Source organism: Phyllobates terribilis, unplaced genomic scaffold, assembly GCF_046119375.1.
Source record: "Phyllobates terribilis strain yellow unplaced genomic scaffold, ASM4611937v1 Scaffold_234__1_contigs__length_3078370, whole genome shotgun sequence".
NCBI lineage: Eukaryota > Metazoa > Chordata > Amphibia > Anura > Dendrobatidae > Phyllobates > Phyllobates terribilis.
The window spans coordinates 813,570-957,748 of NW_027362994.1; positions in this window are offsets into that span (position 1 = coordinate 813,570).

The window sequence follows — 144,179 nt, forward strand, 5'->3', positions numbered from 1 at the left end:
CCGCAGTGAGTCCAACGGCTGCCAAAATTTAGAAAAAACCCAATTAACAATTTAAAGACACATGGAGCTGGGCTACAGTAATGAGTACGACATGTTCCCATTAAAAAAGAGTTGGTCTCCCATACTATTTGCCTATGCAGTGAATGCAACGGCTGCCAAAAATTACGAGGCACTCCAATGACCTTGCAAGAGATGTAGAGGTTGGAGGGCCTCCTGATAACAATTTTCCCATTATTAGGAAGTGGGTCTCCCATACTGTTTGCCTCCACTGCCCCTTGCAAGAGACGTAGATATGGTGATATGGTAGATATGGTAGTGATATGGAGGAGGATGTGAAGGATGAGGAGAAGGTGGAGGACAAGAACAAATAGACAAAATCAGGAAGCTTATACCCATGTCTGGGTGTGAAGACAGAGGTGCATGGGAATACAGTTAGACCTCCCAAAAATAAGACACTGTATTTGAGTTTATGTTACGCTGCTATCATTCAGTGGTAGAGAGAAAGAAATTAGAATCAGACTTAGAATTGCCACTATTATGTAACTAAGTAATATATGGTATATCCACATTTATCATTATTGCAATCTTCTAGTCGGATTATATAGGGGCCATCGTTAACATATAGCAAAAAGAAGGAGTGCAAAGCACAAACAACGATAATAGCCCAATTGTTAGAAAAATACAAAAATACTTTATTGAATATTAAACATCAGAGAATCTGGGGAGACGATAAATACACATAAATCCACATATAGTTGCATAGATCAATACACAATTGCATAAAAGCATTAAAATCAAGCACTACATCACACGAAGTGTGGCTATTACATGGAAGGTGTCCGTTATTTAAAGTAAATTGAAATGGACAAAATGCTGCGCTATATGAATCAAATATACATACGAACATTTATGTTCAGTCAGGAAGAGCAGCATCATCACCATGAACCGATGGTCACATTCCCTATCACCACAATATATAGATGGATACAAGTCAAAAAAGTTTTTTTTACCTCTGTAGGGGGAAAAGAGCACACTCCATGTGTGTATCCCCAACGCGCGTTTCGGCGCTATGTGCCTTTCTCAAGGGGACTGCTCAAGTATCACAGATGGTCATTTAAATAGTGTCTTGCGTAAACACCGCGAGACGCTGGGGGTGGATGATACTAATCATGTGACTTGTCACCATGTGAACCACAACGCTACCCAGAGATGCCTCGCAACGGACCAGAAGTGACGCAGAGAGCATCGCCGTTACCCAGACACCGGACTCCGACGGCATCGCGGCTGATAGCCCATGGATGCCGAAGGGAAAACAGCGTGTGGGGACGACGATGCCCCTGCGTGCATGGTCCAGGTATACATAACACATATGTATGCAACGTCACCCATTTGAACAGAGGCGGGACCACCCCCATGCAGACTAGGACTAAACTACGACAAGGGAAACATAACATTAACGCACACACTGCATATAATTGCCAAAAATCAATACACTTATAATGGAGAACACATAGATGATGAAGAACAAAAAAATGCATCTTTAACCCCTTTAAAGCCCATGACGTACTAATACGCGTCTGTGCCCTGGGATTTAAGAGCCTGACCCATATTAGTACGTCATAGCGATAGCGCGCGCACAGAGGTTGTGCGGGCGTGATCGCCGCCGGGTGTCAGCTGATTGTCACAGCTGACACCCGGTACTATGTGCAGGGAGCGGTCCCGCACCGCCCCCAGCACATTAACCCCTGCAATGCTGCGATCGAAGTCGATCACAGCATTGCGGAGGCAAGGGGAGGTGATCGGTATACTCACCTCCTCTTCCGGCCTCCAGCGCTGTCTGCCGCGGCTTCCCGGGTGTTGGCATGACGACCCGATGTCGTCATGACAACATCCGGGTCACCAGACAGCAGGAAGATTGTTTGGACATGCGCAGTGCATCATCAAACTATCTTCTCCCTGTCCAGCGCTGACTGCCTGCACGGCACAGGGATGGTGCTCCATCCCTATGCTGTGCAGGCGATCAGAAAAAAAAAAGTGAAAGTCCCACAGTGGGACAAAGTAAAAAAGTGTAAAAACTCCCAGAAAGTGAAAAAAAAAGAAAAAAATAATAATCCACTAAAAATAAAAATATAATGTACCCATCAATAAATATTATTATGAAAAAAAACAAAAAAAAAACAATAAAAGTACACATATTTGGTATCGCCGCGTCTGTAACGACCAGGCCTATAAAACTGTTCCACTAGTTAACCCCTTCAGTGAACACGGTAAAAAAATAAAAATAAAAAACAAAGCAAAAAACAATGCTTTATCATCATACCGCCAAACAAAAAATGGAATAACACGCGATCAAAAAGACGAATATAAATAAAAATGGTACCGCTAAAAACGTCATCTTGTCCCGCAAAAAACAAGCCGCCATACAGCTCCATCATCCGAAAATTCAAAAAGCTACAGCTCTCAGAATAAAGCGATGCAAAAAAATAATTTTTTCTATAAAATAGCTTTTATTGTGTAAAAACGCCAAAACATAAAAAACAATATAAATGTGGTACCGCTGTAAACCTACTGACCCGAAGAATAAAGCTACCTTATCAATTTTACCACACCCGGAGCAGAATAAAAAAAAACAAAAAAAACAAATCCTGAATTGTTGGTTTTTGTTCATTCTGCCTCCCAAAAGCTGGAATAGAAAGCGATCAAAAAATGTCACATGCCTGAAAATGGCACCAATAACAACGTCAACTCATCCCGCAAAAAACAAGCCGTCACATGACTCTGTCGGCCAAAATATGGCGATGCAAAAACTAGATTTTACAAAATATGTGTTTTTTAGTGTGTGACAGCTGTCAATCATAAAAACCCGATATGATTCTGGTATTGCTGTAATCGCACCGACCCGAAGAATAAAGTAATCTCATCACTTATACCGCACGAGGAACGGCGTAAAAAATAAACGCTAGGGCTGGGGATGTTTTTTTTTTTTTCAAAAGTAAAAAAAAAAAAAAAAAAAAAAAAAAAAAAAGAAGATGACGATATGGCGACTAGTGTTGAACGCAAGTGCTCGCTACTTGAGTTTGCATCGGTTGCTCGGGTATGCACTGAGTATTGCGGGTGCTCGAGTCTCCGTCCAATATGCTTCACGGCCAAAAAAACCTCGCGGGGATGGCCTGCCATGCACGAGCGATCCCCGCATGGTTTTTTGGGGTGTCTAATAACCGTGAAACATGCGGGCGGGGACTCGAGCATTTCACTTGAGCACCCGTGATACATGGTGCATACCTGAGTACCCGATGCAAACTCAAGTAGCGAGCACTTGCGCTCAAGAGTAATGACAACTTATTCAATATGATGACCTAATGTTATCAAATTCTGTGTCGTACCTCTGGGTTCCAAATGTTCACTATACCCCTTAATAAAATCCTTGAGGGGTATAGTTTCCAAAATGGCGTCACTTGTGGGGGAGCTTCACAGTTTAGGCACATCAGGGGCTCTCCAAACGCGACATGGTGTCCGCTAACAAATTGAATGGAAAATCAGCTCAAATTGTTAGCGGACACCATGTTGCGTTTGGAGAGCCCGTGTGCCTAAACATTGGAGCTCCCCCACAAGTGACTCCATTTTGGAAACTAGACCACCCAAGGCACCTATCTAGATGCATAGTGAGCACTTGGAACCCCCAGGTGCTTCACAAATTGATTCGTAAAAATTAGAAAGTGGAGAAAAAAAAAACTTTTTCATTTTTACGAATCAATTTGTGAAGCACCTAGGGGTTCCAAGTGCTCACTATGCATCTAGATAGGTGCCTTGGGGGGTCTAGTTTCCAAAATGGGGTCACTTGTGGGGGGTTTCCACTGTTTAGGCACATCAGGGGCTCTCCAAACGCAACATGGCATCCGCTAATTATTCAAGCAAATTTTACAATCAAAAAGTTAAATGGCGCTCCTTCACTTCCGAGCCCTGCCGTGCGCCCAAACAGTGGTTTTTCCCCACATATGGGGTATCTGCGTGCCCAGAGGAAATTGCACAACAAATTTTGGGGTCCTTTTTTTCCTGTTACCCCTGCGAAAATAAAAAAAATTGGGTCTAAAGTAACATTTTTGCGAAAAAAGTTAAATGTTCATTTTTTTTTTCCACATTCCAAAAATTCATGTGAAGCACCTGAAGGGTTAATAAAGTTCTTGAATGTGGTTTTGAGCACCTTGAGGGGTGCAGTTTTTAGAATGGTGTCACTTTTGGGTATTTTCTGTCATAAAGACCTCTCAAAGTGACTTCAAATATGATGTGGTCCCTAAAAAAATGGTTTTGTAAATTTTGTTGGAAAAATGAGAAATTGCTGGTCAACTTTTAACCCTTATAGCTCCCTAACAAAAAAAAATTTTGGTTCCAAAATTGTGCTGATGTATAGCAGACATGTGGGAAATGTTATTCATTAACTCTTTTGTGTGACATATCTCTCTGATTTAAGGGCATAAAAATTCAAATTTTGAAAATTGCTAAATTTTCAAAATTTGCCAAATTTCCGTTTTTTTCACAAATAAATGCAAGTGATATCGAAGAAATTTTAACACAATCATGAAGCACAATATGTCACGAAAAAACAATCTCAGAATCAGGGGGGTCCGTGGAAGCGTTCCAGAGTAATTACTTCATAAAGTGACAGTGGTCAGAATTGTAAAAATTGACCGGGTCATTAACGTGCAAACCACCCGCGGGGCTTAAGGGGTTAAGTGAAAGAAGAATACAACTTCCCTTTGCCTGTGGGAGAGGTTGGGGTTCTTCTGGCTCAAAAAATAGATTCTCTTTAAAAAACTGTCCGTCCTGCAAGAATGGAGACAGCGGATATAATACAGGACAGGAAAGGTGACTGGTATGATGGAAGGCTCACAGGGGGAAAGTTATAAAGCTGGGGTACATGGGGTAGCGCACCATGCAGCAGATTGAACTATCCTTTTAAAGGCAAAGATACAGCCTATTTCCAAGATCCTACCGCAATATGTAGTAGATCTAATAATAGTAATATTCGAAAATACCTCCAATTAGAAAACAGTATAGTTCTTCTGATTCACTATGTCACTTACCCTATGTGCAGGGCATTGTAGTAGCTTAGGTATCTATGGTCACGACCACTCATAGCGACAGTTGTTAGTGGTCGTAATCATGGATACCTAAACTACTACAATGCAGTGCACATGGGGTAAGCGACATAGCTAATCAGAAGAACAATACTACAATTTTAATTGGAGGTATTTGCTAATATTATTATTACACCTACTACATAGTGGGATAGGATCTTGGAGATGGGAATACCCCTTTTTTTAGGATACAGTTGATGCTTTACAGTCTTCCTAGGTGTATACTTACTAGTTTATCAATGGTGGGAAAATAAGTTACCAATCTGTGCAACACAAAAAAAGAAAAAAAAAAAGCATTGAATCGGTGATTTGCATTTGTATAATAATGTGATAGCAGAGAGGTGCGGGCACCTGTAGCAGGCGGAGAAGCTTTCCACCGCCCCGTGCAGAGGGTTTCCCTCCAGCCACAGCTCTCTCAGCTCCAGGTTGTGGATCAGATCCAGCTCTTCAACTCTGCAAAGCTAAAAAAGAACATGTTCCCGTGACCAGCTACCACCAGAAAACACAGAGATTTGTTTGTTTCTCGCCTTCTTCCAAGAGCCACAAACCATTTTATTGTTCCGTCTATATGGCCTGGGTTTTTTTTCCCCAGGATGAGTATGGGCTTTCTATTCCTCCATTTTTGGGACTTGTAACTTTTTCTGTTGCGGGGGCTGGGTGAGGGTCTTTTTGTATTTTTATTCATACCATTTTGATCGATTGTTTTTTATTCCATTTTTGAGAAGTGCAGCGATCGAAAAATCAATTATTTTGATTTTAATTTTTTTAAACTGTTTACAATTTGGGTTCTTTATATTTTCATAGGATGGAGTTTTACGGATTCGATTTACCAATTTTTCTTTTTTTTTTTTTTGAATTTCATTATTTTTTAATTGGGAAAAGCGAGACAAATGAAAATTATGGGTTTTAGTTTATTTATTCATTTTTAAATACATTTTTACTTATTTTTGCCCTGGACTCTGCGACTGTTTGATCGCTTGTACTATACTGGGAACACAGATGTACAGAGATGGCAGGACGGGGGTCTTCAGGAGGCCACTGACTGCCACTATTACCCACCGGTACCCCACGATCGATGGCATATACGGGGTAATCGGAAAAGACGTCACGACGGCAGCAGACCCGATCCCTGCGCAAGGAGGCGACGTACCTCGTTATAGGAGAGGTTCAGACTCTGCAGGTGCCGGGTCAGGTAGAAGAGATGAGCAAAACCAGTCAGCTTGGAGAGACGACGACAACTCAGGTCCAAAGACTGAAGCTACAAAAATATATATAGAGAATTTCACAAACACCCTATGGACAGGGGGGCGCTGGTTCTTACCCCATGTATCATTAGCCCAAGAGTGACAAAAAAGATTGTGGGGGTCCCAGCGGGGTCCCCAAGGATCTCTAGTGGCATAGCCTAGTGTGGATCTGCTCAGATCACAGATGGGGCTGTAATTAATAGTATTTATTATTACCTGGGGGCAACACTCCGAGATCATCTGCAGGACGACCTCTGCGGCTGCAGCGTGGGTCAGCGAAAGCACAATGTTGTCAGAAAGCAAATCTAAGGAAAGCAAATAACATTAGTGAGGAAGGGGCACGGCGCAGGCAGAGGAGAGAAGGCGAAGGGGCGCGGCCGGAGGAGAGGAGGCGACGGGGCGCCGGCAGAGGAGAGGAGGCGACGGGGCGCGGGCAGAAGAGAGGAGGCGACGGGGCGCAGGCAGAGGAGAGAAGGCGACGGGGCGCGGCCGGAGGAGAGAAGGCGACGGGGCGCGGCCGGAGGAGAGAAGGCGACGGGGCGCCGGCCGAGGAGAGAAGGCGACGGGGCGCCGGCCGAGGAAAGAAGGCGACGGGGCCGTGAGCAAAAATCAAAGCATACCCACACATAACCGCTATACAGTACCTACAACACACACCATATAGTGCCCACACATAACCGCTATACAGTACCTACAACACACACCATATAGTGCCCACACATAACCGCTATACAGTACCTACAACACACACCATATAGTGCCCACACATAACCGCTATACAGTACCTACAACACACACCATATAGTGCCCACATAACCGCTATACAGTACCTACAGCACACACCATATAGTGCCCACACATAACCGCTATACAGTACCTACAGCACACACCATATAGTGCCCGCGCATAACCACTATACAGTACCTACAGCACACACCATATAGTGCCCGCACATAACCGCTATACAGCACCTACAGCACACACCATATAGTGCCCGCGCATAACCGCTATACAGCACACGCCATATCGTGCCCGCGCATAACCGCTATACAGCACACGCCATATCGTGCCCACGCATAACCGCTATACAGCACACGCCATATCATGCCCACGCATTACCGCTATACAGCACCTACAGCACACGCCATATAGTACCCACGCATTACCGCTATACAGCAAACGCCATATAGTGCCCACGCATAACCGCTATACAGCACCTACAACACACGCCATATAGTGCCCACACATAACCACTATACAGCACCTACAACACACGCCATATAGTGCCCACGCATAACCGCTATACAGCACACGCCATATAGTGCCCACGCATAACCGCTATACAGCACCTACAGCACACGCCATATAGTGCCCACGCATAACCGCTATACAGCACACACCATATAGTGCCCACGCATAACCGCTATACAGCACCTACAGCACACACCATATAGTGCCCAGGCATTACCGCTATACAGTACCTACAGCACACACCATATAGTGCCCACGCATAACCGCTATACAGCACACACCCTATAGTGCCCACACATAACCGCTATACAGCACACACCATATAGTGCCCACGCATAACCGCTATACAGCACCTATAGCACACACCATATAGTGCCCACGCATAACCGCTATACAGCACCTAGAGCACACACCATATAGTGCCCACGCATAACCGCTATACAGCACCTACAGCACACACCATATAGTGCCCACGCATAACCGCTATACAGCACCTACAGCACACACCATATAGTGCCCACGCATAACCGCTATACAGCACACATCATATAGTGCCCACGCATAACCGCTATACAGCACACACCATATAGTGCCCACGCATAACCGCTATACAGCACACACCATATAGTGCCCACGCATAACCACTATACAGCACACACCATATAGTGCCCACGCATAACCGCTATACAGCACACACCATATAGTGCCCACGCATAACCGCTATACAGCACACACCATATAGTGCCCACGCATAACCGCTATACAGCACACACCATATAGTGCCCACACATAACCGCTATACAGCACACACCATATAGTGCCCACGCATAACCGCTATATAGCACACACCATATCGTGCCCACGCATAACCGCTATACAGCACCTACAGCACACACCATATTGTGCCCACGCATAACCGCTATACAGCACACACCATATCGTGCCCACGCATAACCGCTATACAGCACACACCATATAGTGCCCACGCATAACCGCTATACAGCACACACCATATAGTGCCCACACATTACCGCTATACAGTGCCTACAACACACACCATATAGTGCCCACACATTACCGCTATACAGTGCCTACAGCACACACCATATAGCGCCCACGCATAACCGCTATACAGCACACGCCATATAGTGCCCACACATAACGGCTATACAGCACCTACAGCACACACCATATAGTGCCCACGCATAACCGCTATACAGCACCTACAACACACACCATATAGTGCCCACGCATAACCGCTATACAGCACACACCATATAGTGCCCACGCATAACCGCTATACAGCACACACCATATAGTGCTCACACATAACCGCTATACAGCACCTACAGCACACACCATATAGTGCTCACACATAACCGCTATACAGCACACATCATATAGTGCCCACACATTACCGCTATACAGTACCTACAACACACATCATATAGTGCCCACACATTACCGCTATACAGCACCTACAACACACACCATATAGTGCCCACGCATAACTGCTATACAGCACACACCATATAGTGCCCACGCATAACCGCTATACAGCACCTACAGCACACACCATATAGTGCTCACACATAACCGCTATACAACACCTACAGCACACACCATATAGTGCTCACACATAACCGCTATACAGCACCTACAGCACACATCATATAGTGCCCTCACATTACCGCTATACAGTACCTACAACACACATCATATAGCGCCCACACATTACCGCTATACAGCACCTACAACATGCATCATATAGCGCCCACACATTACCGCTATACAGCACCTACAACACACATCATATAGCGCCCACACATTACCTCTATACAGTACCTACAACACACATCATATAGCGCCCACACATTACCGCTATACAGCACCTACAACATGCATCATATAGCGCCCACACATTACCGCTATACAGCACCTACAACACACATCATATAGCGCCCACACAAGTTCTCAGTGTGGATTGTCACTGCTAATTTCATTTAATGGTTTGCAAAGAGTGAAATCTGTGGCCAAATCTGCAGTTAAGTTTTGCACAGATTTTGGTGCAGATTTTCTGTCCCATTTACAGAGGCTTTATGACAGTTATTGCTTCTGTTATAAACTGTGGACACAGCTCAGGTGTGAACAGAGGGCAATGTGATGAGAGCTGCTGGGCGGTGATGTCATTCCTGTCCTGCAGCCAGATATTATCCGCCTCTGATTGGTAGAATTAGAAGCCCCCCTCATTCCTTTCCTCTGCTGAATGCGGCCCTTGTCCCCCTCATTACCGCGCTCGTCCCCCCTCATTACCGTGCTCGTCGCCTCGGCCCGTCCCGCTCCTTCGCTTATTGTGCTGATGACTCCCGCGCTCTGGATTTCTGCCAGCACTAATGTTGTATCTCCTCCATCCCCCTCATCGGCAGGTGGAAGACCCCAGCCAGCCCAACGACGAGGGTCTCACAGCCCCCCACACCGCCGTGTGCGCCGGCCACACCGAGATCGTCCAGTTCCTCGTACAGTTCGGAGTGAAGGTAAACGCAGCAGACAGCGCCGGCTGCTGCCCCGAATATCGGCTCGCATTAAAGGGGTCGACAGAACCCCCCATCCCTTGTTAGAGGCCTGAGAGCACTTATTAAGCACTACCCCGCCCCCCCGGCCAGCACGTGACTCAGCCCCCGGCCAGATTACATCAATGGGAGAAAAAGAAAAAAAATTCTTGGCCCAAGAAATAGAAAAGTTGAGCCCCCGAGGGTCTGGGTGATTTAGGACAGACGGTCTAGTTTTTCAGGGGGTTTTCTGTGGCGGTTTCTGTCGTTTTCTCCGCTTGGTGTCGCTGTCAGAACCCCGCTGCACTGCGCCGTCTCCTGCAACAACGTCCAGGTGTGTAAGTTCCTGGTGGAGTCCGGAGCCGTCGTGTGCGCCATGACCTACAGCGACCGCCAGAGGGCGGCAGACAAGTGCGAGGAGATGGAGGAGGCTACAGCCAGTGCTCCCAGCTCCTGTACGGTAAGTACAGACAATCCACCTGGCCACCTACAAGACATCGTTCACACTTACCTGGCATTTTTTACATTTTCTTAAATGCATATATTTTGATTTTATTAAAAATGGGATTTATTAAAATTTTTGCGTCTGATATCTGCAGAATGAGTTAACTGAGAATTCATCAGTGAGCTTGCAGCTTTTTTTTTTAAGCTGTCATTTTACTGAGCCTACATGAAAGCTGAGCAGAACTTTGTGTCAGTGAGAGGAGCTCACTGACAGGTCCTCAGTTGACTCATTCCACAGTCACTTAAAAGGCCTGTAAAAGCCAAACTGTGAAAAAATTTGAATGGAACCAAATTGCAAAAAATATTTGGCTCAAAAATAAATGCATTTAAATACAAAAGAAAGTCCCCAAAGGTGACCATAACATTTAAAGGGGAAATGCCCGCTCCAACCAGATCCCTATGGTTAGAGATTTCCTGGACACAGCCCTGCTCAGAGTGGAAAAACATGGCTGCTCTGGTACAGAAACAGCGCCACATCTGCTCACAGGCGGTATTGCAGGACCCTGAGCTGTAATACCAAATACAACCCATGGGTCAGGGTGGCGCTGTTTTCCGTAACAATTATTTAAATGTTTTTATTCCCTGATGAAGTAAATGGTGAAGAATAAAAACGCAAGGTATATAAGAAAGCGCCTCAGTTTATTCCGGCGGGCGGGATGCTGAAGCTTCGATCCCCATGGTGCGAGCCTCCATGTGAGGCCGGTGTGGGGACTCGCCTCCTCTCCTGCCTGGAGGGCGCACATTAGCGGCCGCTGTAGGCGGATTAGGATGAACGGCTGGAATGTGCCGGATTATAGGGCCCCGGCTCTCACCGCTCCGGGCTGAGACAATAATCGTCTGCGCGCTGATTCCATCACTCAGAGGCGAACGCCCAGTAACCCTGTACGGCCGGGTCTGCCAGTCACTATAGCGGCAGGATGGGCCCTGAACACTGTCAGGAGTCAGTCATAGCAGGGGTCCTCCAAGTCACAGCTGCTACCTACAGGGCACCAGGTCCAAGGCCAGAGTCCGGTAACTGACCTCCTCCCAGCGAGTGAGGCGGCACCCAGCGGAGGCCATACAGGAACAGAAGGGAGGCCATTGTAGAGCAAGTGCCCGGAAATGTGGCACCCAGAGAAGTCACCGCATACAAGCGCCCAGAGCTGAGCCCTCATCTAAGCCCAAAACAGGTTTAAGACGAGGAGGGGTTAATGCAGGAGAAAAACAGCGCAAATAATGATGGCAATACCGCCACTCATACCAGTATCATAGCAGTTATATTCTTATACAGGGGCAGTATCATAGCAGTTATATTCTTATACAGGGGCAGTATTATAGCAGTTATATTCTTATACAGGGGCAGTATCATAGCAGTTATATTCTTATACAGGGGCAGTATATAGCAGTTATATTCTTATACAGGGGCAGTATTATAGCAGTTATATTCTTATACAGGGGCAGTATTATAGCAGTTATATTCTTATACAGGGGCAGTATTATAGCAGTTATATTCTTATACAGGGGCAGTATTATAGCAGTTATATTCTTATACAGGGGCAGTATTATAGCAGTTATATTCTTATACAGGGGCAGTATTATAGCAGTTATATTCTTATACAGGGGCAGTATATAGCAGTTATATTCTTATACAGGGGCAATATCATAGCAGTTATATTCTTATACAGGGGCAGTATCATAGCAGTTATATTCTTATACAGGGGCAGTATCATAGCAGTTATATTCTTATACAGGGGCAGTATCATAGCAGTTATATTCTTATACAGGGGCAGTATCATAGCAGTTATATTCTTATACAGGGGCAGTATCATAGCAGTTATATTCTTATACAGGGGCAGTATCATAGCAGTTATATTCTTATACAGGGGCAGTATCATAGCAGTTATATTCTTATACAGGGGCAGTATTACAGCAGTTATATTCTTATACAGGGGCAGTATCATAGCAGTTATATTCTTATACAGGGGCAGTATCATAGCAGTTATATTCTTATACAGGGGCAGTATCATAGCAGTTATATTCTTATACAGGGGCAGTATTATAGTAGTTATATTCTTATACAGGGGCAGTATCATAGCAGTTATATTCTTATACAGGGGCAGTATCATAGCAGTTATATTCTTATACATAGGAGCAGTATCATAGTAGTTATATTCTTGTACATAGGAGCAGTATTATAGTAGTTATATTCTTGTACATAGGAGCCGTATTATAGTAGTTATATTCTTGTACATAGGAGCAGTATTATAGTAGTTATATTCTTGTACATAGGAGCCGTATTATAGTAGTTGTATTCTTGTGCATAGGGGCAGTATTATAGTAGTTATACTCTTGTACATAGGAGCCGTATTATAGTAGTTATATTCTTGTACATAAGACCCGTATTATAGTAGTTATATTCTTGTACATAGGAGCAGTATTATAGTAGTTATATTCTTGTACATAGGAGCTGTATTATAGTATTTGTATTCTTGTACATAGGGGGCAGTATTATAGTAGTTATATTCTTGTACATAGGAGCTGTATTATAGTATTTGTATTCTTGTACATAGGGGGCAGTATTATAGTAGTTATATTCTTGTACATAGGAGCAGTATTATAGTAGTTGTATTCTTGTACATAGGGGGCAGTATTATAGTAGTTATATTCTTGTACATAGGAGCTGTATTATAGTATTTGTATTCTTGTACATAGGGGGCAGTATTATAGTAGTTATATTCTTGTACATAGGAGCTGTATTATAGTATTTGTATTCTTGTACATAGGGGGCAGTATTATAGTAGTTATATTCTTGTACATAGGAGCCGTATTATAGTAGTTGTATTCTTGTGCATAGGGGCAGTATTATAGTAGTTATACTCTTGTACATAGGAGCCGTATTATAGTAGTTATATTCTTGTACATAAGAGCCGTATTATAGTAGTTATATTCTTGTACATAGGAGCAGTATTATAGTAGTTATATTCTTGTACATAGGAGCTGTATTATAGTATTTGTATTCTTGTACATAGGGGGCAGTATTATAGTAGTTATATTCTTGTACATAGGAGCTGTATTATAGTATTTGTATTCTTGTGCATAGGGGCAGTATTATAGTAGTTATACTCTTGTACATAGGAGCCGTATTATAGTAGTTATATTCTTGTACATAGGAGCCGTATTATAGTAGTTGTATTCTTGTACATAGGGGGCCGTATTATAGTAGTTATATTCTTGTACATAGGAGCCGTATTATAGTAGTTGTATTCTTGTACATAGCGGCAGTATTATAGTAGTTGTCTTCTTTTACATATGAATTTTCGTGTGTTGGGCAAATTGTATGAAATTCTGATAAACCCTTTTAATGTGGCAGTAGAAGATGTATTTTGTGCACCATGTATGTGGTTGTATATATTTCCTGAGGTTGGTTGGGAAGGTTTAGTCCATCCCAGAGACAGAAGGAATTAATGTGGGAATATTCGGATGTGATAATAGTTTGTAGCTTTTTGTTTTTTTGCCGAGATCCAATTAAAGTTGTATTTACACTGAAAGATAATCGCTCCTCTGCTCGTTTTCTGGATTTAGGCCATAATAAAGAGCAAATTAGTCAGAAATGGTTTTAACAATTTTTTTTTTTATTATTCAAAATCTGTATTTTACATTTTGTGATCTCTAAATTCTTTATCAATGTGAAACATTTTGTACATTTTTTTTTATATAGAGTCGAGCTAACTAGCTAATACACAAAATTCCTTTTTATTCCCTTTTTTATTTTGGAGAGGACACAAAAAATTGGAGGCAATAACTCTAGTTCTATTTTCTGCAGGTTGACTTTTACGCTGACTTTGTCCTTCTCATAGATCAAGAGAGCCAGGTCTGGCATAGACAAAGGGTCGCTTTTTAAGGGGCTAGAAATTAAATAGGCCTGAAATGGGCCAGAAGTGACCAGAAGGTACAAAGAACTATTTACTACTTGTACTTAGATTCTCTTTCTCACTCTCCCTTACACTTTCAACATGCTTACATATGCTTTTACTGTTTTTGCCCCCCTAATCCTCACTCTCCTTCGCTATCCCCTCACCCCAGCACCCTCTAACCAAATCATCATCTCTCCTTCCCTCCTTCCTCCCCACCTAACCTCATCCGCAGACCTGCTCCTCAACCTCAGATCAATCCTCCCAAAACATAAAACAAGCCGGACACTCTCTTTCTCCCACCTGCTCTCCCTCTCTCTGCTTCTCCTCACTGCTGGCGACATATCTCCCAATTCTGGACCCCCACAGCTTGCACCCTCCACCAACTCCCCCACCTGTCACACCAAACCAACTGCAAACTACCGCAACCCCTCCTATGCAAAACCGGTCCCCCTGACGCCCACCCCGCTGCTCCCTCTCTCTGGAGCACTGTGGAATGCACGCTCTGTCTGCAACAAGCTCCATTTTGTCCACGACCTCTTTACCTCTCGTCATCTCTCCTTCCTGGCCATCACAGAGACATGGCTAACACCCTCTGACACTGCCTCCCCTGCTGCGCTGTGTTACGGTGGCCTCCACTTCACCCACATTCCTCGCCCTGGAAACAGACATGGTGAAGGAGTGGGTCTTCTCCTCTCTAACAATTGCACCTTTAGCCCTACTCCTCCTCTTCCCTCCCTTATTCTCCCTTCTTTTGAAGTCCACTCTGTCCGCATTTACTCTCCCTCCAACCTCCAAGTGGCTGTCATATACCGACCCCCGGGCCCGATCACTGCCTTTATCGACCAATTCTCCACCTGGCTTCTTTACTTTCTCTCTGATGACATTCCCACAATCATCATGGGCGATTTCAACATCCCCACTGACACTCGCCAGTCAGCAGCATCAAAACTCTTGTCGTCGCTTACTTCATCCTTTGGACTTACTCAGTGGTCCTCCTCAGCCACCCACACAGACGGACACACACTAGACCTCATCTTCACCCGACTCTGCTCCCTATCTAACCTCAAAACCTCCCCCTACCCCTATCTGACCACGATCTACTCGCCTTCTGATCCCTGTCCTCCTCACCTGTCACCCATGTCCGGCAGCTAGCACACGCCCGCAGAAACCTTGCACATCTAGACACTCACACACTCTCTGACTCTGTTCTACCACTGACATCCATATCCTCACTCCATGACACAGACAGCGCCACTGCTTTCTACAATGCCACTCTCGCATCAACTATTGACTCGGTCGCCCCTCTTATGCATGGCAGAGCGCGACGAGCCAACAGGCAACCCTGGCACAACAACCTCACTAAACAGCTTCGACAAGCGTCCAGGGTTGCGGAGCGGCGTTGGAAGAAAACACATACTCAAGAAGACTTCACTGCATTCAAACAAGCAACGCTCGCATTCAACTCAGCACTCACCTCTGCTAAACAGGCCTACTTCACAACCCTCATATCCTCCCTATCCTACAACCCCAAACAGCTATTCAACACTTTTAACTCTCTCCTCCACCCTTCACTGCCCCCTCCGACCTCCCTCATCTCCGCCGAGGAGTTTGCCACACACTTCAAAAACAAGATTGACCAAACACGACAAGTCTTCACTGTCCGACCACCACAACCCCTTTGTTTTCCACACCATTTCCCTAACTCCATAACCTCCCTTCCCAACATCACGGAAAGAGACCTTACTCATCTCCTCTCCAAATCACACCTCACCACATGTGCACTCGACCACATCCCATCCCACCTCCTCCCCAATCTCACCCCCACACTCGTCTCATCCCTAACCAATCTCTTCAACCTATCACTATCCTCTGGTACTTTCCCTGCTGCCTTCAAACATGCCACAATCACGCCCATCCTCAAAAAGCCATCCCTCAACCCATCCGCCCTGTCCAGCAATCGCCCCATATCGCTGCTCCCATTTGCCTCCAAACTCCTTGAGCAACACGTTCACGCCAAACTTTCCTCCCACTTTTCATCTAACTCTCTCTTCGACAACCGACAATCCGGCTTCCGCCCCCACCATTCCACCGAAACTGCCCTTACCAAAATTACTAATGACCTGCTCACAGCCAAAGCTAACAGACAATTCTCTGTACTCCTTCTTCTTGACCTGTCCTCTGCTTTCGATACACCACTGCCTCCTACTACAGATCCTCTCTTCCTTTGGCGTCAAAGACCTTGCCCTATCCTGGATCTCCTCATACCTTTCTAACCGCACATTTAGCGTCTCCCACTCCCACGCTACCTCCTCACCCTGCCCCCTCTCTGTTGGAGTCCCTCAAGGCTCTGTCCTAGGACTCCCTACTCTTCTCAATCTATACCCTTGGCCTGGGACAGCTGATAAAATCCTATGGCTTCCAGTACCATCTGTACGCTGACGACACCCAGATCTACCTCTCTGGCCCAGACGTCACCTCTCTGCTGTCCAGAATCCCAGCATGTCCATCAGCCATATCCTCCTTCTTCTCCTCCCGCTACCTCAAGCTCAATGTGGACAAAACTGAACTCATTATCTTTCCACCACCTTGCATATCCTTCCCACCTGATCATTCTATCACAATAAATGACATCACTCTTTCCGCTGTACCGACATTCTGCTGCCTCGGAGTAACCCTTGACTCCGCCCTGTCCTTCAAACCCCACATCCAAGCTCTCGCCACCACTTGTCGCCTCCAGCTCAAAAATATTTCCAGAATCCGTCCTTTCCTCAACCCTAACTCTACTAAACTGCTTGTGCACGCCCTCATCATCTCCCGCCTCGACTATTGCAACATCCTCCTCTGTGGCCTCCCTGCTAACACTCTCGCACTCCTCCAGTCTATCCTCAACTCTGCTGCACGACTTGTTCATCTCTCGCCTCGCTACTCCTCTGCTAAGCCCCTTTGCAAATTGCTTCACTGGCTCCCATTCCCCCAGCATATCCAGTTCAAACTACTAACACTGACCTACAAAGCCATCCATAACCTCTCTCCTCCGTATATCTCTGAACTAATCTCCTGATATATTCCCTCACGTAACCTCCAGTCCTCCCAAGACCTCCTTCTCTCCTCCACACTTATCCGTTCCTCACGCAATCACCTCCAAGATTCCTCCCGAATATCCCCCATCCTCTGGAATTCTGTGCCTCAACACGTCCGATTATCCTCCACATCCGGATCCTTCAGACGGAACCTGAAAACCCATCTCTTCAAGAAAGCTTACAGCCTGCAATGACCCCGCTGCCTCCTCAACAACACCGGAGCTACTGCAACCCCCAACCTATTGTCTCCTCCCCACTCCTGTAGAATGTAAGCCCGCAAGGGCAGGGTCCTCCTCCCTCTCTACCAGTCTATCATTGTTAGTTTGTTTACTGTAAGTGATATTTTTACTTGGTATGTAACCCCTTATGTACAGCGCCATGGAATCAACGGCGCTATATAAATAAATAATAATAATAGCTGGGAGTTTGCTACAGTTGTATCTGTTCTAAACCATCAGACTGAACCTCTTCCTTCTGTATTGATATATTGTACCAGGATAAGATCTGTAAGAATGTACCAGTGTGAAAAGTATTTGGTCAGAACGAGTCTTCATTCACTGCCGGAAAGCAGAGATCTAGAAATGTGAAGCATTTGAAACATAGTGTTAGAAAGTTCAGAAAATTCCATTTTGCAATGATTAAAGTTCCGTTGTGAATTTTAGCGTGACTGGACCGTTCTTGCGGAAATGTTTCCTGCCTCCTTCACTTAGATTCAGATCATACAGATAGTCAGACACCGCATTATCTCTGATACTATGGCCGATACAGCGCACATATAGATTATACAATAGAGTCCAAAAGTTTTGCTTTTTTTTTTTTTAAAATGTGATGACTTCTTTTCTGGTTGTTGTGATGCCATTTCCCTGGTGAGGAACTGAAAGTGCATGAAGTTGTCATCATACAAGACCTTAATTGTAACCAAAATGCTTTTGAATATAGGAATGGTCTTTTAATTAAAGAAAACTGACGGCCAAAAGTTTTGCATCTACTATTTATTGATCACAACATAGAGAGTAATTCATTCTTTACAATGCCATAACTTAGTATTTTGTAACATAACCTCTTGCTTTAGTTCCTGCCGCACCGCATTGAAGCCACTCGGGTATTCAAGACATCTTGAGGGATCTTGCTTCGTTCCATTTGCTGACGCCGGCCCTGATTCAATCCCATTTGTGTCAAATTCTGTGCATGTTATCAGGCCAAAATCACCAGGGTATGTGAACTTTTGATCAGGGTCATTTGGATGTTTTTGGTTGCCATTAAGATTTAAAAAGAGAAAACACAGTAGTTTGACAATAAATGGCTTCACCCAACCAATAACCATGAGTGGAGAAAAAGTTTTTTTGTTCTCATTCATATTCTCTGAAACAAGACCAAGAAAGGAAAAATTCTGCCGGGGTATGTAAACTTTTGAGCACAACTGTATCCTTGTTCATGGTAGCATTCATATTTCCATCAATTCTATGCCAATGGCCGATGCAGAAAAGCAGCCCAAAACCATGAGATTGCCACCACCATGTTTCACTGTAGGCGTTTGGTACCTTACATCATTACGTTTTCCAATTCTGCAGTATATACAGTGCTGCCATCACTACCAAACAGATTGAACTTGGATTCATCCGACCCCAACACCTTAGACCAATCTGTCTCTTTCCGTTGGCTGTGTTCTTTGGCAAACACAAGTCGGACCTTCCGGTTCTTTGCAGAGATGAAAGGCTTCTTGACTGGAACTCGTGCATTCAGCCCTACTGCTTAGTCGTCGCGACTCACTTTGACCCCATATTCTTTGTTCATTTTGTGGACATCAGATACTGACTTTTTCTTTATAATGTGATCAACTCTGGAGGAAGTTCTCCTTGGTCGTCCACTTCTAGGTTTGCCGGCTGTTCCAGAACCTTCTTTTTCTTTCTTTAATATATCTGACACTTGACTCTGAGAACAGGTGAATTCCATAGCTGCCTCTTTATGGCTTTTCCCTGACTTCACTCCCAGAATAATAAGCTTCCTGACATCTGGTGATAAATTTGGCTTTGTCTCTGCCATGTTTTTAACCTAAAAACGCAAAAAAAAAAAATTTAGGCAAAATTCGACTGCCCATAACAAAATATGCAAAACATTTGTTCCAGCAAATGTTGAAAACTAACACATAAAGGGATAAAACAATGTCCAACACAATTTTTGTCCTGATAGCTGACAATCATTTGCTTCCAGTTAACTAAAATCACCAGAAAAATGGCCTCACAACAACCAAACAGAAGCAATCACAATTTAAAAAAAAAATGCTAAACTTTTGGTGGCTACTGTATTCATACAGTCAGGTTTAGCTGAGCTGCCTTTATCATTTGGCACAAAGTACAGTATCACAACATTTAATGTGGCTGCAGGGAAACTAGGCTGTACTTTTGGAGATGCATATAAAAATATTTTTGGTTTTGTCACTCGGCCTCAAAAAATTTAGTTACATATCTGGTAAAAACCCCTGAGCCCTCCTGAACCCTGCTGCTTTTCTGCCGTTTTGCACTGCGTCGCTCCATTGCAGAGATACTGCACTCCGAAAGCAACAAATGTGAGTATGTGAAATCTCTGCTTTGCAGTACAACTTTGCATTTTTTTAGTCTTATTTTGGAGTGCGCACTTTCACCCCTCCCTCCAAGACGCTGCCAATGATCACATGCTCGACTACTAGATCTTCTCCTGATCTGTGGAAGCAGAGAAGAAACAGCCCGTTGCACTACAAGCAGAGATTTCACATGCAGCGCTCCAAAAAACGCAAATGTGAATATCTCTGCAATGGAGCGACGCAGCAAAAAACGGAAAAGAGCTGCAGAATCGGAGGAGCTCAGGGACTTTTACAAGGTATTTAAGGAATCACCCTGTAAGAATTTAATTTTATCGTTCTGGGTCCAATTACTGGAAAGTGGATTGTATTATGTGTTGTGCACAGATATTACTCAGTATTGCAGGGTCTGATTACTGCACACTGGGGTCAGGTGGCTTTAGTGGTCCTATCACTGTCTTATTACAGTTTTTGTGGAGCATTATATGGCGGCACACGCAGTTTGGTACATGTGATGGGTCTCCTAACCATTTTCCTTCTGTATTTTTTTACAGAGAAGGACGGGAAGGCTTTCCATCCAACCTACGAGGAGAAGCTGAGGCTGGTGGCTCTGCACAAACAAGTCCTCCTGGGACCGTACAACCCCGACACGTGCCCCGAAGTCGGCTTCTTCAATGTCCTGGGCAACGATAGGAGGTAACGAACGTCGTGTGCTTTGTTTGTGTATCACATTCCTATAAAAAAAGTAGCCACTTTGTAAATAGCCTAACGCTTTCTTATCGTTTTGTATACACAGCACTGATGCAGATCTGTGTGTCTCCATGGTTACAGACTACACTACATATGTAGTCTGATCCTGCCATTGTATATTTTTCACCACTAAAGTAGCAGTCAGGGACTGCAGGGTGAACCTCATTACCATGAGCATTTATGGGAGCTGTGTACGCAAAACGGCAACAGATTTTCCATCATGGGCATGCATCGATCTGATGTGTCCAAAAAAAAAAAATAGGAATTGAAATGCAAAGTTTAATAGAAAACTGCAGACTGTTTCTTGCATAAAACTGAGCGACGATGCGTTTTTAACCTCTTCATAGAAGCCTTTGCTCCCTCTGAGCGTCGTTCACACACTGTCGTCTTTCTCACAGGAAAGAATGGACGGCCCTGGGCAACCTAAGCAAGCAGGAAGCCATGACGGAGTTTGTCACCCTCTTGAACAGATGCTGCCACCTCTTCTCCACATACGTCACATCCCATAAAATAGAGAAAGAAGAGCAGGAGAGAAAAAGGTACTAATCCCTACAATCCGTACATCCGGCATCGGTGCTGCACGGTAACTGCTGGTTTCCTCCCGAAACAGCGCCACACGTGTCCACAGGCTGTGCCTGGTATTGCAGCTCAGTTCTATTAAAGTGAATGGGGCTGAGCAGCAAGGTGACGCACAACCTGCAGACAGGTACCTGAAAACAACTCCAGCACTAATAGTTACTGGAGACGTTCTTAAAGGGACCGCTCTGCAGATTGTGCAGTGAACCCACCCAACTCTACCAGAAGAGGCGCTGGTGATGCTGATAGATAGGAGATGGTTTGCAGCGGTTTTCTATGGATGCCGGACCAGGGTCCTGCAAATCTTTCCGCTCCAGTCTATAGCAGAGGTTAACAGCAGTCGCTATCTCACAAGATAGATGATGATCGACATCTGGGTCACGTTTTTCCACACTTAAAGGGGTTGTCTGTTAGTTTAAAGGAGCTTTCTGTTTCCTGCAGCCAATCACTGGCAAGTACAGCATGAGACCGTAGAAACCAGTGATCGACTGCAGCAGTCACATGGATTATATACAACATCATCGCTGCAGGAAAAAAAGTGATGGCCGCCAGAGTGTGAGCACGGGAGAAGTGAAGGAGTCATCAGGCGAGAAATATTTGTTTTTTATGGGTCAATTTTGTAAAATTTCCAACTGCCTTAAGTGGTATCAAATCCCTATCATATCACTAACTTAAAGCCGCAGGAGTTCTTAAACTTTGACTAAGTTCAATACATAGAATCCAACCTGCAGTGTAAAGCATGGGGGACAAAACAGCAGTATGAGACTGATAGGACATGAGGCATCTTTCAGGTTACCTTCTACTCCAGTACAAATTGCAGTATACAGTGGTGGCCAAAAGTATTGGCACCCCTGCAATTCTGTCAGAGTGCCATGGGCTTTAAACTTCTTGATGACACTGCGCACGGAAGACACAGGAACATTCAGGTCTTTGGAGATGGACTTGTAGCCTTGAGATTGCTCATGCTTCCTCACAACTTGGTTTCTCAAGTCCTCAGACAGTTCTTTGGTCTTCTTTCTTTTCTCCATGCTCAATGTGGTACACACAAGGACACAGGACAGAGGTTGAGTCAACTTTAATCCATGTTAACTGGCTGCAAGTGTGATTTAGTTATTGCCAACACCTGTTAGGTGCCACAGGTAAGTTACAGGTGCTGTTAATTACACGTATTAGAGAAGCATCACATGATTTTTCAAACAGTGCCAATACTTTTGTCCACCCCCTTTTTTAGGTTGGGTGTGGAATTGTATCCAATTTGGCTTTAGGACAATTCTTTTTGTGTTTTTTCATTGAAGACAAATTAAATGAAGATAATAATACCAAAGAATGTGTGATTGCAATCATTTTCAGGAAGAAACGGAGTATTATCTGACAGAATTGCAGGGGTGCCAATACTTTTGGCCACCACTGTAGCTGGAGTCGGTGATTATGGATTTACGGAGCAGTCGGTATGTAAGACCGGAGGGATCATGGACCGGACTTCTGCTTTAAGTCCCAGGAAGTGAGAACGGTTGACGCTGCTGCAAAAATCATGTCCGACATAGTTCAGTGTAAAGCGTCATCTGCTGACTTTACAGGAGAGAAGAGGAGGAGCGGAGATGGCCGGAAGAGGAGGAGCGGCAGCGGCTGCTGCGAGAGGAGGAGAAGCGGAGGAAAGAAGAGGAGCAGAGGCTGCGGAGAGAGGAGGAAGAGAGGATGCGAGCGGAGGATGAACGGTGTAGAATGGAACAGCAGAAGTAAGTACTCCCATCGGAAGTCACTCATCTTTCTTAAAGGATATTTTTGGGTGGGTCACTCATTCAGGACCCTCGTAGTATGAGCCATAGTGCAAGGAGCAGTCTGTTGTATGCAATGCTGGTGACCGGTTGGAGGGTACATGCGCTGGGGTCACCAACAATGGGGTCCACGGAGCCCTGTCACATTCATTTTAATGGAAAATTACTAAAGCTCTGCCGGCCACAGGCAATGGTGGGTGCAGCAGTCATTAGGGCAGGACCGTGCATTTGTGTTTCAAATCTTAATTCTATTTTTTTTTTGCAGGCAGCAGATCATGGCCGCCCTGAACTCGCAGACAGCGGTGCAGTTTCAGCAGTACGCAGCGCAGCAGTACCCGGGGAACTTCGAGCAACAGCAGCTCCTGATCCGGCAGCTGCAGGAACAGCACTACCAGCAGTACATGCAGCAGCTGTACCAAGTGCAGCTCGCTCAGCAACAGGTAGACGCAGCGCACAGACCCCCGAGCCTCACTGCTCTGAGCTGCATTTACCTGTCGGACCATATTCCCACGTAGCATAAATGCTGCAGGGTTTGGTTTTTTTTGCAGAAAATCCCCTGTGTTTAAAACGGTGTTTCCCAAACTCCAGTCCTCACGGCCCCCATAGGTCATGTTTTCAGGATTTCCTTAGTATTTCCATCACCTGTGTAATACTATCAAGGCATCAGGAATTCTCTCACCTGTGTAATACGAAGGAGATCCTGAAACATGACCTGTGGGGGCCGTGAGGACTGGAGTTTTGGAAACACTGGTTTAAAAGTTAGAGCAAACTTCTTGTGCTTCCCGGAAAACTCCTGGCCGCTGTGCATCTAAAGACGTTGCTGAAATTTGTGTTTTTTTGGTTTGTTTATTTTTTCCTGTGGAGTCGAAAAAATGCATGAAAAAATGCCCTCGCTTCTTGTACAGAATTAATAAAACCTTCAGATCTTCAACAATAAATGGGGTAAAAACAGCTGTAAAAATACGATAATCAGAGTAGATTGCTATTGCGGGTTTTGATGTAGAAAATAAACCCTGCACTTTACGCTCCCTGGAACCTGAACTAATTAACTAATTGTTTTTAGTAAGAAAAAAATTGCGCGGCTGAGTTTTGCTCTTGATGATGGCGGTGCGCTGAGTAGCTGGTTGATTAGATGCAGCGTTTATAAGTGGAAGACAGTGGGATTTGTGTGCAGCGTCTATTGGAGCCTGTGGTTGTCTGAAACGCTGCCTCATTAGAAGTTAAGCTTCTTTGTTCTTCCCCTCATGCTTTACACTGCAGTTTTGCTTCGCAGCATACAAGAAATGAAGAATGCTCATAAATGACGTGGTGTTACCCTCTCCTTACCCTCTCGGCCTTACAGAAACAGCAGGAGGCACTTTCGGCTGGAACCAGCTCCCCTGTCAGTTCTCCATCCAAGATGAACATGGGAAGCATCACCGGCTCCGGAGAAGCCCCCTCGGTCAATGGACAAACCCACCCACACATAGACAATGCTGAGAAAGAACTGGAGGCCGACCCCGCTGGAAGACCTGCTGGAGAACGGGCCTAAAGGTGCGTCCTATTGACCTCAGTGGGGTTGGGGTCTGTTGGGTGGACAATCAGACGATACCTGGACATTGGCTAATGGTTTATGTTTGCTCATTATTTTTCCACTTCCTTGTCTCTACAGAGTCCACGCCGGTCATTGCTGCCCCATCCACGTGGACAAGACCCCAAATTAAAGACTTCAAAGAGAAGATCCGGCAGGACGCGGACTCAGTCATCACCGTCGGAAGAGGAGAGATGGTCACAGTCCGGGTCCCCACATACGAGGAAGGCTCCTATCTTTTCTGGGAGTTTGCCACAGATAACTTTGACATTGGTTTTGGGGTTTACTTTGAATGGACAGACTCCCCAAACACGGCTGTGAGCGTGCACGTCAGCGAGTCCAGCGAGGACGAGGACGAAGGTACTTTGTACAATTTTCATACTTCATTCTTGTACAATAAATACTGTAGCAGGTCTTCACTGCGTCTCACCCCCTCTTCCTGAAGTGGTCGGGGGTCTCTCGAAAAGCAGCATCTTACCCCCTCGTTTTAAGGAGGTTGGGGCTCGAGAAGCAGTGTCTTACCCCCTCGTCTTAAGGAGGTTGGGGCTCGAGAAGCAGTGTCTTACCCCCTCGTCTTAAGGAGGTTGGGGCCTCTCGAGAAGCAGCATCTCACCCCCTCGTCTTGAGGAGGTCGGGGCCTCTCGAGAAGCAGCATCTCACCCCCTCGTCTTGAGGAGGTCAGGGCCTCTCGAGAAGCAGCGTCTCACCCCCTCGTCTTGAGGAGGTCAGGGCCTCTCGAGAAGCAGCGTCTCACCCCTTGGTCCTGAGGAGGCCCCCTCATCCCCAATCCTGGTACGCATGGCCCCCTCATCCCCAATCCTGGTACGCATGGCACCCCTCATCCCCAATCCTGGTATTTATGGCACCCCTCATCCCCCAATTCTGGTATGTATGGCACCCCTCATCCCCCAATTCTGGTATGTATGGCACCCCTCATCCCCCAATTCTGGTATGTATGGCACCCCTCATCCCCCAATTCTGGTATGTATGGCACCCCTCATCCCCCAATTCTGGTATGTATGGCACCCCTCATCCCCCAATTCTGGTATGTATGGCACCCCTCATCCCCCAATTCTGGTATGTATGGCACCCCTCATCCCCCAATTCTGATATGCATGCCCCCTCATCCCCAATCCTGGTATGAATGGCAGCCCTCATCCCCCAATCCTGGTATATATGGCACCCCTCATCCCCAATCCTGGTATGTATGGCACCCCTCATCCCCCAATTCTGGTATGTATGGCACCCCTCATCCCCCAATTCTGGTATGTATGGCACCCCTCATCCCCCAATTCTGGTATGTATGGCACCCCTCATCCCCCAATTCTGGTATGTATGGCACCCCTCACCCCCCAATTCTGGTATGCATGCCCCCTCATCCCCAATCCCCAATAAAGTACACAGCGTTCAAAGCGCTGCCAATAACGCCCATGTGCACATACCCTTATACTCACCTTCCTTCCTCACCTCTGCTCTGCTTCCTTTTCTGCTGCAGCAGCTCATGTCAGCATCTGAGCAGCGCATGACGTCACTGCCATGCGCTCTCAGACGCTGAGCTGCTGGCACATTCACTCCTCTCCACGCCGGGACTATGGGCGTGGAGAAGAGTGAATATGCACTCTCTTTAGTAGCGGGCACTGTCAGCAGGAACTGCGGCTCAACGCTTCTCTGTGCCCGCTACTAAAGAGAATGAATATTCATCCTTCTCCATGGGAGTGGAGAAGAGGGAATATTAATTTCTCTTTAGCAGCGGGCACACGTGGTAGCTGCAGCAGCGGCTACAGCGTGTGCCCCGCTCCTCCACCGTCACAACCTGCCCCACCACTACACACCACCAGAATTTCTATATACTCGAGTATATACCAGAGTATAAGCAGAGAGGGGCTTTATCAGAACAAAAAATGTGCTGAAAAACTCGGCTTATACTCGAGTATATACGGTATATTAAAAATCTGGTGAATTAGATGATGATTGGAAGAGACGAGATCAATCATAACGTATGCAGCGGATACCACCACTGGCGCCCTCAGTATTCCTGTAGCCAGAAGACCACCACCAGGAGGAGTTAACAGAGCGGCCGGTCATACATGCACCCTGCCTCTGCCAGGAGGAGTTAACAGAGGGGCCGGTCACATATGCCCCCTGCCTAAGTCAGGAGGAGTTAACAGAGCGGCCGGTCATACATGCACCCTGCCTCCGCCAGGAGGAGTTAACAGAGGGGCCGGTCACATATGCCCCCAGCCTAAGTCAGGAGGAGTTAACAGAGCAGTCAGCCACACATGCACCCTGCCTCCGCCAGGAGGAGTTAACAGAGGGGCCAGTCGCACATGCCCTTTGCCCTTCAATGGCTGCAAGACCACCGCCAGGAGGAGCATACTGGTCACACATGCACTCCGACACTACATACCAAGTCCACGGCACGGACAAAGATCGCCGATCCATAGATTCAGAAAGGAGCAGCAGGGTGCACTCGTGATCGTTCAGCTCCTCCTGGCGGTGGGGAAAACATAAGAATGGATCCTGCACCGAGACGGACTTACCCATACCAGACATACTCACTGGGCCAGAGTTTGTGCTGGGCTCTGCAGATGCAGCTTTAGGGGCAGACACATCCATCTTTAGAACCTCAGTCCTTCCTTATGGTGTCTTCCATCAGGGTCCTTTTATACAGGAACTGAGATCCAGCGCTGTCCTCATCCAATAGGATGAGGCCCCCCCCTCTCCTGATATCAGGTCCACCAATCCTGATTATTGCACTTTTTTAATTGAAATTTCAAATTTCCAAAATGGCAGTGCATTCCACCCTGGAACGCAACCAGAAGTGACGACGCGGCCATTGAATGGACCGGCGCGCGTCACTTCCTATGAGCTCTCCATGTGGCCAGCTATACACCGGAGGAGAGTGTTGCGCTCAGGGAGAGGGGGAGACATCGCAACTGGCTGGGGAGCTACAGGAGGCCCCCAGCCAATATCTTCTCACCATCCAGCATTGAATGAGCTCTGGAGGAAGGTGCTGTCCCGCCGGGAGGAAAGAGCAGCGGACATGGAAGGAAGGCACAGGGCGATCGATCCACGGCTACCCGGCTGAAAGGTACTGATTTTTGGGGAAGTAGATTGCCGGCCACAGCCGCACCAGAAGGAAACCTCTTCATCCCTTAGGGACAAGAAAAACACTGAGGTTAGAGGGAAGGGAAGGGCTATTTAACCTCTTGGTTCCTGTCCCTAATTAGGATGGGGAGGCAACCTCCTGTTGGTGCTGTCCTGGAGGGGATTAGAGAAAGCAGCATGTGAGTGCAGCCTAAGGCTATGTTCACACATTGTGTTTTTATGCAAATTAAAAACTGCTTTTTACAATGTCGGCAAAAGCTAGGAGATTTCAGAAATCTCAGGTTCACGCTTATTTTTTGTTTTACTCTTCCTGACTGAATTGGAAAACTGATGCATGTTAATTCTTTCACTCATAGAAAGTTACAAGTAAGTGCAAAAAAGCAGCAGAAATGCAGCAGAAAACGTTGCCAACAGTTCTTGCAGCGCTTTTAGTGAAAAAAAAAACAAAAAACAAAAAAAACACAGGTATGGTTGGACGTGAAACCCATTTATTTCTGTGATTTTCCCGCATTTAAACCTAAATGTCTTGGTTTCATCACCCGAGATGGCAGATAGGATTAGTACATTTTAATTAAATTAGTGATATGTGTAAAAGGAAACAATACCTGATATCTCAATGCACCGCCAAGTCTTGGGTAAACTATGACTGACCAATTCCCCTAGCTGTTTTTACACTTCCAATTGTGTATTTTTTCATGCATAGTCACTAGTTTTTCAGACATAAAAATCTTGTTCCACTAAATAATTGTATCAAATTGCCCCTTTTCCCCAAAATGTTTTCTGGTGTCACATCCGTCTGTTGTTGGTGGCCTAACACCTTGCATTGCTCATGCTTGTATGGTGGAAGCAAAGCTGAACTTTGGGATCCTGAAGAACGCAGCAAAAAGACGCAATAAAAAACTGTTTTTTGTCTGCAGCTTTTTTACTATCAAGACATCAAGTTTTGGCTGCAGAAAAAAACAGCAGCAAAAACGCAACGTGTGAACATACTGTAAAAACATGACACCTTTAACAAGTTCAATTGCAAACCTTTCTGGTAAAACTACATGTAACATGGGTCATATTGTGCACTTACTCTTTACAGCAAGTGCCATAAACCACCAATACCCCCCTATTGCAATCTCTATATACGTCGGTGGAGATTTGGCTACACACAGACGCACCTCCTCATTCCAATATATGGAGAATGCGGCTGAAAATGTGTGAACAAGGGTTAGAAAATAACTGCATGTAGCTGTAGAGTCACCATCAATCTTACTGGGGAGCCCTTAGCAGCTGGGCCTGGAGCTGTGAGGTCATCATCTACATGGCGGTGATGTCACGATCTACATGGAACTCTGGTGTCATCATCGGCTCTATGACATCACAATGGGAGTAAAGTGTATAGAATGCCTGAGCGCAGAGCCGGGGCTGTCTTTTGTGTGACTCTTTATTGGATACACAAAGCTAAAGGAATAAAAGGAGAAAGAAGGAGAAAGAAAGCGACGCCATCATGAGGATTCATGGACGTCCCCGTTATGGCCAGCGGCTGCTGGTCAAGGCTCTCTCTTCCTGCAAGTCAATTGGCTTTAGCCTTCTGACCCGATTCAGGAAATCCCATCGCAATTGGAGAACACTGCTGCAGGATTCCTTCCTGGCCACGAAATCTGCCACCATTACAGCAGTCAGGCGCTTCAGGTCAGTTGCTATAACCAGACGTAAAGACCAAGTCATCAGCCAAGACAGCGGTGAGAAGAGCCCAACCTACATAGTAGGTGATACTGAATCCACTGCCAGCATTGCAGAAAGTGGAGAGGATCTTGCCGATCCAGAATGTGCACAAGGTGCACACGAGGGGCTGCTACAAACAAGACCCCGGGACAATCTAAAAAGAAAAGCACCAACCTCCGAGGACAGTCAGCCCAAGATGCTGCCACCGGCCAAGAGAGCTGCTACAGAAAACCTTTCTGATCTACTGAGAGAGGTAACCCCGGAGATGGAGACCCCACAAGTGGAGATGCCCGATATCGGGAAACAGGAGGACATCCTGTCTCCAGAGCAGTTAACCATCCTGCTGAGCAAAGGGGAGGAAGGCTTCCTGGATGATGAGATCGTCATGATGGCCCAGGACCTGCTGCAGAGTCAGTTTGAGGGTTTTGATGGCCTGCAGCCCCCCTGCGCTCTTCTAGTGCCAGGGTACAGTGTACTGAAGAATGCTGTACAAATCCACTATGATGAGGAGAGGGTGCACTGGCTGACCACCTGCTACAAAAATGGCCAAATCTTTGTGGCCGACAGCATCAACTCCGGAAATCTGACTCCGTCCATCTGTGAGCAGATTATCAACCTGTACAGTGAAGTGGTCGAAGAGCCCCTGAAACATCTGACATTTATCGATGTGTATCAGCAGAGGAACAGCTATGACTGTGGCTTATTCGCCATAGCGTTTGCCTACGAGCTTATAGCAGATGGCGGTGAACCCAGAGCAGAGTTCCGGCATCGGTTGATGAGGACTCATCTGATATCCTGCCTGCAGACCGGCAGGATCAGCGCATTTCCCAAAAAGGTCAGGAAGTGACTCCATGCCTATAAACGGCATGTAGAGTCAATGACGGTCCACAAGATCGCCCTGACCTTCAACCGGACACGACCCTGGACCACAGACCAGCCTGCACCAGTAAGTAACCATGGACTTTCCATAATACCCTCAATATAGTGAATGTATAAATATGATGGGGGGGGGGCGCTGCCATTATTGGAGCCGTTTATCATTAAAGCTTAGCTCCAGCCCCTATAAAGATGTATTAAGAGATTAATTATAGCAGGATTATAAGGGGTTTTCTGTTATTTTGTACACAGAGGTGTGAACCAGAACAAGAATGGCCCCCGCAGCTATAACAAGTGTCGGTGTTTCTGTCATCACCATGGACCAAATATAATCCAGGTAAGAGGAGTGTACTGAGCAGCAGTGACCGGGAGTAAATCGTGTGAACGTCTCGGATATTAAATATTCGGCTGCTCCATGATCAGTTCTGTTCCCTCTTTCTACAGATCACTATAAGCGAGCTGGGGTCCCACTAAGAAGACGGGGTACAGCTGGAGGTGACGGCTATAAGAAGTCAATGATGTGGCGGCCGCCATGTCAGGAGCAGAGGAGCCGCACTTCAGGACGAGGCAGATTCCGGGCTCGGTCTCTGTTCTCATTACTTTCTGCAGTCAGATGTAATCACTGAATAAGTGAATTTTCTGCTGCATCAACCCCGATCTACAACACAAGCTGCCATCATCCAGCACCGCCCAAGGGAAGGGCAGGCCCTCAGACATGGTTCCCTAGAGGTTTCCTCCACCGGGGGTTTTTCCTCTCCTGAGTTCTGACGGACGACTCTCCGTGAGCCCATCATCATCAGGGCCACATGACTATTGCCCCACACGACTGGTGGGAAATTCTACATTTGATATCTTGTATGAAGCCAATAAAGAATTCAATTAATATCTAGCAGCCGTGTATCTGAATTTATTATGTTTCGTCTACTATGTATAGTACAGAATTTGGTGAACTCCAGGGGGAATATACAGGGGTGCAGTATTGCAATAGTGTTATAATACTCGCATTTACAGGTGCTTCTCACACAATTAGAATATCATCAAAAAGTTAATTTATTTCAATTCTTCAATACAAAAAGTGAAACTCATATTATATAGAGTCATTACAGAGTGATCTATTTCAAGCGTTTATTCCTGTTAATGTTGATGATTATGGGTTACATCCAATGAAAACACAAAAATCATTATCTCAGTAAATTAGAATAATTAACAAAAAACACCTGCAAAGGCTTCCGAAGCATTTAAAAAGGCACCTTAGTCTGTTTCAGTAGGCTCCAGAATCATAGGGAAGACTGCTGACTTGACAGATGTCCAGAAGGCAGTCATCTGAGCCTAAACCACATTTAGCGTCCACATGTTTGGCCTTTCTGTAGTGATGACAGCCGGCCTAAATTACAGGTGTGTGTCTCCAGAAGCATGGGCTGGACACAATGTACTGGTCACTACAATGTATTGGGGGCTACAGCGTACTGAGGACTACAACGTACTGGTCACTACAATGCAGATTTGCAATTTTCACTCAGCAACATCCACTGCTGCTTGTATCTGGAAAACTCACTACACTTGCAGATAAATTCCCAAAGGGGTATAATTTCTAAAATGGTGTCACTTCTGAGGGGGTTTCCACTGTTTAGGCACATCAGGGGCTCTCCAAACCCAACATGGCGTCGGCTAATGATCCAGCTAATTTTGCATTTAAAAAGTCAAATGGCACTCCTTTTCTACCGAGCCTTGCCGTGCGCCCAAACAGTAGTTTTCATCCACATATGGGGTATTGGTGTACTCAGGAGAAATTGCACAATACATTTTACAGTGCATTTTCTCCTGTTACCATTGTGAAAATGCAAAATTTGGGGCTAAATGAACATTTTTGTGGGAAAAATGTAACTTTTTATTTTCACGGCTCTACATTATAAGCTTCTGTGAAGCACCTGGGAGCACAAGGTGCACCCCGCACAGCTAACATTCCTTGGGGGATCTAGTTTCCAAAACGGCGTCACTTGTGGAAGGTTTCCACTGTTTACGCACATCGGGGATCTCCAAAAGCGACATGGCGGCAGCTCTCGATTCCAGCCATTTTTGTGTTTGAAAAGTCAAACTGTGCTCCTTCCCTTCCGAGCCCTGCCGTGCGCCCAAACAGTGGTTTTCTTCCACAAATGGGGTAGCGGTGTACTGAGGAGAAATTGCGCAACACAATTTAGGGTCCATTTTCTCCTGTAACCCTTGTGAAAATAAAACAAATTGGGGATAAAGTAAAATTTTTGTGAAAAAAAAAAGTAAAATGTTCATTTTTTTCCTTCCACGTTCCATTAATTCCTGTGAAGCACCTGAAGGGTTAATAAACTTCTTGAATGTGGTTTTAAGCACCTTGAGGGGTGCAGTTTTTAGAACTATGTCACTTTTGGGCATTTTCTGTCATATAGGCCCCCCAAAGTCACTTCAAATGTGATGTGTTCCCTAAAAAAAATGGTTTTGTAAATTTTGTTGGAAAAATGAGAAATTGCTGGTCAACTTTTAATCCTTATAACTTCCTAACAAAAATAAAATTATGTTTCCAAAATGATGCAGATGTAAAGTAGACATGTGGGAAATGTTATTAACTATTTTGTGTGACATCTCTCTGATTTAAGGTCATAAGAATTAAAACTTGGAAAATTGCTAAATTTTCACCAAATTTCCGTTTTTTTCACAAATAAATGCAAGTCATATTGAACAACTTTTATCACTATCATGAAGTACAATATGTCAGGAAAAAACAGTCTCAGAATCAGGGGGATCCGTGGAAGCGTTCCAGAGTTATTACCTCAGAGGGACACTGGGCAGAAGTGTAAAATTTGGCCGGGTCATGAAGGTGAAAACAGGTTTGGAGGGTGAAGGCGTTAGCACTTCTCTTTCTGAATGTATTCTTTACTCTACAGCATTTATTCCAGCTAAAACTTTTGCCCTGTGCCGTAGAGAAAAATATCTTTATTTATATACACAAACCTACATATTGAGGCAACTAAAGATGGCACCCCACCACCTTACTACTTTAGATCTAACCTATAATATAAGGGACAATAAAAGGGTTAGTCCATCTCAGATATTTAAAGAGATTTCTAGCTTTGGAAAACTCCTGTTCCCCCTCTGCAATTTTTTTTTGTTGAAGAAACTGTGCTGTACTCATCCTCACTGGGTCCGGTACTGAGTCTCCGCTGCGCCTTTTAGTGTGTCATTATCAGTAGTGCTGCCATCACAGCCAGTAGCGGCACAATACGCTCAGGGCCAAGCACTACTGACGTGACGTCAGAGCTGCAGGCAATAACAGACATCTGGAGCAGCGGCGGAGACTCAGTGCTGGACCTGGGGCTGGCGAGTAAAGCGCTTTTTTTTTTTTTTAACAAACTGCAACCAAAAGAAAAGGGAGTTTCCAAAACTGGAAAACCCCTTTAAGGTATATCCATAGAATATCCCATTGGGAGAACACCTTTTAAAGGGCTTATTAAAAGAACTTCAGCATTGCTTACCAACGCCCTGGAAGTGAGCGGTGCTGCTGACGTTATGACCCGTGTGTTCAGATATTGGGCACATGTCCTATTCTAATGAACTGGACGGGTGCACGATACCTGCCCATCATGCTAGCGTCTCGGTAGGTCTGCGGATCGCAACGTCATCAGCACCGCTAGTATCCAATGTGGAAGTGAACGGCTCTGGACAACCCCTTTAAGTGAAAGAAGAATACAACTTACCTTTGCCTGTGGGAGAGGTTGGGGTTCTTCTGGCTCAAAAAATAGATTCTCTTTAAAAAACTGTCCGTCCTGCAAGAATGGAGACAGCGGATATAATACAGGACAGGAAAGGTGACTGGTATGATGGAAGGCTCACAGGGGGAAAGGTATAAAGCTGGGGTACATGGGGTAGCGCACCATGCAACAGATTGAACTATCCTTTTAAAGGCAAAGATACAGCCTATTTCCAAGATCCTACCGCAATATGTAGTAGATCTAATAATAGTAATATTCGAAAATACCTCCAATTAGAAAACCGTATAGTTCTTCTGATTCACTATGTCACTTACCCTATGTGCAGGGCATTGTAGTAGCTTGGGTATCTATGGTCACGACCACTCATAGCGACAGTTGTTAGTGGTCATAATCATGGATACCTAAACTACTACAATGCAGTGCACATGGGGTAAGCGACATAGCTAATCAGAAGAACAATACTACAATTTTAATTGGAGGTATTTGCTAATATTATTATTACACCTACTACATAGTGGGATAGGATCTTGGAGATGGGAATACCCCTTTTTTTAAGATACAGTTGATGCTTTACAGTCTTCCTAGGTGTATACTTACTAGTTTTTCAATGGTGGGAAAATAAGTTACCAATCTGTGCAACACAAAAAAAGAAAAAATAAAAGCATTGAATCGGTGATTTGCATTTGTATAATAATGTGATAGCAGAGAGGTGCGGGCACCTGTAGCAGGCGGAGAAGCTTTCCACCGCCCCGTGCAGAGGGTTTCCCTCCAGCCACAGCTCTCTCAGCTCCAGGTTGTGGATCAGATCCAGCTCTTCAACTCTGCAAAGCGAAAAAAGAACATGTTCCCGTCACCAGCTACCACCAGAAAACACAGAGATTTGTTTGTTTCTCGCCTTCTTCCAAGAGCCACAAACCATTTTATTGTTCCGTCTATATGGCCTGGGGTTTTTTTTTCCCAGGATGAGTATGGGCTTTCTATTCCTCCATTTTTGGGACTTGTAACTTTTTCTGTTGCTGGGGCTGGGTGAGGGTCTTTTTGTATTTTTATTCATACCATTTTGATCGATTGCTTTTTATTCCATTTTTGAGAAGTGCAGCGATCGAAAAATCAATTATTTTGATTTTAATTTTTTTAAAAGGTTTACAATTTGGGTTCTTTATATTTTCATAGGATGGAGTTTTACGGATTCGATTTACCAATTTTTCTGTTTATTTATTTTTTTGTATTTCTTTAGTTTTTAATTGGGAAAAGCGAGACAAATGAAAATTATGGGTTTTAGTTTATTTATTCATTTTTAAATAAATTTTTACTTATTTTTGCCCTGGACTCTGCGACTGTTTGATTTCTTGTACTATACTGGGAACACAGATGTACAGAGATGGCAGGACGGGGGTCTTCAGGAGGCCACTGACTGCCACTGTTACCCACCGGTACCCCACGATCGATGGCATATACGGGGTAATCGGAAAAGACGTCACGACGGCAGCAGACCCGATCCCTGCGCAAGGAGGCGACGTACCTCGTTATAGGAGAGGTTCAGACTCTGCAGGTGCCGGGTCAGGTAGAAGAGATGAGCAAAACCAGTCAGCTTGGAGAGACGACGACAACTCAGGTCCAAAGACTGAAGCTACAAAAATATATATAGAGAATTTCACAAACACCCTATGGACAGGGGGGCGCTGGTTCTTACCCCATGTATCATTAGCCCAAGAGTGACAAAAAAGATTGTGGGGGTCCCAGCAGGGTCCCCAAGGATCTCCAGTGGCATAGCCTAGTGTGGATCTGCTCAGATCACAGATGGGGCTGTAATTAATAGTATTTATTATTACCTGGGGGTAACACTCCGAGATGATCTGCAAGACGACCTCTGCGGCTGCAGCGTGGGTCAGCGAAAGCACAATGTTGTCAGAAAGCAAATCTAAGGAAAGCAAATAACATTAGTGAGGAAGGGGCACGGCGCCGGCAGAGGAGAGAAGGCGACGGGGCGCCGGCAGAGGAGAGGAGGCGACGGGGCGCCGGCAGAGGAGAGGAGGCGACGGGGCGCCGGCAGAGGAGAGGAGGCGACGGGGCGCCGGCAGAGGAGAGGAGGCGACGGGGCGCCGGCAGAGGAGAGGAGGCGACGGGGCGCCGGCAGAGGAGAGGAGGCGACGGGGCGCCGGCAGAGGAGAGGAGGCGACGGGGCGCCGGCAGAGGAGAGGAGGCGACGGGGCGCCGGCAGAGGAGAGGAGGCGACGGGGCGCCGGCAGAGGAGAGAAGGCGACGGGGCGCCGGCAGAGGAGAGAAGGCGACGGGGCGCCGGCAGAGGAGAGAAGGCGACGGGGCGCCGGCAGAGGAGAGAAGGCGACGGGGCCGTGAGCAAAAAGCAAAGCAGGATGCCAATATTTATTTGTATAAGTATACAAAATGCCGTCATATAGTGCCCACACATTACCGCTATACAGTACAACATATATAATATAGTGCCGACACATTACCGCTATACAGTACCTACAACACGCATCATATAGCGCCCACACATTATCGCTATACAGTACCTACAACACGCATCATATAGAACCCACATTACCGCAATACAGTACCTACAACACGCATCATATAGCGCCCACACATTACCGCTATACAGTACCTACAACACACATCATAAAGCGCCCACACATTACCGCTATACAGTACCTACAACACGCATCATATAGATCCCACACATTACCGCTATACAGTACCTACAACACGCATCATATAGTGCCCACGCATTACCGCTATACAGTGCCTACAGCACGCATCACACAGTGCCCACGCATTACCGCTATACAGTGCCTACAGCACGCATCACAGTGCCCACGCATTACCGCTATACAGTACCTACAGCACGCATCACAGTGCCCACGCATTACCGCTATACAGTGCCTACAACACGCATCACAGTGCCCACGCATTACCGCTATACAGTGCCTACAGCACGCATCACAGTGCCCACGCATTACCGCTATACAGAGCCTACAACACGCATCACAGTGCCCACGCATTACCGCTATACAGTGCCTACAGCACGCATCACAGTGCCCACGCATTACCGCTATACAGTGCCTACAGCACGCATCACACAGTGCCCACAGCACGCATCACAGTGCCCACGCATTACCGCTATACAGTGCCTACAGCATGCATCACAGTGCCCACGCATTACCGCTATAGTGCCCACACATTACCGCTATACAGTGCCTACAGCACGCATCACACAGAGCCCACGCATTACCGCTATACAGTGCCTACAGCACGCATCACACAGTGCCCACACATTACCGCTATACAGTGCCTACAGCACGCATCACACAGTGCCCACACATTACCGCTATACAGTGCCTACAACACACATCATATAGCGTCCACACATTACCGCTATACAGTGCCTACAACACGCATCACACAGTGCCCACACATTACCGCTATACAGTGCCGAAAGCACGCATCAGTGCCCACACATTACCGCTATACAGTGCCTACAGCACGCATCAGTGCCCACGCATTACCGCTATACAGTGCCTACAGCACGCATCACACAGTGCCCACAGCACGCATCACAGTGCCCACGCATTACCGCTATACAGTGCCTACAGCATGCATCACACAGAGCCCACGCATTACCGCTATACAGTGCCTACAACACACATCATATAGCGTCCACACATTTCCGCTATACAGTGCCTACAACACGCATCATATAGCGCCCACACATTACCGCTATACAGTACCTACAACATACCTCATATAGCGCCCACACATTACTGCTATACAGTACCTACAACACACATCATATAGCGCCCACACATTACTGCTATACAGTACCTACAACATGCATCACACAGTGCCCAAGCATTACCGCTATACAGTACCTACAACATACATCATATAGCGACCACACATTACCGCTATACAGTACCTACAACACACATCATATAGCGCCCACACATTACCGCTATACAGTGCCGACAACACGCATCATATAGTGCCCACACATTACCGCTATACAGTACCTACAACACACATCATATAGCGTCCACACATTACAGCTATACAGTACCTACAACATACATCATATAGCGCCCACACATTACTGCTATACAGTACCTACAACACACATCATATAGTGCTCACACATAACCGCTATACAGTACCTACAACACACATCATATAGCGCCCACACATTACCTCTATACAGTACCTACAACACACATCATATAGCGTCCACACATTACCGCTATACAGTGCCTACAACACACATCATATAGCGCCCACACATTACCGCTATACAGTACCTACAACACACATCATATAGCGCCCACACATTACCGCTATACAGTGCCTACAACACACATCATATAGCGTCCACACATTACCGCTATACAGCGCCTACAGCACACATCATATAGCGCCCACATATTACCGCTATACAGTACCTACAACACGCATCATATAGCGCCCACAGATTACCGCTATACAGCGCCGACAACACACATCATATAGCGCCCACAGATTACCGCTATACAGCGCCGACAACACACATCATATAGCGCCCACACATTACCGCTATACAGTACCTACAACACACATCATATAGCGCCCACACATTACCGCTATACAGTACCTACAACACGCATCATATAGCGCCCACACATTACCGCTATACAGTACCTACAACACACATCATATAGCGCCCACACATTACCGCTATACAGTACCTACAACACACATCATATAGCGCCCACACATTACCGCTATACAGTACCTACAACACACATCATATAGCGCCCACACATTACCGCTATACAGTACCTACAACACACATCATATAGCGCCCACACATTACCGCTATACAGTACCTACAGCACACATCATATAGCGCCCACACATTACCGCTATACAGTACCTACAGCACGCATCATATAGCGCCCACACATTACCGCTATACAGTACCTACAACACACATCACATAGCGCCCACACATTACCGCTATACAGTACCTACAACACACATCATATAGCGTCCACACATTACCGCTATACAGTACCTACAACACACATCATATAGCGTCCACACATTACCGCTATACAGTACCTACAACACACATCATATAGCGTCCACACATTACCTCTATACAGTACCTACAACACACATCATATAGCGCCCACACATTACCGCTATACAGTACCTACAACACACATCATATAGCGCCCACACATTACCGCTATACAGTACCTACAACATACATCACATAGTGCCCACACATTACCGCTATACAGTACCTACAACACACATCATATAGTGCCCACACATTACCGCTATACAGTACCTACAACATACATCATATAGTGCCCACACATTACCGCTATACAGTACCTACAACACACATCATATAGCGCCCACACATTACCGCTATACAGCGCCTACAACACACATCATATAGTGCCCACACATTACCGCTATACAGTACCTACAACATACATCATATAGCGCCCACACATTACCGCTATACAGTACCTACAACATACATCATATAGTGCCCACACATTACCGCTATACAGCGCCTACAACACACATCATATAGCGCCCACACATTACCGCTATACAGCACCTACAACACACATCATATAGCGCCCACACATTACCGCTATACAGTACCTACAACACACATCATATAGTGCCCACACATTACCGCTATACAGCACCTACAACACACATCATATAGTGCCCACACATTACCGCTATACAGTACCTACAACACACATCATATAGCGCCCACACATTACCGCTATACAGTACCTACAACACACATCATATAGTGCCCACACATTACCGCTATACAGCACCTACAACACACATCATATAGCGCCCACACATTACCGCTATACAGTACCTACAACACACATCATATAGCGCCCACACAAGTTCTCAGTGTGGATTGTCACTGCTAATTTCACTTAATGGTTTGCAAAGAGTGAAATCTGTGGCCAAATCTGCAGTTAAGTTTTGCACAGATTTTGGTGCAGATTTTCTGTCCCATTTACAGAGGCTTTATGACAGTTATTGCTTCAGTTATAAACTGTGGACACAGCTCAGGTGTGAACAGAGGGCAATGTGATGAGAGCTGATGGGCGGTGATGTCCTTCCTGTCCTGCAGCCAGATATTATCCGCCTCTGATTGGTAGAATTAGAAGCCCCCCTCATTCCTTTCCTCTGCTGAATGCGGCCCTTGTCCCCCTCATTACCGCGCTCGTCCCCCCTCATTACCGCGCTCTTCATCCCCGGCCCGTCCCGCTCCTTCGCTTATTGTGCTGATGACTCCCGCGCTCTGGATTTCTGCCAGCACTAATGTTGTATCTTCTCCATCCCCCCCATCTGCAGGTGGAAGACCCCAGCCAGCCCAACGACGAGGGTCTCACAGCCCCCCACACCGCCGTGTGCGCCCCCCACACCGAGATCGTCCAGTTCCTCGTCCAGTTCGGAGTGAAGGTAAACGCAGCAGACAGCGCCGGCTGCTGCCCCGAATATCGGCTCGCATTAAAGGGGTCGGCAGAAAACCCCCCATCCCTTGTTAGAGGCCTGAGAGCACTTATTAAGCACTACCCCGCCCCCCCGGCCAGCACGTGACTCAGCCCCCGGCCAGATTGCATCAATGGGAGAAAAAGAAAAAAAAATCTTGGCCCAAGAAATAGAAAAGTTGAGCCCCCGAGGGTCTGGGTGATTGAGGACAGACGGTCTAGTTTTTCAGGGGGTTTTCTGTGGCGGTTTCTGTCGTTTTCTCCGCTTGGTGTCGCTGTCAGGACCCCGCTGCACTGCGCCGCCTCCTGCAACAACGTCCAGGTGTGTAAGTTCCTGGTGGAGTCCGGAGCCGCCGTGTGCGCCATGACCTACAGCGACCGCCAGAGGGCGGCAGACAAGTGCGAGGAGATGGAGGAGGCTACAGCCAGTGCTTCCAGCTCCTGTACGCAGTGGCGTACCGCCAATGGCGGCAGACCACGCGACTGCTATGGGGCCCGTGAGCCGGGGGACCCCATAGCAGTCCAGGGGTGGACATACCGCCGCCGGTGCAGCAGCGCCGGGTCTCCACCATGCAGCTGCTCCCTGCACGCGGCGGTCAGGGAGCGATCCCTGCAGCTCCGCTGCTGTCAGGAGGAGAATAGCCGCGGAGCTGGAGGGTTCGTCCTCTGCTTCCTCCCTGACCCAGGCGCGCGCAGCTTGATGACGTCATCATGCAGCGCGCGCCTGGGTCAGGAAGAAAGCTGCCGGCAACCAGGAGGATGCTGCAGGCGAGCGAGCTGAGGTAAGTTGTTCTTTTTTTTTTTTTTTTTTTTTTTTACTGAAATGCTGGGGAGGGGAGGTGGGTGGAGGAATGATGGGGCTGGGGAGAGGGCTGATGGGGCTGGGGAGAGCAATAATGGGGTTGATGGGGCTGGGGAGAGGAATAATGGGGTTAATGGGGCTGGGGAGAGCAATAATGGGGATGGGAAGAGGAATGATGGGATTGATGGGGCTGGGGATGGCTACGGAGAGCAATGATGGGGCTGGAGAGAGGAATGATGGGGCTTTGGGGAGCAATGATGGGGATGGTGGGGCTGGGGAGAGCAATGATGGGATGGTGGGGCTGGGGTGAGCAATAATGGAGTTGATGGGGCTGGGGAGAGGAATAATGGAGTTGATGGAGCTGGGGAGAGGAATGATGGGATGATGGGGCTGGGGAGAGCAATAATGGGGCTGATGGGGCTAGGGAGAGGAATGATGGGGCTGGGAAGAGCAATAATGGGGCTGATGGGGCTGGGAAGAGCAATAATGGGGCTGATGGGGCTGGGAAGAGCAATAATGGGGCTGGGGAGAAGAATGATGCGGCTGGGAAGAGCAATAATGGGGCTGATAGGGCTGGGGAGAGCAATGATGGGGATGGTAGGGAAGGGGAGAGCAATGACGTGTTGCTGGGAGCAAGCAATGATGAGGGTGCTGGGACAAAGCAATGGTGGGGGCCTGGGAGAGAGCAATTATGCGGGGCTGGGAGAGAGCAATTATGCGGGGTGCTGGGAGAGAGCAATGATGGGGGGGGCTGGGAGAGAGCATTGATGGAGGTGCTGGGACAGAGCAATGATGGGGTGCTGGGACAGAGCAATGATGGGAGTGCTGGGAGAGAGCAATGATGGGGGTGGTGGGACAGAGCAATGATGCGGGTGCTGAGAGAGCGCAATGATGGGAGTGCTGGGAGAGCGAATTGATGGGGGTGCTGGAAGAGCGCAACGATGAGGGTGCTGGGACAGAGCAATGACGGGGGTGCTGGGAGACAGTAATGATGGAGGTGGTGGGAGAGAGCAATGATGGGGGTGCTGGGAGACAGTAATGATGGGGGTGCTGAGAGAGAGCAATGATGGAGGTGGTGGGAGAGAGCAATTGCGAGGGTGCTGGGAGAGAGTAATGATGGGGTGCTGGTAGAGAGCAATGATGGGGGTTTCACTTTGCTTGTACTGTAAAGCCTTGTATATTTTCCGTGTGCACATAGCCTTACAGTTAATTGGGGAGAGTCACAGAGACTGAATAATTTATTTTATTGGCCGGTGCAGATTATAGTTAATGGGGGGCACAGTGCTGCTTATCACTTTATATTTTGATTACTAAGTGGCTAATAGTATATTAATGGGGGGGTGTTACATATCTGTATTCGAGGACGCAGAGCGGGGGAGACACATGTATGCCGACAATATCTGACCTTGTTATTTTTAGGGCTGTACTGATCATCGTGGCTGGGAGATGTCGACATGAAGGTCTGACCAGATGGAGAAGAAGCAGCAGAAACCGGCTCTGATCAGATGAGACGTCTGCGGTAAGTGCCTGGATGTAAATATTATTCTGTATCTGCGCTGTGTGACTTGCAGTGATGATGTTATCTGTAAAATCCCTTAGGCTGCATTCTCACATTTGTGTGAAATGTCCGTGTGCTGCCAGATCTTTTTATCGGATGGTCCACGGACTCGTACAGTTTTATAGATCCATTCACACATCCATGAAAATCACGGATCTGAGAATGAGATCTAAGAGGGCAGAGAATGTCCTGTTCTGATCCGATTTTGAGGATTAGAATAGGACATGCTCAATGCGTCAGTAAAACAGGGCAGCACACCGACACTGCGCACAGATGCAGGAATGTAGCCTTATTATGTATAGCACAGTCCCTTAGTATATAGTGTACTCATTATGTATAGAGCCGTCCCTTATTATGTACCATCCTCTCTAGCGGCTCACAGTTGGGGGATCATACTGTGTTGGGGTCAGCATACTTTACCCTGGGAGTTGAGTTGGGGTACAGTAGGGTCATTATACTGTGCATATGGAGGAATTCACCATGGGGGTTTCATACTGTGTTTGGGGGGCCCTTTTTTTGGCATCACACTTTATGGGGCAATGAAAGAGAGATCTAGGACGTCAGCAGGAGGAAAATTACTATGTAAAGGATAGAAAGTTGTGAGATCTGATCTTTGGTGACCCCGACAATTATTTACATTTTTTTTTGGGGGGGGGGGGCCCAATTAGAGCTTCTGCTATGGGGCCCCATGATTCCTATGTACGCCCCTGCCTGTACAGTAAGTACAGACAATCCACCTAGCCACGTACAAGACATCGTTCACACTTACCTGGCATTTTTTACATTTTCTTAAATGCATATATTTTAATTTTATTAAAAATGGGATTTATTAAATTTTTTGCGTCTGACATCTGCGGAATGAGTTAACTGAGAATTTATCAGTGAGCTTGCAGCTTTTTTTTTTAAGCTGTCATTTTACTGAGCCTACATGAAAGCTGAGCAGAACTTTGTGTCAGTGAGAGGAGCTCACTGACAGGTCCTCAGTTGACTCATTCCACAGCCACTTAAAAGGCCTGTAAAAGCCAAACTGTGAAAAATTTTAATGGAACCAATTTGCAAAAAATATTTGGCTCAAAAATAAATGCATTTAAATACAAAAGAAAGTCCCCAAAGGTGACCATAACATTTAAAGGGGAAATGCCCGCTCAAACCAGATCCCTATGGTTAGAGACTTCCTGGACACAGCCCTGCTCAGAGTGGAAAAACATGGCTGCTCTGGTACAGAAACAGCGCCACATCTGCTCACAGCCGGTATTGCAGGACCCTGAGCTGTAATACCAAATACAACCCATGGGTCAGGGTGGCGCTGTTTTCCGTAACAATTATTTAAATGTTTTTATTCCCTGACGAAGTAAATGGTGAAGAATAAAAACGCAAGGTATATAAGAAAGCGAGTGCAGTTTATTCCGGGCGGGATGCTGAAGCTTTGATCCCCATGGTGCGAGCCTCCATGTGAGGCCGGTGTGGGGACTCGCCTCCTCTCCTGCCTGGAGGGCGCACATTAGCGGCCGCTGTAGGCGGATTAGGATGAACGGCTGGAATGTGCTGGATTATAGGGCCCCGGCTCTCACCGCTCCGGGCTGAGACAATAATCGTCTGCGCGCTGATTCCATCACTCAGAGGCGAACGCCCAGTAACCCTGTACGGCCGGGTCTGCCAGTCACTATAGCGGCAGGATGGGCCCTGAACACTGTCAGGAGTCAGTCATAGCAGGGGTCCTCCAAGTCACACCTGCTACCTACAGGGCACCAGGTCCAAGCCCAGAGTCCGGTAACTGACCTCCTCCCAGCGAGTGAGGCCGCACCCAGCGGAGGCCATACAGGAACAGAAGGGAGGCCATTGTAGAGCAAGTGCCCGGAAATGTGGCATCCAGAGAAGTCACCGCATACAAGCGCCCAGAGCTGAGCCCTCATCTAAGCCCAAAACAGGTTTAAGACGAGGAGGGGTTAATGCAGTAGAAAAACAGCTCAAATAATGATGGCAATACCGCCACTCATACCAGTATCATAGCAGTTATATTCTTACACAGGGGCAGTATCATAGCAGTTATATTCTTATACAGGGGCAGTATCATAGCAGTTTTATTCTTATACATAGTAGCAGTATTATAGCAGTTATATTCTTATACTGGAGCAGTATTATAGCAGTTATATTCTTATACATAGTAGCAGTATTATAGTAGTTGTATTCTTATACAGGGGCAGTATTATACCAGTTATATTCTTGTACATAGTAGCAGTATTATAGTAGTTATATTCTTGTACATAAGAGCTGTATTATAGTAGTTATATTCTTATACAGGGGCAATATCATAGCAGTTATATTCTTGTACATAGGAGCAGTATTATAGTAGTTATATTCTTGTATATAGGGGCAGTATTATAGTAGTTGTATTCTTGTACATACGGAGCAGTATTATAGCAGTTATATTCTTGTACATAGGGGGCAGTATTATAGTAGTTATATTCTTGTACATAGGAACAGTATTATAGTAGTTGTATTCTTGTACATAGGGAGCAGTATTATCGCAGTTATATTCTTGTACATAGGGAGCAGTATTATAGTCGTTGTATTCTTTTACATATGAATTTTCTTCTGTTGGGCAAATTGTATGAAATTCTGCTAGGTAGTCCTCGGCATTCATGTGCTCTGTATAACCCCATCCCCACCACTGACTGGAGTAAAGCTGCCGATCAGTGGTGTGGGTGGGGTTATACAAAGCTCAGCATTCAGAGAACTACTAGAGCTGCAGCAGATAAAACACTGATTTTATCAAAATAGCAGTAAGCAGCAAAAAGCGTGAGATATCACTGTAATCAGGGTCTCACCCCTTATATCATGCTGCTCTCAGATGGGGCATCTAAAACCGGGTGGCAGATTCCCTTACGATTTAACAGCACTTTCTGATGACTTTTTAGAATAAGGAGTACTATATAAGGAATAATTGCCACTCATTATACACTCCTGAGTGTACATGAATGTATGGGGAGTGTACATTATATGATGGGTCTCCTGCATTTTTTACCTTATAAGCCTCAGCATTTACCTTTTCTGTGCTCTGCTTTTTCTCCCTCCATCTCCCCCTTCCATAGGTTTATAGGGGCATCGCAGACATTTTTGTTGAAATGAACCTGTCGCGTTCCTCCCGGTAGCGTTCGACTTCCAGTCACTGGGGCGGCACTGCTCTGTGTATAGAAAGTGGCGCCTGTAACTGCGACCCCTGTAGTAACTGATGGCAGCTCAGCATTAGGGCCGGCTGTCAATCAGGGCTGGGGGCACGGTGACAGCCGTCACTCTCTATACACAGAGCGGTGACTGAACCAGTGCCGCCCCCATGACTGATACCCAAACGCTACCAGGTACGATAAAGTTCATTTCCTCCTGGCAGAGGGAGTCTAAATGCCGGCACCGGGCAGGTTCAGAATGCTATTAACCTGCAGAGTAACCCCATATCTACAGGTTGATAACGTTTTTTCACGTGACAGGTTCCCTTCCCTTCTCCCACAGATTTAGCCGATATTGAGAGTGAATGATTAGTGCAGGAGACCAAAAAATGTGTTTTAAGTGACAAAAGAAGAAGGTTTATCTGATAATGTATATTGCAAAGTGTCTTATCTTTACTTGCACTATTGATTAATGAAATCAGGTTAGGCTGGAGCAGGAGCACAGTGATAGGACAATCAGAGGGAGACACGGGCAGATCGTGCTGCAGCTTATTCTAGTAAGGAGTTTATCTCTACACAACCATATCACTGCCACTGCTTCTGAACATGTGCTGAATGGAAAGCGGGAATCCCTCCCGCCTGTGTGCGATGTGTACGTGAGCAGTCAGTGCAGCATTCTCTACCCACTAGCTGAGAGATAACTGAAGCTTAGCGCTAGAGCCTGCAGAGGGGAGAACTGGTGACAATTGCAGGACACACAGGGGCCAGAATAGAATATACACATAGCAGTAGCCATCTGACATGACTGTTATGCCCTCAATATAACATTCATTGTGTACGCTGTCCATCAGTGTACAAGCTGTGGGGATCTGGCCGAGGCCGGCAGTACCAGGCGCACACACTTATATGGATCTTGCTGTGAAGGGGCGTCAGCGCCCCAGTGAGCACCATGGACCATTTGTTCTGTTAATTGGGAGGACCAATAACGTAATGCAGTAAAGTACCTGTACATTATCTGATAATGCCCTGTATATTATGTACTTACATTATTATTGCTATTATTACATACAGTTTTTACAGTACAGACTCATTTCTTGTTACATCATTTAGATGAAAAAGCGAGGTCTGGTTGCCACAGATGCCACATATACTGCCCTGTTCAACGCCTGCGCGGAGTCGCCATGGAAAGACTCGGGTCTGCAGCACGCACTGAAGCTGCGGAAAGAATTGATGGACAAGAACATTGAGCTTAATCCCATCACTTACCGGAGCTCGCTGAAGGTCTGCACGCTGAGCTCAGGACTGCAGGGGAGCTGTGAGCTATTTAAGGTAAGTCAAGGTCACAGTCCTGGTCACCCACAATGGAGTCCTTATAAGATGCCCCTATCGTAGATTAACCGGGAGGGAACAGCATCATTGTAATCATTCCACGGGGAATCACCAGTGCACCATGTCTGGCCGGGGACTTAGCCGCCATCAGAAGGCACCACCAGAGTTCAGTTCTTCTGTGGGGACCAGGGGGTCACTTACTAAATTCGAGAAAGGTGGACAGCTTTGAACTATCTGCTACTGCGACGCCCTCCCTGAGCGGTGGGGTTACTCGGTGCCGGACAATATATGGTGGGGGTATGTGGGTGTCGTCGTGGCCGCGACCCAGTCCGTGCCCAGGGCTGTCACATAAAAAGAATGGGCTATTGGATGAGTGGATGTTCGACTACGCCACCTGTGGTTTCTGGTGATGGCCACCAGCGCTGCAGCAGTCCTCTGAGGCTGATGTTCTGACAGCTTGGTTGGTACTACTCCCCACAGGTGGAGTAAGCCTCAGGGCAGTTTGGAGGATCTGGGGAGTTGTGGTGGGTGCAGTGCCACGCAGGAATGATCAAACGGAGGCAGTATGTGAAGTCATCCAAGATTTACTCACTTTGATGAAGTAGCAGCTGCAAAGCTTCTCTCTGCTTCTCGTGGCGCGCTGCGGCCACCAGGAAGGGGTTCAGCACTTCCTAGGTAGATCAGGAGCACCTGTCAAGACCCCGCTGGGGTGTTCCTTTCTTTCCTAGATTCTCCCACTGAGTCCTCTCCTGACGGTATGTGATGTAAACGTGGAGTAAGGCCGGGTCCCACTAGATATACACAGGTTGAGAGATACAGGTGGCGACTCCGCTGCGTCCGTATCCCCCTGGGATCCACTAAGCCTCCGGGCTTTTCTAACGATGACGTGAAGTACACTGTCAGATATCGGGGGCCGGTCCCCTCTTGCGGCAGGAGTCCCTCAGGCTAGGCCAGAGTGAAGAATACAGGTGGCGACTCCGCTCCATCCGTACCCTCCTGGGATCCTTTCGTCTGTGGAGCCTATCTCCTCTGCTCCCCTCCTGGGCCTTCTTGATTGGACTCTGACCGGGGACAGAGCTAGCTATAACTCAACTCTGCCCCAACCCCCCGTCTCGAGGCCTGAGACCGGGAACCGTGACCCCTGAGCCGGCCGCAGCTTTGTGCTGACTGACCTTCCCAAGGAACCACGACAAAAGACTAGGTTATAAAGATGGCCGCTGTATATATATGATGCTAAAGTAAAGTGCTTCCTCCACCCTCACCCACTACATGGTTCCCACCATCTTTGGTTCCTCCCCATCTCCTCTATCGCGGGCCGGGGCAGCACCCTGGTGCATTTAGGCCCCCTACAGCAGAGGTCCCCAACCGCCGGTCCGCGGACCAGGACCGGGCCGTTGGGGTTTTTCAGCCGGTCCGCGGCGCCGCTGACCAGGGCCGGCGTCCGCACCCGGGCAAATGCCGGGGCTCTGAGCAGGCAGAGGGGCCCACTGGCGGTCGCGCACCCCGCTGGGCTATGGGCGGAGGAGAGGAGAGCGGTGTCAGCGCCCGCCCTTCTCCGCCGCTTGCTCAGGGCCCCGGCAGCCCGATACTTACCTCTCCCCGTGCCTCCGCAGATCAGCTGTCTTCCTGCTCTGCGCTCCCTGTGACGTCTCAGGTCAGAGGGCGCGGTGACGTCTTTACACCGCGCCCTCCCCTGAGCCGTCACAGGGAGCGCTGAGTGGGAAGAAACGACAACGCTGGAGTTCGGAGCCGAGCAGCGAGCGGCGGGCAGCAGGTAGCAGGTGAGGAGAAGGGAGGTGAGTATTTGATTTTTTTTTTTTAATGTATGGAGGCATGGGGCAGTATAAAGAGGGGAGGGGGGGCATCCTGCTTGGGGCATTATAAAGAGGAGGGGTGACAGCCTGCATGGGGCATTATAAGGTGGGGAACAGCCTGCATGGGGCATTATAAAGAGGGGGGGATTCCTGCTTGGGGCATTATAATGAGGAGGGGTGACAGCCTGCATGGGGCATTATAAGGTGGGGACCAGCCTGCATGGGACATTATAAAGAGGGGGGGATTCCTGCTTGGGGCATTATAATGAGGAGGGGTGACAGCCTGCATGGGGCATTATAAGGTGGGGACCAGCCTGCATGGGGCATTATAAGGTGGGGAACAGCCTGCATGGGGCATTATAAGGTGGGGAACAGCCTGCACGGGGCATTATAAAGAGAGGGGGGGACAGCCTACATGGGGCAGTATAAAGAGGAGGGGTGACAGCCTACATGGGGCAGTATAAAGAGGAGGGGTGACAGCCTGCATGGAGCATTATAAAGAGGAGGGGTGACAGCCTGCATGGAGCATTATAAAGAGGAGGGGTGACAGCCTGCATGGGGCATTATAAAGAGGGGGGGTGACAGCCTGCATGGGGCAGTATAAAGAGGAGGGGGAACAGCCTGCATGGGGCATCATAAAGAGGGGGGGATTCCTGCTTGGGGCATTATAATGAGGAGGGGTGACAGCCTGCATGGGGCATTATAAGGTGGGGACCAGCCTGCATGGGACATTATAAAGAGGGGGGGATTCCTGCTTGGGGCATTATAATGAGGAGGGGTGACAGCCTGCATGGGGCATTATAAGGTGGGGACCAGCCTGCATGGGGCATTATAAGGTGGGGAACAGCCTGCATGGGGAATTATAAGGTGGGGAACAGCCTGCACGGGGCATTATAAAGAGAGGGGGGGACATCCTGCATGGGGCAGTATAAAGAGGAGGGGTGACAGCCTACATGGGGCAGTATAAAGAGGAGGGGTGACAGCCTGCATGGAGCATTATAAAGAGGAGGGGTGACAGCCTGCATGGGGCATTATAAAGAGGGGGGGTGACAGCCTGCATGGGGCAGTATAAAGAGGAGGGGTGACAGCCTGCATGGGGCAGTATAAAGAGGAGGGGTGACAGCCTGCATGGGGCAGTATAAAGAGGAGGGGTGACAGCCTGCATGGGGCATTATAAAGAGGGGGGGCAGCCTGTATGGGGCATTATGTGGGGGGTAACAGCCTGCATGGAGCATTAAAAGGGGGGGGCCTGTATGGGGCATTATGTGGGGGGGAACAGCCTGCATGGAGCATTATAAGGGGGGGGGCAGCCTGTATGGGGCATTATGTGGGGGTAACAGCCTGCATGGAGCATTAAAAGGGAGGGGCCTGTATGGGGCATTATGTGGGGGGTAACAGCCTGCATGGAGCATTATAAGGGGGGGACAGCCTGTATGGGGCATTATGTGGGGGGTAACAGCCTGCATGCAGCATTATATGGGGACCGGTATCCTGTATGGAGCGTTATATGGGGGCCAGTATCCTGTATGGAGCGTTATATGGGGGCCAGTATTCCGTATGGAGCCTTATATGGGGGCCAGTATTCCGTATGGGGTCTTATATGGGGGCCAGTATTCCGTATGGGGCCTTATATGGGGGCCAGTATTCCGTATGGGGCCTTATATGGGGGCAAGTATTCCGTATGGGGCCTTATATGGGGGCAAGTATTCCGTATGGGGCCTTATATGGGGGCAAGTATTCCGTATGGGGCCTTATATGGGGGCCAGTATTCCGTATGAAGCGTTATATGGGGGCCAGTATTCCGTATGGGCGTTATATGGGGACCAGTATTCCGTATGGAGCCTTATATGGGGGCCACTATTCTGTGTGGAGCGATTCACCGGTTTCTGAGCTATTGTAGAATTTACAATAGATATCACTCATGAAGTGAAATCTTTGCATTGTACTATATATATATATTTCTCCGCCGTATCTCTGCATCATGAATCGTGGTATGTGTTAAAGGGGCCCACTGAGACTCTTTCGCCCGGGGCCCAGAAAAACCTGGAGCCGGCCCTGCCGCTGACAGCTAGCTCCGCGGCCCTGCGCCTGGTCAGAACTCGCTCTGTGTGGATTTATAATGTTTTCTGCCATAGCCGTGACAGCTCGCAGCTCCCGGCAGAGAACATTATGCAGGACGGGGTGGGGCGTCGGGCGGGTCTTAGTGACGCAGCCCTCCACAGCACAGCATGGTACCTGTTGTACGTCACGGGGCGGGTCTTAGTGACGCGGCCCTCCTGCACAGCATGGTCTGTTCCTGACGGGGTGGGGCGGCAGGCTCTCCTCACTGACACGCCCCCGGCAGAACATGTTATGTGGGGCGTGCTGGGGCAGCAGACTGGCTTCAGTGACGCGGCTCCCGGTACCGGTGTTCAGTGTGTAGCGCTGCTAAACAGCAGCGCTGTATACACTGACGCTCAATGTACAATGCTGCTACTTAGCAGCGCTGTACACCGAGGTCCCGCCAGCATCCTCCCCATACAGCTCCACCCCTCCATAACCCCACCCCCATATGACCAAAGCCCCGCCACCACCCCCACCGGCCATGGAAAACTGGTCTTGCTTAAAGCCGGTCCCTGGTGCAAAAAAGGTTGGGGACCTCTGCCCTACAGGACAGGAGTGGTGTAGTGTTGAGTGTGAAGTAGGGTCTTGTGTGATGCTCCATCCTTACCTGAGAGAGGAGATACCACACCTCTTTCTGAGGTGCAGTACCCCTGTGGCAACTGAACCCTCAGGGGCGCCACACTACCAACACATTCACTGTCAGCTTAAGAGATAGAAAGATGGTGCTGGGGTGTAAATTTTCAGCTAGTTAGTATGTCACCTGTTAGGGGGGCACAGGGACCCCACCAGGGGCGTTCTGGCCCACCGGAGGATCAGGAAATCCCCCGGTGGGCCCTGGGTCCCATTGGCCACGCCCCCAAGCCCCGCCCCCTACCCCCCCTGGGCCCTGTACAGAGAACAGAGGGCCCCCCTGGTTCGCTTATCATATTGGCAGCACTGTATGGGCCCTTTCAGGTATATATTATTGGAGGCAGCAGAATGTATGGGCTCCTGACAGGTATATATTATTGGAGCCAGCAGAATCTAAGGGCTCCTGTCAGGTATATATTATTGGAGGCAGGAGAATGTATGGGCTCCTGTCAGGTATATATTATTGGAGGCAGGAGAATGTATGGGCTCCTGTCAGGTATATATTATTGAAGGCAGCAGAATGTATGGGCTCCTGACAGGTATATATTATTGAAGGCAGCAGAATGTATGGGCTCCTGTCAGGTATATATTATTGGAGGCAGGAGAATATATGGGCTCCTGACAGGTATATATTATTGGAGGCAGGAGAATGTATGGGCCCTTTCAGGTATATATTATTGAAGGCAGCAGAATGTATGGGCTCCTGACAGGTATATATTATTGGAGGCTGCAGAATGTATGGGCTCCTGTCAGGTATATATTATTGGAGGCAGCAGAATGTATGGGCTCCTGTCAGGTATATATTATTGGAGGCAGCAGAATCTATGGGATCCTGTCAGGTATATATTATTGGAGGCAGGAGAATGTATGGGCTCCTGTCAGGTATATATTATTGGAGGCAGGAGAATGTATGGGCTCCTGTCAGGTATATATTATTGGAGGCAGCAGAATGTATGGGCTCCTGTCAGGTATATATTATTGGAGGCAGGAGAATGTATGGGCTCCTGTCAGGTATATATTATTGAAGGCAGCAGAATGTATGGGCCCTTTCAGGTATATATTATTGAAGGCAGCAGAATGTATGGGCTCCTGACAGGTATATATTATTTTAGCCAGCAGAATCTAAGGGCTCCTGTCAGGTATATATTATTGGAGGCAGGAGAATGTATGGGCTCCTGTCAGGTATATATTATTGGAGGCAGGAGAATGTATGGGCTCCTGTCAGGTATATATTATTGGAGGCAGCAGAATGTATGGGCCCCTGTCAGGTATATATTATTGGAGCCAGCAGAATCTATGGGCTCCTGTCAGGTATATATTATTGAAGGCAGCAGAATGTATGGGCTCCTGTCAGGTATATATTATTGGAGGCAGGAGAATGTATGGGCTCCTGTCAGGTATATATTATTGGAGGCAGGAGAATGTATGGGCTCCTGACAGGTATATATTATTGGAGGCAGGAGAATGTATGGGCCCTTTCAGGTATATATTATTGAAGGCAGCAGAATGTATGGGCTCCTGACAGGTATATATTATTGGAGGCTGCAGAATGTATGGGCTCCTGTCAGGTATATATTATTGGAGGCAGGAGAATGTATGGGCTCCTGTCAGGTATATATTATTGGAGGCAGGAGAATGTATGGGCTCCTGTCAGGTATATATTATTGGAGGCAGCAGAATGTATGGGCTCCTGTCAGGTATATATTATTGGAGGCAGGAAAATGTATGGGCTCCTCTCAGGTATATATTATTGAAGGCAGGAGAATGTATGGGCTCCTGTCAGGTATATAGTATTGGAGGCAGCAGAATCTATGGGCTCCTGTCAGGTATATATTATTGGAGGCAGGAGAATGTATGGGCTCCTGTCAGGTATATATTATTGGAGGCAGCAGAGTGTATGGGCTCCTGTCAGGTATATATTATTGGAGGCAGCAGAATGTATGGGCTCCTGTCAGGTATATATTATTGGAGGCAGCATAATGTATGGGCTCCTGTCAGGTATATATTATTGGAGGCAGCAGAATGTATGGGCTCCTGTCAGGTATATATTATTGGAGGCAGCAGAATCTATGGGCTCCTGTCAGGTATATATTATTGGAGGCAGCAGAATCTATGGGCTCCTGTCAGGTATATATTATTGGAGGCAGCAGAATGTATGGGCTCCTGTCAGGTATATATTATTGGAGGCAGCAGAATCTATGGGCTCCTGTCAGGTATATATTATTGGAGGCTGCAGAATGTATGGGCTCCTGTCAGGTATATATTATTGGAGGCTGCAGAATGTATGGGCTCCTGTCAGGTATATATTATTGGAGGCAGCAGAATGTATGGGCTCCTGTCAGGTATATATTATTGGAGACAGCAGAATGTATGGGTTCCTGTCAGGTATATAGTATTGGAGGCAGCAGAATGTATGGGCTCCTGCCAGGTATATATTATTGGAGGCAGGAGAATGTATGGGCTCCTGTCAGGTGTATATTATTGGAGCCAGCAGAATCTATGGGCCCCTGTCAAGTATATATTATTGGAGGCATGAGAATGTATGGGCTCCTGTCAGGTATATATTATTGGAGGCAGCAGAATCTATGGGCCCCTGTCAGGTATATATTATTGGAGGCAGCAGAATCTATGGGCCCCTGTCAGTTATATATTATTGGAGGCAGGAGAATGTATGGGCTCCTGTCAGGTATATATTATTGGAGGCAGGAGAATGTATGGGCTCCTGTCAGGTATATATTATTGAAGGCAGCAGAATGTATGGGCTCCTGTCAGGTATATATTATTGGAGGCAGGAGAATGTATGGGCTCCTGTCAGGTATATATTATTGGAGGCCACAGAATGTATGGGCTCCTGTCAGGTATATATTATTGGAGACAGCAAAATGTATGGGCTCCTGTCAGGTATATATTATTGGAGCCAGCAGAATCTAAGGGCTCCTGTCAGGTATATATTATTGGAGGCAGGAGAATGTATGGGCTCCTGTCAGGTATATATTATTGGAGGCAGCAGAATGTATGGGCCCCTGTCAGGTATATATTATTGGAGCCAACAGAATCTATGGGCTCCTGTCAGGTATATATTATTGAAGGCAGCAGAATGTATGGGCTCCTGTCAGGTATATATTATTGGAGGCAGGAGAATGTATGGGCTCCTGTCAGGTATATATTATTGGAGGCAGGAGAATGTATGGGCTCCTGACAGGTATATATTATTGGAGGCAGGAGAATGTATGGGCCCTTTCAGGTATATATTATTGAAGGCAGCAGAATGTATGGGCTCCTGACAGGTATATATTATTGGAGGCTGCAGAATGTATGGGCTCCTGTCAGGTATATATTATTGGAGGCAGGAGAATGTATGGGCTCCTGTCAGGTATATATTATTGGAGGCAGCAGAATGTATGGGCTCCTGTCAGGTATATATTATTGGAGGCAGGAAAATGTATGGGCTCCTCTCAGGTATATATTATTGAAGGCAGGAGAATGTATGGGCTCCTGTCAGGTATATATTATTGGAGGCAGGAGAATGTATGGGCTCCTGTCAGGTATATATTATTGGAGGCAGCAGAATCTATGGGCTCCTGTCAGGTATATATTATTGGAGGCAGCAGAATCTATGGGCCCCTGTCAGGTATATATTATTGGAGGCAGCAGAATCTATGGGCCCCTGTCAGGTATATATTATTGGAGGCAGGAGAATGTATGGGCTCCTGTCAGGTATATATTATTGGAGGCAGGAGAATGTATGGGCTCCTGTCAGGTATATATTATTGGAGGCAGGAGAATGTATGGGCTCCTGTCAGGTATATATTATTGAAGGCAGCAGAATGTATGGGCTCCTGACAGGTATACATTATTGGAGGCAGCAGAATCTATGGGCTCCTGTCAGGTATATATTATTGGAGGCCACAGAATGTATGGGCTCCTGTCAGGTATATATTATTGGAGGCAGCAGAATGTATGGGCTCCTGTCAGGTATATATTATTGGAGGCCACAGAATCTATGGGCTCCTGTCAGGTATATATTATTGGAGGCCACAGAATCTATGGGCTCCTGTCAGGTATATATTATTGGAGGCAGCAGAATGTATGGGCTCCTGTCAGGTATATATTATTGGAGGCAGCAGAATGTATGGGCTCCTGTCAGGTATATATTATTGGAGCCAGCAGAATGTATGGGCTCCTGTCAGGTATATATTATTGGAGGCAGCAGAATCTATGGGATCCTGTCAGGTATATATTATTGGAGGCAGCAGAATCTATGGGCTCCTGTCAGGTATATATTATTGGAGGCAGGAGAATGTATGGGCTCCTGTCAGGTATATATTATTGGAGGCAGCAGAATGTATGAGCTCCTGTCAGGTATATATTATTGGAGGCAGCAGAATCTATGGGATCCTGTCAGGTATATATTATTGGAGGCAGCAGAATCTATGGGATCCTGTCAGGTATATATTATTGGAGGCAGCAGAATCTATGGGCTCCTGTCAGGTATATATTATTGGAGGCAGCAGAATCTATTGGCTCCTGTCAGGTATATATTATTGGAGGCAGCAGAATGTATGGGCTCCTGTCAGGTATATATTATTGGAGGCAGCAGAATCTATGGGATCCTGTCAGGTATATATTATTGGAGGCAGCAGAATCTATGGGATCCTGTCAGGTATATATTATTGGAGGCAGCAGAATCTATGGGCCCCTGTCAGGTATATATTATTGGAGGCAGGAGAATGTATGGGCTCCAGTCAGGTATATATTATTGGAGGCAGCAGAATGTATGGGCTCCTGTCAGGTATATATTATTGGAGGCAGCAGAATCTATGGGATCCTGTCAGGTATATATTATTGGAGGCAGCAGAATCTATGGGATCCTGTCAGGTATATATTATTGGAGGCAGCAGAATGTATGGGCTCCTGTCAGGTATATATTATTGGAGGCAGGAGAATGTATGGGCTCCTGTCAGGTATATATTATTGGAGGCAGCAGATTGTATGGGCTCCTGTCAGGTATATATTATTGGAGGCAGCAGAATGTATGGGCTCCTGTCAGGTATATATTATTGGAGGCAGCAGAATGTATGGGCTCCTGTCAGGTATATATTATTGGAGGCAGCAGAATGTATGGGCTCCTGTCAGGTACATATTATTGGAGGCAGCAGAATCTATGGGCTCCTGTCACGTATATATTATTGGAGGCAGCAGAATCTATGGGCTCCTGTTAGGTATATATTATTGGAGGCCACAGAATGTATGGGCTCCTGTCAGATATATATTATTGGAGGCAGGAGAATGTATGGGCTCCTGTCAGGTATATATTATTGGAAGCAGGAGAATGTATGGGCTCCTGTCAGGTATATATTATTGAAGACAGCAGAATGTATGGACTCCTGTCAGGTATATATTATTGGAGGCAGCAGAATGTATGAGCTCCTGTCAGGTATATATTATTGGAGGCAGCAGAATCTATGGGATCCTGTCAGGTATATATTATTGGAGGCAGCAGAATCTATGGGATCCTGTCAGGTATATATTATTGGAGGCAGCAGAATCTATGGGCTCCTGTCAGGTATATATTATTGGAGGCAGCAGAATCTATTGGCTCCTGTCAGGTATATATTATTGGAGGCAGCAGAATGTATGGGCTCCTGTCAGGTATATATTATTGGAGGCAGCAGAATCTATGGGATCCTGTCAGGTATATATTATTGGAGGCAGCAGAATCTATGGGATCCTGTCAGGTATATATTATTGGAGGCAGCAGAATCTATGGGCCCCTGTCAGGTATATATTATTGGAGGCAGGAGAATGTATGGGCTCCAGTCAGGTATATATTATTGGAGGCAGCAGAATGTATGGGCTCCTGTCAGGTATATATTATTGGAGGCAGCAGAATCTATGGGATCCTGTCAGGTATATATTATTGGAGGCAGCAGAATCTATGGGCCCCTGTCAGGTATATATTATTGGAGGCAGGAGAATGTATGGGCTCCTGTCAGGTATATATTATTGGAGGCAGCAGAATGTATGGGCTCCTGTCAGGTATATATTATTGGAGGCAGCAGAATGTATGGGCTCCTGTCAGGTATATATTATTGGAGGCAGCAGAATGTATGGGCTCCTGTCAGGTATATATTATTGGAGGCAGCAGAATGTATGGGCTCCTGTCAGGTACATATTATTGGAGGCAGCAGAATCTATGGGCTCCTGTCACGTATATATTATTGGAGGCAGCAGAATCTATGGGCTCCTGTTAGGTATATATTATTGGAGGCCACAGAATGTATGGGCTCCTGTCAGATATATATTATTGGAGGCAGGAGAATGTATGGGCTCCTGTCAGGTATATATTATTGGAAGCAGGAGAATGTATGGGCTCCTGTCAGGTATATATTATTGAAGACAGCAGAATGTATGGACTCCTGTCAGGTATATATTATTGGAGGCAGCAGAATGTATGGGCTCCTGTCAGATATATATTATTGGAGGCCACAGAATGTATGGGCTCCTGTCAGATATATATTGGAGGCAGGAGAATGTATGGGCTCCTGTCAGGTATATATTATTGGAGGCAGGAGAATGTATGGGCCCTTTCAGGTATATATTATTGAAGGCAGCAGAATGTATGGGCTCCTGACAGGTATACATTATTGGAGGCAGCAGAATCTATGGGCTCCTGTCAGGTATATATTATTGGAGGCCACAGAATGTATGGGCTCCTGTCAGGTATATATTATTGGAGGCAGCAGAATCTATGGGCTCCTGTCAGGTATATATTATTGGAGGCAGGAGAATCTATGGGCTCCTGTCAGGTATATATTATTGAAGGCAGCAGAATGTATGGGCTCCTGTCAGGTATATATTATTGGAGGCCACAGAATCTATGGGCTCCTGTCAGGTATATATTATTGGAGGCAGGAGAATGTATGGGCTCCTGTCAGGTATATATTATTGGAGGCAGCAGAATCTATGGGCTCCTGTCAGGTATATATTATTGGAGGCAGGAGAATGTATGGGCTCCTGTCAGGTATATATTATTGGAGGCAGCAGAATGTATGGGCTCCTGTCAGGTATATATTATTGGAGGCAGGAGAATGTATGGGCTCCTGTCAGGTATATATTATTGGAGGCAGGAGAATGTATGGGCTCCTGTCAGGTATATATTATTGGAGGCAGCAGAATCTATGGGCTCCTGTCAGGTATATATTATTGGAGGCAGGAGAATGTATGGGCTCCTGTCAGGTATATATTATTGGAGGCAGCAGAATCTATGGGCTCCTGTCAGGTATATATTATTGGAGGCAGGAGAATGTATGGGCTCCTGTCAGGTATATATTATTGGAGGCAGCAGAATCTATGGGCTCCTGTCAGGTATATATTATTGGAGGCAGCAGAATCTATGGGCTCCTGTCAGGTATATATTATTGGAGGCAGCAGAATGTATGGGCTCCTGTCAGGTATATATTATTGGAGCCAGCAGAATGTATGGGCTCCTGTCAGGTATATATTATTGGAGGCAGCAGAATGTATGGGCTCCTGTCAGGTATATATTATTGGAGGCAGCAGAATGTATGGGCTCCTGTCAGGTATATATTATTGGAGGCAGCAGAATCTATGGGCCCCTGTCAGGTATATATTATTGGAGGCAGCAGAATCTATGGGCTCCTGTCAGGTATATATTATTGGAGGCAGGAGAATGTATGAGCTCCTGTCAGGTATATATTATTGGAGGCAGGAGAATGTATGGGCCCCTGTCAGGTATATATTATTTGATAATCATGCCCATTGCCCAGCTCCCGCCATATGTTGATCGCCAGCCAGATAAAACAAGGCAGCTGGGGGCTGGGATTCGCAGCATGGTAAGGCCCAAGCGTTCTTGGCCCCCCACGCTGAAAATCTCAGCCCGCAGCCACCCCTGAAAATGGCGCATTCCTCATAGCACCATTTCCAGGTGCTTTACCCGGCTCTTCCAGCGGCCCTGGTGGTGAGTGGCACCCTGGGTAATAATTGGGTTAGTACCAGGCCAGCTTTGTATTATCAGCTGGTACTAAGCCCGAAATTCATGGTGTCACGCCAAATTAGACATAGCCACCATGAATTTCTAGTAAACCGAAAAAAAAGACAGAAATTTTTTTTTTTTATTAAAAATAAAACTCATTTAGGGACTCCATCTTTAATAAAGAAAAATCCTCACTCCAACGTAATCCATAGGTCTTCTGTCTTCAGCTCTGCTACATCTTTGTCATCAGACAATATGTCTACTGACAGAGATGAGCCGGCACAGAATGACACCGGAGCAATGTTACTGTGTAGTGCGGCACTAGATTTCTTTTTTTGTCATTTCATGCAGTGTAGAAATCTTGGGAAAAGTGTAGATTGTGCTCTGGCAGTGATCAGTTATAGCTAACTATGTTATTTTCTGCAGAGATAAGTCCTGCATAGAAGATGTGATATATCGGTCTGCGGCAGATAAAGAACTTCACCTAGAGACATCACTGGTGAGTATGTGTGTTACCTATACACACACACTGACACTATATACAGAGCTCCTGTGTGTAATGTCACTGGTGATCACTGTATTACCTATACACACACACTGACACTATATACAGAGCTCCTGTGTGTAATGTCACTGGTGATCTCTGTACTACCTATACACACACACTGACACTATATACAGAGCTCCTGTGTGTAATGTCACTGGTGAGTATGTGTGTTACCTATACACACACACTGACACTATATACAGAGCTCCTGTGTGTAATGTCACTGATGATCACTGTATTACCTATACACACACACACTGACACTATATGCAGAGCTCCTGTGTGTAATGTCACTGGTGATCACTGTATTACCTGTACACTGACACTATATACAGAGCTCCTGTGTGTAAAGTCACTGGTGATCTATGTACTACCTATACACACACACTGACACTATATACAGAGCTCCTGTGTGTAATATCACTGGTGATTTCTGTATTACCTATACACACACACTGACACTATATACAGAGCTCCTGTGTGTAATGTCACTGGTAATCACTGTATTACCTATACACACACACTGACACTATATACAGAGCTCCAATGTGTAATGTCACTGGTAATCTCTGTACAACCTATACACACACACTGACACTATACACGGAGCTCCTGTGTGTAATGTCACTGGTGATCACTGTATTACCTGTACTCTGTCACTGTATACAGAGCTCCTGTGCATAATGTCACTGGTGATCACTGTGTTACCTATACACACACACTGACACTATATACTGAGCTCCTGTGTGTAATGTCGCTGGTGATCACTGTATTACCTATACACACACACTGACACTATATACAAAGTTCCTGTGTGTAATGTCACTGGTGATCTCTGTACATCCTATACAAACACACTGACACTATATACGGAGCTGCCTTGTGTAATGTCACTGGTGATCACTGTATTACCTGTACTCTGACACTGTATACAGAGCTCCTGTGCATAATGTCACTGGTGATCACTGTATTACCTATACACACACACTGACACTATATACAGAGCTCCTGTGTGTAATGTCACTGGTGATCTCTGTACATCCTATACAGACACACTGACACTATATACGGAGCTGCCTTGTGTAATGTCACTGGTGATCACTGTATTACCTGTACTCTGACACTGTATACAGATCTCCTGTGTGTAATGTCACTTGTGATCACTGTATTACCTGTACACACACACTGACACTATATACAGAGCTCCTGTGTGTAATGTCACTGGTGATTGCTGTATTACCTATACACACATACTGACGCTATATACAGAGCTCCTGTGTGTAATGTCACTGGTGATCACTGTATTACCTATACACACACCCTGACACTATACACAGAGATCCTGTGTGTAATGTCACTGGTGATCACTATATTACCTATACACACACACACTGACACTATATACAGAGCTCCTGTGTGTAATGTCACTGGTGATCACTGTATTACCTATACACACACACTGACACTATATACAGAGCTCCTGTGTGTAATGTCACTGGTGATCACTGTATTACCTATACACACACACTGACACTGTATACAGAGCTCCTGTGTGTAATGTCACTGGTGATCACTGTATTACCTGTACACACACACTGACATTGTATACAGATCTCCTGTGTGTAATGTCACTGGTGATCACTGTATTACCTGTACACACACACTGACACTATATACAGAGCTCCTGTGTGTAATGTCACTTGTGATCACTGTATTACCTATACACACACACTGACACTATACACAGAGATCCTGTGTGTAATGTCACTGGTGATCACTATATTACCTATACACACACACTGACACTATATACAGAGCTCTTGTGTGTAATGTCACTGGTTATCACTGTATTACCTATACACACACACTGACACTATATACAGAGCTCCTGTGTGTAATGTCACTGGTGATCTCTGTACTACCTATACACACACACTGACACTGTATACAGATCTCCTGTGTGTAATGTCACTGGTGATCACTGTATTACCTATACACACACACTGACACTATATACAGAGCTCCTGTGTGTAATGTCACTGGTGATCTCTGTACTACCTATACACACACACTGACACTGTATACAGAGCTCCTGTGTGTAATGTCACTGGTGATCACTGTATTACCTATACACACACACACACACTGACACTATATACAGAGCTCCTGTGTGTAATGTCACTGGTGATCACTGTATTACCTATACACACACACTGACACTGTATACAGAGCTCCTGTGTGTAATGTCACTGGTGATCACTGTATTACCTCTACACTGACCCTATACACAGGACTCCTGTGCATAATGTCACTGATAATCTCTACATTATCTGTACACTGACTCTATATACAGAGCTTTTTTACATCTTCATTATCAGTCACTATCTGGTGCCATTATGTGCCATGGTCATGGCGTGGCGGAATTTGTCCCTTGTATGTGGTATTATTCGGACAGTCACTATGTGGTGGTAATATGTGGTCTTCTCATGGTGTGGCAGTATATATACCTTGTACTTGGTAGTATTTGATCACTATGTGGTGGTATGTGTTCTGGTCATGGTGTGGCGGTATTTCTCTCTTCTATATGGTATTATTAGTCTAGGGATAGTTGTCAGTCATTTGTTTTTTCTGATATTAAGAATGGGAACATTCTTTATTTGCAATACATATTAAATACTTGGATGGTTAACCTCTCCCTGTGTTGTGACTACTACAGAGCAGCAGAGATGCACGTCAGCTCAAGACGCAAAAAATAAGCCGTCACAAAGCCCCAGATCCAAAAAAATGAGAACACTACGGTGCGCAGAACATGGCGTGAAAAGTGTGATTTTTCAAACTTATGAATTTGTTTTCACCACTTAGATACCAGTAAAGGTATACATGTTTGGTATCTACAAACTCGTACTGACCCGAGGCATCACCCTGTCACGTCGGTTTTTCCATATAGTGAACATGGTGACTAAAAAACCCAATAAACAAACGTGCAATTGCACTTTTTTTGCAATTTTACTGCACTTGGAATTTTTGTTGCCATTTCCCTGTACACTATATGGTAAAATAAATGATTGCATCTGAAAGTACAACTCGTCCCGCAAAAAATCTGTCTTTCCTGCTGCTACAGACTTTTATATGACTACAATTTACATTCTGCTGCTTATGGAAACATTTTTGCAGTTTACAAGACCCTTCTTACACTTGCTTGCACCCAGGTTTCATGTGAAAGAGTGTTCTCAAAGCTGAAAATTGTAAAAAATCGTCTGAGGGCTTCGATTGGACAGGAGCTTTTAGAGTCCCTCCTTCTGTTGAACATTGAGTGTGACATTTCAAGGAACTTAGACTATGATGACATTATTAATACGTATGCAATGTCATCTTCTGTTCTGAAAAAAAACGTTTGTAATTTTGCTGCTGATTGACTGTTAGTGTGAGTTTATTTGTTGTTTTGGGCCTTTCACTAACAATTGAATGGTATTGTATTATAGAGGAGAGGAAATCGTGCAATACAAACTTCCAAAATGCTTACAGAATTCTTTTACTTTTCCCAGCGGCCAAGTTTGGTGCTGCTACAATGATGCCGGCTGCTGGGATGCCAGATGGATGCAGGTTCAATTTGTGGCACTTACACTTTAAGAGAATGTACCTTGAAAGTATTTCTTGTTATTGTTCTGTTATGGCACTTTATCACACACTGGTGTGAATAAGATAACAGTGTTCCTCTTTCGCCAGGAGTGTTTCTTTAGTTTGTTATTTATTCGTTATATTGGTTATTTATTGGTTAATAAAGTTGATTCATTTTGAAAGAGTTTGTGGACTTATGTTATTCCTATATACGGTATCTGCATGGTGCTGGTGGGCCCCAAGATTGATTGTTTCCTGGTGGGCCCCAGGTACTCCAGTCCGGCGCTGGACCCCACTGATCCTGGGCACTGGTGCAGCACTGCGCCCCCTTCACTGTGTTTTTCACTGGCCACCCGGCTGTTCTGGGAACGGCAAAGTGACGCTTTCCCTGAGATTTTGATTTTGGTTAGATTTCTCTTGCAATACTCAAGCAGTGATGTCGCGAGCTGGATAATAACAAGCTAATATGGTCTTCTTGGGTTTATAGGAAATTGCACAAAAATTCCGTGTCGTTGGCCCTGAAACATTCACCGTCCTGTTTATGGGATGCATAAAGGATGAAGAGCTGGGCTTCCTACAAGCTCTGCAGGTATGGCTTGCTGCGCACATCCTACATCCTATATCCGTACAGTGCACACTTACCTGGGAATTATGTCTCACACTTCCGACATGATGAGATGCGCAAAAACATTGAGGAATCATGGAGCAACTGTTCATTTTACTAATACAGATATTTCTTGCTGCAGTATTTCTGCTGAAGTGACGATGGGGCATGCCGGCTGAGGGTGGGACTCTTGGATTCTCTGATGACTCTGTTGGGCTAGGTGCACATTACGTTTGTGGCCATTGTTGGGCGCATACACATAGAAGGTGTGTGCCCCCTAGTGGCCACTGTCAGGATGGATGATGAGGCATCCGTCCACTATTGGGACCCATTGTAAAGAAATGTATACCACATTGCAGAGGTCGCTCTACATTTTTTACAGAAGAGTAAAAATCCTCCTCATAGTATTTTTCAGGAGTATTTTTAGTCAGTCTTTGAATATTAGAGAAGAGGCTGCAACCTGTGCTTTGCTCTACCGCTTCACCATCTTTGACGTATATTTACGTCAAAGGTCGTGTCCCTGCCTTTGATGTGATCTCGCACACCGAGTCCACATATTTCCCTGCACATGATGACTGATTTAATCAACCATCATCTGCCTTTAATAGCTGCTGATGTACTGTTGCTCCGCCTGCTGCTATTAACCCGTTAAATCCAGCTGTCAATCGCTGACAGCGGGATTTAACGCACCTTGGCTGGAAGCGCGTCATACATCCTGCCACGTGATTGTGGGGCACCGATGGGTTGTCATGACAGCTGGGGGTCTGCTGATGACCTCCCATACATGTCATTATGACCCTCCTATGGGCCGGCGTTCATAGAAGATGGTGATTTCTGCTATAGATTGCAGTGTATGTACAGCACAAGCGATCAGACGATCGCCGCTCCAAGTCTCCTAATTAATCTGATCAGTAAACATTGTAATGGGGAAAAAATCAAAATGCCAGAATGACCTTTTTTTTGGCTGCCACAGCATTGCAGTAAAGTGCAACATCAAAGTGGTTGCAGGGAGTATATAAGGATATGTAGCTCACAAACTCCTAAATATATGATGTTTTCATTTACAATGTATCTAATTTATACATGTATATAGAGAGTACTGAGCATGGATTTGTAAGGTTTCATAACTTCCATGCTAGACAAAATTCTATAAAATAAATAATGTGACAATTCTTTCATGGCCGGAGGTGATAATAAACTGATATAACCGTGTACACTAGTAATTAGAATTCCCTGGGCTCGGGTGTAAGAGGCAATATTCCTAATGATCAGGGTCCCGTGTAGGGACGGTCACTGCTGTATACCATCTACTACAGAGGTACAGAAGCTGGCGGCGCTCCCATAACCTCCGGGCTGCTGGATTCTATCAAACATCTCCATGTTATTCTGTATACAGTTATATTCTTCTTTCCATCACAATGCGGTGGGATATCACTACAATATGCCAACATGGTGTGATTAGTGGAGGGCGGCTGTCACTATCCCCCGACTTTAGAATTAGATTGAATAAACCTTCAAAGGGGGTGTACAAAGTTTAAAAGATATCTCCTATCCATAGGATAACTTCCCGATGGATGGGGTCTGACTGCTGGGAGCCTCACCAATCCTGAAAACTGGGGATTTGAAGAGTCCTTTGTGACTGATGTGATGGTCGATCATTGCTGCACCATACATTCTCTATGGGACGACTGAAGCTCTGTGCTCGGCTGGTCTTCAGCACTCCCATTAAGAATGAACGGAGCAGTGAGTATACTCAACCACCACTCCATTTGTGGCACCCTGCTACAACAGGTACCACAGGACCCAGGGTGCATGGATGGACTTCTCCACAAGAGGCCCTCACTACATACAAACACCTCCACCCTTCCTCCTCATACCACCAGAGGGAGCCCGTTAGGGATATATATATATGGAGGGTGGAGCCAGGCAGTTCAGTCAGAGTTAGTAGTCAGACAGAGAGAGTCTGAGAGCGTGCTGACGCTGAGAGCAGCGAAGACGCAGCGCATCTGCTGCTGGGTTCTGAGGGCCACGAGTGTGGCCGACGGTAAGGAGGAGAGATGAGAGGAGTTGAGGGGGCAGAGGAGCATCACAAGGCTCACACCGAAGATACAAACCGGACACCGGGTCCGCGCCTACAGGGTCCTTTATACCCAGTAGGGACAACCGGCATTCCAGGAGGACTACAAGTCCCTGGCAGACCTGAAGCTAGACCCATTACAGGACCAGGAACCACGATGGCCCCGACTACCAGGGATAGTGGTTGCCAGCAGAAGGTCCTACTACCGAGCGACAGGTGAAGGAACAGCACGACACATAAGCTAGGCCCAGTTGCAGGCTGGCCAGGAGCATACAGAGAGGCAGACACGGACCAGGAGGCCTTATACCCGCTCACTGGGGAGAAGTCCTGAAGTGCACCCATCCTACTGAGTACCCTGGAGCGTACCTGACATCCGCACCAGTAAAGATATTGAAGCGAATCCCCTGTCTCTGTCAGTTACTCCTGCTGCACCATCCCGCCTGCACTACAAGTCCCAGCATCACCTCCCACCAAATTCCACACTGCCCCGGGGGCCCGCTCCACCTGTGGGAAGCAGAAACACCTCAGCTGCCATCCCATCACCCCCCCGGAGGTCTGAAGCAGCGCTGGTAATCATTACCAAGTACCACAGGTGGCGTCACAAACTGTTTATTTATTTTATCCAAGTTTCAATCCCCTTTTTCAAGAGTGACCCCAGGGTACGGGCCCAGGAGCCGACCACCGCGACATCCCCAAAACCAGGCAAAGGCCCGGGTACCGAGTCGTCCCCATCCCCTGGGCGCGTCGTACTCATCGTCTGTGGGACTGCCAGAACTAGTGGAGCGCTGCTCTTGGCTATTTTGGGCAGTCCTATAGACAGTGAATGGAGGGGAGGCTGAGCATGCTGCCTGTTCTTGGCTTTGCTAGGGGTTCCAGCAGTCAGACCCTCAGTGATCAGTAAGTTATCCCCTAACCTTTGGATAAGAGATGATTTTCTATTTTGGCAATAACCCTTTAATTGCATCCATGTGGTTATTTTCCCCCTATCCTGTCCACCTTTATTATGTCCGTTATTCCCTCTGGTGGTCAGTGCAGCCATGTAGTGTATGTCTGTACTACTCAGGCTCTGGGGGGCCGGAGCGTGCAGCTACAGAGCAACCTGCTCCACATCACTGCCAGGAGGGGAGATTTATTGCTGTGTAGTTAGTCCAGGTGGTGCCGACAAGTAGAGGGAACAAGTTCTGGCAATCCTGCCAAAGGAACACAGTTATTCCTGCACCGGACCTGCATCTCCGGTGTGCGGCGGCCGGGAAGGTGCCCGCTCTCCTCAGGGAAGATGCTGACGGCCCGCAGGCACATACCCGTCCTTGTGCCAATGCACAGGAGATAAAGCAGGACATTTATCTAAGTAGAGATGTGGCGTCTCCCACCCGCCTGTCATATTTGTAGATGACGCGTGGCGGAGGGCAGAAGCCGGGGTAGGACTCCTGTCCGGCTGCAGAAGTCTCATGTGTAGTGATACTCATGTGACTTTTCTAAAAGCATAAATCGGCCTGCAGAGGTGTCAGCGACGCTGGCTCAGACGTTACTGTGAGCGGAATAACAAGGCTTTGGTAACAGTTTCACCTCTTTATATTGTATTAGCTCCTTTACTTAGTCCTAGTTCAGACTGGTCTAAGAGATCGCCTGCTGATTCCTTTCTTGCGATTCTGATAGGAGATTTCTGTTAGAAGTTTGGCGCAAGGCTAGTGATTAGACTGGCTAGTGATTAGACTGGCTAGTGATTAGACTGGCTAGTGATTAGACTGGCTAGTGATTAGACTGGCCAGTGATTAGACTGGCCAGTGATTAGACTGGCTAGTGATTAGACTGGCTAGTGATTAGACTGGCCAGTGATTAGACTGGCCAGTGATTAGACTGGCCAGTGATTAGACTGGCCAGTGATTAGACTGGCTAGTGATTAGACTGGCTAGTGATTAGACTGGCTGGTGATTAGACTGGCTGGTGATTAGACTCCCTGGTGATTAGACTCCCTGGTGATTAGACTGGCTGGTGATTAGACTGGCCAGTGATTAGACTGGCCAGTGATTAGACTGGCTAGTGATTAGACTGGCTAGTGATTAGACTGGCCGGTGATTAGACTGGCCAGTGATTAGACTGGCCGGTGATTAGACTGGCTAGTAGATAAGGATTTTGTGCCAGATTTTTAGTAACAAAGGGAATACCGCGGTCGGCCACTTTAGGTGGACTGTTACAGTAGGCAGCATGCTGATAAGTTATTTTTTGACGTTTTGCATGATTTTCGCTGTCTTCGGTTGGCATATCCCCCCCCCCAACGGCACTTCCATCTGCAACCTGTAATGGCCAGTCGGAATACCCGTGCTGGCATCAGGGTCTTATTGCATGGGTAGGCGCTGTGGCATTGGGGTCTTATTACAGGGGTAGGCATGCTGGCATCAGGGTCTTATTACATGGGTAGGCGCACTGGCATCGGGGTCTTATTACACTGGTAGGCGCACTGGCATCGGGGTCTTATTACACGGGTAGGCGCGCTGACATCGGGGTCTTATTACATGGGTAGGCGCGCTGGCATCGGGTCTTATTACACGGGTAGGCGCGCTGGCATCGGGGTCTTATTACACGGGTAGGGTTGCTGGCATCGGGGTCTTATTACACGGGTAGGCGCGCTGGCATCGGGTCTTATTACACGGGTAGGCTTGCTGGCATCGGGGTCTTATTACACGGGTAGGCTTGCTGGCATCGGGGTCTTATTACACGGGTAGGCGCGCTGGCATCGGGGTCTTATTACACAGGTAGGCGCGCTGGCATCGGGGTCTTATTACACGGGTAGGTGCGCTGGCATCGGGGCCTTATTACACGGGTAGGTGCGCTGGCATCGGGGTCTTATTACACGGGTAGGTGCGCTGGCATCGGGGTCTTATTACACGGGTAGGCGCGCTGGCATCAGGTCTTTATTACACGGGTAGGCGTGCTGGCATCGGGGTCTTATTACACTGGTAGGCGCGCTGGCATCGGGGTCTTATTACACGGGTAGGCGCGCTGGCATCGGGGTCTTTATTACACGGGTAGGCGTGCTGGCATCGGGGTCTTATTACACGAGTAGGCGCACTGGCATCGGGGTCTTATTAAACGGGTAGGCGCGCTGGCATCGGGGTCTTATTACACGGGTAAGCGCGCTGTTCGGAGACAATGGGAAAACCAGTGGGCAAGGCTTCACAGATACAGAAAATAGCACAGAATTTACTAGTAGAAGTTGCCTATTTATTATGTAGACACACGTTTGGAAATGACATAAGTAGATGGCCCAAGCCCTCCACAAAGCTTTTCATCCTGGAGGGCACCGGCTTTACCAATGTGACCCTCTGACATATGGGAGCATCATTATAATAGGGTACTGCCATTACATGCCAGCTAGTCCGTGTCCAGTTACTGCTTTCTCTGTGACGGGGTGTACATATTTGCGTGAATGTAATGTGGATAATGACTGTATACGCCATCTTGTGCTTCAGGTCTGGAGGCAGATGCGGCACATGGGGGTAAAGCCGCATGTAATCACCTATAACCTGCTTCTTTGTGCCCCCCGAGACTGTGGGATTGGAGACACCGCTGACGCTCTACATTTACTCACGCACTCTAAGGAACTGGCAGCCCTGACTTTAAGTGCAGGCAAAGAGAAGCAAGACAGGAAAAGCCAGCAAGTGAAGAAAGGAAAGGATAGTCCTGGAGAGGTGGGCAGCCCATGCTCCTGGGCCATTCCTCAATTCCAAGTGGCAACTATGGCACAGCTGAGGACTTGGCAGGCTCACAGGCACTGGCCGTGGTGAGTACAGCTGACCATTTTCCCAGCGTGCCCTCTTTTGATGCCAGTAATGTGCCAAACCTCCTGGACCTGTCTGTAAATACGGGAAAAATTGTGTCACTTGCAAATGTCAATACCCCATCTGACCGATTGGCAGTGATTGGCGACTTAGGGGGCGTTCTTCAGAAGATGAAAGAAGACAACGTCTGTCCTACAATAAAGACCTTCACCCTCCTAGCGGCAGTCATGAGAGCAGAAGTGGGGTCAGAATCTGCCGTCCGGGCCACTATGGACGCCTACGGAGTACAGCCAGATCTCACCTTTTTTAACACTTTGGTGTTGAAGAGGAGTAAAACTCTGAAGCTGCAGTTGGCTTTGGTAAGGGAATGGTTTTTATTTTATTTAAATGTAAAAAAGCCATCATAAAATAATTAACACGGCTTGTGAGAAGATCCACGCTATCTGACACTAAAGAGGCTGAGGTACAGTAGGTGAATGATGTTACCGCATTATGGGATTATATTTGCTGCATGAAATCATTTGTAAAGCGTGTGACAGATCTGCCTGACTTTTCATATATATTTTTTTCTTAAAAGTGAATACCTTTTTTTTTTTTACTATTGCTTAATAACGATCCAAAGCAAATGGTTCTGTGTGACCCACTACTACTCAGGTAGCGTTAGCCCTCCCTGGGAAAGGTGTACTTGGACGATGGGCCGGTGGAAGAGGGGGATGCAGTCGCGGCCTTGACCCGGTCTGTGCCCAGGGCGCACACATTAAAAATATGGGCTAGCAGATGAGTGGTTATTTGTCGACTACGCCACCTGTGGTTCCCGGTGATTACCACCAGCGCTGCGGCAGTCCTCAGAGGCGGGTGTCGTGGCAGCTCAGCTGGTACTACTCCCCACAGGCGGAGCAGGGCCTCAGGGCAGAGAGAGAGGAAAGTCTGGAGGTTGGTGGTGTGTGTGCGGTGCCGCGCAGGACAGGATAACGGAGGCAAGGGGTGAAGTCTTCCAAGCTTTACTCACGTTGTTTCAGTAGTAAGCACAAAGCTTCTCCTTGCTCCTCACGGCGCGCTGCGACCACCAGGAAGGGGTTCAGCACACTCCGGGTAGTTTAGGTGCACTTAACGAGACCCCTGGACCAGAATGTTCCTCTCCTTGGTGAGTTCTCCCATTAAGTCTCCTCCTGACTGTGTGTGTGGTATGAACTTGGTGAAAGGCCGGTTCCCGCTGCATCAGCGCAGTTTAAGAGATACGGGTGGCCTACGCCGCTCCGTCCATATCCCCCTTAGGGATCCAGAAGGCCTCTGGGCTTTTCCGACTGAGACGTGAAGTAACAGAGTCAGATATCGGGGGCCGGTACCCCTCTTGCAGCAGGAATCCCTCTGACTAGGCCAGAGTAAGAAGTACAGGTGGCGTATGCTGCTCCGTCCGTATCCCCTGGGATCCTTTTGCCTGTGGAGCTTTACTCCTCCGCTCCCCTCCAGGCCTTCTTAGGTAGGGACCTTGACCGGGTAGATACAGCGGTTAACTCTAACCCATTCCTCACCTCAAGCCCAGAGTACGAGGACCGTGTATCTTCAACAAGCTGCAGGTTCCAGCAGAAAGCCACGATCAGCGATGAAGATCACAATCAAAGACTTTGAACCTAAGATGGCCGTGTATTAAATATGTATCAGTAAGTGTAACCTAAAAGTGTGTCCTCCACCCTCACCCACTACATGGTTTCCCCTATCTTTGGTCGTCCCCCCATCTCCTCTATCCCGGCTGGTTTTGCACCCTGGTGCATATAAGCCCCCCACAGGACAGGAGTGGTGTAGTGTTGAGTGCTGAGGCTGGGTCCCGTGTGGTGCTCCATCCTTACCTCGGAGAGGAGATACCACACCTCGATCTGAGGTGCAGTACCCCTGTGGCGACTGAACCCTCAGGGACGCCACAGTTCCAACCGATTCATATAGAAACTACACTTTTAGATATCTGCCTAATTGTTTCTAAGCATGACTTTGAAAGAAGGGGCATGGCTTTGAATTAAGGGGCATGGCTCTGAAGGAAGGGGCATTGCTTTGAAAGAAGGGGCATGGCTTTGAAAGAAGGGGCATGGCTTTGAAAGAAGGGGCATGGCTTTGAAAGAAGGGGCATGGCTTTGAAAGAAGGGGCATGGCTTTGAAGAAGGGGCATGGCTTTGAAAGAAGGGGCATGGCTGTGAAAGAAGGGGCATGGCTTTGAAAGATGGGGCATGGCTTTGACAGAAGGGACATTGCTTTGAAAGAAGGGGCATGGCTGTGAAAGAAGGGGCATGGCTGTGAAAGAAGGGGCATGGCTGTGAAAGAAGGGGCATGGCTTTGAGGAAGGGGCATTTCTTTGAAAGAAGGGGCATAGTTTTGAAAGATATGGCATGGCTTTGACAGAAGGGGCATGGCTTTGACAGAAGGGGCATGGCTTTAAATACAACAGCATGCACTAAATTGCTTGAAAATTGGGGGGCAAAAAAAGTGATGCAAGGCAAGCCAGCAAAAGAGTCTAAAGTATGACAAATTTTCTCATTTACATGTCCATATTTAACCACTTACATGGAAAAAATGTCCCTGGTGTCAGCAGTGTTTGTTCCGTGTGTCATCAGTGTTTGGTCTGTGTGTCCGTTTTTCCCATCAATGTTTGACGGATGGATAAATAAATCCTTGAATTACAGAGCTTCTCCTATTCTTTGCCATCCGGGTGCTGAATGTTTTTGCACAGACCCATAGACTTGTATCGGCTCTTTTCATCTGTGATATCGGAAAAAGACAGACAGACGGACATGTGAATAGCACCATAGATTATACTGGGTATGTGATGTATCCATGAAAAAAGGGATAAACCTCCACGTGCAACATGATGTGTGAATGAGGCCTTTTGCTTTTTCTGGCCGCACCATCAAGGAAGATTTCCTCCATTTGTGTTTTTGGTCTGTGTGATGTCCATGTCACCCAGTGTAATATTCCACATGAATGGATTGACCACCAGACTGTGGGGGAATAATGGCTACAGGCGCTTATCTCATCCATCCGTTTTTTAAATGAGATATAACCGTAGATTTCAAAGGCTGCACAACAATCAGACACAATCCGTGTGGCAGGTATGTTTTACCGGACGCACTGCATAGATTACATAGGAAAGTGTGTCTGGCCTTCTATTAGGTTTTTTTTTAGTTATGGATGACAAATGGACGCTGTACGGATCAAAAATGGCCTTTTTTTCCCCTGAACACAAAGCATTGTGCTTGTGTGAATTTGCTCTTCGGCAGGGAATTGTGCACTGAGCCTATATGAAGGCGTTTTGTGCGCTGCCGCCAAAATGCAACATTCAGTTGGACGCAGCAATATTTTATGTGTGAATACTGTTTAATACAGATTTTAGCATTTCTCTTTTTCTGAAAATGCGTCGGGCCTCATGCAGAAACAAACTTTTTGTCGAAACGGACAGTGATACCCATAACAACCAATCAGAGCTCTTCTTTTATTGCCCTGGTAAAATGAAACGTGGCATCTGGTTGGCTGTCATGGAGAACACTGACACATTCTGAAACTTAGTGCAGATTCTTCCACACTTCATGCCACACGTACAGTGTAAAAACTGATCGTCTGAATGGTCTCTTTACAGCAGCTGTTGCCTATGATGGCACAGAGAGGCATTGCACCAAACATCCATACCTTTTGCAATCTCGCTAGGGCATGCCTTAAAGAAAAAGATGGTTTACAGCTCCTGGAAGACATGGCGGTAATGACATTGCTACTTTGCATAGTTTATTTAGTGTCTTTTTTTTTTTTACTCTAAGGCTATGTGCACACGATGCAGAAATGAAGCAGAAAATTTCTGCATCATTTCTGCATCATTTCTGCATCTCCCTGGCAGAAAAAATGCATGCAGATTGTGCATGCGTTTTTCCTGCAGAATACATGCGGATCCACATGCAGATTCACATACGTTTCCGCATGCAGATTGACAAGCGCTTTCCAGGCGATTTTAGCATCACCTGGAAAGTGCTTGACAACTAGGTCACAGTATATAAATCCATGCAAACAGCATGGATTTATATAGTGTGACCCGAGAGAGTGTATATACTTACTTCCGATGGCCCGCGCTGTCCTGCTTTACACTCCGTTCTCCCGGCAACTTTGAATTGAAAGACCTGCCGACGTCAGCGTCACGTGACCCGTCACATGACTCTGACGTCACCGCAGGTCCTACAACTCACTGCAAGTGCCGGGAAGCAAGCAGGAGCGCTGCGCGGGCCGACAGATGGTAAGTATATATATATTTTTTATTTTATTCTTGTTTTACAGCTTTTTTAATGGTACCTGGGTGTGGAGGAGACTCTCCTCTCCTCCACACCCGGGTACCATCCGCACATTAGAACGCACCAATTACGCAAGTGACGCGCCCCTGGGCCTGTGTCGTGCGGCATCGCGCGCACGGGGGCTTACCCGGAGCCGGATCAGATGGGGGTAGTAGTCTCGTGGCGGTGACCCGGTCCGTGCCCAGGGAGTCAAACTAAGTGGCAGTATTTAGCAGTAGATGTTAGAATGTTCGACTACGCCACCCGTGGATTGCGGTTACGAAACCGCCGCTGCACGGCAGACCGCTGAGGCCGGTGTTGTTTGTGCAGCTGAGAATGAGATGACTCCCCACGGGAGGAGTATGGCCTCAGGGCAGATATGCTAGAGATGATGATGGGAGTGATGGTGCGGGCGTCCCAGTGCCGATGGTGCAGGTGTGACGACGGAACACGGAGGCGGGAAGTGCAGTTTCAAAAGCTTTACTCACAGTTCTTTATCAGGTCCTTGTGCACAGTAGGACCACCCGAGTCATGCTGCGTCCACCAGGTCAGGGACTCGGCCAACTCCCAGGCAATTCCAGAGCGTGGTCCAGAGCTCCCCTCTCTTCCTTCCTACTGGCCGTCCCCACCAGGGACCCACCTTTGTCCGGCTTCCTCGGGCCTTATGGGGGTAAAACCTCTCTCCGGTTTCCCTGACCCTATGTGGCGTGCCTTCCTGGTGGATGTGGTGAGGGGTCGTGCCAAAACTTGACCACGACCTCCGGTTCCTGGCTAAGGATAATTGGCCTCCACCAGTTTGGGATCCGGTACCCTTCTCTGCCAACCCTTCACCCGTTTTGGTTCTCTCGTGGGATCTCAGGGTTCCCTCTATGCTTGCGTCTCTGGGCCTTTCTCTGTGTTCCTCTTCTTCCTTCTCTCTCTCTCTCTCGGCTTCAGGCCTGGCTCTGGAGCTGGGCCCAGACGGAGTCACAGCTCCCTGTCAGCCCTCTCTGGCTGAGCTCCTCTCACAACTCCTCCAGGCTGAACTGAACCCTGTCTTAAGATGGTGCCCACCTTATATACTCCCTCTGACACCCGAGCCCAGGTGACTAGCACCCAATGGGCTCCTACCTATGCCCAGAGTCCCTCCCCTATCTGCTCCTACACCACTAGGATGTTCCTCCCCACTCCAGCCAGGGACAGACGCTGTCGTACCTGCACATCTACCTGGTGGGAGTACCGTTGTTCTGTCCCCCGGAAATGGGGTGAGTGTAGTGCATGCAGCTATCTGATCTCTGTTCCACACTCCATCCTTACCCGGGAGTGGAATACCACACCTCTGGTTTGAGGTGCAATACCCCTGTAGCAGCCGAGTCCTCGGGGTGCTACATTCCCCCCCGGTAAACCACAGCACGTCCTCGGGCTGGAAAAGAGCAAAACATAATAAAACATACAAAATTTTAAAATATACACTAACATATAAAACATTAACTAAACTCATCCCTTTATGGGAGTTACTTTTCTCTTAGAACGTTACAGGTATAAACATTACGAAAACATTATTATTTTAGCAGCGTAAACTTGCAATATAAAACTTTTTCCATATAAAACGTTCTTGATCCTCTGGCCACGGTGCAACTTGTGACCAGGTAAGGTGCAACAGTCACTAGAGAAAAACAGTTTCTTATAAAACCAGAAGGGGACGCTTAAGGAAGCGCAACTATTTACAGGGTATGGCCGCTCTCAGTCCTCGGCCAGTGGTAACAGGGGAATGGCTGCTCACAGTCCTCAGCCTGGTAAGGGATTAGGGGCACACAGGTAACAGTTCTTTAATAGTTCCATACTAGTCCCAACGGGGACCACACTCCGATTAGCAGCAACTTAGGTACCCCGACGGGTAACTATATACAGTTCTTTGTTCATGCTACTTCCCTTCAGTAGCTATGTCCTCTCTGTGCTCCCTCCTGAGGGTAGTCTTCAGACCCGTCCGGGTCCTCTTGGCTTTCCTCGTACTGCAGCTCCTCCTCGGTTAACCGGTGTACGTGAAGGGCGTACGGTCCCTTGGCACACTGGTGCCGGGTGAAGGTGACCACGTCACCCGGGTAGAGATCACGTCCACGGTGTCCCTCCGGTAGGTGGCTCTCGACATCCCTGCGGGTAACAAAGACGTCGCCGGGGGTTCGGTGATCCCGGATAAAGCCCCAGCCGTTCTCTAGTTGAAACTTTATCACAGTCCCGGTGGCGCGGGGACCGTGGGCCGTACGGGGGTTTCGTCGGGCCCGGCGTTTCTGCTCCGCGCTTTGGACCTGCAGTTGTTCCTCGCGGATCCGCCTCTCTCGCCGTTCTCTCCCAAAGACCTCCAGCTGTTGACGGCAACACTCCTCACGCTGGGCTGCGGCCGCCCGGGTCTCTTGGGTGAACCCCATGAGGTTTTCACCGGTGGGGTCCCATGCAAATTGGGCCTCTTCTAATGGGAGCGGGACAATGTTGGCGGGTGCCGGAGCCGGGATCAGAGGCTCACACAGGGGCCATTCCTTCCGGAGTCGGGGGTTTACGTACTCCGGTGGCCACACGAAGGGCTGTCCATCCGGGCAAGTATGCTGCGCAAACAGATCTTCACCCAGGGGCAGCACTGTGGAAATTGAGGAATCTGTGGGGGCAGCGGCGCCCGGAGGTACTCGTCCTTGCGTCCAGGACGTGGGCATCCTCTTTGGATCCAGGTATGGCACCTTTGGGAATGAGGGCGCTGGAGGGGCTGCGGCGCCCGGATTCCCTAGGCCTTGCGACCAGGCCGGTGGCACTGTGGAGGTAGAGGGCGCTGTGGAGACTGCAGCGCCCGGGGGTACTCGGCCCTGCGACCAGGCCGGGGGTACTTCCTCTTTTGCCGCGCTTTGGGTCAAGGGGCGTGGCGTAACAGAGGGCGCGACCGCGGCTCCTTCCGCTTGAGGCCTAGTCGGGAGCAGCGGCGGTGCAGCAACGGGCGCGGTGAGTGGAACTTCGGGCTCTGCGACGGGGAACTGGGGCAGGCTTGCGGCTACTGGGCACGGGGTGATGACGTCCCCATTACCTGCTTCCATCCCTGCGGCTCCCTCCGCGGCGTCGTCTCCGGCCTTCGTCCCTCCTGCACCATCCTCAGGGGCAGACATGCTCCACGTTGCGGGTGGCGTCCTCTGCTGGCGGGTTCCAGCCTGCTGGACCATCTCTCTTCTCCACTCGGCCAGCGCTTCTTGCTGTACCCGGGCCATCTTCCCGGCCAAGGCCTCCAGCGCGGTCTGTGCACGCTCCCGATCTCTGGGGAGCTGTGCCAGGATCTCCACCAGGCCTTCTGGGGTGGCAGCCTGCAACAGGTTCCGGACCACAGGGTCGGTGCTGATCGACTCTTCCTCCATCTCCGGGTGCAATCTGTCCAGACTCCTCCAGGCCGCACCCATCTTCTCTCTTTTGTTCGGTATCCGCCCCCATTGAGGGTGGTCCCGGGGCAACTTGGTGACAGTCAGTTCCAGGGGCAGCCCCCTCACGCTGATGGACATTTCTATCATTGCAGTCTCTGCTGGCGGGGGCGGTTTCCGCTTTTGGCGCCATTCTTGGACCTGGCCCACGATGGGAGGTGGCTTCTTGCCACCCTCTGGCACGCCCATAATGGAGTCCGCTCTGCCAGGGCGGGAAATCGTCTCAGATGGCGGGAATCGTCTCCTTATGGCAGGAAACTCCGTGGATGGCGGGAAAAGGCTGCAGATGGCGGGCAAACGGCGGGAAACGATCCGAGATGGCATCCGATGGCGGGAACCCTCCGGAATTGGCGGGAGACTCCTTTTTGAGGTAAATGTGAACTTTTCTTCAGGCACGCAGTACCCTGTGGTTGCGGGCACGTAATCCTGCCGACTACGCCAAAGTTGACGCGCCCCTGGGCCTGTGTCGTGCGGCATCGCGCGCACGGGGGCTTACCCGGAGCCGGATCAGATGGGGGTAGTAGTCTCGTGGCGGTGACCCGGTCCGTGCCCAGGGAGTCAAACTGAGTGGCAGTATTTAGCAGTAGATGTTAGAATGTTCGACTACGCCACCCGTGGATTGCGGTTACGAAACCGCCGCTGCACGGCAGACCGCTGAGGCCGGTGTTGTTTGTGCAGCTGAGAATGAGATGACTCCCCACGGGAGGAGTATGGCCTCAGGGCAGATATGCTAGAGATGATGATGGGAGTGATGGTGCGGGCGTCCCAGTGCCGATGGTGCAGGTGTGACGACGGAACACGGAGGCGGGAAGTGCAGTTTCAAAAGCTTTACTCACAGTTCTTTATCAGGTCCTTGTGCACAGTAGGACCACCCGAGTCATGCTGCGTCCACCAGGTCAGGGACTCGGCCAACTCCCAGGCAATTCCAGAGCGTGGTCCAGAGCTCCCCTCTCTTCCTTCCTACTGGCCGTCCCCACCAGGGACCCACCTTTGTCCGGCTTCCTCAGGCCTTATGGGGGTAAAACCTCTCTCCGGTTTCCCTGACCCTATGTGGCGTGCCTTCCTGGTGGATGTGGTGAGGGGTCGTGCCAAAACTTGACCACGACCTCCGGTTCCTGGCTAAGGATAATTGGCCTCCACCAGTTTGGGATCCGGTACCCTTCTCTGCCAACCCTTCACCCGTTTTGGTTCTCTCGTGGGATCTCAGGGTTCCCTCTATGCTTGCGTCTCTGGGCCTTTCTCTGTGTTCCTCTTCTTCCTTCTCTCTCTCTCTCTCGGCTTCAGGCCTGGCTCTGGAGCTGGGCCCAGACGGAGCCACAGCTCCCTGTCAGCCCTCTCTGGCTGAGCTCCTCTCACAACTCCTCCAGGCTGAACTGAACCCTGTCTTAAGATGGTGCCCACCTTATATACTCCCTCTGACACCCGAGCCCAGGTGACTAGCACCCAATGGGCTCCTACCTATGCCCAGAGTCCCTCCCCTATCTGCTCCTACACCACTAGGATGTTCCTCCCCACTCCAGCCAGGGACAGACGCTGTCGTACCTGCACATCTACCTGGTGGGAGTACCGTTGTTCTGTCCCCCGGAAATGGGGTGAGTGTAGTGCATGCAGCTATCTGAGCTCTGTTCCACACTCCATCCTTACCCGGGAGTGGAATACCACACCTCTGGTTTGAGGTGCAATACCCCTGTAGCAGCCGAGTCCTCGGGGTGCTACACAAGTACAGATGCAGTCTTGCGGTATTGGCGCGTTCTAATGCAAGTCAATGGCGGCGAAAACGCCGCGTTTACGCAAGATTAAATGACATGCTGCGGATTTTTGAGCGCAGCGTTTACGCTGCGGAAAAATCCGCATCATGGGCACAGCACATGCGGATTTCCATTGGGGAACATTGCTTCCCTTCTACCATGCGTTTTTCATGCGTTTCCGTGGCGTTTACGCAACTGCAAAAACGCCGCGGAAACGCATGAAATACGCATCGTGTGAACTCAGCCTTACTTGATAAAGTCTAGAAAATAAGTAAATAAAGTAATTTTCAATAAACATTATATTTTATTTTCCATTCACATCTTTTCCTCTTTTCCCTTCCCAGTCTATACTCGATATAATTATGGTGGTGTACACCAGTGAATGGTAGTCTAATGAGATATGATCCTCTTTTCTTTCTCTTTCTCATTCACGCTTAAACCTTCATTATGCTTACATACGCCCTTAGTTTCTTGGCACCACTAAACCTTACTCTCCTTTGCTGTCCTCAAACCCCAGCACCCTCTAACCAAATAATCATCTCTCCTTCCCTCTTACCTCCCCACCTGACCTCATCTGCAGACCTGCTCCTCAAACTCAGAGCTATCCTACCAAAACATAAAACAAGCCGGACACTCTCCTTCTCCCACCTGCTCTCCCTTTCTCTGCTTCTCCTCACTGCTGGCGACAGTCCTATCCAGTCCTATCCTGGACCCAAACAGCTCACACCTCCCACCAATACCCCCTCCTATTGCTTCCAACCAACTGCAAACTACAGCAACCTCTCCTACGTAAAACCCGTGCCGCTGATGACCACCCACCCTGCTCCCTCTCTTTGGAGCACTCTGGAACGCCTGCTATGTCTGCAACAAGCTCCATTTTGTCCACGACCTCTTTACCTCTCGTCATCTCTTTTTCCTGGGCATCACAGAGACATGGTTGACACCCTCCGACACTGCCTCCCCTGCTGCGCTGTGTTACGGTGGCCACCACTTCACACACACGCTCACTCCTCGCCCTGGTAACAGACATGGTGAAGGAGTGGGTCTTCTCCTTTCTACCAACTGCTCCTTTAGCCCTATCCCACCTCTACCCTCCCTTACTCTCCCTTCTTTTGAAGTCCACTCTGTCCTCATCTACTCTCCTTCCAAGTAGCTGTCATATACCGACCTCCAGGCCCAGTCACTGCCTTTATTGACCAATTCTCCACCTGGCTTCTTTACTTTCTCTCTGCTGACGTTGCACAATCATCATGGGCGATTTCAACATCCCCACTGACACTCGCCAGTCAACAGCATCCAAATTCCTGTCACTTACTTCATCCTTTGGACTTACTCAGTGGTCCTCCTCAGCCACCCACACAGACCGACACATACTAGACCTCATCTTCTTCACCCAACTCTGCTCCCTATCTAACCTTACAACCTCCCCCCTACCCCTATCCTCCTCACCTGTCACACATGTCCAGCAACTAGCACACCCCCTCAGAAACCTTGCATATCTAGACACTCACACACTCTCTGACTCTGTTCTACCACTGACATCTTTACTCCACGACACTGACAGCACCACTGCTTTCTACAATACCACTCTCGCATCAGCTATTGACTCGGTCGCCCCTCTTGTGCATGGCAGAGCGCGACGAGTCAATAGGCAACCCTGGCACAACACCCTCACTAAACCGCTTCAGCAAGCGTCCAGGGTTGCGGAACGGCGTTGGAGGAAAACACATTCGCAAGATGTCTTCACTGCATTCAAACAACAACATTCGCATTCAAATCAACCCTCGCCTCTGTTAAGCTGGCCTACTTCACAACCGTCATATCTTTCTTATCCTACAACCCCAAACCGTTATTCAACACTTTTAACTCTCTCCTCCACCCACCACTGCCCCCTCCAAACTCCGTCATCCCTGCTGAGGAGTTTGCCACACAATTCAAAAACAAGATTGACCAAACACGGCAAATCTTTACTGTCCGACCACCACAACCCCTTTGTTTCCCAGACCATTGCTCTTCCCCCATAACCTCCCTTTCCAACATCATGGAAGGAGAACTCACTCGTCTCCTTTCCAAATTACACCTCACCACTTGTGCACTCAACCCCATCCCCCCCAACCTCACCCCCACACTCATCCCATCCCTAACCCATCTTTTCAACCTATCACTAACTTCTGGTACCTTCCCCTCTGCCTTCAAACATGCCACAATCACTCCCATCCTCAAAAAGCCATCCCTCAACCCAACCGCCTTGTCCAGCTACCGACCCATATCGCTTCTCCCATTTGCCTCCAAACTCCTTGAGCAACACGTTCACGCTGAACTTTCCTCTCACTTTTCATCTATCTCTCTCTTCAATAACCAACAATCTGGTTTCCGCCCCCACCATTCCACCAAAACTGCCCTTACCAAAATTACTAATTACTTACTTACCAACAAAGTTAACAGACAATTCACAGTACTCCTTCTTCTTGACCTGTCCTCTGCCTTCGACACAGTTGACCACTGCCTCCTACTGCAGATCCTGTCTTCCTTTGGAGTCAAAGACCCTGCCCTATCCTGGATCTCCTCATACCTTTCCAACCGCACATTTAGCCCCCCCCTCCCACACTACCTCCTCATCCCGCCACCTCTCTGTTGGAGTCCCTCAAGGTTCTGTCCTAGGACTAGGACCCCTACTCTTCTCAATCTATACCCTTGGCCTGGGACAGCTCATAAAATCCCATGGCTTCCAGTCATGAAGAGCATGGTCAGTCATCCTCTTGGTGAGGACACAGAAGTCTTGCCTGTCAGCAATCTGGCACGCATGGCTGAGTTTATGTTACGCAGCCTTTCCCGTGATCCTTGCATTGTCCAAACTTTGGATGACAGTCCTTACTGGTTGGTGACACTTCTAGACCCACGCTACAAGGAGAACTTTCTGTCTCTTATTCCCTTGCAGGACAGGCCTCTAAAATGGTGCCGTACGAGAAGGCTTTTGTTGCGGAATTATTTAAAAAATTCCCATCTGAAAATGCTGGCGACAGAGGTCACAGTTCGTTGAACAACCAAGGAGTACAGGCGAGAGAGACACAAATTCAATCCAGCAGAGGCAGGGGAACACTGTCAAAGTTCTGGGACAGTTTTCTCAGACCCTCCCATCGCACAGGTCCTGAGGCGCGGGGTACTCTCCCAAAGAGGGGAAAGTTTCGGAAGATGGTGAGGGAGTACCTTGCCAACTGTGCCAACGTAGTCCTTGATTCCTCTGTGCCTTATAATTATTGAGTATCCAAGCTGTACACGTGGCATGAACTGGCTCTCTACACCTTGGAGGTCCTGGCCTGCCCTGCCGCTGTCAACTGAAAATGCTGACAGGCTGACTCATACAAAAATGATCAAAGGCTGGTTTGGGCCAGACTTCTCAACACCACTGAATGATAGCAGCGTAACATAAACTCAAATACAGTGTCTTTTTTTTGGGAGGTCTAACTGTATTCCCATGCACCTCTGTCTTCACACCCAGACATGGGTATACGCTTCCTGATTTTGTCTATTTGCTCTTGTCCTCCTCCTTCTCCTCATCCTTCACATCCTCCTCCATATCACTACCATATCTACCATATCACCATATCTACTTCTCTTGCAAGGGGCATTGGAGTTTCTCCAAATTTTTGGCAGCAGTTGCATTCACTGCATAGGCAAAGAGTATGGGAGACCCACTTCCTAATAATGGGAACATTGTTTTCAGGAGGCCCTCCAACCTCTACATCTCTTGCAAGGGGCATTGGAGTGCCTCGTAATTTTTGGCAGCTGTTGCATTCACTGCATACGCAAATAGTATTGGAGACCAACTCCTTTTTAATGGGAGCATGTCGTACTCATTACTGTAGCCCAGCTCCATGTGTCTTTAAATTGTTAATAGGGTTTTTTCTAAATTTTGGCAGCCGTTGGACTCACTGCATACCCTATAACTGGATAGGAGACCCTCTCCTTTCTAATGGGAACATGTTGTTACTGTGCCCAGCTCTATGTGTCTTTAAATTGTTAGTGGGGTTTTTCCTAAATTTTTACAGCTATTGGGCTCACTGCATACCCTATAACTGTATAGCAGATCCTTATCCTTTATAGTGGGAACATGTCATTACTGTGGCCCAGCTCTATGTGTCTTTAAATTGTTAGTGGGGTTTTTCCCAAATTTTGGCAGCCCTTGCAGTCACAGCATGGGCATTACCACTATAGGAGACCCACTCCTTTATAATGGGAATATTTTTTTTTACTGAGACCCTCCTCTATGTCTCTTCAAAGAGGTATTGGGTTGCGTCCAAATTTTTGGCAGCCCTTGCAGTCACTGCATATGCAATAACAGTATAGGAGACCCACTCTTTAATAATGGGAACAACAAAGCATAGCCGACTGCTGGCCCTTTAAGAATAGTAAGGCAGTAAAAATAGTGTTTGTGACTTTCACAATCCCTCCTTCATAAATGAAACAGGATGTGTCTGATGATGTTTCACACACCACATGGCCAGATAAGGTTGTAAAATGTTAAAATGCCATTTCCCGGTGAATACATTTGTCACGGTTGAAAGCAATGCAAAAATGCATCAAAAACGCTATGTGTGAACATAGCCCAAGGTGTGAAGGAGCATTTTTGTTTTTGGTTATTTATTTTGCCTTGTATACAATTCATTACCCTGGAAAGGATGTTCCTTAACATAATTCCCAGGAAAATCTATTTTAGTTTAGTTTTTGTATGTTTTATTGTGAGTCTGTAAAAGTGGCGTAATACCTCTGACAACATTGTTGACATCATTGACCTGGGAGTCAGAAATGCTTCCAGGAGTCTTCCCCATGCTGTTCCCCTGTCATTTGAGTTCTGTTCCCATCGATTTGGGCAATTTTTAGGCCCTCTGCAGACCGCCGGGGGGGGGGGCGCTGAAAGATTGCTGGAGTTTCCCATAGACTTACATTGGGCTCGTTACTTGGACCGAGCGGCCGAGTATTCCAATTTGCTTGACTCGAGCAGCGAGCACCCGAGCATTTTAGCGCTCGCTCGTCACTAGTTTTCAGCTATACCATTTCTATTTCCATTCAACTTTTTGATCGTGTTTTATTCCGCTCTTTGTTTGGTGGTAAGATGAAAAAGAATAGTTTTTTTTTCAATGTTCACTGAAGGCGTTAAGTAGTGTGACCGTTTTATAGGCCGTGGAAGTGATGATAACAAATATGTGGACCTTTTTGGTTTATTTTAGTTTTTGTATGAATTTACCCATTTATTGATATAACATTATTTTCATTTTCTTTTCAGTTTATTTTTTGATTAGGTTTTTTTTTTTAAATATTTTTTCACATTCTTTTTTTTACTTTTTCATTTAGTCCCTCTATGGGACTAGCTTGTATTAGTATAATCGCTGTTATAAAGCATTGCAATGAATTGTACCTGTCAGTGTTACAGTGATAGAAGCCTCTGAGACCATGCTCCTAGCTCGGTCTAAGCAGGCCACCGTCGCTGGGATACCTGGAGGCTCGGGTTGTCATGACAACAGGATCACTGACTAAGGACGTAACCAGAAACGCGTCGAGATTGCATCTCCGCTATCATGGACTTTTATATATTTTAATATTTTGCACCAATAAAGTGAGAATTATTTTTTATTGGAGACTTTCCCCACTTTCTCCTTATGTACACTGGCCGAGAGTCACGGCATTGTGGGTCTGAGCCCAGAAGATATGAGCAGCAGGATGGATTAAATGCATGGTGAGGCATATATTGTTTTTTTGTAAAGAATTGTCAAATCAGTCAGTAAGGATTTAGGGCCCTTTTACATGGCGATATTTTGCATCAGTATTTGTTAACAGACGCCAGGAGTGGATCCAAAACACAGAAGAGGTGAGAGTGATACAGTTATTATTTTTCTCTGTGTTTGTTCCCCTCTGGTTTTTAGCTTACAAATACTAATGTAAATTACTGCCCAAAATGCTCACTGTGTGAATGAGGCGAGGAAGCTGCTTGTAATCCTGTAATATAAGTCCTTATTCTGAGGATGAGCGCTCACTTGCAGGTGCTGTGCTGTAATGCTTATCTTCTCTGCTCCATCATACTCCCCAGAGCAGGGGCGACCCCTGGGGCAAAACTGCAGCCGGCAGATGTCAGACGTGTCACTCAGTGATATGTGATGGAGCCCGACTCCCAAACAAAATCAGACAGAAGCATACAAAATAAATACATGAAGCATTGCAATTAGGTGTCAAACGTTTTCAACTTTATTTAAATTTACATGACACTGAACCATCACCTATCAGGATAAAGAAGATTCTGTGTAGCCTCTGTTCCTATAGACCATCTTGCTTGCAGCCTTCTCCATTGAAGACTACGGAAATTACAGGAATAGATGAGTAATCTGCTTATACTGCTGTAATACAATTCTTTTATCCAATGATGAGAGCATGCGTCCAGGAGTTGTGCTGTAATGTTTGTCTCCTCTTCACCATCATCATCGGAGCAGGGGCGACCCCTGGGGCAAAATGTGCTTACTGGGTTCTGTGCAGCCGGCAGATGTCCAGCCGTATGTGATAGACCCCGACCCCCAAACAAAATTAATCAGACAGAAGCACACAAAATAAATACACGAAGCATTGCAATTAGGTGTCAAATGGTCAAAATTTTATTTAAATTTACATGACACCGAAAATAGCACAACCCCCGACTCACGAAGAGTCACCCTCCAGCACTCAGGAGAGGAAAACCCCCTGTGGAGGAAACCTCTATGGAACCATGGATGGAGGGCTGCCCTTCCATTGGGCTTAGAGAGTTAGTGCCAATATATAACAGATGTAACTGCAGAATTGTACAATTTGTACATTTTACCAGATTTACAGAGAATGACATAACAAATACAGACTATAAATGTGATAAAGCTGATGTGGGAGAGATCTGGCTGCGATATCTGTCACCACATTGATTGATGGAGCGAATTTGGTTGATCTGATTGGCCAGGTGGATGTATAATTTCTCCCTTACAGATCCAGGTCCGCCTCTCAAAAAATTGGACATTTGGTTACAGTTCGTTATGCCTAATCCCTAATAGGATAAATAATCCCTCCCAATTTATCACCCATTAGAGTCATAGATCAGTCCATGAACTCCCAAAGGAGAGCTGCTCTATATAGAGGGTAACAGAAGGGGATCCTGGTCTAGGGACCCCCCTTTGTTACCTTCCCATGCCCTAGGGGTGTCTAAAGCAGACAACCCCTTTCCCTGCTAGAACCTCCAAATTACACCAAGTTTGGCACATTACGTGGGTGGTCAAGCTCAAGGTCCTCAGGCGCATCAGTAATGGCGCTGATCGTGGCAGCGCGGAATTCTTTTATGGAATCTTCTTTATGACACTGGTTTATGACCTCATAACAGTTGTCATGGTGACTACAGGGTCTATTACTGATGCAGGGCACAAGTATTAACCCTTTCATCATTGGTAATTTGCTATTGTTATAGAGGCAGATAACTGCACTTGTTACCAAGCAGGGACCTTATCATTATGGCTTCCCTTAGGCACCATAAGAAATACAGATTACAAATTAAATGTGCAAGTTTGTCATGAGTGTTTTGCACTTTCTAGATCCAGAGATTGGGTTTATTACTAGCACTTTACAAAGAAAAAAAAAAAAGAGGAAATTACTTGTAAAATAATATTATTGGGAATTGCATTTCAAGCATTTTCCTAATGTGCATTCTACATAGTTACATAGATTGAAAAAAGTAGGGGTGGACATTAACAGCTTGGGGCCCAAGTGCAAGAAATGTGTCCGAGCCCCCATCTTTTTATGGCGACAAAGCTACAGATATATATACACATACACAGTGGGGGAAATAAATATTTGATCCCCTGCTGTTTTTCTAAGTTTGGCCACTGACAAAGACATGAACAGTCTATAATTTTAAGGGTAATTTTAACATTGAGAGATAGAATATCCCTGCCCAAAAGAATCAAGAAAATCACATTGTATAGATTAGATATTTTTTTTTGCATTTTGCAGTGAGAAATAAGTATTTCATCCCCTACAAACCATTATGAGTTCTGGCTGCTACAGACCAGTTAGACGTTCCTAATCAACTCGTTACCTGCAGTAAAGACAGCTGTCTTACATAGTCACCTGTATAAAAGACTCTTGTCCACAGACTCCATTAATCAGTCAGACTCTAACCTCTACCACATGGGCAAGACCAAAGAGCTTTCTAAGGATGTCGGGGACCAGATCATAGACCTGCACAAAGCTGGAATGGGCTACAAAACCATAAGTAAGACTCTGGGTGAGAAGGAGACAACTGTTGGTGCAATTGTAAGAAAATTAAAGAAATACAAAATGACTGTCAATCGACATTGATCTGGGGCACCATGCAAAATCTCACCTCGTGGGGTATCCTTGATCATGAGGAAGGTGAGAGATCAGCCTAAAACTACAGGGGGGAACTTGCTAATGATCTCCAGGCAGCTGGGACCACAGTCACCAAGCAAACCATTGGTAACACATTACGCTTTAAAGGTTAAAATCCTGCAGTGCCCGCAAGGTCCCCCTGCTCAAGAAGGCACATGTGCAGGCCCATCTGAAGTTTGGCAATGAATACCTGGATGATTCTGTGAGTTATTGGGAGAAGGTGCTGTGGTCAGATGAGACAAAAATTGAGCTCTTTAGCATTAACTCAATTGGCCGTGTTTGGAGGAAGAAGAAGGAAGTACAACCCTAAGAACATCGTTCCAACCGTGAAGCATGGTGGGGGAAACATACTTTGGGGGTGCTTTTCTGCAAAGGGGACATGACGACTGCACCGTATTGAAGGGAAGATGGATGGCGTCATGTATCGCGAGATTTTGGCCAACAACCTCCTTCCCTCAGTAAGAGCATTGAAGATGGGTCGTGGCTAGGTCTTTGCAGCAAGGCAATGACCCAAAACATACAGCCAAAGCAACAAAGGAGTGGATCTAAAAGAACTACAGTAAGGTCATGGAGTGGCCTAGCCAGTCTCCAGACCTTAATCCCATAGAAAACTTATGGAGGGAGTTAAAGCTCCGATTTGCCAAGCAACAGCCTCAAAATCTTAATGATTTAGAGATGATCTGCAAAGAGGAGTGGACCAAAATTCCTCCCGACATGTGCACAACCCTCATCATCAGCTACAAACAACGTCTGACTGCTGTGCTGCCAACATGTGTTTTACCACCAAGTATTAAGTGTTGTTTTCCAGAGGGATCAAATACTTATTTCTCACTGCAAAATGCAAAAAAATTATCTAGTTTATACAATGTGATTTTCTTGATTTTTTTTTGGATATTCTATCTCTCAATGTTAAAATTAACCTACCCTTAAAATTATAGACTGTTCCTGTCTTTGTCAGTGGGCAAACTAAGAAGGACAGCAGGGGATCAAATAATTATTTCCACCACTGTGTATATAATTATATATATATACAGTATGTAGATTGTATGCATCTACCTCCTTCTAGGTTGTGCCTGGATATGTACACCCACTATATACTGTGTATGTCTGCACCACTTCAGTGCAGTAAGGCGACATTACTGACCACGGAGCAGCCGTGCTCTTTAGAGCTGATGTATTTTTATTTTTGTGAATTGTTTCAGCTGCCTGAAGACCATTGCTCGCCATCTACCATGGGCATGCTGCAGATCCTCGCTAAGTTGCCATCTTACTCCCTGGCATCAGGATGGTTAATAACAGTACAACCCATGTGCAGACAGATTTGTCTGACTCCTTACCGGACTCCAGCAACCATCGGCTGTGATCCCAGCAGAGAGTACTGCGATTCAGGACTATCTCCGACCATGCCGGTGCTGGTCATAATTCACCGGTACCAGAGGAGGACAACTTTGGGACATTGTCCAAGACATACTCCTCAAGAACTGTGTTTAAGAAATAGTCTCCAGAGGTCCAGGACTTGAAATATGAAGAGGGTGAGGACATTACTGGGGCACACAACCCGCTCATAATAGGTACAGGGGAAGAAGAAACACTCCGTACTGGTACTTCCTCCAGTGTAAGGCCAAAATAAAGGAGGGCAAGGTAAGAATGTCTATATTGTTATTCTACTGGGGATCCGCAGGGGAGGGATCGCACATCACAATGCTAGTTTACAATGAAGCATACCAGACAATATATGTCCTTCTATAATATATCCTCATATAATTTCCTATTGTGGCAAATATTATGCAATTACATTGTCCTAAATGATTGTATTTGCTGATCGTAACCTTAACGGTATGATGGTAGCGTCACTGACGCACCCCCTGGGCCTGTGTTGTGCAGGGGAACCCGGAACCGGGCCTGTTGTAGAATGCTGGGGGTTATAGTCTCCGTGTGGCGGTGACCCGGTCCGTGCCCAGGGTGGTCAAACCAGTGGCAGTTTTAATGTATAGCAAATGTCCGACTACGCCACCCGTGGATTGCGGTCAGTGGGGACCGCCGCTGCGCTGCCGACCGCTGAGGCTGATGTTGTTTGCGCAGCCGAGTATGGGATAACTCCCCACGGGAGAAGTATTGCCTCAGGGCAGCTAATGTGAGAGATGATGGGAGTGATGGTGTGAGGGTCCCAGTGCTAATGGTGCTGGTGCGGCAAGGAATCACAGAGGCGTGAGGTGCAGTTCAGGGTCTTTACTGATGGTACAAGGCAGACCCTCCCGGGAGTACTGGCTAGTATAAGGGGCCTGGTCAGTCTGCGAGCAAGCAGGAGTTCCCCTGGCCAGGTGGAGTTGTAGGCCTCCCCGTTTATCTGCACTCTTCCTGGCTACCTTGCTGTCAGCGGTTACAAGTAGCCCACGTCCCTGAGTATACCGTGTGGTGCTCACCCGTATGGCTGGTGACTTGGGGCCTTCTGTTAGCCTCCGCTCCTGGATGGCGGCGCTGGTCCCTTCTTTGTGACTGAGCCTCCGGGCTTCTATGGCCAGAGGACCTGGAATCCCCTGCCGGTTGGTTTCTGCTGCTGGGTATATATCAGTCCCCACAGCCTCGGACTCCTGTGTCCGGTTTTAGTAACTTCAGCCAGGGCGAGCTATATCTCTGCTCACAGCCCCTGGCCTTCAGCTGCTGCTCCTACAGAGCTCCTGTTCTCACTTTCCCTCTCCAGGCTCTGACTGCTCTGCTTGTTCTGCAGGCTCTGTCTCTAGCTTCACTCACTAATCCCGCCCCAGACCCAGTTTATAAGGGCAGATTCCTCCCCTTCCAGGTCTGGGCGGACCGTGTTGCATGCTTAGGGCTCCTGGCCAGAGAAACCTCCCACTTGCTCTCAGACATAATATCTCTATTACTGTGGTAACCAGACCCCTGGGGTGCCACATTCCCCCCTAGTAAATTTTAGTACTCCGGGACTAAACACATTTTTAAAGAAACATAATAACAGGGTATAAACAATAATACGATAACATATTTACAAGAAGCTTTAGTTCTTTAAAGGTCACGGCGTGTCCGCAACCGGGTGTCCATATCACCCAAGGTGAAGCTTTAAGCGAAGTAGGGGACCTGTCCAAAGCAAACCCCTTGCGTTGTCCTTGGGTGTGGCTGCAAGGGTAGACTAACTACTTTGGGCCGCAAGGAGGCCACGCCAGACAGGTTTTCTCTTCCGCGGCCGTCTTCGCAAGAGGCACCAAGGTGCAACTATCTACAAAACTGTTCCGGTTATCCAGCGTCCATAACCTGTTAGTCCATAAAAATCTGCAGGGTAAAAGAGAAACATAATTAATAACAGGCAACAAACATAAACCATAAACAGTTAACAGATAAATTCACAGTGCATTAGTTTAGATTCTCCAGCGAGCGGGCATCTGACCTCTAGTGACTCTAGTGGACCTACGGAGCTCACTAACTGGTTCTGCACTACAGGGTGTAGGAGGTGTTATGGGTAAGCTGGGCAGTTGTCTGCGCACTCTTTGGCTCACTAGGGGCACGGCAGGCTCACTACTAGCAGAGGGTTGATCCTCCTGTACTGCTGGTGTGGACTCTTCTGCCTCTTGGGCCGGCTGCTCTTCCAGCTCTACTGGTTCCTCTGTAGGCACTTGCGGGGCTGGCTGGAGAAAGGTGAGGACGGGTACCACGACAGCGCCGTTTACTTGTGTCCAAGACCGGGGGAAGTCTCCGAGTACGGTACTGATCATTTCTTCCCTTTCCTCTGCGGGTTGAGGGTTTCCTTGATCTTCTTCAGGGCTTTGCAGCTGCTCGGGACACTTCTTCAGGTGGTCTCTGGAGACAATGGCTGTGGTTTCTCCTCCATCCTTACTGATTACGCAGATTTTTGGGTTCTCATGGCTTGATGGCAGTACGGTGTACGGGTCCTTCTCCCACTGGTCGTCCAACTTGTGGAGCCGCCTCTTCCTCTTCAAGACCTGATCTCAAGGTACCAGGGGAACAGCGGGAGCATACTGGTTATAAGCCTTCTCTTGCCTTTCTCTAGCTTGAGACAGACTTCGCTCGACGCTCTCCTGTACTTTCCGATACTGCTGCTGCCGTTCTGTATCCCAGTCTGCCTCTGGCGAGGTGTCCTCAGGCGTCAGGACTCCCATATCCAGGTCAATAGGCAGCTTACCAGGTCTTGCTCTCATTAGGTAAGCCGGGGTACAGTTGGTGGAACCTACAGGGATGTGGTTATACAGGTCCACCAGATCGGGCAGTTTCTCAGGCCACAGACTGCGTTCTTCCAGGGGCAATGTTTTTAGCAGATCTATCACCACCTGGTTCATCTTCTCGCAGAGTCCATTGGTTTGAGGGTGATAGGGCGTTGTTCTTATCTTCTTGCAGCCATACAGGTTGCAGAACTCCTGGAAGACCTCCGCTTCGAAGGCTGGTCCTTGGTCTGTCAACACTTGGTCCGGGTACCCGTGTGGACGGCAGAAGTGCTGCTGGAAGGCTCTAGCTGCTGTTTGAGCCGTTAAGTCCTTGACCGGGACCACCACCAGGAACCGGGAGTAATGATCTACGATTGTGAGGGCGTAGACATACCCAGATCTGCTTGGAGCCAGTTTCACATGGTCCAGGGCTACCAGTTCCAGTGGCTGTCTGGTGATGATGGGCTGCAGGGGAGTCTTCTGGCTGGCTCGGTCTTTTCTTCTCAGGTGGCACGGGCCACAGTCTCTGCACCACCTCTCGATGGCTCCTCTCATGCCTACCCAGTAGAACCGTTCACGCAACAAGAACTCCAGCTTCTTCCATCCGAAATGCCCTGCTCCGTTGTGGTATGCCTCCAGAACCATAGCCGCGTCTCGTCTTGGGACCACTACCTGCCAGGTCAACTCATGTGTTCGAGAGTTAACCATTCTCCGGCACAGCTTCTCCCTGTAGAGGAACAGCTTACTTTTCTCCTTCCACAGTTGCTTGGTCTCCTCCGGAGCATCTGGGTCAAGACGAGCATCGGCCTGGGTCAGCATTTCCTTCACCAAATGGACTGCGGGATCACTGTCTTGCGTCTCTGCCCAGTTGTAGTGGGGCAAGGGATTGAACGTCACGGAGCGCCTGTCCTTCACACGGTGGGAATACAGGGTAATCCCATGACGGTGGAACTCAGGGAGCTCAACTTCTTCTGGATCTTCCCCTACGTCCGGTAAGTTCGGCATTCTAGACAGGGCATCCGCGTTGGCATTTGAGCGTCCTGCCCGGTATTTGATGGTGAATTCAAAGTTGGACAGGCGGGCCATCCATCTCTGTTCCAGGGCACCGAGCCTTGCAGTGTCCAGGTGTGTCAACGGGTTGTTATCCGTGTACACGGTGAATTTGGAGGAGGCAAGGTAATGCTTGAAACGTTCGGTCACTGCCCACACTACTGCCAGGAACTCCAGCTTGAATGAGCTATAATTCTCAGGGTTCCTCTCCGTGGGCCGTAGCTTTCGGCTGGCTTAAGCGATTACCCGTTCTTTCCCTTGCTGGATCTGGGACAGTACGGCTCCTAGCCCGATGTTGCTTGCGTCCGTGTGGAGGATAAAGGGCTGGCTGTAGTCTGGATATGCCAGGATTTCATCCCCCGTGAGGGCCATCTTCAGCTGGCAGAAGGACTCCTCTTCCAGCTTTTCCCACCTAAAGGGCGGCTTCTGGTTTTTGGCTTTCCGCGATTGACCTATCAGGAGGTCCTGCTATGGCTGCCATTTTGGTGAAACCGGGAATGAATCTTCGGTAGTAGCCTACCAACCCGAGGAACTGCCGCACTTCCTTTATGCTGGAGGGTCTTGGCCAGTCCTTAATCACGGTGATCTTATCAGGGTCAGGAGCCACTCTGTCAGCACTCACCACGTGTCCCAGGTATTGCACCTTTTGGTTTCAGGAGGTGACACTTGGAGGGTTTCACTTTTAGGCCGTAGTTTGCCAGAGCTTCAAACACTTCTGCCAGGTGTTTCAGGTGGTCCTCGTAGGTCTTGGAATAGACGATGACATCGTCCAGGTACAACAGGACCGTCTCGAAGTTCCGGTGTCCCAGACAGCATTCCATCAACCGTTGGAAGGTTCCTGGTGCGTTGCAGAGCCCGAACGGCATACAGTTAAATTCGCTGAGACCCATCGGGGTGGTGAATGCGGTCTTCTCCCGGTCTGCCTCTGCTACAGAAACCTGCCAGTACCCGCTAGTGAGATCCAAAGTAGAGAAGAAGTTAGCAGATTTTAATGCAGCTAAGGACTCTTCTATCCTTGGTAACGGGTACGCATCTTTGTGTGTGATACGGTTGACCTTCCTGTAGTCTACACACATTCTCATAGTGTTGTCTTTCTTTTTCACTAAGACTAGTGGAGCTGCCCAGGGGCTACAGCTGTCCCTAATTACCCTAGCCTCCTTCATGTCTTTTAGCATCCCCTTGGCGTGTTGGTAGTGTGCAGGGGGTACGGGTCGGTATCTCTCCTTTATGGGAGGATGGTCTCCCGTGGGGATGTGATGTTCTACCCCCGTTACTCGCCCGAAGTCCAGCGGGTGTTTACTAAACACTCTCTCGTACTCTTGAACCACCCGATAGACTCCCTGTTTCTGGTGTGAGGGAGTGGAGTCAGTACCCAAATGCAGTTGCTGACTCCAGTCCTCCATTGGTTTCTTAGAGCCGTTACCTTCCTCTGGTTGAGATGGAGGCAAGGGTTCCACGGCCTGTACAGAATTCTGCTTTATGGTGAACAATTTGGCTAGCGTGGCATACCGGGACAGGTGTACTTCTCTCTCCCCGATATTTATGATGCGAACGGGCTCCCTCCCATGGCGTACATCGACCACCCCTCGTGCCGTCAAAATGGTGGGCCTACTGTCTGAGTAGACTTGTTCTACCATTGCTTGGTAGTCTCTACCTCTTAGACCAATAGCTGCCCGGCACCAAATCATCATCTCACTTTTTGGGGGCATGGCAATAGGGAACGGGTCACACATTCTCACGCTACCTATCTCACCACCAGATAGTTCCACCTGTTGCCGCTTCATCAGTGCCCGGATCTCTTTTTGGAGCACACGCTGCTGGCCGGAACTGGCGTTCTTGGCAACCTGCTGTAAAATGAGAATCACCTCTGCAAGACAATTTTCAATCACATTAGTTCCCAAGGTTATTCTAGGGTGACTCTCATGACGGTCTATGTCCACTATAATCAGTCCTTGTACCGCCAGTTCGACTTTACCGATCTTAATGGTCACCTCTTTGAATCCCAATTGCGGCACGGGCTGACCATTGCTGGCGATGATACTCAGGTCGTCATCTGGGTAGCGGGTTATGTCCGAGTCATTCCAGTACTGTTTAAAGAGCACGTACGGGATTGTGATCACCTGTGACCCAGTGTCTAGTAGGGCACTCATAGGAATGCCATCCAGTACCACAGGCAAGATTGGACGTCCCCCTATGTATTTATCACGCCAGTTTGATGGGCCTGATGGTCTTATGCCTGGGGGTTGGCCCTCTACCCCAGGTTGTGCCCGTTTAAATGACAGTACCTTGCCACATGTCCGGGTTGATTGCAGCGGCGGCAGATGGGTCGTCCGTCCTCGTTGTATCTGTCGCTGGGTCTTCCTCTGGCCGGTGGGGTCCTCCTCAGTCGGCGCCACGGGACGTCCTCCAGTCCGGATGCCAGCTGGATCTTTCCTGGAGAAGAGACCTGTAAAGACTGCACAGTTCTGGTTAGCGCGGCAACGCTCTTAGTCAGCTCTTGGACCTGATGGTGCAGGTCTGTAGCCGGGTCACTGTTTAAAGCCTGCGCATCAGCTCCCATAGGCCCTGCAGACAAGGGCGCCGTCTCCTGGTGGTAAGTGATAGCAGGGGGCCTGTGGGTCACAGCGCCACCTGGTGCCGGTTCTCGGAGCACCCGGATGGCTCTGTCCTTGAACTGTGCAAAGTCCAGGTCAGGGTCCTGTAAGGCCATTGCCCGCAACTGGGTTCGGTGGGCATTGCACAGTAGACCCTCAATAAATTGTTCAGTCAACAGCTTATCTTCATTTCCCACGCTGTCAGGGTCTGCCTGCTTAATGGCTCTCAGGGCCTCTTGTAGGTTTAGAGCATAGTCTCTTATACTCTCATGTGCCCGTTGTTTACACCCGTAAAATCTGAGCTTTATTTCGGCTGAGGTGCGGGTATCAGCCGGGCTAGTATTTCCCTGACAGTCCTCTTCCTCCCAGGTGACCAGGACTTTACCTCCCTTTGGGCTGCCCCGATTAATTGGGCCACCAGGATGCTCACTTTTTGCTCTTCTGTGAGGGGGTACACCTGGAAGAGGCTATCCAGTCTTTCTCTAAAGTCATTTAGAGTATGTGACTCCCCTGAGTACTGGGGTAGCCAGGTTGCCCCCGGGATATAAGGCATGGTGAATGGCATGACTGCTGCAGCGGTTGCGCTGGCGGTGGCTGTGGCAGTGGAGCTCCCCTCGGTATCCGGCATCCTCCTCCCCCCTAGTGGACCGTGGCCTACCTTGCGATGCTCTTCTTCCGTAGGCCGCGGCTCCGCAGTCGATCGTCGGGGTTGAGGACCTGGCGTCGCGCTCCGATGACGTCAGCGTCGCTCTTCCTCCCTTCCAGGACCTTGCGCAGCGTCAGAGCGTGGGGCGGAGCTTCGGATCTCGCGCGCTTTCGGCGTCCACGCCCCTCTTCTTCCCGTGCGGCTTCCCGAAGATGGCGTCCGAAGGCGGGAAGCAGCTGCGGATGGCGGGAAGAAGGCAGAAGACAGCGGGAAACGATCCAAGATGGCGTCTGATGGCGGGAATCGGCTCCGGATGGCGGGAAACGACTCCGGACGGCGGGAAACTTCACCACAGGTAAGTATAAAAGTCTCTTTTTCAGGCACGCAGTACCCGGTGGTTGCGGGCACGAAATCCTGCCGACTACGCCAAAGTTGACGCGCCCCCTGGGCCTGTGTTGTGCAGGGGAACCCGGAACCGGGCCTATTGTAGAATGCTGGGGGTTGTAGTCTCCGTGTGGCGGTGACCCGGTCCGTGCCCAGGGTGGTCAAACCAGTGGCAGTCTTAATGTATAGCAAATGTCCGACTACGCCACCCGTGGATTGCGGTCAGTGGGGACCGCCGCTGCGCTGCCGACCGCTGAGGCTGATGTTGTTTGCGCAGCCGAGTATGGGATAACTCCCCACGGGAGAAGTATTGCCTCAGGGCAGCTAATGTGAGAGATGATGGGAGTGATGATGTGAGGGTCCCAGTGCTAATGGTGCTGGTGCGGCAAGGAATCACAGAGACGTGAGGTGCAGTTCAGGGTCTTTACTGATGGTACAAGGCAGACCCTCCCGGGAGTACTGGCTAGTATAAGGGGCCTGGTCAGTCTGCGAGCAAGCAGGAGTTCCCCTGGCCAGGTGGAGTTGTAGGCCTCCCCGTTTATCTGCACTCTTCCTGGCTACCTTGATGTCAGCGGTTACAAGTAGCCCACGTCCCTGAGTATACCGTGTGGTGCTCACCCGTATGGCTGGTGACTTGGGGCCTTCTGTTAGCCTCCGCTCCTGGATGGCGGCGCTGGTCCCTTCTTTGTGACTGAGCCTCCGGGCTTCTATGGCCAGAGGACCTGGAATCCCCTGCCGGTTGGTTTCTGCTGCTGGGTATATATCAGTCCCCACAGCCTCGGACTCCTGTGTCCGGTTTTAGTAACTTCAGCCAGGGCGAGCTATATCTCTGCTCACAGCCCCTGGCCTTCAGCTGCTGCTCCTACAGAGCTCCTGTTCTCACTTTCCCTCTCCAGGCTCTGACTGCTCTGCTTGTTCTGCAGGCTCTATCTCTAGCTTCACTCACTAATCCCGCACCAGACCCAGTTTATAAGGGCAGATTCCTCCCCTCCCAGGTCTGGGCGGACCGTGTTGCATGCTTAGGGCTCCTGGCCAGAGAAACCTCCCACTTGCTCTCAGACATAATATCTCTATTACTGTGGTAACCAGACCCCTGGGGTGCCACATCACCACTAGCACCTAAGAAACACAGTGAAGCCTGGTAAGTGTCCGGACGGAGGAGATAGCCATTGATGAGAAGCATTATTTTTTAGGATCATAGCCATGACTGTTATAGCATTTGCATAAGTCGCCCTTGTGCCATGTTGTTCTCCTTTTTTCAAGCAATGTCTGTAATCACAGCAAAACTATTGCAGTCTTCACAACACAGCCCGGCTCTGCTACGATTATGGAAATCATGTCCAAGAGCAATAAAGAAAAATATTCACATGTGTTTTTAAGAAATTGCGACTGTTTTTTTTTTTGCTTGGATTATTTATTTATTTTTTTATGTTTGCATTATTTTGCATTATTTTGTCTTTTTGCTTCTTTTGTTGCATCTGTGCATTTTTACGTTTTTTTCTTTTGTTGCTAATCACAGCATGTTCTAAGTTTCGTGATTTACTTATTTTTTTTTCTTTCTTTACTTTTTCTATAAATTTTACCATTAGAAAATGCACCTAAAAAGTCATACACATGTCTGTATGTGTCAGAGTTGTCTTGGGGTCTCATCTATTTATTTAGTAGGGTAAAGAGGGAGGAGGTGAGTAAGGACATAAGTGTGAAGTGCTGGGTCCTGGTTGCTTGTATATCCTGCACTGCTTCTAGCACTTCTATTGCTCTCCTCTGAAGACATGTCCCTCTTGTGTGCAGCTGGCCGAAGCCCTGGACCTCTTCCAGGAACAGATGCTGAAAGAGGAGCGGCTGCAGCCGGAGGAAAGTAACTACACTGTTCTCATCGGAGGCTGCGGAAGAGTTGGATATATCGTATATATAACGTATTGACGGCTCTGTCTGACAGTCTAATATGTATGGGGTCCCGGACAATTTTTTGGGGGAGTTAATGATACAGCATAACTGATCATTTAATTTGGCTGATCATTATGTTCTGGAGATAAGGTGCCAGTAGACATGTCTGGTGGTGACTCTCATAGAGAACACAGGAGTGTATGGGAGAGATGGCTGCCAGACAACTGTTAAGCGCGGGCCGTCTTTCATCCAAGAGCCATCTAATGTGTGTGGCGGGCTTTATAAGGTTGATCTGTGACCCCTTGATAATGAGCCATGATAAAGCAGCATTGGGTAAGCTCCAAGGAGTGGCCAGTAAAGTCCTTCTGCCTGTGTTCACATGGATGAGATTAGCCGGGGTCCATGCCGTGGTGGCTGTGCTCATCAGGCCCTGGACACATTAGTCAGATCTGTACAGCATGTTGCAGCTTATTCTGAAATATTTATAACAAAGCCCAGATAATGGTCACATTAACTGTGGCATGTTTGTAGCTTTTTAATGATTTAATACTAAAATGATCTTATTTACTCTGTGAAACAACCTTTAAAGGGACTTTCTTGTTTCACAAAACCGCTGTTCCTGGCTGCAGTTTGTTTAAAGAAATTACAAAAACCGTCTGGTCTCTATTCATCCTCCCCAGGTCCAGCGCAAAGTTTCTCCTGCTGCTCCCGCTGTCTGTTATTGTCTGCAGCGCTGACAACACATCTACAGCTCTGCAGCCTGTAGCTACGCTCAGCGGCTCGTGCCGTTAACTCGGGCCGACCTTCAGAGCTCACTGACTGACTGCAGTGCTTTCACCGTCACGTCAGCGCTGCAGACAATGACTGACACCAAAGCATTATTATTATTACTATTTATTATTATAGCGCCATTTATTCCATGGAGCTTAACATGTGAAAAAGGGGATATACATAACAAACAACAAGTACAATAATCCTGAACAAAAACGCAACGGCAAACTGTTACAGAAGGAGAGAGGGCCTCCCCGCGAGGGCTCACAGTCTACCAGGGATAGGTGAGGGTACAGCAGGTGAGGGTAGAGCTAGTCATGCAGCGGTGTGGTGGAGCGGTGGTTACTGCAGGTTGTAGGCTTGTCGGAAGATGTGGGTCTTCAGGTTCCTTTTGATGGTTTCCACGGTAGGCGAGAGTCTGACATGTTGGGGTAGAGAGTTCCAGAGTAGGGGGAAAGCACAGGAGAAATCTTGTATGCAATTGTGGGCAGAGGAGATAAGAGGGGAGTAGAGAAGGAGATCTTGTGAGGATCGGAGGCTGCGTGCAGGTAAGTACTGGGAGACTAGGTCAGAGATGTATGAAGGTTTATAAAAAAAAAATTCAATAAAAAACATTGAAACACAGATATATGGGGGAGACAGGTTGTGAATGGCTTTGTATGCCATGGTTAGGGTTTTGAACTGGAGTCTCTGGGTACATGGGAGCCAGTGCAGGGATTGACAGAGAGGAGAGGCCGGGGAACAGCGGGGGGACAGGGGGATTAGTCAGGTAGCCGAGTTTAGGATAGATTGGAGGGGTGCAAGAGTGTTGGAAGGGAGGCCACAGAGCAGGAGGTTGCAGTAGTCGAGGCGGGAGATGATGAGGGCGTGCACTAGTGTTTTTGCAGATTCGTGGTTGAGGAATGTGCGGATCCGGGAGATGTTTTTGAGTTGACGTTGGCAGGAAGTGGAAAGGGCTTGGATATGTGGCTTGAAGCACGGTTTGTTTCTTAAAAAAAAAAAAATGCTGTGTTGGAATAGGGGTTGTCTGAAATAGGATAACCCCCTTAAAGTGAATCTGTCACCAGGTTTTTGTTATCTAATCTGACAGCAACATAATGTATGGGCAGAGACCCTGATTCCAGCGATGTGTCATTTACTGGGCTGCTTGCTGTAGTTTTTATAAAATCACAGTTTTATCAGCAGGAGATTATCACTAGAGGACTAGTAAGCCTGCTGCTAGGTAGTCCTCGGTATTCATGTGCTCTGTATAACCCCATCCCCACCACTGACTGGAGTAAAGCTGCCGATCAGTGGTGTGGGTGGGGTTATACAAAGCTCAGCATTCAGAGAACTACTAGAGCTGCAGCAGATAAAATACAGTGATATCTCACGCTTTTTGCTGCTTACTGCTATTTTGATAAAATCAGTAATCAGGGTCTCACCCCTTATATCATGCTGCTCTCAGATGGGGCATCTAAAACCGGGTGGCAGATTCCCTTACGATTTAACAGCACTTTCAGATGACTTTTTAGAATAAGGAGAACTATATAAGGAATAATTGCCACTCATTATACGCTCCTGAGTGTACATGAATGTATGGGGAGTGTACATTATATGATGGGTCTCCTGCAGTTTTTCTCTACATTATAAGCCTCAGCATTTACCTTTTCTGTGCTCTGCTTTTCCTCCCTCCAGCTCCCTCTTCCATAGGTTTATAGGGGCATCGCAGACATTTTTGTTGAAATGAACCTGTCGCGTTCCTCCCGGTAGCGTTCGACTTCCAGTCACCGGGGTGGCACTGCTCTGTGTATAGAAAGTGGCGCCTGTAACTGCGACCCCTGTAGTGACTGATGGCAGCTCAGCATTAGGGACGGCTGTCAATCAGGGCTGGGGGCACGGTGACAGCCGTCACTCTCTATACACAGAGAGGTGACTGAACCAGTGCCGCCCCCATGACTGATACCCAAACACTACCAGGTACAATAAAGTTAATTTCCTCCTGGCAGAGGGAGTCTAAATGCCGGCACCGGGCAGTTTCAGAATGCTATTAACCTGCAGAGTAACCCCATATCTACAGGTTGATAGCGTTTTTTCACGTGACAGGTTCCCTTCCCTTCTCCCACAGATTTAGCAGATATTGAGAGTGAATGATTAGTGCAGGAGACCAAAAAATGTCTTTTATGTGACAAAAGAAGAAGGTTTATCTGATAATGTATATTACAAAGTGTCTTATCTTTACTTGCACTATTGATCAATGAAATCAGGTTAGGCTGGAGCAGGAGCACAGTGATAGGACAATCAGAGGGAGACACGGGCAGATCGTGCTGCAGCTTATTCTAGTAAGGAGTTTATCTCACTTCAGTGCTGAGCACTTCTACACAACCATATCACTGCCACTGCTTCTGAACATGTGCTGAATGGAAAGCGGGAATCCCTCCCGCCTGTGTGCGATGTGTACGTGAGCAGTCAGTGCAGCATTCTCTACCCACTAGCTGAGAGATAACTGAAGCTTAGCGCTAGAGCCTGCAGAGGGGAGAACTGGTGACAATTGCAGGACACACAGGGGCCAGAATAGAATATACACATAGCAGTAGCCATCTGACATGACTGTTATGCCCTCAATATAACATTCATTGTGTACGCTGTCCATCAGTGTACAAGCTGTGGGGATCTGGCCGAGGCCGGCAGTACGAGGCGCACACACTTATATGGATCTTGCTGTGAAGGGGCGTCAGCGCCCCAGTGAGCACCATGGACCATTTGTTCTGTTAATTGGGAGGACTAATAACGTAATACAGTAAATTACCTTTACATTATCTGATAATGCCCTGTATATTATGTACTTACATTATTATTGCTATTATTACATACAGTTTTTACAGTACAGACTCATTTCTTGTTACATCATTTAGATGAAAAAGCGAGGTCTGGTTCCCACAGATGCCACATATACTGCCCTGTTCAACGCCTGCGCGGAGTCACCATGGAAAGACTCGGGTCTGCAGCACGCACTGAAGCTGCGGAAAGAATTGATGGACAAGAACATTGCGCTTAATCCCATCACTTACCGGAGCTCGCTGAAGGTCTGCACGCTGAGCTCAGGACTGCAGGGGAGCTGTGAGCTATTTAAGGTAAGTCAAGGTCACAGTCCTGGTCACCCACAATGGAGTCCTTATAAGATGCCCGTATCGTAGATTAACCGGGAGGGAACAGCATCATTGTAATCATTCCACGGGGAATCACCAGTGCACCATGTCTGGCCGGGGACTTAGCAGCCATCAGATGGCACCACCAGAGTTCAGTTCTTCTGTGGGGACCAGGGGGTCACTTACTAAATTCGAGAAAGGTGGACAGCTTTGAACTATCTGCTACTGCGACGCCCTCCCTGAGCGGTGGGGTTACTCAGTACCAGACAATATATGGTGGGGGTATGGGAGTGTCGTCGTGGCCGCGACTCGGTCCGTGCCCAGGGCTGTCACATAAAAAGAATGGGCTATTGGATGAGTGGATGTTCGACTACGCCACCTGTGGTTTCTGGTGATGGCCACCAGCGTTGCAGCAGTCCTCTGAGGCTGATGTTCTGACAGCTTGGTTGGTACTACTCCCCACAGGTGGAGTAGGCCTCAGGGCAGTTTGGAGGATCTGGGGAGTTGTGGTGGGTGCAGTGCCGCGCAGGAATGAGCAAACGGAGGCAGTATGTGAAGTCATCCAAGATTTACTCACTTTGATGAAGTAGCAGCTGCAAAGCTTCTCTCTGCTTCTCGTGGCGCGCTGCGGCCACCAGGAAGGGGTTCAGCACTTCCTAGGTAGATCAGGAGCACCTGTCAAGACCTCCCTGGGGTTTTCCTCTCTTTCCTAGATTCTCCCACTGAGTCCTCTCCTGACGGTATGTGATGTGAACGTGGAGTAAGGCCGGGTCCCACTAGATATACACAGGTTGAGAGATACAGGTGGCGACTCCGCTCCGTCCGTATCCCCCTGGGATCCACTAAGCCTCCAGGCTTTTCTAACGATGAAGTGAAGTACACTGTCAGATATCAGGGGCCGGTCCCCTCTTGCGGCAGGAGTCCCTCTTGCTAGGCCAGAGTGAAGAATACAGGTGGCGACTCCGCTCCGTCCGTACCCTCCTGGGATCCTTTCGCCTGTGGAGCCTATCTCCTCTGCTCCCCTCCTGGGCCTTCTTGATTGGACTCTGACCGGGGACAGAGCTAGCTATAACTCAACTCTGCCCCAACCCCCCGTCTCGAGGCCTGAGACCCGGAACCGTGACCCCTGAGCCGGCCACAGCTTTGTGCTGACTGACCTTCCCAAGGAACCACGACAAAAGACCAGGTTATAAAGATGGCCACTGTATATATATGATGCTTAAGGTGCTAAAGTAAAGTGCTTCCTCCACCCTCACCCACTACATGGTTCCCCCTATCTTTGGTTCCCCCCATCTCCTCTATCCCGGGCCGGGGAAGCACCCTGGTGCATTTAGGCCCCCTACAGGACAGAAGTGGTGTAGTGTTGAGTGTGAAGTAGGGTCTTGTGTGATGCTCCATCCTTACCTGAGAGAGGAGATACCACACCTCTTTCTGAGGTGCAGTACCCCTGTGGCGACTGAACCCTCAGGGGCGCCACATTCTCCCCTGGTGAAACACAGCATGTCCGCGGGCTGCAATAGAGCAAAAGATTGGTACAGACATTCAAACTTTTTAAATGCTTTTTAAACAAATAACTATCTTCCCTTTATGGGAGGCTCAAATACTTTTAACGTTGCAGGTTATATAGATATAGTATAAACATATAAAACATTAGGAAGACATTATAGATATAGAATACTTGTACAAAAGTGTCAGTTCAGCAGCATGAGGGACCTGCCCAAAACCCTCAACGTAGGCCCTGGGGGGGTGGCTGCAGGGCATGGAGATCCTGAGTTGGACCTCCAGGAGAGCCACTCCAGACAGGTTTTACTTCTGAGGTCAGAGGTAGAAATGGCTTTGTATAAAACCAATAGTGATCACCTAAACAGGTGCAAACCATCCACAATCCAGTCTGTAGACTGCTCATCATCCGCAGGCACAATGTCATCCTAAATAAACCGGGTGCAAACAAAGCATAAAGAGAAAGGATTACCAGCTTCATGAATAGTTCAAAAATTAGGTTACTTTATTGTGAAAAAAGCTCTTTAAAAACAGATTCCATAGTCACATAGTGTAGCCAGGGCAACGCGTTTCGAACGCTAAAGATGCGTTCTTTGTCAAGACTGGCTTGCAAATGGCATACCCATGGTATATAAACCATTGTTCACCAATCACATACAAAATGGAAGTCACATGATGCTTATATTAGCATACAGAAATATAAAACCGATTTCCAAAGTATATGCATAGTAAAAACAATCACATGACAAAGAAGAAATCACATATGCATAGAAAAGTTACTCGCTGTAATGGAACAGCAGTTCCCTCCGTAAATTTAGTCCATTTGGTTGGCAAGTGTTCAGATGATACATCCAAAATGCTTCTCGATCAAGTAGGCGTCTCCTATTATCCCTGCCTCGAGGATCAAAGGTAAGTTTTTCAATGCCAAAGACCTGAAATGAGGATGTCTCTCTATTATGCTGCTCAATAAAATGTCTGGAGGCGCAAGAAATGTTCTGATTAGTGACATTAAAAATATCAGAAAGATGTTCTGCCACTCGCTGTTTTAGTTTTCTTATGGTGCATCCCACATATAACAGATCACAACTGGCACATCTTATGATGTAAACCACAGAATTACTGTTGCAATTCAGACAGCTTTTTATATTGTGTGTTTCACTAGAATCAGCATTAGGAAGTTTTTAGTGATTTTTACATAGCGACAAATGCCGCATCTGGTGTAACCACACTTGTAAAACCCTTTACAATTAAGCAGGTATGCCGTTTTTGTAGATTATTTGGGCGACTAGATGCCAATAGCCCCCCTATTGTTTGCGCTTTTTTTGCCACCACCAAAACTCCAGAATCAAGAATTTTAGATAATACAGTATCCTCATATAAAATAGGAAGATGTTTCAGTATTATATTTTTGATCAGTTGAAATTGTGAACTATATCTAAAGGAAATAACATTTCGATTTTTATGTGCTGTAATATCATTGCGATTAATCCTTGTCCTAGACAGATCAATCAGATCCAGTCTATTTTTACTGTCCACAATTTTTTCTGCTCTCTTTAGAGACCAACCCGGATAACCCCTAGATTTCAATGTATTTTTACACCTGATGAATTCTTCATCCAATTTGTTGGCATTGTTACAATTACGTTTGATTCTTGTCAGTTCCCCCACAGGTATAGCTTTTATAGTATGGCGCGGATGTCCGCTTTTGGCATGTAGAATGGTATTCCCAGATATGGGTTGGAAAATGTGGAAGTAGTGATGGAACCGTCAAGAATCTCCAATTTTAGATCAAGAAATGATATACACTTAGAATCAGAGGTGTAAGTGAAAGAAAGATTAAATTCATTGTTATTTAAATACTTGATGAATTCCGGTATGGCAGACACATCCCCACGCCAGATAAAGATCAAATCATCTATGTATCTGCCATACCAGAAAACATCACGGGCCCATGGATTAGCGAAAGTGTACAGTGCAACATATTCCAAATAGGACATTACCATATTTGCTAGCGATGGAGAATAGCTAGATCCCATGGATACTCCTCTACATTGGAGATAAAATTCCTGATTGTACATAAAAAAATTATTAGTGGCCCTGCTCCAGCCGCGGCTCAACGTCCCGCCGGTTGACAAAGACGTCCCGGTGGAACTGTGGGCTGCGAATGAAGCCCCATCCGGCCTCCTGGTGGAAGCGCACAATAAGGCCTTCTTCCCGGGGGCTTGAACGGGCGGCCTCTGCCTGGCGGGCCTGCGACTTTGCGGCCTTGGCGCGCACCTCCAGGTGCTCGCAGCGGATCTCCCTCTGTCGATGCTCCTTCTCGAGCTGGAGAAGCTCCCTGCGGCAGAACTCCTCCCGCCTCCGCGTTTCAGACCGGGTCTCCCGAGGGAAGCCCATCAGGTCACCCTCCTGGTTGTCCCAGGCAAACTCTTCTGCCGCCGGGCAGGCGACCGGAGGCGCGGGCAGCGGCGACAGGAGGGGTTGCTGCGGGCCCTCTGCTGGTGCGGACCAGTCCGGGTTGGGGCAGGTGGACACCCCAGAAAGTGCAGGGATCTCTGGACCGGGAGTCGTGTGGCATATCAGGCCTCCAGTGATGGCGGTGGCTTGGGTCTCAGCCGTCAGAGCCAAGAGTTGCTCCCAAATGATGGCACCCGGGGAAAGGGGTGCCGGCAGGAGATCGAGGAGGGCTTTGGTGCGCCCCGCGCCGGGGATAGGGGTTTCCGCCTTACCCGTTCTTGGGCTGCACAAGGCCTCCGGGGCTTCCTCCCCCTGGGCCAAGGCCTTTGTAGACAGGCATGACAAGCTCTGGCGGCAGGCCTGGATCTTTTGCAGCACCTCCTCTCTCCACTCCGCAGCGGCCAGTCGCTTGGCCTCTTCGACCCTCCGGGTCAGGTCCTGGATTTCACCGCGGAGGAACTCGGCCTCCTCCTGGGTCAGGTACATTCCCTCCATACCGAGGGAGGTGGCAGCTGGTGGGCCAGCGTCGGAGGACATCTCCTTGGCTGCGTCCATCTCTGCTGCAAGGTGCGGCCTTTTTTGCCTCCTCCTTTTTGGGAGGCTCCCGGGCGGCTGGCTGACGGGCACTCCTTGGGAAGTCCCATCCGTTTTGACGGACACAACTATGCGGACAGTCTCTAATGCAAGGAGCGGTCTTAGCTCTTCGCACCATTGGGAAACCTGGCCCACGATAGGAGGTCTTAAGTTGCTGTTGTTTTGGCACCTAATGGTGTCCATTCTTCTTGGGCGGGCACCACATTGAGTGTGTAACGACAGTCTTTTGTGAAAGGCGCACAGTACCCGGCGGCAATGGGATTATCTTCTTCCGTTGCTGCGGGCACGCGATCCTGCCGACTACGCCACGTTGCGACACACTCCTTGAGCGGTGGGGTTACTCGGTGCTGGGTCAATATATGGTGGGGGTATGTGGGTGTCGTCGTGGCCGCGACCCAGTCCGTGCCCAGGGCTGTCACATAAAAAGAATGGGCTATTGGATGAGTGGATGTTCGACTACGCCACCTGTGGTTTCTGGTGATGGCCACCAGCGCTGCAGCAGTCCTCTGAGGCTGATGTTCTGGCAGCTTGTTTGGTACTACTCCCCACAGGCGGAGTAAGCCTCAGGGCAGTATGGAGGATCTGGGGAGTTGTGGTGGGTGCAGTGCCGCGCAGGAATGAGCAAACGGAGGCAGTATGTGAAGTCATCCAAGATTTACTCACTTTGATGAAGTAGCAGCTGCGAAGCTTCTCTCTGCTTCTCGCGGCGCGCTGCGTCCACCAGGAAGGGGGTTCAGCTCTTCCTAGGTAGATCAGGAGCACCTGTCAAGACCCCGCTGGGGTGTTCCTCTCTTTCCTAGATTCTCCCACTCAGTCCTCTCCTGACGGTATGTGATGTGAACGTGGAGTAAGGCCGGGTCCCACTGGATATACACAGGTTGAGAGATACAGGTGGCGACTCCGCTGCGTCCGTGTCCCCCTGGGATCCACTAAGCCTCCGGGCTTTTCTAACGATGACGTGAAGTACACTGTCAGATATCGGGGGCCGGTCCCCTCTTGCGGCAGGAGTCCCTCAGGCTAGGCCAGAGTGAAGAATACAGGTGGCGACTCCGCTCCGTCCGTACCCTCCTTGGATCCTTTCGTCTGTGGAGCCTATCTCCTCTGCTCCCCTCCTGGGCCTTCTTGATTGGACTCTGACCGGGGACAGAGCTAGCTATAACTCAACTCTGCCCCAACCCCCCGTCTCGAGGCCTGAGACCGGGAACCGTGACCCCTGAGCCGGCCGCAGCTTTGTGCTGACTGACTTTCCCAAGGAACCACGGCAAAAGACTAGGTTATAAAGATGGCCACTGTATATATATGATGCTAAAGTAAAGTGCTTCCTCCACCCTCACCCACCACATGGTTCCCACTATCTTTGGTTCCCCCCCATCTCCTCTATCGCGGGCCGGGGCAGCACCCTGGTGCATTTAGGCCCCCTACAGGACAGGAGTGGTGTAGTGTTGAGTGTGAAGTAGGGTCTTGTGTGATGCTCCATCCTTACCTGAGAGAGGAGATACCACACCTCTTTCTGAGGTGCAGTACCCCTGTGGCGACTGAACCCTCAGGGGCGCCACACTACCAACACATCCACTGTCAGCTTAAGAGATAGAAAGATGGTGCTGGGGTGTAAATTTTCAGCTAGTTAGTATGTCACCTGTTAGGGGGGCACAGGGACCCCACCAGGGGCGTTCTGGCCCAACGGAGGATCAGGAAATCCACCGGTGGGCCCTGGGTCCCATTGGCCACGCCCCCAAGCCCCGCCCCCTACCCCCCCCTGGGCCCTGTACAGAGAACAGAGGGCCCCCCTGGTTCGCTAATCATATTGGCAGCACTGTATGGGCCCTTTCAGGTATATATTATTGAAGGCAGCAGAATGTATAGGCTCCTGTCAGGTATATATTATTGAAGGCAGCAGAATGTATGGGCTCCTGACAGGTATATATTATTGGAGGCAGGAGAATGTATGGGCTCCTGTCAGGTATATATTATTGGAGGCAGCAGAATGTATGGGCTCCTGTCAGGTATATATTATTGAAGGCAGCAGAATGTATGGGCTCCTGTCAGGTATATATTATTGAAGGCAGCAGAATGTATGGGCTCCTGTCAGGTATATATTATTGAAGGCAGCAGAATGTATGGGCTCCTGACAGGTATATATTATTTTAGCCAGCAGAATCTATGGGCTCCTGTCAGGTATATATTATTGGAGGCAGCAGAATCTATGGTCTCCTGTCAGGTATATATTATTGGAGGCAGCAGAATGTATGGGCTCCTGTCAGGTATATATTATTGGAGGCAGGAGAATGTATGGGCTCCTGTCAGGTATATATTATTGGAGGCAGCAGAATCTATGGGCTCCTGTCAGGTATATAGTATTGGAGGCAGGAGAATGTATGGGCTCCTGTCAGGTATATATTATTGGAGGCAGCAGAATCTATGGGCTCCTGTCAGGTATATAGTATTGGAGGCAGGAGAATGTATGGGCTCCTGTCAGGTATATATTATTGGAGGCAGGAGAATGTATGGGCTCCTGTCAGGTATATATTATTGGAGGCAGCAGAATGTATGGGCTCCTGTCAGGTATATATTATTGGAGGCAGGAGAATGTATGGGCTCCTGTCAGGTATATATTATTGGAGGCAGCAGAATGTATGGGCTCCTGTCAGGTATATATTATTGGAGGCAGCAGAATCTATGGGCTCCTGTCAGGTATATATTATTGGAGGCAGGAGAATGTATGGGCTCCTGTCAGGTATATATTATTGGAGGCAGGAGAATGTATGGGCTCCTGTCAGGTATATATTATTGGAGGCAGGAGAATGTATGGGCTCCTGTCAGGTATATATTATTGGAGGCAGCAGAATCTATGGTCTCCTGTCAGGTATATATTATTGGAGGCAGGAGAATGTATGGGCTCCTGTCAGGTATATATTATTGGAGGCAGGAGAATGTATGGGCTCCTGTCAGGTATATATTATTGGAGGCAGCAGAATGTATGGGCTCCTGTCAGGTTTATATTATTGGAGGCTGCAGAATCAATGGGCTCCTGTCAGGTATATATTATTGGAGGCAGGAGAATGTATGGGCTCCTGTCAGGTATATATTATTGGAGGCTGCAGAATCTCTGGGCTCCTGTCAGGTATATATTATTGGAGGCATGATAATGTATCGGCTCCTGTCAGGTATATATTATTGTAGACAGGAGAATGTATGGGCTCCTGTCAGGTATATATTATTGGAGGCAGGAGAATGTATGGGCTCCTGTCAGGTATATATTATTGGAGGCAGCAGAATGTATGGGCTCCTGTCAGGTATATATTATTGGAGGCAGGAGAATGTATGGGCTCCTGTCAGGTATATATTATTGGAGGCAGGAGAATGTATGGGCTCCTGACAGGTATATATTATTGGAGGCAGCAGAATCTATGGTCTCCTGTCAGGTATATATTATTGGAGCCAGCAGAATGTATGGGCTCCTGTCAGGTATATATTATTGGAGGCAGGAGAATGTATGGGCTCCTGTCAGGTATATATTATTGGAGGCAGGAGAATGTATGGGCTCCTGTCAGGTATATATTATTGGAGGCAGGAGAATGTATGGGCTCCTGTCAGGTATATATTATTGGAGCCAGCAGAATGTATGGGCTCCTGTCAGGTATATATTATTGGAGGCAGGAGAATGTATGGGCTCCTGTCAGGTATATATTATTGGAGGCATCAGAATGTATGGGCTCCTGTCAGGTATATATTATTGGAGGCAGCAGAATCTATGGGCTCCTGTCAGGTATATATTATTGGAGGCAGCAGAATGTATGGGCTCCTGTCAGGTATATATTATTGGAGGCAGCAGAATGTATGGGCTCCTGTCAGGTATATATTATTGGAGGCAGGAGAATGTATGGGCTCCTGTCAGGTATATATTATTGGAGGCAGGAGAATGTATGGGCTCCTGTCAGATATATATTATTGAAGACAGCAGAATGTATGGGCTCCTGTCAGGTATATATTATTGGAGGCAGCAGAATGTATGGGCTCCTGTCAGGTATATATTATTGGAGGCAGCAGAATCTATGGGCTACTGCCAGGTATATATTATTGGAGGCAGCAGAATCTATGGGCTCCTGTCAGGTATATATTATTGGAGGCAGCAGAATGTATGGGCTCCTGTCAGGTATATATTATTGGAGGCAGCAGAATGTATGGACTGCTGTCAGGTATATATTATTGGAGGCAGGAGAATGTATGGGCTCCTGTCAGGTATATATTATTGGAGTCAGCAGAATCTATGGTCTCCTGTCAGGTATATATTATTGGAGGCAGCAGAATGTATGAGCTCCTGTCGGGTATATATTATTGGAGGCAGCAGAATCTATGGGCTCCTGTCAGGTATATATTATTGGAGGCAGCAGAATCTATGGGCTCCTGTCGGGTATATATTATTGGAGGCAGCAGAATGTATGGGCTCCTGTCAGGTATATATTATTGGAGGCAGGAGAATGTATGGGCTCCTGTCAGGTATATATTATTGGAGGCAGGAGAATGTATGGGCTCCTGTCAGGTATATATTATTGGAGGCTGCAGAATCTATGGGCTCCTGTCAGGTATATATTATTGGAGGCAGGAGAATGTATGGGCTCCTGTCAGGTATATATTATTGGAGGCAGCAGAATGTATGGGCTCCTGTCAGGTATATATTATTGGAGGCATGATAATGTATGAGCTCCTGTCAGGTATATATTATTGGAGGCTGCAGAATGTATGGACTCTTGTCAGGTATATATTATTGGAGGCTGCAGAATGTATGGGCTCTTGTCAGGTATATATTATTGGAGGCTGCAGAATGTATGGGCTCTTGTCAGGTATATATTATTGGAGGCAGGAGAATGTATGGGCTCCTGTCAGGTATATATTATTGGAGGCAGGAGAATGTATGGGCTCCTGTCAGGTATATATTATTGGAGGCAGGAGAATGTATGGGCTCCTGTCAGGTATATATTATTGGAGGCAGGAGAATGTATGGGCTCCTGTCAGGTATATATTATTGGAGGCAGGAGAATGTATGGGCTCCTGTCAGGTATATATTATTGGAGGCTGCAGAATGTATGGGCTCCTGTCAGGTATATATTATTGGAGGCTGCAGAATGTATGGGCTCTTGTCAGGTATATATTATTGGAGGCAGGAGAATGTATGGGCTCCTGTCAGGTATATATTATTGGAGGCAGGAGAATGTATGGGCTCCTGTCAGGTATATATTATTGGAGGCAGGAGAATGTATGGGCTCCTGTCAGGTATATATTATTGGAGGCAGGAGAATCTATGGGCTCCTGTCAGGTATATATTATTGGAGGCAGGAGAATGTATGGGCTCCTGTCAGGTATATATTATTGGAGGCAGGAGAATGTATGGGCTCCTGTCAGGTATATATTATTGGAGGCAGCAGAATGTATGGGCTCCTGACAGGTATATATTATTGGAGGCAGGAGAATGTATGGGCTCCTGACAGGTATATATTATTGGAGGCAGGAGAATGTATGGGCTCCTGACAGGTATATATTATTGGAGGCAGCAGAATGTATGGGCTCCTGTCAGGTATATATTATTGGAGGCAGCAGAATGTATGGGCTCCTGACAGGTATATATTATTGGAGGCAGGAGAATGTATGGGCTCCTGTCAGGTATATATTATTGGAGGCAGGAGAATGTATGGGCTCCTGTCAGGTATATATTATTGGAGGCAGGAGAATGTATGGGCTCCTGTCAGGTATATATTATTGGAGGCAGGAGAATCTATGGGCTCCTGTCAGGTATATATTATTGGAGGCAGGAGAATGTATGGGCTCCTGTCAGGTATATATTATTGGAGGCAGCAGAATGTATGGGCTCCTGACAGGTATATATTATTGGAGGCAGGAGAATGTATGGGCTCCTGACAGGTATATATTATTGGAGGCAGGAGAATGTATGGGCTCCTGACAGGTATATATTATTGGAGGCAGCAGAATGTATTGGCTCCTGTCAGGTATATATTATTGGAGCCAGCAGAATCTATGGGCTCCTGTCAGGTATATATTATTGGAGGCAGGAGAATGTATGGGCTCCTGTCAGGTATATATTATTGGAAGCAGCAGAATGTATGGGCTCCTGTCAGGTATATATTATTGGAGCCAGCAGAATCTATGGGCTCCTGTCAGGTATATATTATTGGAGGCAGGAGAATGTATGGGCTCCTGACAGGTATATATTATTGGAGGCAGCAGAATGTATTGGCTCCTGTCAGGTATATATTATTGGAGCCAGCAGAATCTATGGGCTCCTGTCAGGTATATATTATTGGAGGCAGGAGAATGTATGGGCTCCTGTCAGGTATATATTATTGGAGGCAGCAGAATGTATGGGCTCCTGTCAGGTATATATTATTGGAGGCAGGAGAATGTATGGGCCCCTGTCAGGTATATATTATTGGAGGCAGCAGAATGTATGGGCTCCTGACAGGTATATATTATTGGAGGCAGGAGAATGTATGGGCTCCTGACAGGTATATATTATTGGAGGCAGGAGAATGTATGGGCTCCTGACAGGTATATATTATTGGAGGCAGCAGAATGTATGGGCTCCTGTCAGGTATATATTATTGGAGGCAGCAGAATGTATGGGCTCCTGTCAGGTATATATTATTGGAGGCAGGAGAATGTATGGGCTCCTGTCAGGTATATATTATTGGAGGCAGGAGAATGTATGGGCTCCTGTCAGGTATATATTATTGGAGGCAGCAGAATGTATGGGCTCCTGACAGGTATATATTATTGGAGGCAGCAGAATGTATGGGCTCCTGTCAGGTATATATTATTGGAGGCAGCAGAATGTATGGGCTCCTGACAGGTATATATTATTGGAGGCAGCAGAATGTATGGGCTCCTGTCAGGTATATATTATTGGAGGCAGCAGAATGTATGGGCTCCTGACAGGTATATATTATTGGAGGCAGGAGAATGTATGGGCTCCTGTCAGGTATATATTATTGGAGGCAGCAGAATGTATGGGCTCCTGACAGGTATATATTATTGGAGGCAGGAGAATGTATGGGCTCCTGTCAGGTATATATTATTGGAGGCAGGAGAATGTATGGGCTCCAGTCAGGTATATATTATTGGAGGCAGCAGAATGTATGGGCTCCTGTCAGGTATATATTATTGGAGGCAGCAGAATGTATGGGCTCCTGTCAGGTATATATTATTGGAGGCAGCAGAATGTATGGGCTCCTGACAGGTATATATTATTGGAGGCAGGAGAATGTATGGGCTCCTGTCAGGTATATATTATTGGAGGCAGCAGAATGTATGGGCTCCTGACAGGTATATATTATTGGAGGCAGGAGAATGTATGGGCTCCTGTCAGGTATATATTATTGGAGGCAGGAGAATGTATGGGCTCCAGTCAGGTATATATTATTGGAGGCAGCAGAATGTATGGGCTCCTGTCAGGTATATATTATTGGAGGCAGCAGAATCTATGGGCTCCTGTCAGGTATATATTATTTGAGGCAGCAGAATCTATGGGCTCCTGTCAGGTATATATTATTGGAGGCAGGAGAATGTATGGGCTCCTGTCAGGTATATATTATTGGAGGCAGGAGAATGTATGGGCTCCTGTCAGGTATATATTATTGGAGGCAGGAGAATGTATGGGCTCCTGTCAGGTATATATTATTGGAGGCAGCAGAATCTATGGTCTCCTGTCAGGTATATATTATTGGAGGCAGGAGAATGTATGGGCTCCTGTCAGGTATATATTATTGGAGGCAGGAGAATGTATGGGCTCCTGTCAGGTATATATTATTGGAGGCAGCAGAATGTATGGGCTCCTGTCAGGTTTATATTATTGGAGGCTGCAGAATCTATGGGCTCCTGTCAGGTATATATTATTGGAGGCAGGAGAATGTATGGGCTCCTGTCAGGTATATATTATTGGAGGCTGCAGAATCTCTGGGCTCCTGTCAGGTATATATTATTGGAGGCATGATAATGTATCGGCTCCTGTCAGGTATATATTATTGTAGACAGGAGAATGTATGGGCTCCTGTCAGGTATATATTATTGGAGGCAGGAGAATGTATGGGCTCCTGTCAGGTATATATTATTGGAGGCAGCAGAATGTATGGGCTCCTGTCAGGTATATATTATTGGAGGCAGGAGAATGTATGGGCTCCTGTCAGGTATATATTATTGGAGGCAGGAGAATGTATGGGCTCCTGACAGGTATATATTATTGGAGGCAGCAGAATCTATGGTCTCCTGTCAGGTATATATTATTGGAGCCAGCAGAATGTATGGGCTCCTGTCAGGTATATATTATTGGAGGCAGGAGAATGTATGGGCTCCTGTCAGGTATATATTATTGGAGGCAGGAGAATGTATGGGCTCCTGTCAGGTATATATTATTGGAGGCAGGAGAATGTATGGGCTCCTGTCAGGTATATATTATTGGAGCCAGCAGAATGTATGGGCTCCTGTCAGGTATATATTATTGGAGGCAGGAGAATGTATGGGCTCCTGTCAGGTATATATTATTGGAGGCATCAGAATGTATGGGCTCCTGTCAGGTATATATTATTGGAGGCAGCAGAATCTATGGGCTCCTGTCAGGTATATATTATTGGAGGCAGCAGAATGTATGGGCTCCTGTCAGGTATATATTATTGGAGGCAGCAGAATGTATGGGCTCCTGTCAGGTATATATTATTGGAGGCAGGAGAATGTATGGGCTCCTGTCAGGTATATATTATTGGAGGCAGGAGAATGTATGGGCTCCTGTCAGATATATATTATTGAAGACAGCAGAATGTATGGGCTCCTGTCAGGTATATATTATTGGAGGCAGCAGAATGTATGGGCTCCTGTCAGGTATATATTATTGGAGGCAGCAGAATCTATGGGCTACTGCCAGGTATATATTATTGGAGGCAGCAGAATCTATGGGCTCCTGTCAGGTATATATTATTGGAGGCAGCAGAATGTATGGGCTCCTGTCAGGTATATATTATTGGAGGCAGCAGAATGTATGGACTGCTGTCAGGTATATATTATTGGAGGCAGGAGAATGTATGGGCTCCTGTCAGGTATATATTATTGGAGTCAGCAGAATCTATGGTCTCCTGTCAGGTATATATTATTGGAGGCAGCAGAATGTATGAGCTCCTGTCGGGTATATATTATTGGAGGCAGCAGAATCTATGGGCTCCTGTCAGGTATATATTATTGGAGGCAGCAGAATCTATGGGCTCCTGTCGGGTATATATTATTGGAGGCAGCAGAATGTATGGGCTCCTGTCAGGTATATATTATTGGAGGCAGGAGAATGTATGGGCTCCTGTCAGGTATATATTATTGGAGGCAGGAGAATGTATGGGCTCCTGTCAGGTATATATTATTGGAGGCTGCAGAATCTATGGGCTCCTGTCAGGTATATATTATTGGAGGCAGGAGAATGTATGGGCTCCTGTCAGGTATATATTATTGGAGGCAGCAGAATGTATGGGCTCCTGTCAGGTATATATTATTGGAGGCATGATAATGTATGAGCTCCTGTCAGGTATATATTATTGGAGGCTGCAGAATGTATGGACTCTTGTCAGGTATATATTATTGGAGGCTGCAGAATGTATGGGCTCTTGTCAGGTATATATTATTGGAGGCTGCAGAATGTATGGGCTCTTGTCAGGTATATATTATTGGAGGCAGGAGAATGTATGGGCTCCTGTCAGGTATATATTATTGGAGGCAGGAGAATGTATGGGCTCCTGTCAGGTATATATTATTGGAGGCAGGAGAATGTATGGGCTCCTGTCAGGTATATATTATTGGAGGCAGGAGAATGTATGGGCTCCTGTCAGGTATATATTATTGGAGGCAGGAGAATGTATGGGCTCCTGTCAGGTATATATTATTGGAGGCTGCAGAATGTATGGGCTCCTGTCAGGTATATATTATTGGAGGCTGCAGAATGTATGGGCTCTTGTCAGGTATATATTATTGGAGGCAGGAGAATGTATGGGCTCCTGTCAGGTATATATTATTGGAGGCAGGAGAATGTATGGGCTCCTGTCAGGTATATATTATTGGAGGCAGGAGAATGTATGGGCTCCTGTCAGGTATATATTATTGGAGGCAGGAGAATCTATGGGCTCCTGTCAGGTATATATTATTGGAGGCAGGAGAATGTATGGGCTCCTGTCAGGTATATATTATTGGAGGCAGGAGAATGTATGGGCTCCTGTCAGGTATATATTATTGGAGGCAGCAGAATGTATGGGCTCCTGACAGGTATATATTATTGGAGGCAGGAGAATGTATGGGCTCCTGACAGGTATATATTATTGGAGGCAGGAGAATGTATGGGCTCCTGACAGGTATATATTATTGGAGGCAGCAGAATGTATGGGCTCCTGTCAGGTATATATTATTGGAGGCAGCAGAATGTATGGGCTCCTGACAGGTATATATTATTGGAGGCAGGAGAATGTATGGGCTCCTGTCAGGTATATATTATTGGAGGCAGGAGAATGTATGGGCTCCTGTCAGGTATATATTATTGGAGGCAGGAGAATGTATGGGCTCCTGTCAGGTATATATTATTGGAGGCAGGAGAATCTATGGGCTCCTGTCAGGTATATATTATTGGAGGCAGGAGAATGTATGGGCTCCTGTCAGGTATATATTATTGGAGGCAGCAGAATGTATGGGCTCCTGACAGGTATATATTATTGGAGGCAGGAGAATGTATGGGCTCCTGACAGGTATATATTATTGGAGGCAGGAGAATGTATGGGCTCCTGACAGGTATATATTATTGGAGGCAGCAGAATGTATTGGCTCCTGTCAGGTATATATTATTGGAGCCAGCAGAATCTATGGGCTCCTGTCAGGTATATATTATTGGAGGCAGGAGAATGTATGGGCTCCTGTCAGGTATATATTATTGGAAGCAGCAGAATGTATGGGCTCCTGTCAGGTATATATTATTGGAGCCAGCAGAATCTATGGGCTCCTGTCAGGTATATATTATTGGAGGCAGGAGAATGTATGGGCTCCTGACAGGTATATATTATTGGAGGCAGCAGAATGTATTGGCTCCTGTCAGGTATATATTATTGGAGCCAGCAGAATCTATGGGCTCCTGTCAGGTATATATTATTGGAGGCAGGAGAATGTATGGGCTCCTGTCAGGTATATATTATTGGAGGCAGCAGAATGTATGGGCTCCTGTCAGGTATATATTATTGGAGGCAGGAGAATGTATGGGCCCCTGTCAGGTATATATTATTGGAGGCAGCAGAATGTATGGGCTCCTGACAGGTATATATTATTGGAGGCAGGAGAATGTATGGGCTCCTGACAGGTATATATTATTGGAGGCAGGAGAATGTATGGGCTCCTGACAGGTATATATTATTGGAGGCAGCAGAATGTATGGGCTCCTGTCAGGTATATATTATTGGAGGCAGCAGAATGTATGGGCTCCTGTCAGGTATATATTATTGGAGGCAGGAGAATGTATGGGCTCCTGTCAGGTATATATTATTGGAGGCAGGAGAATGTATGGGCTCCTGTCAGGTATATATTATTGGAGGCAGCAGAATGTATGGGCTCCTGACAGGTATATATTATTGGAGGCAGCAGAATGTATGGGCTCCTGTCAGGTATATATTATTGGAGGCAGCAGAATGTATGGGCTCCTGACAGGTATATATTATTGGAGGCAGCAGAATGTATGGGCTCCTGTCAGGTATATATTATTGGAGGCAGCAGAATGTATGGGCTCCTGACAGGTATATATTATTGGAGGCAGGAGAATGTATGGGCTCCTGTCAGGTATATATTATTGGAGGCAGCAGAATGTATGGGCTCCTGACAGGTATATATTATTGGAGGCAGGAGAATGTATGGGCTCCTGTCAGGTATATATTATTGGAGGCAGGAGAATGTATGGGCTCCAGTCAGGTATATATTATTGGAGGCAGCAGAATGTATGGGCTCCTGTCAGGTATATATTATTGGAGGCAGCAGAATGTATGGGCTCCTGTCAGGTATATATTATTGGAGGCAGCAGAATGTATGGGCTCCTGACAGGTATATATTATTGGAGGCAGGAGAATGTATGGGCTCCTGTCAGGTATATATTATTGGAGGCAGGAGAATGTATGGGCTCCAGTCAGGTATATATTATTGGAGGCAGCAGAATGTATGGGCTCCTGTCAGGTATATATTATTGGAGGCAGCAGAATCTATGGGCTCCTGTCAGGTATATATTATTTGAGGCAGCAGAATCTATGGGCTCCTGTCAGGTATATATTATTGGAGGCAGGAGAATGTATGGGCTCCTGTCAGGTATATATTATTGGAGGCAGCAGAATCTATGGGCTCCTGTCAGGTATATGTTATTGGAGGCAGCAGAATGTATGGGCTCCTGTCAGGTATATATTATTGGAGGCAGGAGAATGTATGGGCTCCTGCCAGGTATATATTATTGGAGGCAGCAGAATGTATGGGCTCCTGTCAGGTATATATTATTGGAGGCAGCAGAATCTATGGGCTCCTGTCAGGTATATATTATTGGAGGCAGGAGAATGTATGGGCTCCTGCCAGGTATATATTATTGGAGGCAGCAGAATCTATGGGCTCCTGTCAGGTATATATTATTGGAGGCAGCAGAATCTATGGGCTCCTGTCAGGTATATATTATTGGAGGCAGGAGAATGTATGGGCTCCTGTCAGGTATATATTATTGGAGGCAGCAGAATGTATGGGCTCCTGTCAGGTATATATTATTGGAGCCAGCAGAATCTATGGGCTCCTGACAGGTATATATTATTGGAGGCAGCAGAATGTATGGGCTCCTGTCAGGTATATATTATTGGAGGCAGCAGAATGTATGGGCTCCTGACAGGTATATATTATTGGAGGCAGGAGAATGTATGGGCTCCTGTCAGGTATATATTATTGGAGGCAGCAGAATGTATGGGCTCCTGACAGGTATATATTATTGGAGGCAGGAGAATGTATGGGCTCCTGTCAGGTATATATTATTGGAGGCAGGAGAATGTATGGGCTCCTGTCAGGTATATATTATTGGAGGCAGGAGAATGTATGGGCTCCTGTCAGGTATATATTATTGGAGGCAGGAGAATGTATGGGCTCCTGTCAGGTATATATTATTGGAGGCAGCAGAATGTATGGGCTCCTGACAGGTATATATTATTGGAGGCAGCAGAATGTATGGGCTCCTGTCAGGTATATATTATTGGAGGCAGCAGAATGTATGGGCTCCTGACAGGTATATATTATTGGAGGCAGCAGAATGTATGGGCTCCTGTCAGTTATATATTATTGGAGGCAGCAGAATGTATGGGCTCCTGACAGGTATATATTATTGGAGGCAGGAGAATGTATGGGCTCCTGTCAGGTATATATTATTGGAGGCAGCAGAATGTATGGGCTCCTGACAGGTATATATTATTGGAGGCAGGAGAATGTATGGGCTCCTGTCAGGTATATATTATTGGAGGCAGGAGAATGTATGGGCTCCAGTCAGGTATATATTATTGGAGGCAGCAGAATGTATGGGCTCCTGTCAGGTATATATTATTGGAGGCAGCAGAATCTATGGGCTCCTGTCAGGTATATATTATTTGAGGCAGCAGAATCTATGGGCTCCTGTCAGGTATATATTATTGGAGGCAGGAGAATGTATGGGCTCCTGTCAGGTATATATTATTGGAGGCAGCAGAATCTATGGGCTCCTGTCAGGTATATGTTATTGGAGGCAGCAGAATGTATGGGCTCCTGCCAGGTATATATTATTGGAGGCAGCAGAATGTATGGGCTCCTGCCAGGTATATATTATTGGAGGCAGCAGAATGTATGGGCTCCTGTCAGGTATATATTATTGGAGGCAGCAGAATCTATGGGCTCCTGTCAGGTATATATTATTGGAGGCAGGAGAATGTATGGGCTCCTGCCAGGTATATATTATTGGAGGCAGCAGAATCTATGGGCTCCTGTCAGGTATATATTATTGGAGCCAGCAGAATCGATGGGCTCCTGTCAGGTATATATTATTGGAGGCAGGAGAATGTATGGGCTCCTGTCAGGTATATATTATTGGAGGCAGCAGAATGTATGGGCTCCTGTCAGGTATATATTATTGGAGCCAGCAGAATCTATGGGCTCCTGTCAGGTATATATTATTGGAGGCAGCAGAATGTATGGGCTCCTGTCAGGTATATATTATTGGAGGCAGGAGAATGTATGGGCTCCTGTCAGGTATAGATTATTGGAGGCTGCAGAATGTATGGGCTCCTGTCAGGTATATATTATTGGAGCCAGCAGAATCTATGGGCTCCTGTCAGGTATATATTATTGGAGGCAGCAGAATCTATGGGCTCCTGTCAGGTATATATTATTGGAGGCAGGAGAATGTATGGGCTCCTGTCAGGTATATATTATTGGAGGCAGGAGAATGTATGGGCTCCTGTCAGGTATATATTATTGGAGGCAGGAGAATGTATGAGCTCCTGTCAGGTATATATTATTGGAGGCAGGAGAATGTATGAGCTCCTGTCAGGTATATATTATTGGAGCCAGCAGAATGTATGGGCCCCTGTCAGGTATATATTATTGGAGCCAGCAGAATGTATGGGCTCCTGTCAGGTATATATTATTGGAGGCAGGAGAATGTATGGGCTCCTGTCAGGTATATATTATTGGAGGCAGCAGAATGTATGGGCTCCTGTCAGGTATATATTATTGGAGCCAGCATAATCTATGGGCTCCTGTCAGGTATATATTATTGGAGCCAGCAGAATCTATGGGCTCCTGTCAGGTATATATTATTGGAGGCAGGAGAATGTATGAGCTCCTGTCAGGTATATATTATTGGAGCCAGCAGAATGTATGGGCCCCTGTCAGGTATATATTATTGGAGGCAGGAGAATCTATGGGCTCCTGTCAGGTATATATTATTGGAGGCAGGAGAATGTATGGGCTCCTGTCAGGTATATATTATTGGAGGCAGCAGAATGTATGGGCTCCTGTCAGGTATATATTATTGGAGCCAGCAGAATCTATGGGCTCCTGTCAGGTATATATTATTGGAGGCAGCAGAATCTATGGGCTCCTGTCAGGTATATATTATTGGAGGCAGGAGAATGTATGGGCTCCTGTCAGGTATATATTATTGGAGGCAGGAGAATGTATGGGCTCCTGTCAGGTATATATTATTGGAGGCAGGAGAATGTATGAGCTCCTGTCAGGTATATATTATTGGAGGCAGGAGAATGTATGAGCTCCTGTCAGGTATATATTATTGGAGCCAGCAGAATGTATGGGCCCCTGTCAGGTATATATTATTGGAGCCAGCAGAATGTATGGGCTCCTGTCAGGTATATATTATTGGAGGCAGGAGAATGTATGGGCTCCTGTCAGGTATATATTATTGGAGGCAGCAGAATGTATGGGCTCCTGTCAGGTATATATTATTGGAGCCAGCATAATCTATGGGCTCCTGTCAGGTATATATTATTGGAGCCAGCAGAATCTATGGGCTCCTGTCAGGTATATATTATTGGAGGCAGGAGAATGTATGAGCTCCTGTCAGGTATATATTATTGGAGCCAGCAGAATGTATGGGCCCCTGTCAGGTATATATTATTGGAGGCAGGAGAATCTATGGGCTCCTGTCAGGTATATATTATTGGAGGCAGGAGAATGTATGGGCTCCTGTCAGGTATATATTATTGGAGGCAGGAGAATGTATGGGCTCCTGTCAGGTATATATTATTGGAGGCAGCAGAATCTATGGGCCCCTGTCAGGTATATATTATTTGATAATCATGCCCATTGCCCAGCTCCCGCCATATGTTGATCGCCAGCCAGATAAAACAAGGCAGCTGGGGGCTGGGATTCGCAGCATGGTAAGGCCCAAGCGTTCTTGGCCCCCCACGCTGAAAATCGCAGCCCGCAGCCACCCCTGAAAGTGGCGCATTCCTCATAGCACCATTTCCAGGTGCTTTACCCGGCTCTTCCAGCGGCCCTGGTGGTGAGTGGCACCCTGGGTAATAATCGGGTTAGTACCAGGCCAGCTTTGTATTATCAGCTGGTACTAAGCCCGAAATTCATGGTGTCACGCCAAATTAGACATAGCCACCATGAATTTCTAGTAAACAGAAAAAAAAGACAGAATTTTTTTTTTTCTATTAAAAATAAAACACATTTAGGGACTCCATTTTTAATAAAGAAAAATCCTCAATCCAACGTAATCCATAGGTCTTCTGTCTTCAGCTCTGCTGCATCTTTGCCATCTGACAATATGTCTACTGACAGAGATGAGCCGGCACAGAATGACACTGGAGCACTGTTACTGTGTAGTGCGGCACTAGATTTCTTTTTTTGTCATTTCATGCAGTGTAGAAATCTTGAGAAAAGTGTAGATTGTGCTCTGGAAGTGATCAGTTATAGCAAACTATGTTATTTTCTGCAGAGATAAGTCCTGCATAGAAGATGAGATATATCGGTCTGCGGCAGATAAAGAACTTCACCTAGAGACATCACTGGTGAGTATGTGTGTTACCTATACACACACACTGACACTATATACAGAGCTCCTGTGTGTAATGTCACTGGTCATCACTGTATTACCTATACATACACACTGACACTATATACAGAGCTCCTGTGTGTAATGTCACTGGTGATCACTGTATTACCTATACACACACACTGACACTATATACAGAGCTCCTGTGTGTAATGTCACTGGTGATCTCTGTACAACCTATACACACACACTGACACTATACACGGAGCTCCTGTGAGTAATGTCACTGGTGATCACTGTATTACCTGTACACACACACACTGACACTATATACAGAGTTCCTGTGTGTAATGTCACTGGTGATCACTGTATTACCTATACACACACACTGACACTATATACAGAGCTCCAATGTGTAATGTCACTGGTGATCTCTGTACATCCTATACACATACACTGACACTATACACGGAGCTCCCGTGTGTAATGTCACTGGTGATCACTGTATTACCTATACACACACACTGACACTATATACAGAGCTCCTGTGTGTAATGTCACTGGTGATCACTGTATTACCTATACACACACACTGACACTATATACAGATCTCCTGTGTGTAATGTCACTGGTGATCACTGTATTACCTGTACACACACACTGACACTATATACAGAGCTCCTGTGTGTAATGTCACTGGTGATTGCTGTATTACCTATACACACATACTGACACTATATACAGAGCTCCTGTGTGTAATGTCACTGGTGATCACTGTATTACCTCTACACTGACCCTATACACAGGAGTCCTGTGGATAATGTCACTGATAATCTCTACATTATCTGTACACTGACTCTATATACAGAGCTTTTTTACATTTTCATTGTCAGTCACTATCTGGTGCCATTATGTGCCATGGTCATGGCGTGGCGGAATTTGTCCCTTGTATGTGGTATTATTCGGACAGTCACTATGTGGTGGTAATATGTGGTCTTCTCATGGTGTGGCAGTATATATACCTTGTACTTGGTAGTATTTGATCACTATGTGGTGGTATGTGTTCTGGTCATGGTGTGGCGGTATTTCTCTCTTCTATATGGTATTATTAGTCTAGGGATAGTTGTCAGTCATTTGTTTTTTCGGATATTAAGAATGGGAACATTCTTTATTTGCAATACATATTAAATACTTGGATGGTTAACCTCTCCCTGTGTTGTGACTACTACAGAGCAGCAGAGATGCACGTCAGCTCAAGACGCAAAAAATAAGCCGTCACAAAGCCCCAGACCCAAAAAAATGAGAACACTACGGTGCGCAGAACATGGCGTGAAAAGTGTGATTTTTCAAACTTATGAATTTGTTTTCACCACTTAGATACCAGTAAAGGTATACATGTTTGGTATCTACAAACTCGTACTGACCCGAGGCATCACCCTGTCACGTCGGTTTTTCCATATAGTGAACATGGTGACTAAAAAACCCAATAAACAAACGTGCAATTGCACTTTTTTTGCAATTTTACTGCACTTGGAATTTTTGTTGCCATTTCCCTGTACACTATATGGTAAAATAAATGATTGCATCTGAAAGTACAACTCGTCCCGCAAAAAAACTGTCTTTCCTGCTGCTACAGACTTTTATATGACTACAATTTACATTCTGCTGCTTATGGAAACATTTTTGCAGTTTACAAGACCCTTCTTACACTTGCTTGCACCCAGGTTTCATGTGAAAGAGTGTTCTCAAAGCTGAAAATTGTAAAAAATCGTCTGAGGGCTTCGATTGGACAGGAGCTTTTAGAGTCCCTCCTTCTGTTGAACATTGAGTGTGACATTTCAAGGAACTTAGACTATGATGACATTATTAATACGTATGCAATGTCATCTTCTGTTCTGAAAAAAAACGTTTGTAATTTTGCTGCTGATTGACTGTTAGTGTGAGTTTATTTGTTGTTTTGGGCCTTTCACTAACAATTGAATGGTATTGTATTATAGAGGAGAGGAAATCGTGCAATACAAACTTCCAAAATGCTTACAGAATTCTTTTACTTTTCCCAGCGGCCAAGTTTGGTGCTGCTACAATGATGCCGGCTGCTGGGATGCCAGATGGATGCAGGTTCAATTTGTGGCACTTATACTTTAAGAGAATGTACCTTGAAAGTATTTCTTGTTATTGTTCTGTTATGGCACTTTATCACACACTGGTGTGAATAAGATAACAGTGTTCCTCTTTCGCCAGGAGTGTTTCTTTAGTTTGTTATTTATTCGTTATATTGGTTATTTATTGGTTAATAAAGTTGATTCATTTTGAAAGAGTTTGTGGACTTATGTTATTCCTATATACGGTATCTGCATGGTGCTGGTGGGCCCCAAGATTGATTGTTTCCTGGTGGGCCCCAGGTACTCCAGTCCGGCGCTGGACCCCACTGATCCTGGGCACTGGTGCAGCACTGCGCCCCCTTCACTGTGTTTTTCACTGGCCACCCGGCTGTTCTGGGAACGGCAAAGTGACGCTTTCCCTGAGATTTTGATTTTGGTTAGATTTCTCTTGCAATACTCAAGCAGTGATGTCGCGAGCTGGATAATAACAAGCTAATATGGTCTTCTTGGGTTTATAGGAAATTGCACAAAAATTCCGTGTCGTTGGCCCTGAAACATTCACCGTCCTGTTTATGGGATGCATAAAGGATGAAGAGCTGGGCTTCCTACAAGCTCTGCAGGTATGGCTTGCTGCACACATCCTATATCCGTACAGTGCACACTTACCTGGGAATTATGTCTCACACTTCCGACATGATGAGAGACGCAAAAACATTGAGGAATCATGGAGCAACTGTTCATTTTACTAATACAGATATTTCTTGCTGCAGTATTTCTGCTGAAGTGACGATGGGGCATGCCGGCTGAGGGTGGGACTCTTGGAGTCTCTGATGACTCTGTTGGGCTCGGTGCACATTACGTTTGTGGCCATTGTTGGGCGCATACACATAGAAGGTGTGTGCCCCCTAGTGGCCACTGTCAGGATGGATGATGAGGCATCCGTCCACTATTGGGACCCATTGTAAAGAAATGTATACCACATTGCAGAGGTCGCTCTACATTTTTTACAGAAGAGTAAAAATCCTCCTCATAGTATTTTTCAGGAGTATTTTTAGCCAGTCTTTGAATATTAGAGAAGAGGCTGCAACCTGTGCTTTGCTCTACCGCTTCACCATCTTTGACGTATATTTACGTCAAAGGTCGTGTCCCTGCCTTTGATGTGATCTCGCACACCGAGTCCACATATTTCCCTGCACATGATGACTGATTTAATCAACCATCATGTGCCTTTAATAGCTGCTGATGTACTGTTGCTCCACCTGCTGCTATTAACCAATCACTGACAGCGGGATTTAACGCACGTCGGCTGGAAGCGCGTCATACATCCTGCCACGTGATTGTGGGGCACCGATGGGTTGTCATGACAGCTGGGGGTCTGCTGATGACCTCCCATACATGTCATTATGACCCTCCTATGGGCCGGCGTTCATAGAAGATGGTGATTTCTGCTATAGATTGCAGTGTATGTACAGCACAAGCGATCAGACGATCGCCGCTTCAAGTCTCCTAATTAATCTGATCAGTAAACATTGTAATGGGGAAAAAATCAAAATGCCAGAATGACGTTTTTTTGGCTGCCACAGCATTGCAGTAAAGTGCAACATCAAAGTGGTTGCAGGGAGTATCTATATATATAATCGTCTTATCCCATCTGTCTGTCTGTCTGTCTGTCCAGGAAATCCCGCATTGCTCATTGGTCTGCCAGCGGCCAATCAGCGCCGCGGGATTTCTGAAAAAAGATGGCGGCCGTTAGCAGCTCATCTGCGGGACGGAGCTCAGCGGCGATGCAGCCGGGAGATGACCGGCGCGAGGTGCTCATCTCCCGGCCGGTATCAGCGGAAGGACCGCCGGCGCCTCTGACCTCCATGCGGAACGGAGGACAGGGGAGCGGCGCTGCGGGTCGGGATACTTCTCCTGCGAGCGCCCGCTATGTCCCGGGTTCTCGCAGCGGAAGTAGCCGCAGAGGCAGCGCCGGTCCTCACCAAGACGATTCGATGATTGGTCGCGGTCTTCGGACCCGACCAATCACTGATCTTAGCGCAAAAGTTAAACATCGCTGTGCTGATTGGTCGCCGACGCTGCCCGCGACCAATCACCGATTTTTAACACAAATGTCTGGACCTCTGTAACACCATGCGGATACTGTGGGGACATCAGCGGCTAGGGTGTGAAGAGAGGACCGGGGAGCGGCGCTGCGGGTCGGGATACTTCTGCTCCGAGCGCCCGCTCATGTCCACCGGTCCTCACTAATACGATTACGCTCCCTGCTCCTCACCAATACGATTTGCGGATTGGTCGCGTGCGGAGAGCGCGACCAATCAGTGATCTTGGCGCTAAAGTTAAACACCGCTCTGCTGATTGGTCGCGGCCGCTGCCCGCGGCCAATCACCAATTTGGGCGCTACATTTAAATAGCCGCCACGACCAATCACCGATCTTACCGCCACTTTTAAACACTGCTGTGCTAATTGGTCGCGGACACCAGCCGCGACCAATCAGCGAGCTTGGCGCAAAATTTAAACAACGCTCTGCTGATTGGTCGCGGACACCATCCGCGACCAATTAGTGAGATTGGCGCCAAATTTAAACAGCGCTCTGCTGATTGATTGCGGTCGCTGGCCGAGATCAATCAGCAGTATTGGCGCAAAATGTAAACAACGCTCTGCTGATTGGTCGCGGACGCCGGACGCGTCCAATCAGCGAGATTGGCCCCAAATTTAAACAACGCTCTGCTGATTGGTCGCGGACTCCAGCTGCGACCAATCAGCGATTTTGCCGCCAAATTTAAACACCGCTCTGCTGATCGGTCGCTGGCCGAGATCAATCAGCAGTATTGGCGCCAAATTTAAACCTCACTCTGCTGATTGGTCGCAACCACTGGCCGCGACCAATCTGCGTTTTTTGTGCCAAATTTAAACAACGCTCTGCTGATTGGTCGCGGTAGCCGGCCGCGACCCATCAGCATTATTGGCGCCAAATTTAAACCCCGCTCTGCTGATTGGTCGCGGCCGCCAGCCTCGAACAATCAGCGAAATTGGCGGCAAATTTAAACAACGCTCTGCTGAATGGTTGAGGCCGCCGACCGCGACCAATCATCGATTTTGGCGCCCAATTTAAACAACGCTCTGCTGATTGGTCGCGGCCGTCAGCCGCGATTAATCAGCGATTTTGGCGCCAAATTTAAACCCCGCTCTGCATCTTTCTGCTGTTTGGTCGCGGAAGCCGGCCGCGACCAATCAGCAGTATTCTCGCCAAATTTAAACACCTCTATGCTGATTGGTCGCGGTCGCGACTAATCAACGATTTTGGTGTCAAATTTAAACACGCTCTCCAGTCCTCACTAACATGGCTTGCTGATTGGTCACGGCCGCCGCCCGCGACCGATCAGCGATTTTGGCGCCAAATTTAAACAGCGCTCTGCTGATTGGTCGCGGCCGCCATCCGCGACCAATCAGCGAGATTGGCGCCAAATTTAAACAACGCTCTGCTGATTGGTCGAGACCGGCGACCGCGACCAATGAGCAGAGCGATGCAGAGCGTTGTTTAAATTTTGCGCCAAAATCGCTGATTGGTCGCGACCGGCGGCCTCGACCAATCAACGATTTTGGCGCCATATTTAAGCAACGCTCTGCTGATTGGTCGAGGACGCCGGCCGAGATCAATCAGCAGAGCGTTGCTTAAATTTGGCGCCAAAATCGTTGATTGGTCGAGGCCGCCGGTCGAGATCAATCAGCAGTATTGGCGCAAAATTTAAACACCGCTTTGCTGATTGGTCGAGGCCGGCAACCGTGACCAATCAGCGATTTTGGTGCAAAATTTAAACACAGCTCTGCTGACTGCGCCCGGTCGGCCGCATACCTATTCTAGAATACCCGATGCATTAGAATCGGGCCACCATCTAGTATATGGATATGTAGCTCACAAACTCCTAAATATATGATGTTTTCATTTACAATGTATCTAATTTATACATGTATATAGAGAGTACTGAGCATGGATTTGTAAGGTTTCATAACTTCCATGCTAGACAAAATTCTATAAAATAAATAATGTGACAATTCTTTCATGGCCGGAGGTGATAATAAACTGATATAACAGTGTACACTAGTAATTAGAATTCCCTGGGCTCGGGTGTAAGAGGCAATATTCCTGATGATCAGGGTCCCGTGTAGGGACGGTCACTGCTGTATACCATCTAGTACAGAGGTACAGAAGCTGGCGGCGCTCCCATAACCTCCGGGCTGCTGTATTCTATCAAACATCTCCATGTTATTCTGTATACAGTTATATTCTTCTTTCCATCACAATGCGGTGGGATATCACTACAATATGCCAACATGGTGTGATTAGTGGAGGGCGGCTGTCAGTATCCCCCGACTTTAGAATTAGATTGAATAATCCTTCAAAGGGGGTGTACAAAGTTTAAAAGATATCTCCTATCCATAGGATAACTTCCCGATGGATGGGGTCTGACTGCTGGGAGCCTCACCAATCCTGAAAACTGGGGATTTGAAGAGTCCTTTGTGACTGATGTGATGGTCGATCAGTGCTGCACCATACATTCTCTATGGGACGACTGAAGCTCTGTGCTTGGCTGGTCTTCAGCACTCCCATTAAGAATGAACGGAGCAGTGAGTATACTCAACCACCACTCCATTTGCGGCACCCTGCTACAACAGGTACCACAGGACCCAGGGTGCATGGATGGACTTCTCCACAAGAGGCCCTCACTACATACAAACACCTCCACCCTTCCACCTCATACCACCAGAGGGAGCCCGTTAGGGATATATATATATGGAGGGTGGAGCCAGGCAGTTCAGTCAGAGTTAGTAGTCAGACTGAGAGAGTCTGAGAGCGTGCTGACGCTGAGAGCAGCGAAGACGCGGCGCGTCTGCTGCTGGGTTCTGAGGGCCACGAGTGTGGCCGACGGTAAAGAGGAGAGATGAGAGGAGTTGAGGGGGCAGAGGAGCATCACAAGGCTCACCCCAAAGATACAAACCGGACACCGGGTGCGCGCCTACAGGGTCCTTTATACCCAGTAGGGACCACCGGCATTCCAGGAGGACTACAAGTCCCTGGCAGACCTGAAGCTAGACCCATTACAGGACCAGGAACCATGATGGCCCCGACGACCAGGGATAGTGGTTGCCAGCAGAAGGTCCTACTACTGAGCGACAGGTGAAGGAACAGCACGACACATAAGCTAGGCCCAGTTGCAGGCTGGCCAGGAGCATACAGAGAGGCAGACACGGACCAGGAGGCCTTATACCCGCTCACTGGGGAGAAGTCCTGAAGTGCACCCATCCTACTGAGTACCCTGGAGCGTACCTGACATCCGCACCAGTAAAGGTATTGAAGCGAATCCACTGTCTCTGTCAGTTACTCCTGCTGCGCCATCCCGCCTGCACTACAAGTCCCAGCATCACCACCCACCAAACTCCACACTGCCCCGGGGGCCCACTGCACCTGTGGGGAGCAGAAACACCTCAGCTGCCATCCCATCACCCCCCCGGAGGTCTGAAGCAGCGCTGGTAATCATTACCAAGTACCACAGGTGGCGTCACAAACTGTTTATTTATTTTATCCAAGTTTCAATCCCCTTTTTCAAGAGTGACCCCAGTGTACGGGCCCAGGAGCCGACCACCGCGACATCCCCAAAACCAGGCAAAGGCCCGGGTACCGAGTCGTCCCCATCCCCTGGGCGCGTCGTACTCATCGTCTGTGGGACTGCCAGAACTAGTGGAGCGCTGCTCTTGGCTATTTTTGGGCAGTCCTATAGACAGTGAATGGAGGGGAGGCTGAGCATGCTGCCTGTTCTTGGGTTTGCTAGGGGTTCCAGCAGTCAGACCCTCAGTGATCAGTAAGTTATCCCCTAACCTTTGGATAAGAGATGATTTTCTATTTTGGCAATAACCCTTTAATTGCATCCATGTGGTTATTTTCCCCTATCCTGTCCACCTTTATTATGTCCGTTATTCCCTCTGGTGGTCAGTGCGGCCATGTAGTGTATGTCTGTACTACTCAGGCTCTGGGGGGCCGGAGCGTGCAGCTACAGAGCAACCTGCTCCACATCACTGCCAGGAGGGGAGATTTATTGCTGTGTAGTTAGTCCAGGTGGTGCCGACAAGTAGAGGGAACAAGTTCTGGCAATCCTGCCAAAGGAACACAGTTATTCCTGCACCGGACCTGCATCTCCGGTGTGCGGCGGCCGGGAAGGTGCCCGCTCTCCTCAGGGAAGATGCTGACGGCCCGCAGGCACATACCCGTCCTTGTGCCAATGCCCAGGAGATAAAGCAGGACATTTATCTAAGTAGAGATGTGGCGTCTCCCACCCGCCTGTCATATTTGTAGATGACGCGTGGCGGAGGGCAGAAGCCGGGGTAGGACTCCTGTCCGGCTGCAGAAGTCTCATGTGTAGTGATACTCATGTGACTTTTCTAAAAGCATAAATCGGCCCGCAGAGGTGTCAGCGACGCTGGCTCAGACGTTACTGTGAGCGGAATAACAAGGCTTTGGTAACAGTTTCACCTCTTTATATTGTATTAGCTCCTTTACTTAGTCCTAGTTCAGACTGGTCTATAAGATCGCCTGCTGATTCCTTTCTTGCGATTCTGATAGGAGATTTCTGTTAGAAGTTTGGCGCAAGGCTAGTGATTAGACTGGCCAGTGATTAGACTGGCCAGTGATTAGACTGGCCAGTGATTAGACTGGCTAGTGATTAGTCTGGCTAGTGATTAGACTGGCTAGTGATTAGACTGGCTAGTGATTAGACTGGCTGGTGATTAGACTGGCTGGTGATTAGACTGACTAGTGGTTAGACTGGCCGGTGATTAGACTGGCTAGTAGATAAGGATTTTGTGCCAGATTTTTAGTAACAAAGGGAATACAGCGGTCGGCCACTTTAGGTGGACTGTTACAGTAGGCAGCATGCTGATAAGTTATTTTTTGACGTTTTGCATGATTTTCGCTGTCTTCGGTTGGCATATCCCCCCCCTTCCCAACGGCACTTCCATCTGCAACCTGTAACGGCCAGTCGGAATACCCGTGCTGGCATCGGGGTCTTATTACACGGGTAGGCGCTGTGGCACTGGGGTCTTATTACACGGGTAGGCGCGCTGGCATCTGGGTCTTATTACAGGGGTAGGCGTGCTGGCATCAGGGTCTTATTACATGGGTAGGCGCACTGGCATCGGGGTCTTATTATACTGGTAGGCGCACTGGCATCGGGGTCTTATTACACGGGTAGGCGCGCTGGCATCGGGGTCTTATTACACGGGTAGGCGCGCTGGCATCGGGTCTTATTACACGAGTAGGCGTGCTGGTATCGGGGTCTTATTACACGGGTAGGCGCGCTGGTATCGGGGTCTTATTACACCGGTAGGCGCGCTGGCATCGGGGTCTTATTACACAGGTAGGCGTGCTGGCATCGGGGTCTTATTACACGGGTAAGCGCGCTGTTCGGAGACAATGGGAAAACCAGTGGGCAAGGCTTCACAGATACAGAAAATAGCACAGAATTTACTAGTAGGAGTTGCCTATTTATTATGTAGACACACGTTTGGAAATGACATAAGTAGATGGCCCAAGCCCTCCACAAAGCTTTTCATCCTGGAGGGCACCGGCTTTACCAATGTGACCCTCTGACATATGGGAGCATCATTATAATAGGATACTGCCATTACATGCCAGCTAGTCCGTGTCCAGTTACTGCTTTCTCTGTGACGGGGTGTACATATTTGCGTGAATGTAATGGGGATAGTGACTGTATACGCCATCTTGTGCTTCAGGTCTGGAGGCAGATGCGGCACATGGGGGTAAAGCCGCATGTAATCACCTATAACCTGCTTCTTTGTGCCCCCCGAGACTGTGGGATTGGAGACACCGCTGACGCTCTACATTTACTCACGCACTCTAAGGAACTGGCAGCCCTGACTTTAAGTGCAGGCAAAGAGAAGCAAGACAGGAAAAGCCAGCAAGTGAAGAAAGGAAAGGATAGTCCTGGAGAGGTGGGCAGCCCATGCTCCTGGGCCATTCCTCAATTCCAAGTGGCAACTATGGCACAGCTGAGGACTTGGCAGGCTCACAGGCACTGGTCGTGGTGAGTACGGCTGACCATTTTCCCAGCGTGCCCTCTTTTGATGCCAGTAATGTGCCAAACCTCCTGGACCTGTCTGTAAATACGGGAAAAATTGTGTCACTTGTAAATGTCAATACCCCATCTGACCGATTGGCAGTGATTGGCGACTTAGGGGGCGTTCTTCAGAAGATGAAAGAAGACAACGTCTGTCCTACAATAAAGACCTTCACCCTCCTAGCGGCAGTCATGAGAGCAGAAGTGGGGTCAGAATCTGCCGTCCTGGCCACTATGGACGCCTACGGAGTACAGCCAGATCTCACCTTTTTTAACACTTTGGTGTTGAAGAGGAGTAAAACTCTGAAGCTGCAGTCGGCTTTGGTAAGGGAATGGTTTTTATTTTATCATTTAAATGTTAAAAAGCCATCATAAAATAATTAACACGGCTTGTGAGAAGATCCACGCTATCTGACAGTAAAGAGGCTGAGGTACAGTAGGTGAATGATGTTACCGCATTGTGGGATTATATTTGCTTCATGAAATCATTTGTAAAGCGTGTGACAGATCTGCCTGACTTTTTATATATATTTTTTTCTTAAAAGTGAATACCTTTTTTTTTTTTACTATGGCTTAATAACGATCCAAAGCAAATGGTTCTGTGTGACCCACTACTACTCAGGTAGCGTTAGCCCTCCCTGGGAAAGGTGTACTTGGACGACGGGCCGGTGGAAGAGGGGGATGCAGTCGTAGCCTTGACCCGGTCTGTGCCCAGGGCGCACACATTAAAAATATGGGCTAGCAGATGATGGTTATTTGTCGACTACGCCACCTGTGGTTCCCGGTGATTACCACCAGCGCTTGGGCACTGAATGCCCGCCTGCTTCATCCCAGCATAGGATTTTGTGCTCAGGGAGGTGATTGATCGTAGCGCTATTATGTGCAGGAGGGATACTTACAGCATGAAAGGGTTTTGTATTTATTTATACCCTGAATAGTACTTTTTGTGGTATGTGAGTATATAGTATTTGTTAGCTCAGATATTCTATATGGGCTTCATTTATGTTTGGGACTCTTTGTATTTTTCAATATATACTCTGCTGTAGTAGGCACATATTTCCCTCTTCATCTTTCTGGACTATAGTACACCTCCTTGTATACTAATGTCAGGCAGTCATAACTCATTTGCATGTGTACGATATTGATCACCAGGGATAATACTGGCACTTGTATTATGGTACTGCTTGTTCTGTTGTAACTAGGGATGTTTTTTTTGGAGCAGGTGGGCTTCAAATTAGTGGGTAACCCCACTATATTGATTTTACTTGTGTTTTAGCAATTTGGGTTTTTTTACGTTGTTTGTATGTATTTATATTTGTAATGAATAAAATTTATTGTCACTTATTATAACGTTTGATAATTTATTGAAGTATTGCTGGGTGATCACTGCTTCATAGCACACCTCTTTTCCCTTTTTTCACGTACCACCAGCGCTGCGTCAGTCCTCTGAGGCGGGTGTCGTGGCAGCTCAGCTGGTACTACTCCCCACAGGCGGAGCAGGGCCTCAGGGCAGAGAGAGAGGAAAGTCTGGAGGTTGGTGGTGTGTGTGCGGTGCCGCGCAGGAAAGGATAACGGAGGCAAGGGGTGAAGTCTTCCAAGCTTTACTCACGTTGTTTCAGTAGTAAGCACAAAGCTTCTCCTTGCTCCTCACGGCGCGCTGCGACCACCAGGAAGGGGTTCAGCACACTCCGGGTAGTTTAGGTGCACTTAACGAGACCCCTGGACCAGAATGTTCCTCTCCTTGGTGAGTTCTCCCATTAAGTCTCCTCCTGACTGTGTGTGTGTGGTATGAACTTGGTGAAACGCCGGTTCCCGCTGCATCAGCGCAGTTTAAGGGATACGGGTGGCCTACGCCGCTCCGTCCATATCCCCCTTAGGGATCCAGAAGGCCTCTGGGCTTTTCCGACTGAGACGTGAAGTAACAGAGTCAGATATCGGGGGCCGGTACCCCTCTTGCAGCAGGAATCCCTCTGACTAGGCCAGAGTAAGAAATACAGGTGGTGTATGCTGCTCCGTCCGTATCCCCTGGGATCCTTTTGCCTGTGGAGCTTTACTCCTCCGCTCCCCTCCAGGCCTTCTTAGGTAGGGACCTTGACCAGGTAGAGACAGCGGTTAACTCTAACCCACTCCTCACCTCAAGCCCAGAGTACGAGGACCGTGTATCTTCAACAAGCTGCAGGTTCCAGCAGAAAGCCACTATCAGCGATGAAGATCACAATCAAAGACCTTGAACCTAAGATGGCCATGTATTAAATATGTATCAGTAAGTGTAACCTAAAAGTGTGTCCTCCACCCTCACCCACTACATGGTTCCCCCTATCTTTGGTCTCCCCCCCATCTCCTCTATCCTGGCTGGGGCAGCACCCTGGTGCATATAAGCCCCCCACAGGACAGGAGTGGTGTAGTGTTGAGTGCTGAGGCTGGGTCCCGTGTGGTGCTCCATCCTTACCTCGGAGAGGAGATACCACACCTCGATCTGAGGTGCAGTACCCCTGTGGCGACTGAACCCTCAGGGACGCCACAGTTCCAACCGATTCATATAGAAACTACACTTTTTTATATCGGCCTAATTGTTTCTAAGCATGGCTTTGAAAGAAGGGGCATTGCTTTGAAAGAAGGGGCATGGTTTTGAAAGAAGGGACATTGCTTTGAAAGATAGGGCATGGCTTTGACAGAAGGGGCATGGCTTTGACAGAAGGGGCATGGCTTTGACAGAAGGGGCATGGCTTTAAATACAACAGCATGCACTAAATTGTTTGAAAATTGGGGGGCAAAAAAAGTGATGCAAGGCAAGCCAGCAAAAGAGTCTAAAGTATGACACATTTTCTCATTTACATGTCCATATTTAACCACGTACATGGAAAAAATGGCCCTGGTGTCAGCAGTGTTTGTTCCGTGTGTCATCAGTGTTCGGACTGTGGGTCCGTTTTTCCCATCAATGTTTGACGGATGGATAAATAAATCCTTGAATTACAGAGCTTCTCCTATTCTTTGCCATCCGGGTGCTGAATGTTTTTGCACAGACCCATAGACTTGTATCGGCTCTTTTCATCTGTGATATCGGAAAAAGACAGACAGACGGACATGTGAATAGCACCATAGATTATACTGGGTATGTGATGTATCCATGAAAAAAGGGATAAACCTCCACGTGCAACATGATGTGTGAATGAGGCCTTTTGCTTTTTCTGGCCGCACCATCAAGAAAGATTTCCTCCATTTGTGTTTTTGGTCTGTGTGATGTCCATGTCACCCAGTGTAATATTCCACATGAATGGATTGACCACCAGACTGTGGGGGAATAATGGCTACAGGCGCTTATCTCATCCATCCGTTTTTTAAATGAGATATAACCGTAGATTTCAAAGGCTGCACAACAATCAGACACAATCCGTGTGGCAGGTATGTTTTACCGGACGCACTGCATAGATTACATAGGAAAGTGTGTCTGGCCTTCTATTAGGTTTTTTTTTAGTTATGGATGACAAATGGACGCTGGACGGATCAAAAATGGCCTTTTTTTCCCCTGAACACAAAGCATTGTGCTTGTGTGAATTTGCGCTTCGGCAGGGAATTGTGCCCTGAGCCTATATGAAGGCGTTTTGTGCGCTGCCGCCAAAATGCAACATTCAGTTGGACGCAGCAATATTTTATGTGTGAATACTGTTTAATACAGATTTTAGCATTTCCCTTTTTCTGAAAATGCGTCGGGCCTCATGCAGAAACATACTTTTTGTCGAAACGGACAGTGATACCCATAACAACCAATCAGAGCTCTTCTTTTATTGCCCTGGTAAAATGAAACGTGGCATCTGGTTGGCTGTCATGGAGAACACTGACACATTCTGAAACTTAGTGCAGATTCTTCCACACTTCATGCCACACGTACAGTGTAAAAACTGATCGTCTGAATGGTTTCTTTACAGCAGCTGTTGCCTATGATGGCACAGAGAGGCATTGCACCAAACATCCATACCTTTTGCAATCTCGCTAGGGCATGCCTTAAAGAAAAAGATGGTTTACAGCTCCTGGAAGACATGGCGGTAATGACATTGCTGGTTTACATAGTTTATTTAGTGTCTTTTTTTTTTTTACTCCTACTTGATAAAGTCTAGAAAATAATGTCATTTTTAAACTGATTTGCCTTTTTATAGAAAACAAGTGACAAGGATCTTTTTGCATATCTGATCGGTAACTTGTTTTACAGATTTGTGGATTCCATCCAAATATCAATGTATACAGCACATTGATTAATGCGGCCATAAAGAGGTTAGATGACGTCTACTTGACCAATATTCTGCGGGACATGAGGAACAGAAACGTGGCTCCTAATGAAGTGGTGGTCCGTCAGCTGGAGTTTGCAGCACAGTACCCACTAAACTTTGATAAAGTGAGTATACGATCTGATAAAACCTATAATGGAGGCTGGTGAAGAGGAGGGAATTCGCCTCCATGTGGGTAAAAATGTGTTGTTTTTTATCAAAATGGAAAATTGTATTCGGTAAAAATACTCCACACCACACACCATCAACCAAGAAGGCCAATAACTAGTAATAGATTAGAAACAAGCGTTTGAAGACTTTTCCTGTTGTGAACATGATCCTTTAAGTTAAAGGGAACCTGTCACATTGGATAACGCTATTAACCTGCTGATGTAGGGTTAATCTGCAGGGTAATACCATTAGGAAGTGCTTGGCCACTATACTGAATGTGTAGCACATGGGAGTAAATTAACTTTATTCCTCCCGTGAGCCACTGACAGGTGGCTCTGCACTGATGTACTGTAGAGCTAGCTGTCAGTCAATGGGCTGGGGCGTGCTTACAACCATTGCTTACTGTGTACAGATTGGTGACACTGTCTGAGCACTAACTCTCAACTCTAGCTAGATTCTAACTACTGACTGAGCTGCCTGGCTCCACCTTCCCTTTATATATCCCTATCTGGGCTCCCTCTGCTGGTAAGAGGTGGAAGGTGGAGGTGTTTGGATGTAGTGAGAGCCTCTTGTGGAGAAATCCAATCATGCACCCTTCTAGGTTCTGTGGCACCAAGCGCAGCAGGGCGCCACATATACAGTTATAGGTTAAGCAGTGAGTCTAATGGCTGGCCATATTTAGGAAAAACCCCACTAAGAAATTAAAGACACATACAGCAGGGCCACAGTAATGACAAATTCCCATTAGAAAGGAGAGAGTCTCCCATAGTGTTGGCCTATGTAGTGAATGCAAGGGCTGCCAAAAATTTGGAGGCACTTCTATGCCCCTTGGAAGAGACGTGGAGGAGGACCTCATAAAAAATGTTCCCATGAGAAAGGAGCGGGCCTCCTATACTTGTAATGCCCATGCACTAAGTGTATGGGCTGACAAACATTCTCCCCTGGGGGGTATACATGTACATACTGTATAAAACATTTTTTTTACGGGCATCATAAACACTCCTTCAAAAAAATTCTGTGGGTGTTGCATCACGGACCACGGTCACCCTGGTGATATGGTGGTGGAAGATGAGGAGAAGGAGGAGGACAAGAGCAAATAGTCAAAATCAGGAAGTGTATACCCATGTGTGGGTGTGAAAAGGTGCATGGGAATACACCTCCCAAGAAAAGACACTGGATTTGAGTTTATGTTACGCTGCTATTATTCGGTGGTGTTGAGAAGTCTGGCCCAATCTAGCACTTGTTCATTTTTATAAGAGTCAGCCTGTCAGCGTTTTCAGTTGACAGGCGGATGCGCTTATCAGTTATAATTCCACCAGCGGCACTAAAAACCGGCTCTGATAAAACGCTGGCGGCAGGGCAGACCAGGACCTCCAAGGCATAGAGACCCAATTCATTCCACATATCCAGCTTGGATACCCAATAATTATAAGGCACAGCGGAATCACAGAGGACGTTGGTACGTTCGGCAAGGTACTCCCTCAGCATCTTCCCAAACTTTGAACTCCTTGTGAGAGTACCCCGCGCCTCAGGCCCTCTGCGATGGGAGGGTCTGAGAAAACTCTCCCAGAACTTTGACAGTGTTCCCCTGCCTCTGCTGGATTGAAGTTGCGTCTCTCTCGCTTGTACTCCTTGGTTGTCCAATGAAGTGTGCCCTCTGCTGCCAGCGTTTTCAGATGGGAATTTTTTTAATAGTGCCGCAACACAGGCCTTCTGGTACAGCCCCATTTTTGCAGGCCTGTCCACCTCAGGAATAAGAGATATAAAGTTCTCCTTGTTGTGTGGGTCTAGAAGTGTCACCAACCATTAATGACTGTCACCCAAAATTTTGAGAATGCAAGGGTCATGGGAAAGGCAGCGTAACATAAACTCAGCCATGCGTGCCAGACTACTAACAGGCAAGACTTCCGTGTCCTCACAAAGAGGATGACTGACCATGCTCTCCTCCTCATCCTCCTCTCTGTCCTCTGGCCATCCACGCTGAACAGACGGTATGACAGCTGTGCAGGTAGAACAGTCTATAGTGCATGAAACTAGCTCCTGTCCTTCCTCCTCCTCCTCCTCTTCCTCATTTTCACCCAATCCACGTTGGGATGAGATGAGGCTTGGCTGTGTGTAATCAACCTGTATGGTTCCTTGCTCCATCTCATTGTGCTCCACCTGCAATGCATCCTCTTTGATTGTGAGCAGAGAGCATTTCAGAAGACAGAGAAGCGGGATGGTGACACTAATTATGGCGTCATCTCCGCTCACCATCGTGGTGGAGTCCTCAAAGTTTTGGAGGATGGTACATGTGTCTGACATCCAGGTCCACTCCAGAGGTCTTATGTGTGGAGTCTGAACTGAATACTGACGGCCTTATTGATGCTGGTACTCAACAACTGCCCTCTTCTGCTCAAATATCCTTCCCAACAACTGCAGTGTAGAGTTCCAACGCGTGGGGACATCACACACCAGTCTGTGAGCCGGAAGCTGCAAACGCTGCAGAAACACGGCAAGGGCGGCGGAAGCTGTAGCTGACTTTCTAAAATGGGCACAAAGGCGGCGTACTTTAACAAGCAGATCCAGCTGCTCCGGGTAGGATTTGAGAAACCGCTGAACCATGAGGTTAAGCACATGGGCCAGGCATGGTACGTGTGTGAGCTCATCTCGTCTCAGAGCCGCCACCAGGTTCCGGCCATTGTCACACACGACCATGCCTGGCTGTAGGTTCAGCGGTGTGAGCCACAGATCTGCCTGGTCTTTCAGAGCTGTCCACAACTCTTCAGCATTGTGCGGTTTGTCATCTAAGCATATTAGCTTCAGCATTGCCTATTGCCGCTTGGCCGAGGCAGTGCTGCAGTGTTTCCAGCTTGCAACTGATGTGGTCATTTCGGAGATGGAGGCTGAAGAGGAGGAGGCTAAGAAGGATGAGGTGCAGGAGCTGTAGACCGTGGGGGCAACCCTGATTGACCTACGGCCCGCAATCCTTGGCGTCGGGAGGATGTGTTCCATCCAAAGTAGCGTTGAGCCACCCCTGTATGTTCGTCGAACACCTTCGAACACTGTTAAAACCAATGGCAGGCAAACAAAAACACATAGAAACACATAGAAAACACATAGAAAACACTTCAAAGGTGTCCAAAAGCTGACAAACTGCTCAGAAGACACAACTAACACAAGGAAAAGTGACAAGTACATATAGTCATGCGAAAAGAAAAGAGGTGGAGGAGTAAAAGGAGGGGGAGACACAGATATAGGCATGTCATGACATTCTAAAATCAAGAAAGGCTGGAGAAAAAATTTAAAATCAGCCTACCAACACCCAGACGTCGTGACAAGAAAATTTAAAAAAGAAATATCTTTAGGTAGAATGGCGGTTCCATTCAGAACACTTTCCTTACAAGACGTAGTGGTATCCCCGTTGTGAGTTGTGCCAAAAACAGAACCCAATACATTCGGACTAATCCACCATTTGTCATATCCAAGGGGCAGGTCCGTAAACGACAACATCGACGCGGAACCAAGTACAGTAGTATATACTGTACATCCTTTGACAAGGCAATCAGGCGGATCAAGAAGTTGGGAAGGGTCACCCTAATGGCCAAAACAGACATAGATGCGGAGTTCCGATTACTTACTACCTGTGCCTCCGAATAGTGTCCACCTATTGGGCTGCTTCTGGGAAGGAGCATACTATATAGATCGCTGTTTGCCCATGGGGTGCTCCAGATCCTGGTCACTATTGGAGGCGTTTAGTTGCTTCCTCGAATGGGTTGTAATGGACGTTTCTAAGGGGGCACATATTATCCATTACCTCGACAACTTCTTATGTCTGGGCCCAAAAGATTTGCCACAGTGTGAATACACGTGGTAGTCCACCTGTGAGAAGGAGAGAGCTGGAGGGAGAGCGGACACCACAGAGCCGAGGGGTTAGATGGAGAATGAAAGAAGGAAAGAGGGCGAGGGAGGTAAGGGAGTACAGTGGAAGGCCGACCTGAGCTCACCCACGTTCCTGCTGGACGGGGAACAGCCCTGGGAAGAAAAGCCGCTTGCGCATCCCTTTGAGGTTACGGGAGCGAGCGGGCAGAGGGACTACGCTGGAGTGCGAAGCCGACACGGCCAGTCCGTTCCTGCCCATGCGACCTCCGTGTCCCCAGGTTTGTGCCAGAGCCGCGGTGGACCCTGACAGCCAGCCCCCTCTCCCAATACTGGTGTCTGTCCGCTGGTGGGTCGAGCCCAACCACGGTGGGGGGGGGTAACATCTGCAGAAGAAAGACCATCTTCCAGCCAAACTAAGATGTCTACTTCTTTTCGTGGACAATGTGGTACGATCCCTTTCTTACGGACACGCCCATCGCTACAAATTCCAGATGAGGCACAAAAACAGCAGGTGCTTCAACGGATGTCAAGTGCTCCTTCAAGTGGGCTCTCCTCCACCTCAACTTCAACATCACAAATACTCCAGTCCTCAGAGGTGTCACCCCAATCGCACTGGCTTCCTCACAGCTCCCAAGTCTCCAGCTGCCCATCTGAGTATGGGGTAACACAGATGGTTGAGTCTGCACAGCTGTTTACTCATACTATAGCCTGGGAAACGGAGGTCTGCTCCAGAGCTTCTATTAATCCAGACGAGGAAATGATCTGCACTGATGCCCAGAATCTTTGAGTCGGATCCAGGACCAGATGAAGAAGGTTCTGAGCATAATGTAGACCCTCGTTCCCAAACTGTAACTCCTGTTGGTGGAGACAGCGATGAAGACGATGATGAGACTCAAATACCTGATTGGAGCGACAACTTGACTTTTCGGTCAGGGCAGGAAGAGGTTGGCTCTGAGGACGATGGGTGTGACAACACACAGGGTGATGATGACGAGGTTGGAGATCCCACTTACTGTCAACCCACAGTCAGCCAGTCGATGAGGTCAGCAGAGGAGGTGGAGGAGAATGTGACTAGCCCAAGGGATGGGGATGACTCGGTACCCGGGCCTTTGCCTGGCCTTGGGGATGTC